Source organism: Pleurodeles waltl, chromosome 8 (genome assembly GCF_031143425.1).
Source record: "Pleurodeles waltl isolate 20211129_DDA chromosome 8, aPleWal1.hap1.20221129, whole genome shotgun sequence".
NCBI lineage: Eukaryota > Metazoa > Chordata > Amphibia > Caudata > Salamandridae > Pleurodeles > Pleurodeles waltl.
Window position 1 is genome coordinate 1,520,971,709 of NC_090447.1, and position 144,179 is coordinate 1,521,115,887.

A 144,179-nucleotide genomic window follows, 5' to 3' on the forward strand; every position below is an offset into this window, starting at 1 on the left:
TTTCTGCTGGACATTGTTCTGGGCAGCATGATTTCCCTATGTCTATGGCCACTTACTGTACCCTTTGGCATCTCTATTTTCAGATCTGTGCCCCACTCTGACTCCTGGTGTGTTTACTGCTGCCCACTACAGATCATACCAATGTATATATAACTGTACATATGAATTGCAATGTTTACAGCTTGTTGAACTAATACATATTTCAATCAATTGACAGGCTCCAGACTTGTATTTGTTCCAAGGGTGTTTATTTAAGTGCTAAGAGGTCGAGGGGGATGTGCAATGGGCTGGGGTGATGGTGGAGGAATGTCCAGTTAGAGTCCAGTCTCTTTGTATCACAGGTGAATTGTCCAATGGGGCATAGGAAGGGGAGCAATGGCAGTTCAAGGTGGACAGGGTAACAGAGTGGGACGAAGGAGAGTCTTATTTCCTGGTGTGGGTCTTGGCAATGTTCTCTGGCTTCTGCCTGGATCGTAGGGACCGTTTGCGGGGTGGTTCTCCTTCTGCAGGGGGTGGGGTGCTGGTGGCCTGTTGTTCCAGTGGCGGGGCCTCCTGTCCACTAGCGCCGGCGGAGGTGCAGGGCTGTTCTTCGGTGTGGCTAGTGTCAGGGGCCCGTTGTTGTCCTGTGCCTCTGTCCGCTGAACCGTGTGCCCACTGCCACTGACCCCAGGTCCCTGATTGTCCTGGGTTTGTTGGGTTGCCTGGGGTACCTGTAGTGGTGGACACATTGCTGATTGATGTGTCCTGGGGACAGTGGTATGGGCCCGCTGGGAGGGTGCTGTGCTGGTGTTTCCTGAGGGGGGAGGCTCTGTGGTGGGTTGGGACTGTGGCTGAGTAACCGACTGTCCAGAGGTCCCGGATGGGCCAGGTTGGTCATCGTGATCCAGGCGTGCAGAACAGCTGTCATCAATGTGGGCCTCTTCTGTGGGAGGACTGGATGTTGGTGGCACCTCCTCTCTGGTGACGTTGAGTGAGGGTCCTGTGGGGATGTAAATGCAGTGTTATTGTATCTGCGTGTGCCATCTTGTGCATGGGTGTGTTTCCCTGTATGGTTGTGATTGCCCTGTCAGCTTTGCCTTGTGTGTGTGGTGATTTTGTGGGCTAGGTGATTCTCTCTAATGGGCATGCTTTAGCGATGGGTGTCCATGCATTTGTGTTGCATGCAGGGCTTGGTACTGAGATGGGTGGGTTGTGATAGTGGGGTATATGTCAATCAATCAATCAGTGTAATTGTAGAGCGCACTACCCACCCGTAAGGGTCTCAAGGCGCTGAGGGGAGGGGGGTTGCTGCTACTGCTCAAATAGCCAGGTTTTGAGGTGTTTCCTGAAGGTCAGCAGGTCTTCGGTCTGTCGTAGGGGCAAAGGAAGGGTGTTCCAGGTCTTGGCAGTGAGGTGGGAGAAGGATCTGCCTCCGGTGGTCTGACTTCGGATGCGGGGGACGGTGGCGAGAGCAAGGTTGGTTGAGCGGAGTTGGCGGGCGGGGTGTAGAAGGTGAGTCGTCTGTTGAGGTAGGCTGGACCGGTGTTGTGGAGCGCCTTGTGTGCGTGGGTGAGGAGCTTGAAGGTTATCCTTTTGTTGACGGGGAGCCAGTGTAGGTCTCTCAGATGGGGAGTGATAAGGCTGTGGCGGGGGGCATTGAGGATCAGGTGCACGGAGGCATTTTGTATGCGTTGCAGTCATTTGAGGAGTTTGGCAGGGGCTCCTTCGTAGAAGGCGTTTCCGTAGTCAAGTTTGCTGCTGACGAGGGCCTGGGTGACTGTTCTTCTTGTATCTGTGGGGATCCATCTGTAGATCTTGCAGAGCATGCGGAGGGTGTTGAAGCAGGATGAGGAGACGGCGCTGACTTGCTTGGTCATGGAGAGTGTTGAGTCGAGGATGACGCCCAGGTTGCGTGCGTGGTCGGTGGGTGTCGGGGCTGCTCCCAGATCGGTCGGCCACCAGGAGTCGTCCCAGGCTGAGGGGTTGGTGTAGAGGATGAGGACCTCCGTCTTATCTGAGTTCAACTTCAGTTTGCTGTTCTTCATCCATTCGGTGACGGCCTTCATTCCTTCGTGGAGGTTGGATTTGGCGGTGAGGGGGTCCTTGGTGAGGGAGAGGATCAGTTGGGTGTCGTCAGCGTAGGAGATGATGTTGAGGTTGGGTAGCCGGGTGACAGGGGCCGTGTAGACGTTGAACAGCGTGGGCTAAGGGATGATTCCTGGGGGACGCCGCAGATGATCTTGGAGGCTTCGGATCGGAAAGGAGGGAGGCGGAGGCTCTGGGTTCTGCCAGAGAGGAAGGAGGTGGTCCACTCCAGAGCTTTGTCCCGGATACCTGCGTTGTGGAGGCGTGTGCGTAGGGTGCGGTGGCAGACAGTGTTGAAGGTGGCAGAGAGGTCCAGGAGGATGAGGGCCGCGGCTTCGCCATTGTCGAGCATGGCCCTGATGTCGTGACGGCGATGAGGGCAGTTTCGGTACTGTGATTGCTGCGGAACCCTGACTGGGATGGGTCCAGGATGTTGTTTTCTTCGAGGTAGTGGGTCAGTTGTCTGTTGACGATCTTTTCGATGACCTTGGCTGGGAGTGGGAACAGGGGGATGGGGTGGAAATTCTTGAGGTCTCTCTGGTCCGCCATGGGTTTCTTGAGTAGGGGATTGATCTCAGCATGCTTTCAGCTCTTGGAGTAGTTTGTGGTCTCAAAGGAGATGTTGATGACTTTGTGGAGGAGGGGTGCGATGGTGGCGCTTGCTTTGTTAAAGTTGTGGTGCGGACATGGGTCTGACGGAGATCTAGAGTGGATAGTGCTCATGGTTTTGATTGCGTCGTCTTTGTTCACGTTGGCCCAGACTAGAAGGGGTTTGTAGTTGAGGGTGGGAGGGGAGTCTGCGGAGTCGGTGGTTGGCGGGGTGGTCTGGCTGTTGAAGCTGTCGTGAATGTCTGTGATCTTGTGGTGGAAGAAGGTGGCGAGGGAGTTGCACAGGTCGAGTGATGGTGGGATGTCGTTTGTACTGGAGCTGGGGTTGGAGAGTTCTTTCACGATGTTGGAGGGCTCTTTGCTGTTCTGTGCATTGTTGTCAAGGCGGTCTTTGAAGGAGGTTTTCTTGGCAGATCTGATGAGGTGATGGTGTTTGCGATGGCGTTCTTGAAGGCAGCATGGTTGTCCGGTGTCTGGTCGAGGAGCCACTTTCTCTCCAGTTTCCGGCAGGTTTGCTTGGAGGCTCGAAGGTCCGAGGTGAACCAGCTGGCTCTCTTGTTGGTGCCTCTGTTGGAGGGTTTATTGAGCGGGGTGATAGTGTTGATGCAGTCATTGATCCAGCGCCAGAGGTTGCAGGCTGCGAGGTCCGGATTGGTGGGTTCGGTGGGTGGTTTTCGGGCGAGGCTGGTGTTCAGCGAGGCTGGTGTTCAGCGGGTCTTAGCTGACTTTGCTCCAGTTGCGGCGGGGGATCTGATGGGTGCCGTGGTGCACGGTGGGTTTACGAAAGGTGAAGGGGATGCAGCGGTGGTCAGTCCATGGGAGTTCGGTGGTGTGGCTGAAGGTGATGTGGGGGCTAGCAGAGAAGACGGGGTCCAGCGTGTGGCTGGCGGAGTGTGTTGGAGTAGTGATGAGTTGTCTGAGTCCTAGGGTGGCAAGGTTGTCAATTAGGGTGGTGGAGTTGGGGTCGTTGTTATTCTCCAGGTGAAAGTCCAGGTCGCCGAGGAGGATGTAGTCGGCGGAGGCTAGGGCATGCCTGCTGACGAGGTCGGCGATGGAGTCGCAGAACTGAGGCCGTGGCCCGGGGGGTCTGTAGATGAGAGTTCCTCTGAGGGTGGTGTTGGGGTTGGTGTGGATCCGGAAGTGCAGGTGTTCGGCGGTGCTGTGTGTCGTCATATATGTGAGGTGGTGGAGTGATGGGGTGAGGGTAGGGGTAGGAGTTTGTGATGGCATGCAGGTAGGGTGAGGGATATAGTAGTAAAGATTTGACTTACCAAAGTCCAGTCCTCCTGATACTCCTGCGAGGCCCTCAGGATTCATGATCGCCAAGACTTGCTCCTCCCATGTTGTTAGTTGTGGGGGAGGAGGTGGGGGTCCACCGCCAGTCCTCTGTACGGCTACCTGGTGTCTTGCAACCACGGAACGCACCTTCCCTTGTATGTCGTTCCACCTCTTCCTGATGTCATCCCTTGTTCTGGGGTGCTGTCCTACAGCGATGACCCTGTCCACGACTCTCCGCCATAGCTCCATCTTCCTTGCAATGGACGTCTGCTGCACCTATGATCCGAATAGCTGTGGCTCTACCCGGATGATTTCCTCCGCCATGACCCTTAGCTCCTCCTCTGAAAACCTGGGGTGTCTTTGGGGTGCCATGGATGTGGTGTGAGTGGTATGTGTGAGGATGTGTGGGGTGATGTGTTGTGGTGTGTGCTGTGAGGTGCATGGATGGTGTATGGGTGATGGTGTTTTGTGGCTCAGATTGAGTGGGTGCTCCTGGCATGTCTCTCTCTCTCTGTTAGCAATCGTTTTTTTCGTTGAAAGGGTTGAGGGTAATGTGGGTGTGTGTTTTAGTGGTCTGTGTGTGGTGTGTGTATGTGTGTCAGGTGTGTTTAGTTTGAATTGTCCAATGTGGTGTAGTTTTGTACGTGTGTGTATTTTGAGCGCATCGGTGTGTACTTCCAATGGTTTACCGCGGTTGAAAGACCGCTGTGGTGATTCGTGGGTCCTGATACTATGGGCGTATTTCTGTTGGCGCAACGGTGTGGGTTTTGGTACCACCAGTTTATAAATGACCTTTGGTCTGGCGGACTTGTGTGGGTGTCTGTATAGTGGCGGATTTCTCTGTGTGAATCATAATACCCGTAGCGGTATACCGCCGCGGTCACGGTATGTTGGCGGCCGTCAGCACGGCGGTAGGTGGCATTTACCGCCAATGTTGTAATGAGGGCCTAAATGTCAAAACAACTTGTAACATACTGAGCATATCAGTCTGTGCTAGAGATTTCTTTAGGAAGGGTTAGTTCAGGAAATTCCAAGGCAAATATGTTTGTTGATCAAAGTTTTGGCACATTGGCTACTGTGTTCATTTACATTGATTATCTTTGGTTGTTCTAAATAAATGTGTCTCCATAAGTTCCCCTTTGAGTCTATTTTGTCATGTAAATTCAATAATTGTTTTCTTTTTATTCTGTTTTAGGATCCTTCACCATGTCATCTTCATTTGGACATTTCCATTTCAAAGTTGTGACATTTGCAGTAATATGTTGCTGTTACAAAGTACAAAGGGACCATGGGTTGACCCTGTGAAAGACACACACTTTGGATGTACATATCTTGTACAAAGACAGCTTGCAGTGACTGAATAAAAGTTCTTGAGATTGCATCAGACATTTTGTGCCCCCAAGGCAATATGTGCTGCTTAACTTGCTCTAACCACATTAGTAAGTCGAGCCATACCATATTTATCTCCCTTCACACTGGCTTAATCCTTATTTTGTGTTGTGTATTTGTCTCATCATAGTAGAAATAACTTTTTGTAGCACACCAAAGAAAGCTGGTTGTGACACTCCACCAGATACTGCCAGTGTATTGGAATGATCCTGTGGGCACAACATCTAGTACTGTCATGATTTGGACTATTGGTGTTATAGATGTGGGCTTACTATTGTGAGGCAGGATGTCTGGATCCAGTTAAAGACATTAATCAATAATAGGTTGCCTAATTAATGTATTTATTAGGATTATATCCCGTTCTTCATTCGTGTCGAGGTCTTGAACAGTAACAATTAAAATGGCACTGACTATTTGGGTTATGCTTGGGTTGTAAATCTTTTCTGAAATTTTGACAAAAAAATATTTCTTGCAAATATATGTAATCAATACATTAAGATTTGTGGGATTTTTTGCAATTTTTGGAGATGGGAGAAATATTACATAATTGTAACATTTTGTTTCGGATTGAATCTTATTGAATATTAGCTTTTCTTAAATAATGATGAGAGAAAGAAATAAAAAAGGTAATACAAGAAATACAACACCAGTCTTTGACTTTGTGGTTTCTGAATTTATTTAACAAACAGAAATACACTTAAACATGATAAAAACAATAAACAAAGGAAAAAACAAAACAAAACTGTCAAGCATGGTGGATGAAACTATTTTGTAGAAGCAAAATAGTTTGAAGTCCAATGTACAAAATGCAACTGTCCTCAAAAAATTTAAATGTGTCCATAAACTAGACCACAGAGTGAATGGTAGTCACACACTGGAGGAAATTAGGTTCAGCATTTCTTGCTGCTGGTGGTGGTGGACGTCTTACAATCCTCTCCTGGTGTTCCGGATGAATATCCCATCCTGGAGTGGGGGGATCCACAGTTGCAGGGACTAGGGTGGGTGGAGCAGTTTCTTGTTGTGGGAGGGCCTCCCCGTCTGTGGCTGAGACAGATATTTTTTTTCCTGATGTTGAAGGACTACAGACTGGGGAAGATGGTACTGGAACAGCCATGCACATATGCTGGAGAACATATATATATATATATATATATACATACATACACACACACACACACACACACACACACACACACACACACACACACACACCTACATATCACCCCAGTCTGGGAGCCCAAATTAGAGTTAAGATTTTCCATCTCATACTTGTGCTCCCTCTGCCATTGCTTCATCTGTCGGAGCTCTGTTAGGACCTGACCCATCATGTCCAGGGACTGACGTAGGGCTCCCAAGACTTAGTTGATGGTAGTCTGCATGACAGTGTACCCAGTGGTATCACTTCGCTGGCCCACAGATTCCTTCCCACAACCCTACCCTATGCCTTTGAGGCAGTGTGCCCCATCGAACTGAGTTCTGGCTAAACTGGAGCAATGGGTGTGGTGTTGGCTAAAGAGCAGCGAGGACTGAGGGGCACACGATGGGTGTTATGGTCCTTTGGACACAGGAAGTAGAGGTATCCTGAGGATGATGTGTTGTTCAGCTGCAGTAGGAAGTGTAGGTGTGGGCCGAGTGAGACTCACTGGAGCTGTCTGCCCAGACAGACCAGAAAGCTTCTCCTCATCCAGACCTTGCTAGGCTGCGTCACAGGTAAAGGGCAGGAATGTGCCATATTTATCTAATACAGCACATTTCTGTCATTTCCCCCTGCACTGGTGCCCTTTTGGCAGCCTAATGCCAACACAGGCACCATTGCACCATGGAGCAAGGGTGTCTGCTTTGCATGCAGGATTGTTTTTGTGCTGGAAGGGACATGTTCCTGCAACAAAAAAAAAACAATCCTGAGAGGCATATTCCCCTATGTGTGCTAGAAAGATGGAAAAATGAGGAGAAATAAACATTTATCCTTGTTCCGCTTCTCCTGGGGAGGCATATCTCTTTAGCGCATTCCCAGGTGTACAAGTTCTTGTAAATCTGGGAATGAGTCAAAATCCATGGATGTTGCGTCGGAACACCCACGGAAATGCATCCCTGGTGCACAGTAGTGTAACGCAGTGATTTGCTCTCTGTTATATTAGTTGAGATTTATGAAGCCACGTAGGGCCACGCAAGGTGGCCTTGTATTGCTTCATAAACTTCACTTAAGGTTTGTGCGCTCTTGAACCAGATTGCATTGCACAACAGCGATGCAAACCAGGCCATAAATATGGTCCTAAAAGCTTAGACTGGCAGAGAGAGTCACCAAGGAAACTCTACTATGGCAGGGAACTATAATACAGGAGGTGCAGAAACTGAATGGCTTTAAACTGTGGGGCATCCTAGGCAATCTCTACAATTGGTGATATGATGGATGGTGTGGGGGCTAAAAACATTTGAAAAGCTGTAAGAAGAGCATGAATTGATGCCTTCTCAAAGGCATAAATACCTGCAGCTACACCTACTCTGATGGCAGAAAAGGTTGACTGGGAGCAAATACCAAATAGCAGCTCGCTCGAACGTAAACTAGCTCTGGATGATAAACCCACGAAGGTAGTCTTGCAATTATACTGAAGCATGATCAATAACAAACCGGATGCTATGTTAAAACGTAGGTGAACCTGGCAAAGGGACGTAGGGCCAATGGATGAAATGGATTAGGAGGTGGCCTGGATGCACTTCAGAGAAGTAGCGATACAATCTGGACTGAGAATGGTCCAGTTAAAAATCCTACATAGAACATATTATAACAGAAGAAAACTCCATAAAATGGGCAGGGTCCAGGCTCCTACATAGATTAAATGCAGCTCGTCTGAAGGCGCATTCCTATATTCTATCTATGAATGCCCACGGATTAACTGACATTGGAAAACTGTCACTAGGGAACGCAAAGTCACACAGTACAGGGAACGGATATACTGGGAATACCATGTGAAGTAGACGTACCAGGAGTCAAGGTGCTGTTCTGTGGATTGGCCTTTGAATTAGCCAAAAGGGATATTGCTGGAATACGTGGTAGCATGCCCGACCAACGAACTGTGGTTAAAAGGCGTGAACATGTGCACGGAAGCAGAATGGAAAGTTTATGAGTTGGTAACTGGGAGAATTTGAGAGTGTGGACACACTGGAGAAGATATTACGGCTTGACTTGGGAGGGGGCTATCAGGAACAGCAGCCCTGCTATACAGGGGCAATATATGGATGGGCCCAAAAATATGAAACGTGTTCCATATAGAAGGAAAATGCATCCCAGGCTCTTGGTGAGTTTTTTTGATCCTGTTTGATAAATGTGTGGTGCAGATACTGTGCAGCAATTTGATGACTAAATGTATATATACACACCATATTAAGTTGGAATAACGAATGAAGTCATTTAAAAAGCCCTGGTTGATTATTGCAACTTACAATAGGTGTGTACAGTTGCATTATAGGCCAAAACCAACATGGGTGGTTGAATCTTTCTTAGCACCTAATAGATCATAATGTAATTTCAATATCTAGGTAGTCACCTGAATGCTCTGAGCCTTAGGCGGTGAATCAGTTGTCCTACAACAGATATGGGATATACTGTGCACTGTGTGTTAGTATCAAGTAATCTATGCATAAAGGAGATCAGAGTGATTTGCTGAGCCAGCATCTGTATAATGAGTCTCACTGACCTTAGGGCTCTGTGCCGAAGCACAAGCCTCAGTGAGGTAAAGTTCATAAATGTGACACCAGAAAACTCAAATGCCAGGCGGTCCGCCACTTCGGACATTTAAACAGCACTTGGCATCAGAACTTGTCGGGGGCTTAGCCAGGTTGTAGAACAACTCCCAGCTGTGAACCTGCTCCATTCAAACAACGCGTCTTGTTAAACAGAAAGCTAATCAATTGGAGGGATGGTATTCATATGAGCTCTGAGGCCTTAAGGCTGAATGCAAAGTGGCAAATCACACACCAGAAAGTGAATCGAGAGTGGATATGAGGCACGGTACAAATATAGGCATGCTACTAAATTATTTTAAAAAACACAAATACTCCATTTATGCAGTGGAAATAGGGAACTGATAGAGCTTTTTATAATTCTGATGGAGCTCAGCCAGGGTCTCCCTAGCCAAGAGGATCTCCTAGCTTTAGTGTGATGGCTTTATGGATGCGCAGTGAGGGTTAACACGCGGTCTCCCTCATGGTTCACGTGATGTGATGTGCCGCAATGCAATACTCTATTGATTCAATATCTTAAAATTGGTACGTTTGAAAACACAGAACTAAAACATTTCAAACTTTATCTACATGTCATTTAATAATCGAAGCAGAAGTATGTGTTAAAAAGTTCAAATTAAAACAGGTGATGTCATCAGCCATTATTTGTTTATTTGAGAACCAAGGTCTTGTTATGCACCAGATTCTCTGTGATTTGATGGAATTTGATATTATATTTACATATTTTCTGAATTGAGCTAAGTCCATTAGATTGATATTCCTTGTTTTAAAAGCACTGGTCTTAGTAAAGTGCGACGTGCTAATAAAAATTCTGGACAACAGCATAACAGATATAAGATGGATTGTCTCCTGTAATCACAGAACCTTCAGTTCGCCGTACCAGGCAGGATATTCCAACTGGCTCTGAACTCGTTGATAGGGAGAACCATTAATCTTGCTTGGAGGATTAGATTTCTGCACTTCCTGCTTAAGGCCGCCTTTAGATAAGGCTGCACCTTCATTCCTTCATACAAGATAGCAGTCAAAAGTGCATAAGCGACTGGCTGCGAATCCTCCTAGTCTGCCTTCATCAGGAAGGCCAGCACCTGTTTTTTCAAGATGGATTTCATACCAACATGCATAACAGGAGTAAAAGTTAAACTTTCCAAGTTCATGTTTATATTCTTAGTTGCAGTTGTTAAACATGAGGACTCCACCAAAGGCTGTAGAATAGTCTATGAAAAAAGGTGGGCTGGAGAGCTGGTAAGTGAGGGTGTACCAGGTAAGACAATTCTCTGTCTCCTGTTTTCTACGAGTACACAGAACCCTTCCATAACATTCTTTAAGAGGAGGAGTGCCAGGACACTCAAACACTGCCCCCATTCAGTGGTGATATTGATCCGGACAAAGAGACTGAATGACCTTACTGAGAATATACAACACTGGATGTGATGTATCTGGCTGCCTCTAACTGTGGACGCATTAACAGAAAGATGATTGGTTCAAGACATTCTGCCGCCAAACTGGATGGAGCTTACAAGCGTATATTGTTTTAGTGTTGAATTAACTATCACCTGAAGTCAGAGCATTTGGTTTAACTCTCAACTTACCATGGAAAGCCAAATAAATCAGTGGATTAAGAACTGTTGAGTATCCCCTGCCATTTTGTGGATTTTCAGGGGACCAGGAAAGGACTATTAGTTTTTGAATGCAGGCTGACAATACAGAACCACATGGCTACGTTGGTATCTGGAGTTGCCACTAGGGCATATCCCTGCTATGTAAAGTAACTCATACCAGCTGCTCAGTGTTGCTGGAAGTTTAGAGTAGAGTATTTATAACACTGTCAATCAGGGCTTTGACATCTATCCAAAATTGGTCTTCCAACTATTTTTGCAGGAGCAAGCTGCTTCAAGTCTGAGGCACGGCTATGAAATGAATTTCCCTTATGCATTAAGCCAGCAAAAGATCTGAGGTGCTCTAAAAACAGCTAAAACCTTTTCTCTTCAAGGCTGCCTTGAGTGCTATTTATCCCTGATGCTTCATTAGGCATACCAAAGATTTGTTGGACTTTTATTGTTTAAGGATTATTAATGTTCATCTTTTGACTAATGCTTTTCTTGCTCTCTGTGCATTGAAAATGACCTATTTCATGAGAGTGATTTTTTATGAATATGAACATTTTATTTTTTGATTAAATCTCTTTACACCAAGGGCATTTGCCCTTAATCTATTTTTTTTCTTTAGTGTTCTAGTTTTATCTTTTGACAGATACATTCTTCAGACTCTGAGCAGTGAAAGGGCTCACTCCTCTGTGGATTAACTGATGCATTAGAAGATTTTAAGCAAAGCTTTTCCCAGTTCTCGCTGTAGTGAAAGAGCATCTCTTCTATATATGGTGACTTTTAATCATTAAGGGATGCACATTTCATGAAATTAAATAGTTTCAATTTTATAGTGGATTTTCTGATGCTTCATAAGACTTCTCTTTTGCGTAAAGATATTATCACACTCACTACATTGAAAGAGAGTCTCTCCCTTGTGTGTTCTGTTGTGATGTATAAAGTCCCTCTTTTGAGTGAAGCTCATCTCGCACTCTGTGCAGTAAAAGGGCCTCACTCCTGCATGAGTGGTTTGGTGCTTCACAAGATGTTGCTTTCGAGTAAAGCTCTTCTCACACTCCGTGCACTGAAAGGGCCTCACCCCTGTGTGGATTCTTTGGTGAGTCCGAAGATTTATCTTTCGAGTAAATCTTTTTTCACACACCGTACAATGAAAGGGCCTCACTCCTGTGTGTGTTCTTTGGTGATATAGAAGATCACTCCTTTGAATAAAGGTCTTCTCACACTCAGTGCAGTGGAACGGTTTCATCCCTGTGTGGATTCTTTGATGCTTTAGAAGATTTTGCCTCCGATTAAAGCTCTTCTCACACTTAGTGCACTTAAAAGGCTTTACCCCTGTGTGGATTCTCAGATGAGTTAGAAGGTTTTGCCTGTGACTAAAGCTTTTCTCACACTCAGTGCAGTGATAGGGTCTTTCTCCAGTGTGTGTTCTTTGGTGATTTACAAGATGTTGCTTCTGATTAAAGGTCTTTTCACACTCTGTACAGTGAAAGGGCCTTGCCCCTGTGTGTTTTCTTTCATGGTTGACAAGATCCCCCTTTTGAATAAAACTCTTCTCACATTCAGTGCAGTGGAAGGGCCTCTCTCCCGTGTGTGTTCGTTGGTGCTTTAGAAGATCACCCTTTCGAATAAAGGTCTTCTCACACTCCATACACTTAAAAGACCTTGACACTGTGTGTGTTCTTTGGTGCAGTAAAAGATGTGTCTTTCCAGGGAAGCTCTTCTTACAGACAGTGCAGTGACAGGGACTCCCTCCTGCATGCAACTGTTGGTGATTTATAAGACACAACATCGTACTAAATGTCTTCCCACACTCATTGCAGGTGAGGTTTGCCTTATTTTTGTGTTTATTTTGCTTATTCTCCAGTGAGCAGGTCTGGAAATCTTTCTCATTCCTGTTTGCTGTCCCTGATTGCTGTGCTGCAGATTGAACAGAAATTTGAAAATCATATAGGACATATCAGTAAGAAAAAATAAATAATTGTAACACTATAACAATATTACAGATGGACAGTGCTATTACAGAAAGTTACTGGGGGTTATAATAAAAGGAATATGACAAGCTGTTCTTTAATACGAGGTGTCTCTATACCGGCCTGCAATAGGAAGATCCAAGAAAATATTATAACGGACCAGTAATATTCAGCATGGCGATTATTATCATAGAGACCTGGGATACGCAAGTGCAGTACATTCAATGCACCCACCTCTTCAAAAGAAGTACTCTACACCACCCATACAAGAAAATCTCTACACCTTTGGTTTTCCACTGACTTGGCCACTTGCAGAAGTAACTGTAAAACTCTGGAAAGAGCCTGGCGGTGTGCCTACAACCCAGCAGAAAAATTACTTGCACAGTTCTGAAGCAATACAAAAAAAACAGGTTAGACTGGGTTTGTTAAGACTTCCTCAACTCAAATATTTTCTATTGTCTGCAATTTATGAAGTCCTCCTTAATGCTCCATCTCACTTGCTGTTGTCTTTTTTGGAAATTAACTACTCAGCTTCCATCTCCCAAGCTTGCCTATCAGAAGTCCAGCCTCTTCAATTCCTCACATTGATGAACGACAACAATGTTCTTTTTACAAAATTTAGGGCCAGATGTATCAAAGGATTTTTAATTCGCAAACGATGTGAATCGGTAAATTCCACTGTTTGCGAATGCAAAATCGCCTTTCACGATGTATGAAAGGCATTTGCAGTGCAATATTAAGGAAGCGCTAAAATAGAGATTCCTTAAAATTGCGACTAGATTTTCCGAATTGCAGACTGCGATTCGCAAATAACGAATCACAAGTCAATGTATCAAGCATTCGCAAATTGCGATTAGTCGCAAAATGAGTTTTTGCATGTGCAATTTACCACAAATTGAAATCAGGTGGTAAACAGGTGCAACCTATATACAGAGGCCCAGAATGCATCACTCCTTTGCAACAATGGCTGCACTCTACGTCATAGCGAAGAGGATGTGGATCCTGGCAGGTTTGTGGAGAGGGAGGAAGAGACAGGAGATCATTTTCAAAGTGTACATTACCCTATTTGATCAGACAGAGGAGGAGATTTTTGACAAGTGCAGGTTGAACTCTGCCATAATACTTGACTTAATAGCTGATTTACAACATCTGCTGCAGCGACACACACACAGAACTAATGCCATACCCACGCATGTGCAGGTATTATGCTCCCTGCACCTATTAGCCTCAGGAAGGTATCAAGGGGTCAAAGCAGCAGCTGGAGGTGTATCTCAAAGTGCGCTCTCACGCTTCTTTAATGCATTCCTAAATGCTATGTTAACAAAACTTCATCTGCGCATAAAATTCCCCAACACCCCACAGGATGTGCAAAAAACTAAATTTGATTTCTACCAGGAAGCCCTATTTCCACACGTCATTGGCTGCATTGATGGGACACAGGTAGCAATCTGTCCACCATCTGCCACAGAGTATGTATAAAGGAATAGGAAGAGTACCCATTCTATGAACATCCAGGTCACACGCAATGCCTTCAACATAATAACTGACCTTGTAACCAGATACCCTGGTAGCCCACATGATTCATACATCTTCAGGCACAGTGAAATACACAAAAAACGTCTTGCTGGGGAGTTTGGCAAAGGATACCTGCTTGGTCATGTAACAGTGAACAATGTTGCATAATGCATATGTGTTGTCACAGATAACAATGACTCATTTAACTCTCCTGTCATTCGAGGAGACAGTGCATATGCAGTGCGGTCCTTCATCTTGACACCCTATCTCAATCCTGCCATGCCAAGTGAACGGAGATACAATGTGGCACACAGGAGTTCACGTAGCGTGATTGAGAGGACCTTCGGCCTGCTGAAGAGGTGTTTCCGATGCCTGCACAAGAGTGGGGGCGCACTGCAATACAGTCCGGAAACCACCTACAAAATCGTGGCCACATGTGCATTGTTGCACAACGTCGCGACAAGAGGAATGCCAGTGGAACCCGCGGAGCCGGACGCCGATGAGGATGACGAGCCCTTGCCACACCTTCACCCAGCAAACAGAACCAGTGCAGCAGAGGGCAGGCAAAGACGTGCTGAGATTACGCGCAATTATTTCTGATGTAAGTAATGACAACACCACATCTACTTTCATTTATTTCTGTAGGTATCACGTTTATTGCCTTGACTTCAGGTAATATATGTGTGAATAGGACATAGGAATACAGAATACGCAATCAGGTCCCAGTTACAGTGTGACACTATTGACATCATCGTATCACTACATTGCTACATGATATGCAAGTCCCCTGTACTTCTCCACATTACTTTTTACGTCCACGCACTCCACTTGAACGTTTAGTAGGCTCAGTGGCGCGTCTTGTTGCGGGTTCAGAGACAGTACTGTGTCTGGAACTGTGCCGCCTAGGATCCATCACAGGGGCAGTGAAACTGCAGAGGCTAGCGAGCTCCTCACTATCCCCACCACACAGATCGCTGTTTGCAGCACTCCGGGCTGTCTGCATTGTCTCCAATACATTGGTGACTTGGACCAATCCTCGTGCAATGTCCGGACTGCAATGTGCCATTTCCATTTGCATGCCCACAGCACTTTGTGACACCAAAGCATTTGTGGTAGTGAGCTGACTGACAGATCTGCTGAACCCATCCAACCTACCCATTAATTGGTGATGGCGCCTACGGTGGGTGACATGCTCCTGCTGCATTACAGTGCAGAGTTCCTTAATGGCATTTCTCATCTCCCTTACATGTTCTGCTGTAGCTTGCTGTCCCTCGTGCAGCCTGCACATGTTGTTATTGAGATACACCAACTGCCTGTGCATTGATCCCATGTTGTGATCGATAGACACAAACTGCCTGTTCATTGATCTCATGTGTTTACGTTGCAGGCGCTGCACTTTCAGCATGGATGCCTCAAGGCCACCGAACAGTGATGGGCCCTCACCTTCCTCTGTGCACTGTCTGCCTTCTTCACGACGCCTCCTGAGGAGAGTAGACTGACGCTGGAACAGGGACTGCTGTCTGTCGGGCCTTCTACCCTCTGAAGGTGGTCTGAGTACTTCATCCTGCAATTCATCGGAGTCCGGGGAAAACTCATGGAGGGGTAGCACTCTTGCCCTGCGTCTGGTTGGTTCTTGTATGATGGATTCACTGGTGTTTGAATCGGACTGTGGTTGACTTTCGTCATTCCCCCTTTTTCGACTTTCTGCTGCGTCAGGGCCCAGAACATCTGCAACAACAATGCGCAGCATGTCATTCATGATGTTCACCTTGCATTTGTAATCTTACAGTTACTTTCATGATAAACATTTGCCCTTGCATAGTGTCTCTAATTGTCTGTTGTGTTATTTGTATGTTTGGTTTTACACTATATTGTTATTTTAATAGTAGAAGCACTTTTGGGGTATAGACTACCACTCCCATAAGGCATTGTTGTGTTGAATGGAATATCTGGCATGGACTACTTATCACTGTGCATAGTGCCATTGCAATTTTATAAGGGACATTTGTACATGCACATATGGTGATTCAAATCATTACTGCCCTTATCTTTGATGGTGCCGGGTGTGTCTAAGGTGTCAATGTCAGTGACACCACTTACTGCTTCAGGCAGCAGTGTTGACTCCACCATGTCTTCCATGGGGGTGGACGCTGTCAGGACGGATGGTCCTCCACCAGTGCTCCTTGCCTCCTTCAGACTGCTTGCTACCCTCTCTTTGGCACGTGATTGCAAGTCGTACCATTGCTTGCGTAACTTTCATACATCTGGCCCTTACTCCCTTAAACAGAACAAAACACTTTCTTTCTGAAAGGAAATCTGGTTCACCTCTATATCCCTACCCACCTCAGGATCTTCATCCAGTATGGATTGGAGTTGCACCTGTGTTGATTGCCACTTACAATCTATATCTTAGTTCTTTCTGCATCTATTCCCTCCTGTTGCAAACATGCCGAGATGGCTTGTATTTTTTTTTTAAGAACTCTGTGGATCCAACTGTGCACAGTAATTTTCAGTCTAACTTGTTACTACCACTTCCTGATGAAGCCAACAGACAAATTGAATATTTAATTGATTGTGAACAATTTTTATACTCCACTCAATTTCGGTTTAGAGCGTCACATAGTTCTGAACTTGCTATGTAATCAATTTCTGAATCTTTTACAAAACTTGTGAATCAAGGTGGAAAAGCTGCCCTGATTCTTTTTAATCTGAGCACTGCTTTTGATCATGTTTCCCATATCAAAATCAAACCAACTTTATAAATCGCAACTACTCACCCGTAAGGGTCTCAAGGTGCGAATGGTGTTTGTCCCCTGAGCTTCAGTTGAAGAGCCAGGTTTTAAGGTCCTTACTGAATTGAGGTAGCGATGGTGACTGCCTGAGGTGCAGGGACAGGGTGTTCCAGCTCTTTGCCACGTGGTAGGCGAAGGATTTCCCAACAGCCGAGGTCTTCCGTATGCAGGGTACAGTGGCTAGTGCTTGCTGAGCGGAGAAGACTAGTGGGGGAGTAGAAGTTGATGTGGTGATTGAGGTAGGCGGATCCTAGGTCATGGAGGGCCTTGTAAGCGTGGACGAGGAGCTTGAAGTTAATTACTTTCTCAATAGGAAGCCAGTGGCGGTCTCTTAGGAGATTGGAGATATGTTTGTGATGGAGAATGTCCAGGATGAGTTTGGTGAAGGCGTTTTGGATGTGCTGTCGTTTCTTCAGGTTCTTCTGGGTGGTACTGGCGTAGAGGGCGTTGCCATAGTCGAGTCAGCTGGTAACCAGGGCATGGGTTACGGTTTTGCAGCTGTCCTTTGGGATCCATTTGTAGATCTTCTAGAGAAGTCGGAGTGTGTGAAAGCAGGAGGATACGGCTAAGTTGACTTGGCGGGTCATGGTGAGCGATGAGTCCAGGATGAAGCTCAGGTTGCGTGTGGAAGAGGGAGTGGGGGGGCAAGAGGGTGGATGCCACCAAGAGTCATCGCAGGCTGATGTGGATTGTCCCAGGATGAGGATCTCAGTCTTGTCAGAGTTTAGCTTGATGCACCTGTCCTTCATCCAGACAGCGACGACTTCCATCCTGTTGTGGAAATTCTTCTTGGCAGTAGTGAGGTTTTCGGTCAGTGAGATGATCAGCTGGGTATCGTTGGTCAGGAGACGATGTTCAGCCTGTGGTTACTGAAGATGGATGCAAGCGGGCCATGTAGATGTTGAAGAGTGTGGGGCTCAGGGAGTAGCTCTGTGGAACTCCGCAGATGATCTCCGTAGGTTCTGACAGGTAAGGCGAGAGTCTGGCTTCTGTATTCTATCAGACAGGAAGGAGCATATCCATTCTAGGGCCTTTCCATGGATGCCGGCTGTGTGGAGCCTGGAGCAGAGGGTGAGTTGTGACACTGTGTCGAACACAGCCAATAGGTCCAGTAGGATGAGGGCTGCTGTGTGGCCATGGTCGAGAAGCGAGCCAATGTCATCTGTGGTGATGAGGAGGGCGGTCTCCGTGCTGTGGTTGCTCCTGAAGCCTGATTGGGAGATGTCCAGGATGTTGTTGTCCTTGGTGCGCTTATGGAGCGGAGTGCTAATGGCCTTTTTGATGATCTGGACAGGGAAAAGCAGCAGAGAGATGGGGCAGTAATTCTTGAGGTCCAGGGGGTCAGCCGTGGAGCTCGCCGTGCTTCCAGTCCTCTGGGAAGGTGGCTGTCTCTATGGAACAGTTGAGGGTGTGTCGGAGCTAGGGTGCGATGGAGGTGTTGGCCTTGTTGAAAATGTGGTTGCTGTGCATGATGGTGCGGGTCTCATCTGTGGTGAGGGTGGTCCAGTGGTGCAGGGTCTGTGGTGGTTCGGATCTGGGGGGGTTGTTGGAGGGCTCGGAGGGTCTTGGGATCCGAAGCGGTCATATAAGTCTTTGACTTTTCCTGTGAAAGTAGTTGGTTAGCCAGTCGCAGAGGTCTTGAGATGGAGGGATGCTTGCCATTTCTTATTGGGGTTTGGCAAACTCTTTGATCACGGCGAAGAGCTCTTTGGTATTGCGAGCGGTGGCGCCGATAAGGTCCTGCAGGGCAGCTTTCCTGGGTACTCTGATGAGGTGGTGGCAGCTTTTAAGGCCTTGAAGTCTTCCGGGGACTTGCTGTTCCTCTATCTTTTCTCTAGCCATCTGAAGGTGCGCCTGGAGTGTGGGGGAGAACCAGCTGACCTTCTTGAGGTTCTGTTTAGCTGAGGTCTTACAGGTGCCTAGGGTTTTGGTGCATTCGAAGATCCAGTGGTGGAAGTACCGTGCTGAGATGTTAGTGTAGTGAATTATATCTTGTTTTAATGGGAAGCAGGAGTTAGCTTAGCCTTCTGGCTTGCAGACCTGTGCCCCCGTCACCCAATTACTTTTATCCTACTTAGCTTGCTCTGTTTTAGCACAATTAGTTAATTGTATCTTTCCAAGATGACTGCATTGTTTTTAGTTAGGATAATGTTTTAGTTTTGTGCTATCAGTGCCGCTCTGCTAAGGCGTCACTATCAGTGCCAGAAATAGATAAGATGTAGGTATTCACATTAGGTACTTTCCCACTTTGTGCTTTCGAGGGAATCGTTTATGTAATTGCCGCCCCAAGCATGTCTTGTTATCTACTGTTTAGGAACACACCGTCAGGGGTCCGAGCAGATCTGTATTAATGCACCTTACATAGACACATAGTCAGAGGGATTCCAACCAGATGCCCTCAACACTATCCATGCTACACATCGCCTTGAAGATGACCCAGTCTTTGTGTCCCTATGGAGTCTGATCTAGAGACGTCATTCCAAGGTAACGATGTTTGGGTGCTCTTCTCATGGACACGGCATTGGCAGATTAGGTTTAACACACCTACCTCTCTTTTACGTTAGAGATTAGGTTCATCATGCTATGGAATTAGGACATATTTCATATCTCAGGTCATTTTATGTTATTGCAAGATGGTGGGGGTCTTTGTATTAATGACTCGTGTTCACAATTCTATTTCTTGCATTATTCATTATCCTCATCATTGCGGCCCATGCAACTTATCGTAGCTTGCAGTTTTGTTAATAAAACCTATTGAAAAATGTACTGCATCTCCTTCATTGCCTGTGTTTGATTGAGACATGTTCATGTGAGAAAAGGGTAATCTCTGTCTAACCATGACACTCCCTGAGATGTCACACTCTTGAGTCCAGTAAAGGGTGCCATAAATCACTTTTTAATGTTTGGGTTTTTGGTGAGGTGCTGCTTGTGAGCCAGAAGGGTTGGGACAACAGTTGCGACTTGTTGTAGGACTGGCATCGTCGCCTACAAACATAAGTACTGTCATCCTTAAACCAGCTGTCTTGCCTAGAGCAAAAGTCAAATTATGACATTAGCATCTGCGGTGAGGGGCAGGGGAGACTTGCTTAGGGTGTTGGAGAGCTGTTCCTCGGTGATCCGGTTCCATTTTCTGCTTGGAGCTTGCAATGTGCGGAGGTGGATGGTCGGTGAGGTGATAGTGAAATGGTGGTGTTCAGTCCAGAGAAGTGAGGAGGTGTCGACGGTGATTTTGTTGCTGTCCAGCGATGTGAGTTGGTGAGGTGACCAGATGCTTTAGTCCTATTGTGGTGAAGTTGTCGAGCAGGGAAGCGGTGTTGGTGTTGTTGCCGTTGTCAATGTGGTAGTTGAGGTTGCTGAGGAGGAAGTAATTCGAGGAGGCTAAACGGTGAGGGGAAATTATGTCGACGATGGAGTCACTGAAGGCTGGATGGGGGCTGGGTGGCCTGTAGATGAGGGTGCTGTGGAAGGTTGACTTGGGTGTGTTGTGTATGTGGAAATGGAGGTGCTCCATGAGGGGGAAGCGTTCTTCCGCATTGGTTGTCAGGCAGAGGGAGGATTTGTGTGCGATGGCCAGGCCACCACCTAGGCAAGAAGGCCGGTCTTTGGGGAGCAGTTTGTAGTCGCTGGGGATGGTGATGTCCGGTGCAGATGCTGGGTTTGTCCAAGTTTTGGTGATAAAGGAGATGCTTGGGCAGGTGGAGTCCAGTAAGTCCCAGAGCTCTACGACGTATTTGTGGAGAGAGCGAATGTTGAGGAGGATACAGCTGAGGCACTTCAGGTTGGCTCAGCGGCAGGAGGGTCCGGTGCAGGGTGAGGGTTCAGTGGCAGTGAGGCAGGAGAACGGTCCATGGGTGTCTCTGGGTGATGCGAGATGGCAGACGGCGGATCGTTCTGTGTTCAGCGCATGGAGGATCTCCGCATTGTAGTGATGGAAGGTCGGAGGACCAGGGTTCGTGGCGCTAGGCGCAGATGGGTGTAGATGGGCTTGTCTTTGGCACGCCAGCAGTGCATCCGCTGCATGGCCACACAGCAGCCGCCATTAGGAAGGGGAGGGAGGCAGGGGGCCCGGACAGGTGGGAAAACGCTTCACAGGGTTGGAGGGGGGTGGGGCCGCAGGGGCAGCAGCAGCATTGGAAACTCGGCGAGAGTGAAAGGCTGAAGGCCAGAAAAAGAGACAAGAAAGAAAGAAAAGAAAAAAATTGACAGAAAAATAAGCAGGAGTAAAAAGAGACAGCAAGATACTTACATACAGATGGCCACTAGGCATGAGGCGCAGGCGGGAGCCTGCGGGTGGAGGTGGGCCTCGAACTGAGAGTCAGGCAGGCTCTCAGTTAGAAACGCAGCAGCAGCAACAGGTGGAGCTGCATAGAAGGGAGCGAGCAGACGCTAATTAGGTCCGAGTTGTCCTCTCAGTATGCAGCGGCCGCCATTAAGAAGAGGAGGGAGGCGGAGTGGTCCGGTCAGCTGGGAGACGGGAGGGCAGGAAAAGCGATTCGCACAGAGGGAGGGGGTGTGGGGCCGCAGGGGCAGCAGCAGTGCGGGAAACGCGGGGAGAGTGAAAAGATGAAGGAGCGAAAGAGACAAGAAAGAAAAGAAATATGAAAAATGACACGAAAATAAGCAGAAGTAAAAAGAGACAGCAAGAGTCATCTTGAAATCCAAGGACAAGATTTAGCATGATTGTCTTATCTAAATCCTGATTTGTTTGATTGATCTTATCTCAAATCTTCGTGTCTCACCATACACACTGGAGAGTGGGGTTCCCCATGCCTCTTTGTTGAACCTTAGACTCTTTAACCTATATAACTCTTCTCTTGCTGCTCACATTCATCGCCATGACTTCCAACTGGTATCTTATGCAGATAGCACACGCATTATCTCCTCAAGGGATGAATTTCAGTTCAAAGCTGACAGTGTTTGATCACGTGTCTCAGATGTTTTGAACTCTTGAAAGTTGAATGGCGATAAAACAAAGTTTATTATCTTTGTTGGTTCCTTGTTCATTTGGTCTTCCAGTTCTTGGCCGCAAGAATTGGGTCTGCTCCCTCTCCTTCACTCTCAGGAAGAAATGTTAGTATTATTTTTAGGTCAAGTATTTGAGACTTCCTGTATATACTTCTTTGTGGATTTTAATTCCGCTCACTGCTTCTCATTAGTTTATGTCAGTGTCCTTTAGAAATCCTTCCTTCCAAGTGGTTAATCTTTGTCCCACCTTCTCCTTCGTCTACTCCCACGGAGCACACTCCTAGTACATGTACCCCTTCCACTTTTCCCATTATAGTGTCTTTGTCAGGGACTATTTTTCCCTGTTGCTCGAAGTGCTTTTTGAGCCAGAGGCTACGTTGTTATCTCCTCCAAGCTCATTGTAGATCCCCTGCCTGCATAGTTCCTTAATTTTAATTATATTCCTAAATCACTTTATCTGCCCATGCCATTACCCCCACGTCCATCACCTCTAACACGTCGCTGCTGGAATTTTGTTACATCTTAAATCCCCCCATGACCCCCCCAACCACATTCACGCCTCGCTGCTTGTTTTTTTTAGCATTTGGAAGAAAAAACGCACAGTTGTCCTTTTAACTGGCTTTTGTTAAATAAACATTTGAACATTTTATAAAAGCAATTCATACAAAAACACAACATGAGAAGGGAGTCAGGATCCCAGCAAAACAAGAACAAAACTTTTTCAAAGTTAGCTTCGGGTGAGCACTATCTGGTCACAAAACAAACATAAAGTTGATTAGAGAAGCAAAGAATGGCATTTTGTTTAGTGACCACAGAAGCTGTCACCCAATGCAAACTTTGACCATGGTTTTGTTTTTCCTGGGACACCGACTCTGTACTTCTGTCCTGTATGTGTGTTTTGGTTCGAACTGCTTCCTGGCTAAAAAGCACACTTGCTGTGAGCTTGTTTTCTGAAATCTTGCATTCCTCTTTCAACGTGCACCCGTCCAATATGTGCCTTGTACCCAGCAAAATGTAAACCTGTATGGTTTGTTGCCTTTACAAAGCATATTTTTATTTATTTCTAACACAAAAAATATTCACCCGAGGTGAGCTTTTAAAACGGTTTTCTTTTTGCTGGTCCTCCATCACAGCGAATTGTAAACATTTTTAAAAACTCACGTCCGGTGTGCCTTTTTTGTATTTAGAAAGGAAAGAAATAGCTTTGTAAAGGCTCCGGGACATAAGACTTGCCAATAGAAAACACGCAAACAGCAAAGATTGCTGTTTTGTCTATGAATTATACATAAAACACGATTTAAAAAAAAAGGCTCAAACGCTGCTTTGCAATTACAATTGTAAGTACATTGTTCGTCTTGCTTCACTGTTGGACAAAGCAAGGGATATAATTTTAAATTTATTTGTTTGTTGCTGGGGAAGGTGTATGCACTTCATTTTAAAAGAACATACATCCAAGTACTTAATAAGCATTTTGGTGGAAAACAAATGTTTTAGTTTGGAAACACATGTTGTTTCTGTCAGTGATGACTATCTTGGATGCTTTCAGCGTTTACAACCATTCACTGGATAAGACTAATTACCGGTGCATATGTGACACAGACTCCGAATACTTTGCCTCCTCACAGCAGGGCTGCCTCCAAAATATTTACAAAGACGTTTAAACTGTTAACGCTTTAATTAAAAGTGGGCTTAGCATAGACAAAAAACTTGCTGCTACCGAAAGGTCACCTGCAGTCTCCTCCTCATCTACCCTTCTTCAGTAATTTCAATAACATAAGGCCTATCCTTTACTAAGTGTCTTCTGCAGCTACTAAACTACTCTGTTGCCTTTGTAAAGCGCGATATTTTTTTCTTTCAAATATATGCGGTCACAGCACTGTTTTTAATAAGCAGTGGTTATTCAATGTATGAGGTATTTTTTATTTTCTCTCTTTAAACACTCAAGCACTTGGGTTGCCACTCTCCGTTTGATATTTCCTCTTCCCCTAAGGTGCATGCTCACCCTGTCACAACATCCAACATGCATAAATTATTTAGCAAAACATTAGAGGCTATTTTTAATATTTCTACTCCTAGCCTTCCCCCAGCGTTTCTGTTAGTCAGCCAGCAACTCTGATGGTGGGGTGGTGAAAGTGGTATTCTATTCTAATTAGCATGGCAGATTTAAATTTGGATGCTAAATGGCAATATTTTCATTTTTTGGTGCAGATGGAGGAAGAAATTAAAAGGAAGTGCTTTATTTATATGCAGGGCCCAGGAGTTATGTGGCAGAGAGGACCCAATTATGCGGCAGGGCATGGTTGACCAATTTATGTTTGACCAATTTATGTGGGAAGAAAAGACCAGTTATCCATTTACAACGCCAATAACTCTAACTCTTGCAAATGCGAGACCTATTGCATTGCAAATGCTTGTTTATTCTGGCCTCTCATTTGTCCAAAACATAACTATACTTACTTCCACAGTTTTTTTTCTGCTATTGGTCAAGGCATAACATTTTGCTCCTGCTTCCAGCAGAACATTGCAACCAGTTCTCCCGGTGGTTATTTTATTTTGTTTGGACTACTGCATTTGACTTTATCTTGGTCTTTCAATCAAACGTCGAGATAGAATCCAGCTACAGAATAGTGCAGTTAGGCTTTTGCTAGGAATTCCTCTTCATCATGCTATTTTTCATCAGCTTTATGCCTTAGATGGACTACAGATACAGAATTATTTTATCTTTAAGGCATTCTGGGGGTGATTCTGACCTCGGCGGTAAAATGCCCTTACCGCCGGTCAGAAGACCGCCATAACACCGCCGCGGGCGCGGTAAACCGCCACGGTCATTCTGACCCGCAACTGGCAAACCGCCAAAAACCCGACCTCCACAGAAGTCCGCCACACCAAAGGTCAGCGAAAAAATGGCGATGACCAAACCTCCACCGTCACGCCAACAGAAATACGCCCATGCCATTCCGACCCACAAATCCCTGCAGCGGTCTTTCAACCGCGGTATTCCATTGGCGGTACACACCGCCGCGGTCAAAATACACACACATATACAAAACACAGCCACATTGGACAATTTGAAATACACACACCCGATACACATACAAACAACACTCCCACACACCCAATACAATATAAAACACACACCCACATCACCCACAAACCCTTACAACCAGAAATACTGAGAGAAGGCGCAATACACAGAGAGAGAGCACAGGGAACGCAAACCACAACACACAGGAACCCAAATCCATCACCCACAATACATCTACGCACAAAACACCACACACCAACACTCACATCACCACAAACACCACCCCACACCTCACCCACACCACCCCATGGCACCCCAAAGACACCCCAGGTTCTCAGACCAAGAACTCAGGGTCATGGTGGAGGAAATAATATAGGGTAGAGCCCCAGCTCTTCGGCACACAGGTGCAGCACACCACAATAGCCAGGAAGGCGGAGCTATGGCAAAGGATCGTCGACAGGGTCAACGCTGTGGGACAGCATCCCAGAAATCGGGAAGACATCCGAAAGCGCTGGAACGACCTACGGGGGAAGGTGCGCTCGATGGTCTCAAGACACAACATCGCTGTGCAGAAGACTGGCGGCGGACCCCCACCCACTCCACCCGATTTCACAGCATGGGAGCAAGAGGTCTTCAACATCCTGCATCCTGACGGCCTCGCTGGAGTACCCGGAGGAATGGACTCTGGTAAGTCGACTCTCCGCCGCGGACGTGACCGCCATTTTCTATCTGATTAATCACTCGAGACCTGATCATCCACAGGAGAGGACCTATACTGCAAGTGCTGCTGTGACCTCGGTCTGGAAGAGACAATGGCTGCAGCGACTGGGGAAAGGGCCCCTGCCTTCACTTCTGAAGAGTTGGAGAAACTAGTGGATGGGGTCCTCCCCCAGTATGCGCTACTCTACGGTCCTCCAGACCAACAGGTAAGTACACAGGGTGCACGTTGAATGGGCAATGCCTGTGTTGAGTCGGGTGTATATAAGATGTTTGGGGTGGGGAGAGAATGACGAGTGCAAGGCACGACAGATGAGTGCAAGTGCCACATGGCAAGGTTGGGGAGGGGGGGGCCAATCACATCTAACATGCAGAAAAATGATGATATTTCCTTTCCCACCCTGTACATGTCAAATAGGTCAGCGCCCATCAGAAAGTCGACATTTGGCGTGCCATCGCCAAGGAAGTCCGGACCCTGAGGGTCTACAACAGACGGGGCACCCACTGCCGCAAGAGGTGGGAGGACATCCGCCGCGGGACCAGGAAGACCGCCGAGTCACTGCTGGGGATGGCCTCCCGACCTAGGAGGGGTGCCAGTCGTACCTGACCCCCCTGATGTCCCGGATCCTGGCGGTGGCTTACCCTGATTTGGATGGGCGCGTGAGGACATCACAGCAGACACAAGGGGGTGAGTACCAGCACATTTAGCTATTTTTACGCGCAGTGGAGGTGCCTGGGTGGGGGAGGAGGGCTGTGGGTGACATTAGGCCAGGGCGCTTTCTGTAGGCTAGTCCCCTCCTTTAGGCATGGCCCTGTGCCCCCGCCCCCCACCTCTGTAGGGTGACAAGTACAGCTATCCATGGTCCTGCATCACCCATGTGCACATTTGTTGTCCCTAGACCTGTAGGCCTAGTCACAAGTACTGAGTAGTGTACCCCGATAGCGCGGCTTAGTGCATGAGGCTCCTGTATCTGTCCTCTCCGACAACGGTGTTGACAATGCATGCACTCAACCTGTTTTTATTTCTCCCCCCACCCTTTTTCTTTATCTACTTTTGCATTTGTGCATTAGCATCATCAGGCGGAGGAGATTTGGCACCGGAGCACGAGGGAGCTACAAGTCACAAGGCCCCGGTGGGCCATGGCACAGACACCGAGGCCACACCAGTGATACGGAGGGCGAGGGGAGCTTCACAACGGGGACCCGTGGTGATACCAGCGACACCGACACGTCCTCGGATGGGAGCTCCCTAGCGGGGGTGGCAACATCCGTGCCCCCCGCCTCTACAGGTACAGCCGCCACCCAGCGCACCAGCTCCGCCCTCCCAGCAGCCCCTCAGCCTACGCTCCGTGCCCGCTCACCCAAGAAGGCGGGCATCTCCTTCGCCCAAGGCACCTCAGGCCCTGCCCCTGTTACCCCTGCTGCCCTCAGTGAGGAGGCCATTGACCTCCTACAGACCATCATTGTTGGGCAGTCTACCCTTTTGAATGCCATCCAGGGGGTAGAGAGGGAGGTGCATCATAGCAATGCATACCTGGAGGGCATTCATTCGGGTCAGGCTGCCCATCAACGATCGTTCAATTCTCTGGCCTCAGCACTGACGGCAGCCATTGTCCCTGTCTCCAGCCTCCCTCTTCTAACTGCCTCCACTCTGTCTCTGTCTCCTGTTCCTCTGCCTATCCCATCCACACCATCAGACCAGCCTGCACACACCTCAACACCCAAGGGCAGCTCACCCAGACATAAGCACCACAGATCACACAAACAGTCACCCAAGCAACACCCAGCTGCAGACATGCCAACAGTCACTACCTCCTCTGTGTCCCCCACCTCCTCGTCTCCCTCCTCCCTCCCTGTGACGTCTCCACTCACACCTGCATGCACACCACCAACAGCCAGTACTTCCATCACCAGCACACCCTCCAGTACAGTCCGCACACGTGCAGTCACCACCCCCACTGGCATTTACACGTCCCCTGTGTCCTCTCCCACTGTGTCTGTCACCCCCTCTTCCAAGACACATAAACGCAGGCAGCCACCCACCCAACAGCCAACCACCTCACGACAGCCTACAGCCCATGCACCTTCACCCAAAGACAGCACACCTGACTCTCCTACAACCACCTCCTCTTCCTCCGCTCCCATAACCACTACACCTACCCTTTACCTTGGTCCAAAAAAAGTTTACCTCTCCAATCTTAACCCTCACCTGCCCCCCCCCCCCCTCCATCTTCTAAGAGTCCCAAGAGCCCCTCAGCCACCACCAGCCCGGCTTTAAGTGTCACCGTAGTGCATGGATTTTGGAGTCCACCCTTTGCGAGCAGTGATACATCGGTCAGCAGCAAGGGGACAGCCAGCCCCCCCCGTGGAAAGAGGACCCGTAAAGTAAGGGGCCGCCGCGAGAAGGCTGACACGGCTGCCCCCAAGGACCAGAGTTCTGCCACTTCACCTGCCACAACATCCAGGGGAGGCAAGGCCCAGAGAGCCACATCGAAGGAGGGCAAGGGCTGCAGGGCGGAGAAGTCAGCCAGCAGGAGTGCGGAGCAGGAGGGCCCCACAAGCCGCATCCCGGGTGTGAGGTGTGACACCCAAGGGCCCAGGACACCGTCACCGAAGGGTCCAGCAAGTGCACGGTCGGAGGGCGACTGAGCAGGGAGTCCTGGCGAGGTCTGACTCCCTTGAATTGCTGGACAGGCACCGCTGAAGAGGGGCCCCGCCGTGCTGGAAGGCACCGCTGAACAGGGCCCCGCCGTGCTGGAAGGCACCGCTGAACAGGGCCCCGCCGTGCTGGAAGGCACCGCTGAACAGGGCCCCGCCGTGCTGGAAGGCACCGCTGAACAGGGCCCCGCCGTCCAGAAAGGCACCGCTGAACAGGGCCCCGCCGTCCAGAAAGGCACCGCTGAAGAGGGCCCCGCCGTCCAGAAAGGCACCGCTGAAGAGGGCCCCGCCGTCCAGAAAGGCACCGCTGAAGAGGGCCCCGCCGTCCAGAAAGGCACCGCTGAACAGGGCCCGCCGTGCTGGAAGGCACCGCTGAACAGGGCCCCGCCGTGCTGGAAGGCACCGCTGAACAGGGCCCCGCCGTGCTGGAAGGCACCGCTGAACAGGGCCCCGCCGTGCTGGAAGGCACCGCTGAACAGGGCCCCGCCGTGCTGGAAGGCACCGCTGAACAGGGCCCCGCCGTGCTGGAAGGCACCGCTGAACAGGGCCCCGCCGTGCTGGAAGGCACCGCTGAACAGGGCCCCGCCGTGCTGGAAGGCACCGCTGAACAGGGCCCCGCCGTGCTGGAAGGCACCGCTGAACAGGGCCCCGCCGTCCAGAAAGGCAACGCTGAACAGGGCCCCGCCGTCCAGAAAGGCAACGCTGAACAGGGCCCCGCCGTCCAGAAAGGCAACGCTGAACAGGGCCCCGCCGTCCAGAAAGGCAACGCTGAACAGGGCCCCACCGTGCTGGAAGGCACCGCTGAACAAGGCACCGCTGAACAGGGCCCCGCCGTGCTGGAAGGCACCGCTGAACAGGGCCCCGCCGTGCTGGAAGGCACCGCTGAACAGGGCCCCGCCGTGCTGGAAGGCACCGCTGAACAGGGCCCCGCCGTGCTGGAAGGCACCGCTGAACAGGGCCCCGCCGTGCTGGAAGGCACCGCTGAACAGGGCCCCGCCGTGCTGGAAGGCACCGCTGAACAGGGCCCCGCCGTGCTGGAAGGCACCGCTGAACAGGGCCCCGCCGTGCTGGAAGGCACCGCTGAACAGGGCCCCGCCGTGCTGGAAGGCACCGCTGAACAGGGCCCCGCCGTCCAGAAAGGCAACGCTGAACAGGGCCCCGCCGTCCAGAAAGGCAACGCTGAACAGGGCCCCGCCGTCCAGAAAGGCAACGCTGAACAGGGCCCCGCCGTCCAGAAAGGCAACGCTGAACAGGGCCCCGCCGTCCAGAAAGGCAACGCTGAACAGGGCCCCACCGTGCTGGAAGGCACCGCTGAACAGGGCCCCGCTGAACAGGGCCCCGCCGTCTCAAGCACCGCTCCGCTGGGCCCCGCTGTCTCAAGCACCGCTCCGCTGGGCCCTTCATCTCAAGCACCGCTCCGCTGGGCCCTTCATCTCAAGCACCGCTCCGCTGGGCCCTTCATCTCAAGCACCGCTCCGCTGGGCACCGCCGTCTCAAGCACCGCTCCGCTGGGCACCGCCGTCTCAAGCACCGCTCCGCTGGGCACCGCCGTCTCAAGCACCGGTCCGCTGGGCCCTTCATCTCAAGCACCGCTCCGCTGGGCCCCGCCGTCTCAAGCACCGCTCCGCTGGGCCCCGCCGTCTCAAGCACCGCTCCGCTGGGCCCCGCCGTCTCAAGCACCGCTCCGCTGGGCCCTTCATCTCAAGCACCGCTCCGCTGGGCCCTTCATCTCAAGCACCGCTCCGCTGGGCCCTTCATCTCAAGCACCGCTCCGCTGGGCACCGCCGTCTCAAGCACCGCTCCGCTGGGCACCGCCGTCTCAAGCACCGCTCCGCTGGGCCCTTCCTGTCATGCACCGCTCCGCTGGGCCCTTCATCTCAAGCACCGCTCCGCTGGGCACCGCCGTCTCAAGCACCGCTCCGTTGGGCACCGCCGTCTCAAGCACCGCTCCGCTGGGCCCTTCCTGTCATGCACCGCTCCGCTGGGCCCTTCCTGTCATGCACCGCTCGGCTGGGCACCGCCGTCTCAAGCACCGCTCCGCTGGGCCCTTCCTGTCATGCACCGCTCCGCTGGGCCCTTCCTGTCATGCACCGCTCCGCTGGGCCCTTCATCTCAAGCACCGCTCCACTGGGCCCCTCATCTCAAGCACCGCTCCGCTGGGCACCGCCGTCTCAAGCATCGCTGGCCCAATGACAGTGCCGGTTCTGTGTCGAGCTACTGTTCACGCTGCACTCGGGCCACCCTGCCTCCTCCATTGCCTGTGGAGACTGTTATCCACTTGAGAGACTGTGGCTTTGCACTCCCCAGGATGGCACAGTGGGCAATCCACCCACTGTAGAGACTTGAGACTGTGGCTTTGCACTCCCCAGGATGGCACAGTGGGCAGGCCACCCACTGTAGAGACTTGAGAGACTGTGGCTTTGCACTCCCCAGGATGGCACAGTGGGCATGGTGGCCCCTTCGTGGATCTGGCGTCGTGGACTCATGTGGCTGTGGTGCCCCCCCCTTCCCTTCCCCCTGAGGTGCCTGTAGTTTTATCATCTGATGCCCCTGCAGTGTTCTCTCCAACGGACTCAGGTCTCCTGTGTGGGCTTTGCCCTTGTGTTGATACACTTTGGCCCACGGACAGTTGTAATTTCAGTGACTGTGCAGGACTTATTGCCTCAGGTTATCGGTTACGAAATATTTTTACTTGTATTATTATTATTCTTTTTGCTATTTTACCATGACTTCAATGAACCTATTTTATACATAAATTTAGTTTCTGAATGTAATTCTATCTTTTCATTATTCCGGGTGGTTTGGGTGGTGTCACTGTGACTTGTTGCTCTGCATTGGTGTGTAGATAGTTGGGGGGTGGGTGTATTGCGTATGTGTGTGCCCGTAACCCTTCCTCCTCCCCCCTCCCCTGTGTCGTAGGTGCAGTACTCACCGTTGTCTTCTGCGCCGGAGTTCGTACTCGTGGTAGATGAGCAGGTAGACGAGAGCAGGTAGGATGTTCAATTCGGGTTCCATGCTGTCCTCCGTCCTCGTGGAGTGCGTAGAGGTGAGCGTTTTCCCGTTCGTAGTCTGTTTCCGCCGTGTTTTTATCGGCGGTGCTCCCGCCCCGGAAAAGGTGGCGGATTGGTGAGTTATGATAGTGTGGGCGGTACATTTTCTGCCGCCTGCCTGTTGGCGGTGACCGCCGCGCTGTTTGTGCCGCCGTGGCGGTCGGAGTGTTATAGGGGCGGTCTGTGTTGGCGGTTCCCGCCAGGGTCAGAATTAATTTTTTTTTACCGCCTGCCTGTTGGCGGGTTGGCCGCCGCTTTATCACCGACCGCCAGGGTTGGAATGACCCCCTCTGTATTGTCCATAAAGCTCATGCAGATTTGGGCCCCAAAATTATTTGTTCCTCTATTCTGCCATGTCGCCTCAGTTGCACTCTAAATTCCAGTTCGATCAGTTTGGATGCTGTTCCATGAATCAAAATATTACATGTAGAGGTTCATCCTCCTATCTCTGAGCAAAGCTTTGAGAGACTTACCGCATGCCATTAAACTGAAATCAAATACTCTCTCTTTTTAAACCAAAATAAGACTTGGTTGTTTGACTTGACCATTGCCAGCCTTACTGTTCCATTTTAGTACCCAGGGTACCCTAGTGGTATAAGGAAGCACAGACACAAATGCAAAATAACATCCACAGTCAACCTTCTTTGTAACAGAAGGAAATAGAGATTTCCAGTGGATTACTGCAGCAAGTAACTGTTGTAAATAATTGAAGCAGAACATTTACATCTATTGTATATTAGGACATCAAACATTTGTAACAGCTTAAGAAAAGGAAGTTAGAGAATATTATGCCATCACACATAAGGCAGAAAGTCAAAAGAGGTTCTCTGATGCATTATGACATCTCACATTCAAACACTGTAAATGGAGGAACAAAGGAGATACCATTCATTATTCTAAAACGTGGACTGGGTGAAGCCATTCACTATGACGTCACACAGTCAGATATAACAACAACCTAGAAGACAGATGCTGCAGTGCAGTACGACATCATAAAATCGAACATTCTTACTGGTATCCACTAATCTATGGAGATGATATCCCACGTGCAAACATTCCGACAGAAGACAGCATGGGAGGTATGCTGCATTAAAGGATACAACCTACATTCCATATTGTAACAAATGATGATGTGGGAAGACACCGCGACTGTGAAATCACACAGTTAAAGGGATTGTGATACGACAGTTGTGTGGATATTAGGATGTCACAGAACCATTCTATCCGTATATCAGCATATACCGTGTACCACTCAACTGGCTGGCCCTGACCCCAGTCTCTTGGCTCACTGGGTTTCCTGCATAGCTCCCTTTATAGGGCCCTCCACCAGGCCTTTTTGTTCTTTTGAGAGTCTTGGAAAGTTCACCGGACACAATACTGGGTGTATGTTCTGACCCCTGAGTGGTCTAGTGTATAGGCGTTTATAGAATGATAGAAAGACTCCGTTAATACGTTCTTGCGTGTTTACCAAAATCCATTATTATCCCTGACTGCCTTGATGGTCGTGGGTGCCGTGTCTTGCTTCAGTAGCAAGCAAACACCCAGCCCGCCGTGTCCTCTTCTCTGTGGAGTAGTTGGCTAAACTCAGTACTTTGCTGTTACTCTTTCTCTGCTACCTTTCTGATTATCCATTTTTTTCTCAAATTGTTTGCTGCCCATTTGGCCGCCATTTCCTTAAGTTACAGTACTTGCTGTCTATTCAATCAATCAATCGTGGTTCTCGTATAGCGCAGCTAATCACCTGTGAGGGTCTCGCTGGGGGGGAAGAATGGGTTCAGTCGAAGAGCCAAGTCTTGAGGTTCTTCTTGAATTGAGGTAGTGAGGGCGATTATCCGAGGTGTACCGGAAGAGCGTTCCAGTTTCTTGCAGCGCGGTAAGAGAAGGATCTTCCCCCAGCTGAGTTCTTGCGTATCCTAGGGTAGTGGCGAGGGCCAATTGGGCAGATCAGAGGGGTCTGGTGGGCGTGTGGAAGGTCAGACTGTGGTCGAGGAATACAGGTCCGATGTTCCGAAGGGCCTTGTATGCGTGCATGAGGAGCTTGAAGGTGATTCCTTTTGCTGATTGGGAGCCAGTGAAGGTCCCTTAGGTGACCGGAGATGTGGCTGCGGCAAAAGAAGTCCAAGATGATTCTGGCTGAAGTGTTATTGATTCTCTGCAGTTTCTTTTGGATTGTTTGGGTGGAGCCAGCTCTCTTTAAGTTGAAAATTGCTGTATACAACCTTTTTTTCTGGAACATATATTTTGTGTGATCACAACACAACAAAAGTTTCAGAGCATTCCATTCCATGCCCCTTGTTCTCGCAGTATTTGCATTCTGCTCAAAGTTCATTCCTGTATTTCCTATCCAAATACTGCATTTTGTAGGGCCTACAACACCAACAAAAGCAGTTTCAAAAAAGTAATAGCCATCCAATGTCTCTAGCAAGTGTATTACACCTAAGAGTACTACATCTAAACGGTGAATGATCTGATTCACCAAGATTATCCAATTCAACGCTGTGTGACAACTGTCGGCCGAACCCCTCCAGCCAGTTAGTAGTACCTCACCAGCACTCAACAGAAGAGGTGATTTGTGGCAGCCGTGCACATGACATTCTGATTTCTCAGGGAAATCGTGGTGGAACAGATCTTGTCTTTTTCTCTGAGTTACATTTGTCTCACACTCTGCCTGTGAATGTTGCTTTTAATATATGTTGGGCATAGAAGTGATCTACCAGTGCATAGTCTCCTCTGCTGGTGATGTAGTTAATTTTGTTTTTGTTAACAGTGTTTTTACCACCCGCCTTGCTGTTTCTAAGTCACACACACAGCTGCAGAGAAAATATAGCTCTGATGAACTTTCAAGGCCCTTGCCACTGCTTTGGGTTCATTCTTGGCATAGTCCTTCCACCCCACATACCAGATCGCTTATGATCTCTGTCCACACATTGGGCACCACAAGCAGTCACCTCAATGACAAATCCAGTCAGGAGGCGAGGAGCAGCACCTGGCACAACCAACTGTACCCAAGGTCATCTACTCATCTTATGGTGGCCGCTTTTGTGCACTGTCTCCCCTCAAACTCTGGGACTGAACTGGCTGCTGCACAGTGACACACACACACAACTGCAAAAAGCAGCATGTGATCCCAGAGATGACCTCATTCCAATGCCAAACATCAACGCAAAATGGGAACATGGAAAATGTAACTATCACAAAATCGTTACTGATGTATTAGTGATTGAATACCTGAAGCATACATGATAACAGACCTGATTCAGACAGGATACTCACGATGTTCTAAGCTGAAAATGGCTTTATTTTTCAAAATCTCCTTCTTTGGTATGCATGCTGAAAAGTGCTGATCAAAAGAAGTCAGTGCCTAAAGGGAGCCAAATGAAAGCCCTGTTCTCTATACCATGAGTACTTGCAAACATTTTCCCAGGGGCCACAAAGTATGGTCTGTGGGGTGCGCCCAAGGACATTGTTAATCCAGCAGGGTGGGAGTGGTGCTTTTGGGGATGACTAAAGTGGGTGTAGCGTAAGCAAAGCATGTACATGGTGTGGTTAGTGAATCATGGAGTTATTTGGAGGGTTTCCTTCAGAACTGCTCTCTGAATGAAGCTCCTAGTCTCTAGAAGAGTCACAGATTTGGCAATACTGTGTTATACGGTATTTGAATCGCTATCCCTCTAACGTACCTTGGGCTTAGCCTTCTCTACTTGCTATCACTACCTAGGGAAACTGGAATGAAATAGAATGGCACAATGTGAAACATGAAAACCTAAGACCAATCACGGCTTCTCTGCTTGATCAAATTGTGTGATCCTAGGGAATTATTTTATTCCACTTTGACTCCCTTTTCTTCATTATCACATGTAAGAGCACCTTGAAATATATGTGTTCACGATATGCACTGTAAAAAACCTTCTTTTGTGTTTGATTTAGTAAACTATAATGTTGCCCTTTTATATTAACAACCCAGGCCACCCAGAGGGCTCGACGTGACAACTGACTTGCCTCTTAGTTCACTATTGGCAATGCTGTCAAGGTGGTAGGTGGCATGAACGTTTTCTGTTCATTTTTTTAAACTATCATTTAAAAAAAATACTTCTCAATGCACTGATATAATCCTATGTACGAAGGTCAAACACTTCTGAATGTCCATAAAATAAACGTTTTTGAATTTTGATTCAGTTATCATTTGCCTGTTTATTTATCATCTTTCTGAAGCTTGCTGCTCTCTTGTGTAAACAGCAGCCCAGAGCTGTTGTTCACTATAGGGTCCCATGTGAAAGTCAGAGCTGTCTTTAGGCAGACCTAAACACAAAACTAAAATCAGCATAACAGTAGACATCTACACTGTGGCAACTCCACTAATCAACTGGCAAGAGTTAAACAATTTGGAGAGAAAGCATTTTAGCCCCAGTGCTTAAAAAGGAAACTGAAGCTGGCCACTAGCCAGTTGTTCAGTTGCTTCAATTGATTCACATTAATGAAGCCAAAATATTATTGATTGATTAATTTGCAGAATTAGGTGGGTGAGAACAAACTACTGCCATTCTTCTAAACTGATTTGGGGAAATCCTTTTGAGTTATCGACATTGCAAGGCAAGTTAAAAATAATGGAGCCTTATATTAATATTTAGCTTCAGTTGATTTAAGGACAACATACATCTAAATATATAATAAACCTTATTTGGAGAAATAAGCACAATAAGAAGTTGACAGCATTTACTTGAAAACACCTCCTGAGGGAGTCACACTTTCTCCAATTTAAGTAAACATGTTAACAGATAAGTTAGTTTTAAATCTTCTTTTATTTACTTTTCGATCAATTCTTTTTGTAAACTATTTTTATTGAGGTTTTCAATACATTTCGTAAAAAACACTATAACAAATAAGGTCAGTGTTATTACATCCTTGGATATTAAATATGATGCAGCCGAGTTGTGCTAAAACCAACTCCACAGGTAAACTACAAAAAGCAGGTGGATTCCTAGTATGAAATTTGTGAACTTACAATCTGCCCACACTGTTGGAAACTGGCATGTCACAGGGGTCTGAGGACCAGGACCACCTGCCGACAGTGGTGGATTTCCACCTGCGTAAGAAAAAAAAATCCCCAAAACACTCACCCAGACCTTTTTGTATGCACACCACCACTATATTGCCAATCAGCTGGCAGTTTTGATGAAGAGCTGGATGCATTTGGGTAGGTGGGGATGTTATATATCCTGAACTGCAATATTCATACGCTACAAATTGTGTCTTGCAAAGAGCCTTGGATCTGCTGTTCTCATTGAGAGCAAGTTAACAGTAATTTTCTCTATTAAGAAGCAGAAGGTGTACTACAACATGGTGGGTTGGAAATAATAAACTGGAATTAGTGGATCATTATAGTGACCTTGGTCTTAAATTCAACAAGTGCAGTTGCTGTAAAGAGTTGCTCTGTAAATTCTAGTACGAGTGGGGCAGTGATACTCTCACCTGTACGTGGAGTCCCAGGCAGTTATCCTTGGTTGGAAAACACATCAGTATCCACTCAGTAGCCGCTCAAGTTCACATCCAGTCAAGATATTACAACAGAAGTTCTGCTTTGCCACTAGCAAACCTGGACATCAAACTTCCGTCTCAAACTGAACCCAACCAAGACGGTGATCTTTGCAATGAAAACAAACCCAATGTCCAGGAAAGGCACAACAAAATTAATTTACACACCACAATATGTCAACACCACCCTTCAAAACCACCCTTGACTTCAAGACACATCGTACACAAGACAAACCCTGCCTGGCATCAGCAGTACTTGTTCCAAAGACTTTACTCACTGAAGACATTTTCCGACTGGCTGTTCAGTCGCTGGTCGTGCCTCACATTGACAAAGGTATAAAACCAATGTCACTCACCTGCAGAATGCTCTCCTTAGAAAGGCAAGACTCAAAGGGGTCTGGGAATTCGACACACTAAGGGGGTCATTACAACATTGGCGGTAAAAGCCGCTTACCGCCGTGCAGAAGACCGCCAATACACCGCCGCGGCCGTGGAATTCCGCCACAGCTATTATGACCCACATTTCGGAATCCGCCAAAATTCAGACACCCACACAAGTCCGCCACACCAGAGGTCCATGTTAAACTGGCGAAAACAAATCCTCCACCTCCACGCCAACAGAAACACGCCCATGCTATTACGACCCACGAATCCACGCGGCGGTCTTTCAACCGTGGTATTCCATTGGCGGTACACACCGCAGTGCTCAAAATACACACACATCTCCAAAACACCACCACATTGGACAATTCCAAATACACACACCTGATACACATACAAACAACACTCCCACACACCCAACACAATATAAAACACACACCCACATCACCCACAAACCCCTACGACCAAAAATTAGTCACGAAGGCCAGAGAGACAGCACAGAATAGACAATCCCACCACACAGAGGCACACAACACCATCACCCACACAACATCCACGCACAAATCACCACACCACTACACATCACCACTCACATCAACACTCACACCGCCCCACACATCACTCAAACCGCCCCACACATCACACACACCACCCCATGTCACGTCAAAGACACCCCCGCTTTTCCGAGGAGGAGCTCCGGGTCATGGTGGAGGAAATCCTACGGGTAGAGCCACAGCTATTTGGCTCACAGGTGCAGCACACATCCATAGTCAGGAAGATGGAGCTATGGCGCAGAATAGTCGACAGGGTCAATGCTGTGGGACAGCATCCAAGAAATCGTGAGGACATCAGGAAGAGGTGGAACGACCTACGGGGGAAGGTGCGTTCAACGGTCTCCAGGCACAACATCGCGGTTCAGCGGACTGGCGGCGGACCCCCACCTCCTCCCCCACAACTAACAACATGGGAGGAGCAAGTCTTGACCATCATGCATCCTGAGGGCCTCGGAGGAGTCGGTGGAGGAATGGACACTTGTAAGTCAAATCTCAACTATCAGATCCCCCTACCTGCATGCTATCACACACCCCCACCCTCACCCCCTTCCCTATCACTCCAAATCCTCACTAATATACTAACAACACAAACCACACATCCCAACAACAAGCCCTGCATGACACAACTAAGCATGGACACCCATCACGAAAGGATGGCCACAGCACATACCCATAACAACCCCCTAACCATCATCACACAAGCACCCACACAGGAATGCTTGCACTGGGGTACACGCACACCCACCCATTGCACACCATGACACACACACATGCAATAATCATGCTCTTATGCCCCTGCAGGATCACGAAGGACCGTCACCACACCGGAGGGTCCAGGCAACTCCACTCCACTCACAGAAGAGGCCCACAGTGACGATAGCAGCTCTGCCCTACTGGAGCCTGATGACCAGCCCGGACCATCGTGGGCCTCGGGACAGTTGGTTCCCCTTGCACAGGCACAGCCCAACACTGACCTTCCACCCTCTGGTAAGACCAGCACAGCACCCACCCAGCGGGCCCAAACCTCCGTACCCAGGACAGGTCAATCAGCTGTGTGTCCACCACTACAGGGAACCCAGGATAACCCACCACCCCAACAACAACAGGAACCTGGGGGCAGTGGTAGTGGGCACACGGTCCAGGGGATGGAGGCACAGGAACACAGGGGAACTGGGAGGGCTGCTGTGCGACAGGGGGCGGACAGGCCAAGGGAACCCACTCTCCACGAGGCCCTCTCCTCCATCATGGGAGCATACCACCACTCCCAGGAGACGATGGCGACGGTCCTGGTCAAGTTTCAGGAGACCCAGCGCCTGCAGGAGGAGCAGTATTTGGGGTTCAGGGAGGAGCTCAGGACCATCAGCTCCGCCTTGGGCACCATCGTAGGGGTGCTGAAGGACATACAGCAGACCATGAGGGACACCGTGGCACTCCAAGGGGCCCCTGACACTAGCATGGACGATGAACTGCCCACCACCTCCGCCGGCGCTAGTGGACAGGACGCCCCGCCACAGGACCACCACACCAGCACCCCACCCCATGCAGACGGACAACCACCATGCAAGGGGTCCCTGAGATCAAGGAACAGGACAGAGCAAGATGGCAAGACCCCCGCCAGGAAATGAGACCACCCTGATTGTCATCCCACTGTCCCACTTTGTTACCCTGTCCATACTGAAACTGCCCCAGCTCCACTTCCTATGCCCATATGGGCAGTGCACCTGTGAGACTAATAGACTGGATTACCAAATAATCCCATGAAATTACACACAGGATAGAGGAAGACGTGTGACAGTGAATGTAATGGTAAAAATGAAAATGTTCTCACCTGTGTCTCACTGGAAATATTGCTGTATGACTGACTCCCTGTTGTCGTTGTCTTCTTCCTCAGCTTCCTCCTCATCACTGTCCACAGGCTCCACAGCTGCCACAACACTGTCATCTGGACCTTCCTCCTGCAGAAAAGGCACCTGGCGTCGCAAAGCAAGATTGTGAAGCATCGAGCAGGCGATGATGATCTGGCACACCTTCTTCGGTGAGTAGAATAGGGAACCACCTGTCATATGGAGGCACCTGAACCTGGCCTTAAGGAGGCCGAAGGTGCGTTCGCTCACCCTTTTAGTCTGCTCATGGGCCTCATTGTAGCGTTCCTCTGCCCTGGTCCTGGGATTCCTCGCTGGGGTCAATAGCCAGGACAGGTTGGGGTAACCAGAGTCTCCTAATAGCCACACACGGTGCCTCTGGAGTTGACCCATCATATCAGGGATACTGCTATTCCGCAGGATGTAGGCGTCATGCACTGAGCCAGGGAACATAGCATTAACCTGGGAGATGTACTGGTCTGCCAAACATACCATCTGTACATTCATCGAATGATAACTCTTCCTGTTCCTGTACACCTGTTCACTCCTGTGGGGGGGGACCAGAGCTACATGGGTCCCATCAATAGCACCTATGATGTTGGGGATATGTCCAAGGGCATAGAAGTCACCTTTCACTGTAGCCAAATCTTCCACCTCAGGGAAAATGATGTATCTCCTTACGTGTTTCAGCAGGGCAGACAACACTCTGAACAGCACGTTGGAAAACATAGGCTTTGACATCCCTGATGCCATGGCCACTGTTGTCTGAAAAGAGCCACTTGCAAGGAAATGGAGCACTGACAGCACCTGCACGTCAGGGGGGGATTCCAGTGGGATGGCGGATTGGTGACATCAGGTCTGGCTCCAACTGGGTACATAGTTCCTGGATAGTGGCACGGTCAAACCTGTAGGTGACGATTAAATGTCGCTCCTCCATTGTCAACAGGTCCACCAGCGGTCCGTACACCGGAGGTTTCCACCATCTTCTCGAATGTCCCGGCTGACGGCGCCTAGGAAGGACAACAGCGACCACTGAGTCAATTTTGTTCCAGGTATGTACCCACAGTTACACAGAAGACGACACCAAACACAAAACCCTTCCTGTATGTGTGTTGAGTGTAGGCCTAGCTATGTGTGACGCAGAAGTAAATGAAGCCATGTGGGCCCCTGAAATGGCGGCTGTCTGACCTCTAAACTGGGACAATGGGATTGTGGGGTAACTGCGTTGCCGTTGCACACCGTTGCGGTAGGCGGTCGTAGACCGCGGCGCAATGCTGCATTGGTTAACATTGGACCCTATCGGTCCCAGGAGCCAATGAACAAGTGCGCCGGCGGTGATGATACGCACCGCCGCAGACGTCACCGCCATTTGTTCAATCACTAGATACCTGATCTTCAACAGGAGAGGACCTACACTGCTAGTGCTGCTGTGACCTCGGTCTGGAAGCGACGATGGCTGCTGCGTCGGGGGAAAGGGCCCCTGCCTTCACTGCTCAGGAGTTGGAGAAACTGGTAGACGGGATCCTCCCCCAGTACACGCTACTTTACAGTCCTCCAGACCAACAGGTTAGTACACAGGTAGCACGTTGTATGGGCTAGGCCTGGGTGGAGAGGGCTGGTTGCAAGAGGGAAGGGGGCAGAGTTCAGGGAACATGAATGCATGTGAATGGATGTGCCACATGGCTAGGGTAGGGAGGGGGGCCACTCACATCGACGGTGCAGTTGGTAATGACTTTGCTTCTTCCATTGTGCATGTCATGTAGGTCAGCGCCCACCAGAAGAAGGACATTTGGCGTGCCATCGCCAAGGACGTCCGGACCCTGGGGTCCACCAGAGACGGGCCACCCACTGCCGGAAAAGATGGGAGGACATTCGCCGCTGGAGCAAGAAGACGGCGGAGGCTCAGCTGGGGGTGGCCTCCCAACGTGGAAGGGGTGCCCGTCGCAACATGACCCCCCTGATGTTCCGGATCCTGGTGGTGGCCTACCCTGAGTTGGATGGGCGCTTGAGGGCACCACAGCAGACACAAGGGGGTGAGTACTCTCTCATTCTGCGGACTTTGCGCGCATTGGAGGGGTCTGGGTGGGGGAGGAGGCCTGTGGGTGTACCTAGGCCAGGCAGAAATACATAGGCTAGGCCCCTCCGTAATGCAGGCCATGTGGCACTCTACCCCACCGCAGTAGAGTGCCAAGTACAGGTATACATGCCCCTGTGGCATCCATGTGTGCAGCTGTCCACCATAGCCATGTAGGCCAGATCCCAGAAATTGCATCTGCAGAGGCCAGGAGCACGGCATAGTGCAGGGGGCTGCTGTGTCTGTATTGTCCGCCAACGGTAGCGGTATGCCATGCACTCAACCGGTCTTTCTTCTGTCTTCCCCTCCCCCACTTTTTGTGCTCTCCCTGTTCTTTTGTGCATCAGCATCATCAGGCGGAGGTACAGTGGCACCGGAGCACGAGGGAGCTGCATCCCACATGGCCATGGAGGGCCACACCACGGACTCAGAATGCACCAGTGGGACGGAGGGCGAGGGGAGCTTCACATCGGCCACCGGATCACCAACCAGCGACACAGACTCGTCCGCCGATGGGAGCTCCCTTATGGTGGCGGCACCATCTGTGCGCCCCACTTCTACAGGTACAGCCGCCACCTCCCCTACCAGCACCGCCCTCCCAGCAGCCCCTCAGCATTCGCCCTGTGCCCGCTCACCTAGGAGGGTGGGCATCACCTTTGCCCCAGGCACCTCAGGCCCTGCCCCTGTCACCCCTGCTGCCCTCAGTGAGGAGGCCATTGACCTCCTCAGGTCACTCACTGTTGGGCAGTCTACCATTGTGAATGCCATCCAGGGTGTAGAAAGGGAGTTGCAACATGGTAATGCATTCCTGGAGGGCATTCATTCTGGTCAGGCTGTCCTTCAGCAAACCCTGCAATCTCTGGCCTCAGCACTGATGGCAGCCATTGTCCCTGTGTCTAGCCTCCCCCCTCCAACCTCATCCACCCAGACCCAATCCCCTGTACCCCAGCCCATCCCAAGCACACCTACAGACCAGCATGCACACACATCAACACACAAGGGAAGCTCTGGCAAACATAGGCACCACACAACCCACAGGCACACACACAAGCATCACCCACATGCAGACACAGCAACATCCACTGCCTCCACTGTGTCCCCCTCGTCGTCTCCCTCCTCCCTCCCAGTCTCGTCTACACTCTCACCTGCATGCACTACATCTATAGGCACCAGGAGTCGCACCAGAACACCCGGCACCACACCCTGCTCACCTGCACTCACCACCTGCACTCCCATTTACACGTCCCCTGTGTCCTCTCCCAGTGTGTCTGTGACGCCCCCTCCTAAAGTACACAAACGTGGGCACCCACACACCCAACATCCATCCACCTCACGACAGCCTCCAGTACCTGCACCCAAAACACCTAAAGTGACACCTCCTACAACCACCTCCTCTTCCTCCACTCCCAGACCCCCTCCAGCTACCCATCCCAGTGTTCGTCCGAAACTGTCCCTCTGCAAAGTTGACCTTTTTGCCCCCACTCCCCCCTCCAATTCATCAGTCCCGTCGTAGCGCCTCAGCCAAAAAGCCTCCAGTACCAGTGGTGCGTGTTCAAGGTGTGTGGAGTGCACCGGCCACCAGGGCAGGCAGTGGGACCCGGAGCCAAGGCACTGGCAGTCCACCCCCTGTAAAGGCTCTGAAATTGGAAAGAGGCCGACGGGACCGTGTGAAGACTCCTGGAGGCAAAACAACTCACAGGGGTCCCAGGGGTATTGCAGAGTCAGCTGTGACTCCTCCAAAGGTGGGCAAGGGCCAGAGGAAGTCTGCACAGCCTGGTGTGAGCATCACGGTGGAGAAGGGCAGCATCCTTCCCGGCGGTCGGGACGCCACCGCCAGCACCTTCGTCACTGGTCCGGAGACCACCGCCAGAGTCATTGCCCAGGAGAGCCCAAGTATCATCACTGGTCAGGAGACCACCGCCGGAGTCAGTGCCCAGGAGGGCCCAAGTAGCGTCACTGGTCAGGAGACCACCGCCAGAGTCATTGCACAGGAGGGCACAACTATCGTCACTGGTCAGGAGACCACCACCGGAGTCAGTGCCCAGGAGGGCCCAAGTATCGTCACTGGTCAGGAGACCACTGCCACCGCCGGCGTCAGTGCCCAGGAGGGCCCCGGCTGCCACAGCCCCGCTGGGCAACGAGGGAACGTCATGCCACACACCAATGCCCAGTCCAGAGAACATCATGCCACACACCAATGCCCAGTCCAGAACCACCATGGCAAAGCACCACTGAACAGTCCAGAACCGCCATGGCAAAGCACCGCTGAACAGTCCAGAGACCGCCATGGCAAAGCACCGCTGAACAGTCCAGAGACCGCCATGGCAAAGCACCGCTGAACAGTCCAGAGACCGCCATGGCAAAGCACAGCTGAACCGTCCAGAACCGCCATGGCAAAGCACCGCTGAACAGGGCATGCACCGGTGAAGAAGGAAAAGACCGCCACATCAAGCATCGTTATCCCACTCCCCCTCCAGAACCAGTGGAGGCTGTTATCTACTTGAAAAACTGTGGCTTTGCACTCCCCAGGATGGAACAGTGGGCAACCCACCCACTGTAGAGACTTGAGAGACTGTGGCTTTGCACTCCCCACGATGGTACAGTGGGCAACCCACCCACTGTAGGGACTTGAGAGACTGTGGCTTTGCACTCCCCAGGATGGAATAGTGGGCAACCCACCCACTGTAGAGACTTGAGAGACTGTGACTTTGCACTCCCCAGGATGGAACAGTGGGCAACCCACCCACTGTAGAGACTTGAGAGACTGTGGCTTTGCACTCCCCAGGATGGTACAGTGGGCAAGCCACCCACTGTAGAGACTTGAGTGACTTTGGCTTTGCACTCCCCAGGATACATCAATGGGCATGGAGCCCCGTCGTGGATCTGGCATTGCACTAATCCGGCTGAGGTGCCCCCGCCTTCCCTTCCCCCTGAGGTGCCTGTAGTATTTCGATCTGATGCCACGGCAGTGTTCTCTCCGTTTGTGGACAGGTATCTTTTGTGGGCCACGCCAATGCATTTTTGGACTAGTGGTGCACGGACATTGATATGTGCATATCTGCACTACTTCTCGTAATGTATATACTTTTGAATGATTTTATAACATATCTGTATATTTTTGAGACATGTATATTGAAACATTACAATGTTTGAACTGATTTTGTTTTGTCTTTGCATTCTTCCGGGGGGGTTGTGGGTTGTTACTGTGATTTTTGTGAATGCATTGATGTGTGTGTTGTAATATGCGAGGGTGGTGGTGGGGGTGTTGCGTGTGTGTCCCCCTAACTTTTGCCCCCCCTCCCCTATGTCGTAGGTGCAGTACTCACTGTTGTCTTCGCCGGCGTTACTCTTCGTAGATGAGTAGGAATACAAGGGCCGGTAGGATTTGTAATTCCGGCTCCATGGAGTCCTCATTCCTCGTGGGATGTGTTCAGGTGAGCGTTTTCCCATTGCAGAAACTGTTTCCGCCGTGTTTTTATCCACGGTGAATCTGCCCCGGAAAAGGTGGCGGATTGGCGGGTTGTGATACTATGGGCGGTACATTGTCTTCCGCCTGTCTGTTGGCGGTGACCGCCGCGCTGCTTGTCTGTACCGCTGTGGCGGGCGGTGTGTTAAAGTGGCTGTCTTTGTTGGCGGTTTCCGCCAGGGTCATGATTCCCTTTTTTTGTCCGCCGGCCTGTTTGCGGTATTACCGCACCTTTAACACCGTCCGCCAGGGTTGTAATGACCCCCTAACTCCTATTCTCTGAGAACCACTCTAGCTCACTTCCCACCTTCAAGAAGTGCTACATCACTCAAAAAAAGTCAAACCCAGTGCCCTGTTATACTTAGTATCAAAGTTCAAAATGTCTGGAGGATGGGAGCGTGTTTAACTGCAGACCAAAATCGCCATGCTCTAGCAGAGACCTCACTTCGACAGTTCATTGATCACTTGCCATCCAACTGCTCCTTGCCGTTTCAAAATCTTGGGGGCAAGCGCTGGAATGATTAAAGCCCCACAGAAAGCTGCATCGAGTCAGGACTAAGGGCCAGATGTATCGGCCGTTTGCGAATGCAAAAAATGCCTTTTGCGATGTATGAAAGGCATTCGCAGTGCGAAAATAAGGAATCGCTAAAATAGTGATTTTTTGCGACTGAGACATGAATTTGCGTGTCGCAAATGGCGTATTGCAAATAGCAATATGAATTACAGAATCGCTAATTGTGAAACGCAAATTGCGACACAGATTATCGAATCGCATATAGCGATCAGCTAAATAGGGATGCAATTTGCGATACGCTGATTGCGACACGCAAAAAACGATCCGCAATGGGATGCATATTAAAAAAAAAAGCAAATTGCGATTATTTGCAGAATGGCCTTTTAGCACATGCAATTTACCAAGAACTGAAACCAGGTGGTAACCAGGTGCAACCTATATAAAGAGGCCCAGAATGCCTCGGCTGCTATTCCACAATGGCTGCACTCTACGTCACGGCGAGGAGAAGGAGGATCTTGGCAGGTTTGAGGAGAGGGAGGAGGAGACAGGAACGCATTTTTAGAGTGCGCATAACCCTTTTGACCAGACTGAGGAGGACATTTATGAGAAGTACAGGTTAAGCTCAGCGATGGTACTTGACCTGATAGCTGAGCTACAACCCATGCTGCAGCGCACAACACACAGGACTAATAGCATACCCACCCATGTGCAGGTAACATGCTCCCTGCACCTACTAGCCTCAGGGAGCTATCAAGGGGTCATAGCAGCAGCTCGGGGGGGTATCATAGAGTGCCCTCTCTAGATTTGTCAACGCATTTCTCAATGCCATGCTGAGCAGAATACAACTGTACATAAGATTCCCCAACACCCCACAGGCATTACAACAAACTAAAATTAATTTCTACCAGATAGCACAGTTCCTACATGTCCTAGGTCCCATCGATGGGACACATGTAGCAATCTGTCCACCATCAGCCAGCGAGTATGTGTATATCGCAACTCTAAAAACAATCATTCACTCAACATACAGGTGACATGCAATGCCTTCTACAGCATTACTGATCTCGTGGCCAGGTACCCAGGGAGCACACATGACTCCTACATCTTTCGCCACAGCGGGATACACACAAGACTGCTAGCTGGGGAGTTTGGTGAAGGATACCTACTAGGTAATTTGATCGTTTAGAATTATGCATTGATGTAAGTGTGACGTCAGATATCACAAGTACTAATTTTACTCTCTGTGCATTCAGGAGACAGTGCCTACGCTGTGCGCACCTATATGCTTACGCTCTACTTGAGCCCTGCAACTCCAGCAGAGAGGAAGTACAATGCTGCACATAGGGCAACCCGCAATGTGGTGGAGCGCACTTTTGGGCTGCTGAAGAGCCGCTTTAGGTGCATCCATAAGAGTGGAGGTGCACTACAGTACGGCCCAGAGACAACATGCAAAATTGTGGCCACATGTGCTATCTTGCACAACATAGCAACCACCAGGGGCATACAAGTGGAACTCACGGAGCCGGACTCAGATGAGGATGATGATCCCTTACCACCCCTTCAACCAGCAGACAGGACCAGTGCAGCAGAGGGCAGGCAAAGACATACTGACATCACACACAACCATTTTTTATGTAAGTAATGACAACGCCACTTCAATGAAATGTATTTCTGTAGTTAGCATCTTTATTACTTTGACTTCAGGTAACAAATGTGCCAATAGGACATAGCTATTTACTATAGGCAGACATGAACGATTAACAGTGTCACACTGTTGGTATCATAGTCTAACTGTATTGCTACATGTTTAGGTAGTCCCCTGTAGCCCTCTGCATCACTTACGTCCACGCCCTCCACTTGAGTGCTCAGTGCCCTCGCTGGCACCTCTTGTAGCAGCTTCACATGCAGTACTGTGTCTGGTACTGCGACGCCTCGGATCAATCACAGGGACTGTCAGACTGCTGAGGCTAGAGGACTCCTCACTATCCCCAACACCCATTTCGCTGGTTGTAGCACTGCGTGCTGTTTGCATTGCTTCCAGTACGTTGGTAATTTTCACCAATCCCTGTGCAACGTCCCGACTGCAATGTGCCATCTCCACCTGTGTGGCCACGGCACGCCGTGATATCAAGGCTGTTGAACTTGCAAGCCGATTGACGGATCTGCAGAAGCCATCAAACCTTCCCAAGAATTGGTGATGGCGTCTGCGTTGGCTGACGCGCTCCTGCCGTATCTCAGTGCAGAGTTCCCCAATGGCGTGTGTCAACTCCTTGGTGTTTTCAGCCGCTGTTTGCTGTCCCTCAATCGGGGTCGCCAACTGCTTGTGTAGTAACACCATTTTGGAATTGTGAGACACAAACTGTCTGTGCAGTGACTTCAATTGTTTGCATTGCAGGCGCTGCACCTTCAGCATGGAAGATTCAAAGCCGCCAAAGATTGATGGGCCCACTCCTTCATCTGTGCACTGTCTGCCTGCATTGTGGCGCCTCCTGAGGGGAGTTGACTGTCGCTGGCGCTGGGACTGCTGTCTTCCTGTGGGACTAGCCTCTGGTGGTGGTGTGGGTTTGTGTTCGGACATCTCATCTGAGTCCAGGTTATGCTCTGGCAGTGGTAACACCCTTGCCCTGTGTCTAGTAGGAACAATAATGTAGGACTCGCTGGTATTTGAGTCTGACTGTGGCTGTGTTTCTGCTTCCCCCACTTTTTCAGATCCTGCAGCAGCAGGGACCGGGTCATCTACAAGGACAATGTGCAGCATGTCAGTTCTAGCATTTTTCACAGATTTCCGCAGTGTTGCTTTAAATGTACAATTAAATTGTGTCACCATAAGTCGTTTGTGGTGTTTCTCTATGTGGCTGACCACTATCTTGCTACTTATGTTGTGTATTCACCTTAGGGTTGTGTACCACCACTTACATAAGGCATAGTTGTATAGTATGTAAGATGTGACATGGGCTACTTTTCACTGTGCATCAGGCTAATACCTATTTCCTAAGGGGCATTTGTACATGCACATATGGGGACACACATAATTACTGGCCTTACCTTTGCTGGTGTTGGGTGTCCCTGAGGTGTCAATGTCAGTAACGCCACTGAAAGCTTCTGGAAGCAATGTGTACTCCACCAGGTCTTCCATAGGGGTGGACGGTGTCTGGGTGGGTGGTCCGCCTCAGGTGCTCCTTGCCTCCTTTAGCCTGCTGGCCACCCTCTCTTTGGCACGGGACTGCAAGTTGTACCATTGCTTGCGTATCTCCTCAACAGAGCACTGAGCAACACCCACTGCACATATTTTCATCTGGATGGCAGACCAGAGTTTCAGCTTCTCACTCTCAGGTAATTGGAGTGAGTTTTTGCCAAATAGTCTATCATGGTTCCCAACAACCTTCTCAATGAGCACCTCCAATTCTTGCTCACTGAATTTGAGCTCCCTCGTTCTGTCTCCCTTCTCCTTCCCATTTCCAGCATTGGCCATGTTGCTGTTTGGTCTTGGCTTGCTCACAATGCTGGCTCCCTGGTGCTGGGCTATGTCTCTCTCCCTGCTCCTGTGTGTGTGGCTCCTGGAAACAGCATGGGCTGACTCACTTCCTGGTTGTGTTTCCGGTTTGCCATTTTCGTTATTTGCGATTTTCATTTACCGAATCGAATTTTTTTTAGCGATTCCGGATTTGCATCTCGCAAATTGCGTTTGCGAATTTTAAGAAATCGCTATTTGCGATTTTTAATTTTGACACATCGCTTTTTGCATTTCTTAAATTGTGATTTCTTAAAAATCGCAATTTGAGAATCACTAACTGGAATCTTGATACATCTGGCCCTAAGTCTTGAGTGGGCTCCTACTCAAAGCGAGCGCTGTGGCTAGGGAGGAAGCTCATGCTGCCCGATCACCTCTGGTACGAGTTCCTGAACAGGAGTTACATGCTTTGCGACTGGAGACACCCTATTATAGCTGTCTGATCATTCGCCTGGAGGCTTGTGCAGGCCACCTAAATGTGCTCTTCAAAGACTGCACTGTTCACAACATGTCAGCCGGGATGATGGGCTCACTGAAGGTGTGAGGTCTCTGCCCGTACTGCTATGGGGTTGTGGAGAACCTCCCAGGGCTCCCCGCTGGCTGGTGCTGACGATGTATGCCCCTACTGATAAGCCATGCGGAACCAACTACACATTAAGGGCCAGATGTATGAAAAGTTTTTGCACTCGCAAACGGTGCAAATCGCAAAAATTGGCCTTTTGAGAGTGCAAAAACATGGTCTGCGATGCACGAAAGGCATTCGCAGACCAAAAATAAGAAATCGCAATTTTTGCGATTTTTTGCGTTGCAACCTGGTTTAGCGAGTCGCATTTTGCGATTCGGTATTTCCAGTAGGAAATTGTGAGGCGCAAAATGCGATTCGCAAAATCCAAGTTGCAAATAGATGCATCCAAAAATCGCAAACTGTTATTTTTCGCAGAATGGCATTTTGCACATGCAAAATACCACTAAGTGAAACCAGGTGCATTTATGCAGTAGTGACGTCTGATGGCTCACTTACTCATTGTACCCTATGTTCCTTCCAGGAGACAGTGCATACGCATTGCGCACCTACATGATGACAGCCTACCTCAATCCCACAACACCAGCAGAACGGAGATACAATGCAGCACACAGGGCAACCCGCAACGTGGTGGGGCGCACATTTGGCCTGCTGGAGAGTCGCTTCCGTTACCTCCACAAAAGTGGAGGGGCACTACAGTACAGCCCAGAGACACCATGTAGAATAGTGGCTACCTGTGCAATCTTGCACAATATAGCTACAACCAGGGGCATACCTATAGAAATCAGTGACACTGAATTAGATGAGGATGACGATCCCATACCACCTCTACAGCCAGCAGACAGGACCAGTGCAGCAGAGGGAAGGCAAAGGCGTGCCGACATCACACACAACCATTTCAGACGTGAGTATGAATGACACAAATCCACTGACAACTGTACCTGTAGTGATATATATTTATTACCTTACGTCAGGAATTGTATGAATGAGAAATAAATGAAACACGTGATGTCACAAACGCAAATAACTAATGACCAGAGTCATGCACTATTGCCTCATAGTGACAACAGCAGTGTAATGGCGGCACAAGTCACTTTTTTCTCCCACGCACACCACTGGCACTTCTATTGTCACCTTCAGTGGCAGTGCTGTGCCTGGCACTGCGCCGTCTGGTGTCTGCTGCTGGTACGGCAACACTGCTGAGGCTTGAACTGTCCTCAGTGTCCCCCAAGGCTACCTCACTTGGAGAGGCAGATCTTTGTCCCATTATGTGTTCTATCACATTTGTGATGTGAACTAGTCCCTGGACAACCTCCCTGCTGCTATGTGCAGCCTCCACTTGCGCTGCCACTGCGCGACGGGCGATCAATGCAGTGGAATTAGCCATCCTGTTTGAGGACCTGCAGTATCTGCCAAACATTGTCTGGAATCTGTGCTCCTGTCTGCGCCGGCGAACCCTCTCCTGGCGCAGCTCCTGGCAGAGGTCACGGACAGCACTTGTTAGGTCCCTGGTGTCCTCTGAAGCCTGCACTTGTCCCTCATGCAGCTGTAAAATATTTTCATTGAGTGCGTACAGTTGCCGATGCAGGCCCATCATGTGTTGGTTGTGCACTCGCAGGTTCCGGTCTAAACTGATGATCCGCTTATTTTGCAGACGCTGCTGCTGCAACATAGCAGCTTCAAGGCCCCCGAATAAGGAGGGACCCTCACCTGCCTCATGATGTTGTGCCCGGGACTCTGTCGCAATCCTGCATGGTACTGGTGTTGGATGACCCCTGCCCTCCAGAATCTGGCTGCGCCTGTCTGGTGCGGACGGTGTGCTTGGCCCTTCCAAGTGCTCATCAGAGTCGCCGCTGAACTCTGGCAGTGGCAGTGCCCTGGGCCTGCGGCGGACAGTGGACATGTGGAGGGACCCACTGGTGTTTGTATCCGATGGCTGATGGGTGTCTGTCTCCCCTACACATGTAGATGGTGTGGCTGCTGGGCCTGGCCCACCTGCAACAACAATATGCAGCATGTCAGTTCTGTATGTTACATTATCTGTCAGAAAATGGCAATAAAGGTACAGGTACTGCTCTACACGGTGTTATGTGTGTTGTGTTACCTTGGGTGTCACTATACTTCATTACATTGTTGTGCTACTGTCTGTACTAGTTTGTGGACTGCCACTCCCATAATGCATTGTTGTGCTGCTTCTACGATGTGGACTGGACTACTTCACACACCGCTTCAAATTACATGCTAATTCCTAGGGGGCTTTTGTGCATACATATATAGGGTTCCTAAACATCATTGCACTTATCTTGGCTGGTACTCGGTGTGCCGGAAGTGTCGATGTCTGTGACGCCAGTCACAGCTTCAGGGAGGAGTGTGGATTCCACCAGGTCCTCCAATGGTGTGGATGGTGCTTCTGTTGGTGGTCCGCCACCTGTACCCATGGCCTCCGCAAGTCTCCTTGCCACCCTCTCCTTTGCACGGGAGCGCAGGTCGTACCACCTTTTTTTAATTTCTTCGATGGAGCGCTATGCCACTCCAATGGCGCAGATTTTGGATTGTATGTCCAGCCATAATCTCCTCTTTTCACTCTCAGGCACCTGGAGTGAGCTTTTTCCGAACAGGCGGTCATGGCTCCTCACCACCTCCTCAGTCAGGACCTCAAGCTCCTGTTCACGGAATTTAAGCTTGCACTTCCTTTCAGCCTTCTCCTGTGCTGGGCCTGGGGTCTCCATCCTGGCTCAGGTGTTCTTAATCCTTCGGAGTGCTGTTCTGTGTGGCTGGGCTGCTCTCTCTCAGGATGCTGGTTTGGGTGTGGCACCTGAAACTGCCTGGGATGACTCATTTCCTGCTAGTGATGTCATCAGGCTCCTCCAGATGTGCATTCTCAAACTTTCTCGCATTTTGCGATTTTTTTCCCGAATCGCAAACAAATCACAATTTGCGAGAATGCAAATTGCGATTCGGTAAATGGGCCTCGCAAACCACAAATAGCGATTTTTAAGAAATCGCTAATTCCGAATCGCAATTTTGTTACATCGCTATTTGCGATTCGCAAGCTCATGTTTTCATACATATGGCCCTAAGATTGTTAATGACATCTGCTGAGCAAGATAGGAGATTTTTTTGAGCTCCTGGACAAACTGTTGACTTTCCCCAAAACAATGGGGATCTGCTACCGCTCTCTAGGCATGCTGCAATTCTCCCCTAGACTTATTACACTGCGTGGCGTCTTTAGGTTAGGTCCTTCTGCTACCTCTAGGCCTTGGGCACGGCACAGCTGGTTCTGCTGCTGCTCCACTGATTGGCATCTGTTGTGATCTATGCCTTTTGGGTGGCAGACGGTGGAAAAGCCCTCTAAAGGATGAGAGGAGGGAAAGCAGACATCAGGCAGGGGAAGCCCAGATTTGAGTGTAAAATGTCAGGTACCACATGGTCAAGACGTAGTTCCGCTCCAAAATACATGCTTCACCAGTAACTCTTCTGACCCACAGGACATGGACATTACGGCGATCCTCCTCAATGTACGGCGATCCTCCTTAATGTAAAGTCCAGCCCGCGGGCCACTGATGCAAAAACTGATCACATGACTACAAGGATGGATCTCATGGAAGACCGGGTGATGAACATGGGGATCACCTTGAAGGGGCAGAATGGCGCCTCTCTAGCATAGAGGGCACAACTACAGAAAGCAAACTGTGCATTCCTGATGAGGAACGAAGACCTTGAGATACGATCGCACAACAATAACATTGGTATAGTAGTTCTCCCTGATTCCACCAACATGGGTAAGCCAGAAACATCTGTCAAAGCTCTCTTGATGAACCTTTTTGATCACACCAATATCTCGACCCCCATTGGTGGTAGAGCTGATGCAAAATTTGCTTAGTCAGAGGTCCCCCTTCATACCCAGAGCCCCAGGGCCCATAATTGCCCAGCTACTGAATTATCAAGACCATGATACAGTACTGTGCCTAGCCAGAGAAAGGGAAACATCAGGTATCAAGACAGTGAACTATTTGTAAGGAAATGCCTCCTTGGCATGGTTGCCCCCTGACTTTTTGCATTTGCTGATGCTATGTTTTGAATTGAAAGTGTGCTGAGGCCTGCTAACCAGGCCCCAGCACCAGTGTTCTTTCCCTAACCTGTACTTTTGTATCCACAATTGGCACACCCTGGCATCCAGATAAGTCCCTTGTAACTGGTACCTCTGGTACCAAGGGCCCTGATGCCAGGGAAGGTCTCTAAGGGCTGCAGCATGTCTTATTCCACCCTGGAGACCCCTCACTCAGCACAGACACACTGCTTACCAGCTTGTGTGTGCTAGTGAGAACAAAATGAGTAAGTCAACATGGCACTCCCCTCAGGGTGCCATGCCAGCCTCTCACTGCCTATGCAAGTATAGATAAGTCACCCCTCTAGCAGGCCTTACAGCCCTAAGGCAGGGTGCACTATACCATAGGTGAGGGCACCAGTGCATGAGCACTGTGCCCCTACAGTGTCTAAGCCAAACCTTAGACATTGTAAGTGCAGGGTAGCCATAAGAGTATATGGTCTGGGAGTCTGTCAAACACGAACTCCACAGCACCATAATGGCTACACTGAAAACTGGGAAGTTTGGTATCAAACTTCTCAGCACAATAAATGCACACGGATGCCAGTGTACATTTTATTGTGAAACACACCCCAGAGGGCACCTTAGAGGTGCCCTCTGAAACTGTATACAACTATCTGTGTAGGCTGACTGGTTCCAGCAGCCTGCCACACTAGAGACATGTTGCTGGCCCCATGGGGAGAGTGCCTTTGTCACTCTGAGGCCAGTAACAAAGCCTGCACTGGGTGGAGATGCTAACACCTCCCCCAGGCAGGAGCTGTAACACCTGGCGGTGAGCCTCAAAGGCTCACCCCTTTGTTCCAGCACCGCAGGACACTCCAGCTAGTGGAGTTTCCCGCCCCCTCCGGCCACGGCCCCCACTTTTGGCGGCAAGGCCGGAGAAAATAATGAGAACAACAAGGAGGAGTCACTGGCCAGTCAGGACAGCCCCTAAGGTGTCCTGAGCTGAAGTGACTAACTTTTAGAAATCCTCCATCTTGCAGATGGAGGATTCCCCCAATAGGATTAGGGATGTGACCCCCTCCCCTTGGGAGGAGGCACAAAGAGGGTGTACTCACCCTCAGGGCTAGTAGCCATTGGCTACTAACCCCCCAGACCTAAACACGCCCTTAAATTTAGTATTTAAGGGCTCCCCTGAACCTAAGAATTTAGATTCCTGAAACTACAAGAAGAAGAGGACTGCTGAGCTGAAAAACCCCTGCAGAGGAAGAACAGAAGACACCAACTGCTTTGGCCCCAGACTTGCCGGCATGTCTCCTGCCTTCCAAAGAACCCTGCTCCAGCGACGCTTTCCAAGGGACCAGCGACCTCTGAATCCTCTGAGGACTGCCCTGCTTCAAGAAAGACAAGAAACTCCCGAGGACAGCGGCACTGCTCCAAAAGAACTGCAACTTTGTTTCAAGGAGCAGATTTAAAGTCCCCTGCAACTCCCCGCAAGAAGCGTGAGACTTGCAACACTGCACCCGGCGACCCCGACTCGACTGGTGGAGAACCAACACCTTAGGGAGGACCCTCCGGCAACTCCAAGACTGTGAGTAACCAAAGTTATCCCCCCTGAGCCCCCACAGCGACGCCTGCAGAGGGAATCCCGAGGCTCCCCCTGACCGCGACTGCCTGAACTCCATTTCCCGACGGCTGGAAAAGACCCTGCACCCGCAGCCCCCAACACCTGAAGGAACGGAACTCCTGTGCAGGAGTGACCCCCAGGAGGCCCTCTCCCTTGCCCAGGTGGTGGCTACCCCGAGGAGCCCCCCCCTTGCCTGCCTGCACCGCTGAAGAGACCCCTTGGTCTCCCATTGAAAACCATTACAAACCCGACGCATGTTTACACACTGCACCCGGCCGCCCCCGCGCTGCTGAGGGTGTACTTTTTGTGCTGACTCGTGTCCCCCCCGGTGCCCTACAAAACCCCCCTGGTCTGCCCTCCGAAGACGTGGGTACTTACCTGCTGGCAGACTGGAACTGGGGCACCCCCTTCTCTCCATTGAAGCCTATGCGTTTTGGGCACCTCTTTGACCTTTGCACCTGACCGGCCCTGAGCTGCTGGTGTGGTAACTTTGGGGTTGCTCTGAACCCCCAACGGTGGGCTACCTTGGACCAAAAACTGAAACCTGTAAGTGACTTACTTACCTGTTAAAACTAACAATACTTTACCTCCCCCAGGAACTGTGAAAATTGCACTGTGTCCACTTTTAAAACAGCTATTTGTGTTTTATGTAAAAAGTATACATGCTAATGTAATGATTCAAAGTTCCTAAAGTACTTACCTGCAATACCTTTCAAATGAGATATTACATGTAGAATTTGAACCTGTGGTTCTTAAAATAAACTAAGAAAAGATATTCTTCTATAACAAAACCTATTGGCTGGAATTGTCTCTGAGTGTGTGTTCCTCATTTATTGCCTGTGTGTATGTACAACAAATGCTTAACACTACTCCTTTGATAAGCCTACTGCTCGACCACACTACCACAAAATAGAGCATTAGTATTATCTCTTTTTGCCACTATCTTACTTCTAAGGGGAACCCTTGGACTCTGTGCATACTATTCCTTACTTTGAAATAGTGCATACAGAGCCAACTTCCTACATTGGTGGATCAGCGGTGGGGTACAAGACTTTGCATTTGCTGGACTACTCAGCCAATACCTGATCACACAACAAATTCCAAAAATTGTCATTAGAAATTGATTTTTTCAATTTGAAATTTTTCTAAATTCTTTAAAGTCCTGCTAGGGCCTTGTGTTAGTCCCGGTTAGCATTTCTTTTAGAGTTTAAAAGTTTGGTAAAAGTTTGAATTAGATTCTAGAACTAGTTTTAGTTTCTTAAAAAGTATTCCAACTTTTAGAAGCATAATGTCTAACACAGATGTGAATGTGGTGGAACTCAACACCACACCTTACCTCCATCTTCAGATGAGAGAGCTAAGGTCACTCTGTAAACTAAAGAAAATAACAATGGGCTCCAGACCTTCCAAACTACAGCTCCAGGAGCTGTTGGCAGAGTTTGAAAGAACCAACCCCTCTGAGGATGGCAACACAGAGGATGAGTATAGTGACTTGGAGGTTGATTCCCCACCACCAGTCCTATCTAGGGAGAACAGGGCCTCTCAAGCCCTGACTCCACAAATAATAGTCAGAGATGCTGGTTCCCTCACAGGAGGGACCAACCTCTCTGAAATCACTGAGGATAACTCCAGTGAAGAGGACATCCAGTCAGCCAGGATGGCCAATAGATTGGCTTTGGAAAGACAGATCCTAGCCATAGAAAGGGAAAGACAAGAGATGGGCCTAGGACCCATCAATGGTGGCAGCAACATAAATAGGGTTAGAGATTCTCCTGACATGTTGAAAATCCCTAAAGGGATTGTAACTAAATATGAAGATGGTGATGACATCACCAAATGGTTCACAGCTTTTGAGAGGGCTTGTGTAACCAGAAAAGTGAACAAATCTCACTGGGGTGCTCTCCTTTGGGAAATGTTCACAGGAAAGTGTAGGGATAGACTCCTCACACTCTCTGGAAAAGATGCAGAATCTTATGACCTCATGAAGGGTACCCTGATTGAGGGCTTTGGATTCTCCACTGAGGAGTATGGGATTAGATTCAGGGGGGCTCAAAAATCCTCGAGCCAGACCTGGGTTGACTTTGTAGACTACTCAGTAAAAACACTAGATGGTTGGATTCAAGGCAGTGGTGTAAGTGATTATGATGGGTTGTACAATTTATTTGTGAAAGAACACCTGTTAAGTAATTGTTTCAATGATAAACTGCATCAGCATCTGGTGGACCTAGGCCCAATTTCTCCCCAAGAATTGGGAAAGAAGGCGGACCATTGGGTCAAGACTAGGGTGTCCAAAACTTCCACAGGGGGTGACCAAAAGAAAGGGGTCACAAAACCTCCCCAGGGGAAGGGTGGTGAGACAGCTAAAAATAAAAATAGTAAAGAGTCTTCTATAGGCCCCCAAAAACCTGCACAGGAGGGTGGGCCCAGAGCCTCTTCATAAAACAATTCTGGGTACAAGGGTAAAAACTTTGATCCCAAAAAGGCCTGGTGTCGTAGCTGTAGTCAGTCTGGACACCAAACTGGAGACAAGGCCTGTCCCAAGAAAAATACCACTTCAAACTCCACTCCAGGTAACACTGGAATGGCTAGTCTCCAAGTGGGATCAACAGTGTGCCCAGAGCAAATCAGGTGTCACACTAAGGCTACATTAGTCTCTGAGGGTGGGGTGGATTTAGCCACACTGGCTGCCTGGCCCCCTAACATGCAAAAATACAGGCAGCAGCTCTTAATTAATGGGACAAGTGTAGAGGCCCTGAGGGATACAGGTGACAGAGAAACTGGTTTCCCCTGGCCAATACCTGACTGGACAAACCTATCCAGTCACCAATGCTGACAATCAAACTAAAGTACATCCCATGGCAATGGTAACTTTAGAGTGGGGAGGGGTCAATGGCCTGAAACAGGTGGTGGTCTCCTCAAATATCCCAGTAGACTGTTTGCTTGGAAATGACCTGGAGTCCTCAGCATGGGCTGAGGTAGAACTGAAAACCCATGCAGCCATGCTGGGTATCCCTGAACTGGTGTGTGTCAAGACAAGGGCACAGTGCAAGGCACAGGGTGAAAAAGTAGAGCTGGAGTCTGGAAGAAAGGCCCAGCCTACCAAGAGAAAAGGAAAGTCAGCTGGGAAACCAGCTGCAACACAACAAGAAAAAGAGAACCTCTCTTCTCAGGAAGAAGTTCTGCCCTCTGAGGGAACTGAGCCTATGGAGCTGGAACCTTATCAGGTTGAGCTCTTGGGCCCAGAGGGACCCTCAAGGGAAGAGTTGTGTAAGGGGCAAGAAACGTGTCCCTCTCTTGAAGGCCTTAGGCAGCAAGCTGCTGAAGAGTCCAAAGGCAAGAAAAATGGAACACATAGGGTCTATTGGGAAGATGGACTCCTGTACACTGAGGCAAGAGATCCCAAACCTGGTGCCACTAGGAGAGTGGTAGTGCCTCAGGGTTTCAGAGAGTTTATTCTGACCTTAGCCCATGATATTCCCCTTGCTGGGCATTTGGGACAAACCAAGACGTGGGAGAGGTTAGTCAACCACTTCTACTGGCCCAATATGTCCCAGAAGGTTAAGGAGTTTTGCCTCTCCTGCCCCACCTGTCAAGCCAGTGGTAAGACAGGTGGGCATCCAAAGGCCCCCCTCATTCCACTTCCAGTGGTGGGGGTCCCCTTTGAAAGAGTAGGTGTGGACATAGTTGGTCCACTAGAACCTCCCACAGCCTCAGGAAATATGTACATCCTAGTAGTAGTGGATCATGCTACTAGGTATCCTGAAGCTATTCCCCTTAGGTCAACTACTGCCCCTGCAGTAGCCAAGGCCCTCATTGGTATCTTTACCAGAGTGGGCTTCCCTAAGGAGGTGGTGTCTGACAGAGGTACCAACTTCATGTCAGCATACCTAAAACACATGTGGAATGAGTGTGGAGTGACTTATAAATTCACTACACCATATCATCCACAAACTAATGGCCTTGTTGAGAGATTCAACAAGACATTAAAGGGCATGATCATGGGGCTCCCAGAAAAACTCAAAAGGAGATGGGATGTCCTCTTGCCATGTCTGCTTTTCACTTACAGAGAGGTGCCTCAGAAGGGAGTAGGGTTCTCACCCTTTGAACTTCTGTTTGGCCACCCTGTAAGGGGACCACTTGCTCTTGTTAAAGAAGGCTGGGAGAGACCTCTTCATGAGCCTAAACAAGACATAGTGGACTATGTACTTGGCCTTCGCTCAAGAATGGCAGAGTACATGGAAAAGGCAAGTAAAAACCTTGAGGCCAGCCAACAGCTCCAGAAGTTTTGGTATGACCAAAAGGCTGCAATGGTTGAATTCCAACCAGGGCAGAAAGTTTGGGTTTTGGAGCCTGTGGCTCCCAGGGCACTTCAGGACAGATGGAGTGGCCCGTACCCGATCCTGGAAAAGAAGAGTCAGGTCACCTACCTGGTGGACCTAGGCACAAGCAGGAGCCCCAAGAGGGTGATCCATGTAAACCGCCTAAAACTCTTCCATGATAGGGCTGATGTAAATCTGTTGATGGTAACAGATGAGGACCAGGAAGCTGAGAGTGAGCCTCTCCCTGATCTCCTCTCATCAGACCCTAAAGGTGGCTCAGTAGATGGAGTGATCTATTCAGACACCCTCTCTGACCAACAGCAATCTGACTGTAGGAAGGTCCTGCAACAGTTTGCTGAGCTCTTCTCCTTAACCCCTGGTCAGACACACCTGTGTACCCATGATGTGGACACAGGAGACAGCATGCCTGTCAAAAACAAAATTTTCAGACAGTCTGACCAAGGTAAGGAAACATCAAGGTGGAAGTCCACAAGATGCTGGAGTTGGGAGTAATTGAGCACTCTGACAGCCCCTGGGCTAGCCCAGTGGTCTTAGTCCCCAAACCTCACACCAAAGATGGAAAGAGAGAGATGAGGTTTTGTGTGGACTACAGAGGTCTCAATTCTGTCACCAAGACAGATGCCCATCCCATACCTAGAGCTGACGAGCTGATTGACAAGTTAGGTGCTGCCAAAATCTTAAGTACCTTTGACTTAACTGCAGGGTACTGGCAAATCAAAATGGCACCTGGAGCAAAAGAGAAAACAGCATTCTCCACACCTGATGGGCATTATCAGTTCACTGTTATGCCCTTTGGTTTAAAGAATGCCCCTGCCACCTTCCAAAGGTTGGTGAATCAAGTCCTTGCTGGATTGGAATCCTTTAGTGCAGCTTATCTTGATGATATTGCTGTCTTTAGTTCCACCTGGCAGGATCACCTGATCCACCTGAAGAAGGTTTTGAAGGCTCTGCAATCTGCAGGCCTCTCTATCAAGGCATCCAAATGCCAGATAGGGCAGGGAACTGTGGTTTACTTGGGACACCTTGTAGGTGGAGGCCAAGTTCAGCCACTCCAGCCTAAGATCCAGACTATTCTGGACTGGGTAGCTCCAAAAACCCAGACTCAAGTCAGGGCATTCCTTGGCTTGACTGGGTACTATAGGAGGTTTGTGAAGGGATATGGATCCATTGTGACAGCCCTCACAGAATTGACCTCCAAGAAAATGCCCAAGAAAGTACACTGGACTGTAGAATGCCAACAGGCCTTTGACACCCTGAAACAAGCTATGTGCTCAGCACCAGTTCTAAAAGCTCCAGATTACTCCAAGCAATTCTTTGTGCAAACAGATGCCTCTGAACATGGGATAGGGGCAGTTTTGTCCCAAACAAATGATGATGGCCTTGACCAGCCTGTTGCTTTCATTAGCAGGAGGTTACTCCCCAGGGAGCAGCGTTGGAGTGCCATTGAGAGGGAGGCCTTTGCTGTGGTTTGGTCCCTGAAAAAGCTGAGACCATACCTCTTTGGTACTCACTTTGTAGTTCAAACCGACCACAGAACTCTCAGATGGCTGATGCAAATGAAAGGTGAAAATCCAAAACTGTTGAGGTGGTCCATCTCCCTACAGGGAATGGACTTTATAGTGGAACACAGACCTGGGACTGCCCATGCCAATGCAGATGGCCTTTCCAGGTTCTTCCACTTAGAAAATGAAGACTCTCTCCTTAGCATGGTTACCCCCTGACTTTTTGCCTTTGCTGATGCTATGTTTTGAATTGAAAGTGTGCTGAGGCCTGCTAACCAGGCCCCAGCACCAGTGTTCTTTCCCTAACCTGTACTTTTGTATCCACAATTGGCACACCCTGGCATCCAGATAAGTCCCTTGTAACTGGTACCTCTGGTACCAAGGGCCCTGATGCCAGGGAAGGTCTCTAAGGGCTGCAGCATGTCTTATGCCACCCTGGAGACCCCTCACTCAGCACAGACACACTGCTTACCAGCTTGTGTGTGCTAGTGAGAACAAAAGGAGTAAGTCAACATGGCACTCCCCTCAGGGTGCCATGCCAGCCTCTCCCTGCCTATTCAAGTATAGATAAGTCACCCCTCTAGCAGGCCTTACAGCCCTAAGGCAGGGTGCACTATACCATAGGTGAGGGCACCAGTGCATGAGCACTGTGCCCCTACAGTGTCTAAGCCAAACCTTAGACATTGTAAGTGCAGGGTAGCCATAAGAGTATATGGTCTGGGAGTCTGTCAAACACGAACTCCACAGCACCATAATGGCTACACTGAAAACTGGGAAGTTTGGTATCAAACTTCTCAGCACAATAAATGCACACTGATGCCAGTGTACATTTTATTGTGAAACACACCCCAGAGGGCACCTTAGAGGTGCCCTCTGAAACTGTATCCAACTATCTGTGTAGGCTGACTGGTTCCAGCAGCCTGCCACACTAGAGACATGTTGCTGGCCCCATGGGGAGAGTGCCTTTGTCACTCTGAGGCCAGTAACAAAGCCTGCACTGGGTGGAGATGCTAACACCTCCCTCAGGCGGGAGCTGTAACACCTGGCGGTGAGCCTCAAAGGCTCACCCCTTTGTTCCAGCACCGCAGGACACTCCAGCTAGTGGAGTTGCCCGCCCCCTCCGGCCACGGCCCCCACTTTTGGCGGAAAGGCCGGAGAAAATAATGAGAACAACAAGGAGGAGTCACTGGCCAGTCAGGACAGCCCCTAAGGTGTCCTGAGCTGAAGTGACTAACTTTTAGAAATCCTCCATCTTGCAGATGGAGGATTCCCCCAATAGGATTAGGGATGTGACCCCCTCCCCTTGGGAGGAGGCACAAAGAGGGTGTACTCACCCTCAGGGCTAGTAGCCATTGGCTACTAACCCCCCAGACCTAAACACGCCCTTAAATTTAGTATTTAAGGGCTCCCCTGAACCTAAGAATTTAGATTCCTGAAACTACAAGAAGAAGAGGACTGCTGAGCTGAAAAACCCCTGCAGAGGAAGAACAGAAGACACCAACTGCTTTGGCCCCAGACTTGCCGGCCTGTCTCCTGCCTTCCAAAGAACCCTGCTCCAGCGACGCTTTCCAAGGGACCAGCGACCTCTGAATCCTCTGAGGACTGCCCTGCTTCAAGAAAGACAAGAAACTCCCGAGGACCGCGGCACTGCTCCAAAAGAACTGCAACTTTGTTTCAAGGAGCAGATTTAAAGACCCCTGCAACTCCCCGCAAGAAGCGTGAGACTTGCAACACTGCACCCGGCGACCCCGACTCGACTGGTGGAGAACCAACACCTCAGGGAGGACCCTCCGGCGACTCCAAGACTGTGAGTAACCAAAGTTGTCCCCCCTGACCCCCCCACAGCGACGCCTGCAGAGGGAATCCCGAGGCTCCCCCTGACCGCTACTGCCTGAACTCCATTTCCCGACGGCTGGAAAAGACCCTGCACCCGCAGCCCCCAGCACCTGAAGGAACGGAACTCCTGTGCAGGAGTGACCCCCAGAAGGCCCTCTCCCTTGCCCAGGTGGTGGCTACCCGAGGAGCCCCCCCCCCCTTGCCTGCCTGCACCGCTGAAGAGACCCCTTGGTCTCCCATTGAAAACCATTACAAACCCGACGCGTGTTTACACACTGCACCCCGCCGCCCCCGCGCTGCTGAGGGTGTACTTTTTGTGCTGACTCGTGTCCCCCCCGGTGCCCTACAAAACCCCCCTGGTCTGCCCTCCGAAGACGCGGGTACTTACCTGCTGGCAGACTGGAACCGGGGCACCCCCTTCTCTCCATTGAAGCCTATGCGTTTTGGGCACCTCTTTGACCTTTGCACCTGACCGGCCCGGAGCTGCTGGTGTGATAACTTTGTGGTTGCTCTGAACCCCCAACGGTGGGCTACCTTGGACCAAAAACTGAAACCTGTAAGTGACTTACTTACCTGTTAAAACTAACAATACTTTACCTCCCCCAGGAACTGTGAAAATTGCAGTGTCCACTTTTAAAACAGCTATTTGTGTTTTATGTAAAAAGTATACATGCTAATGTAATGATTCAAAGTTCCTAAAGTACTTACCTGCAATACCTTTCAAATGAGATATTACATGTAGAATTTGAACCTGTGGTTCTTAAAATAAACTAAGAAAAGATATTCTTCTATAACAAAACCTATTGGCTGGATTTGTCTCTGAGTGTGTGTTCCTCATTTATTGCCTGTGTATGTACAACAAATGCTTAACACTACTCCTTTGATAAGCCTACTGCTCGACCACACTACCACAAAATAGAGCATTAGTATTATCTCTTTTTGCCACTATCTTACCTCTAAGGGGAACCCTTGGACTCTGTGCATACTATTCCTTACTTTGAAATAGTGCATACAGAGCCAACTTCCTACACTATTGCTTTCTCCAGATTTCACCATCGCGGTTTAGGAAGCGGGGATAGCCTTATAGGATGCCAAGAAGATTCCCAGAGAAAAGAACTTTACATAGCACAATACTGTATCCCATTCGGTTGAAAGTTCAGCATCAGGACCGTAGACAAATATTCTTGAACCATAAAGAGGCTCTGCGGTTTGCCAAGGGCAATTTTTAAGTACACTAGGTGTTCTGACCAACACCGCATGGGGGTTCCCACATGACTCAGTGGAGGGGAATACTTCTCGCCCCGTAGTGACTGAGGATTAGACAGAATTAACGGTGACACCTATCAGAGTCTACAATGCCTTCTGTGCAATGCCTTCTCCATTGATTATTTCTTCTGACTGCGGAGAGTTGGCTCCATGTTTCTAAAGCGGTGACTATATTCATGAGCTCCTATATTGTTGTTCATAATGGAGGTACAGAGATTTTGATTGACTATACGGTCATGGCAACACATATACATTGCTCTTAAGTACTACTGTCAGGGACATGGGGATTGTCGGTCATGGCCGCCCCTTGTACTAAAAGCTCTATGTTGTTTAGTTGGGGGGACTGAGGTGTTCCAAAGGGATTTTTCACTGGAAGTGGGGTGCTAAATGTGGGAGGTGGGTGGGGTGGGTATGTTCTGTTTGGAATACACTAGTTCTACATCTTCTGGGTTGGGTGTTGGCAACCTTAGTCCTAGACGGCCGGATTAGCCCCAGTAGGTACAATTTATTGAGCCAAGTTTCCTAGTCCACTGTCTGCTATGGTGGGGGCTATTAAGGTTTCATCATGGAACATAAGGGGTCTGGGTAACTATAAAAAGCAGAAAATGATAAGAATGTGCTATCACCTACAGTATTTATGAGAGAGGCATAGTGGTGAATATTACAAAAAAGATATTAAACTTGAAGTCCCTTCATATGATCCAGAGGGCAGATACCTTGTTATGACTGTGACCACACAGGACTCCCCGATAACTATAGTGAACGTTTATGCCCAAATACAGATTCCCCACAGTTCTATGAGACTTTAAAAGTGGCTTGGGCTAGCAGATCATGTAGACTCTGCTATAGACCCCATAAGAAGGCTCATAGCAGTCCTGCAGCTTGAGGATGGTAGTCTACAAATGTAGACAATATTTAAGTTGGCATACGTTTGAGCGCTGATTGATTTAAAGTCTCCTATATTAGCACCGCTATTTGTGTGGTGGGTTTGATGCTTGTTGTCAATGTGCAGTAGTACTATTTACTGTGATTCCTACCAGTAGGTCGAAGAGGTCTGTGATGATACAAGAGCTTTAAGGAAAATAATCTAAGAAAGAGAAACTTGAGCTAAAGACGTTCTATGATACTGAAAATGCTTTTAATAGTCTTCCAAACCAGAGACCAGCCCTGGACGATAGATGTATTTTTTGATACTTCATTTATGAACAAATATGTCACTGTTTCCCTGTTCCAACAAGGGAGAGTCTACAAGTCTTCTATGCATAACTTATCTGATATCTACAATGCTCTGTGCATAATGAGGAACCTGGTTTGACAGTGTGGTAGGAGGCTTTGTGATCTCAACATATTCTTCGAAATATTCCTTCCTTGATCTGACCCGCATTACAGAAACTATATACCACAGAGGCTACATGACCCTTTTTTTGCTAGCCCATATCTGCTAGTATTTGGAGCCATCTAATTTCCAGTCTGCATTACTTTTCTATATTTTGTCCTTTGATATTCTGTCCTCGATATTAGTATGCCACGATATTGTATGTGTCAATATTCAGTAGTACAATCCACTCTCCCTTAAATGAAAGGTTCCTGTCCTGCTAAACTCAATGCCACGAAAGGCCTTTGGTCGCTGCTGTGTGATTAGACCCGTTATTAGATTTATAGTCTTTCTATGTCAGATCAGCGTTATCCCTGATGAGTTAGTAATATGATGACAGAGTCACTCCAAGGTCATCAATCCCTCTTGAACCCTTTTATGGATCCCACATTCACACAAGACTAGGTAATAAAGAATATGACTTACTTGCACAGCTGTAAATATTTTTTACTTCTTCAGGATCCTGATCAACCATGGGATAGGTATCCTCTTCTTTGATGTCGTCTGATTTAGTTGCTATGGACAACTCTTCGCCTGTATTAATGAAAACAAAGATTTCATAGTCGGTCAGTCTCTGGATGTGAGGCGGGGATGATGCCCTTGATCTCTGTTCTTGCCTGTTCACTTCATTATACTGATACCAACAGCAGCGCAACAAGAGTCTAAACACACATTCTACTTCGTGCTGATGTTCCTGTGGCCCGGACCACTCTCCAGATGTAACTGGTAATGGAGTTCAGTCATGCTGTGAAATTCTGGAAGAGGTGGCTGAGCTGAGACAGGGCATCGCATGGAGGATTTCCCTGGGTGAAATGCTTGCTTGCTTTAAGGGGTTTTCCCACTAAACAGCTGGAAGGACTTGGAAATTCAGAACTCTACAATGTTGGTTCTGGCTCGGTGTGGATGGTGTGGGCCGCAGATAATATCAGAGCAGGTATAACATTAATTCACACTAGATACCAGACTATAATATTAGGAAGTATGGGCCAGATGTACCAAAATAGACTTTTGCGAATCGGTAATAGCAAATTTTAAGAAATCGCCATTTCTGATTTGCTAAATGCTATGTATCATATTTGCGATTCGGTAATAGCGATTCCTAAAAAAATCACAAATGCTATTACCGAATCGGAAATAGCAATACAGCCCCCATTCGCACCTATGGGCCTGTAGGCCCATATTTGCAATTTTTTTGCATTTCCCAAATAGCGAATTCCTACCTGAAATTCGCAGTTTTGGAAATGCAAAACTCCAGGGTGCTTGGGGCCTAAGGCCCCCTCTGCTGCACCTCAAAAAGTTTTTCGGGACATGTACGGTGCACACATGCCAAAGGGGCATGTGTGCGTTACATGACAATTTTAAAAATGCATTTTTAAAATTTGCACATGGTTACCACCGAGTTTTACTTGGTGGTAATTGCGATACCTTAATGCCAAAATTGCATTAAGGAATTGCTTGATACATGTGGTTTAGAAATCGCAAATAAGGATTCCTTATGTGCAATTTCTTATTCAGAGAATCACAATTTGCGATTCTCTAAACGGGCTCGCAAATTTAAGGAATCGCTATTTTAGCGATTCCTTAAATTTGTATTGCGAATGCCTTTCATACATAACGAAAGGCATTTTTGCATCCGCAAACGGCCATTTGCACCATTTGTAAATGCAAAAAGGCTTGATACATCTGGCCCTATATTCCAAGAACAGGGTCACTCAAAAGTGAGGCCAAGTGCCTTTGATCCCCTGGACTCCTTTTTAGGATCCCACATTCTAGAGATTTTAAGCATAAAAAAGTAATTTACCGAAAGGGATGTGAACATTTATAACTTCTCCTTGGTTCTCGGCAGCCACGGGATAGTCTTCCCCCTCTTCTTTGATTCTATCTGACGCCATTGCTATGGTGAACTCTTCTGCTGTGTTAAAGGAAACATTAGGAGTGATTTCACTGTCAGCCTCTGGAACTGAAGCTGTGACCTCGCACTGCGGTCACCGCCTCGCTTCTCGCAATAGATACAATGATTTCATAATTACAATCGGCCCCAACCCTGCGCCAGTTTATGGAAGAGCTGAAGATAACTCTTTACTTAACATCACATCGTGATGCAATAATAGTCCACTTTCACTCATTAAAAACACAGTTGCTCCTCCATTCCCACGTTGTTTGCATCTTTGACTTTCCCTCTGTACAATGCAACACTGCCTTCTGTCTGAGCCCACACTATATAAATACCACATACACACATAGACACATTGTTCTGAGGGAATGTTCCCTGCATAGTAAACTAATATGTACTTCTGCCCTTAAAACCCCAACTGCGTGTAACACTGGTATCCTGATTTTCTTTTGACCCTATCACACACAGAATCCTGCATGTACACCGAGGCCTAGACCACAATATCCAGCCACTTGTTCCGAGGGTAGGAAAGGAGCCAAAAGCGCAGCCGCTAGTGGACACTAAGCAGACTGTGTCAATTGGGACATGTACTAAGAACGATGGTGGCTGCATACCATTTTTTAACCTAAAGTATTTGACAGGCCATTTTATTTGTTCCAGTGAGGGCACAATGCCCAGAGGTCCACTAGAATATTGAGTGCGAGTCTGTGAATGGTGAAGCCAGTGGGACAAATTTCGACCTGTTCCTCCCTCATGTGACATGGCATAAGACAGAGGTTGTGGTACATCCTTCCCCGAGCACTCCTAGAGAGCAACTGACTTACGCAAGGATTGTTTGCACTGCCGACAGGATATGAAATGTAAAAGGGAACCACACCAAGCCTATTCCTGTATTTTAAACAGTGGATCCATATCCCCTGTGAGGAACTCATGAATAAAGGTGGAAGCCAAACATTCACACTTAATTCGAGCTCCAAGCTTCTTCACTGACCAAGCACATGGGTACTTCACAGAGTACTCAGAGATATGTTGTGATCTTGGCCTGGTACCTCTGAAAGCCAACTGACTGGGAGGTGAGGGGACATCGCCTCAATCCTGCTTGTTGTACTGGAGAGGCCCAGGAGAAGAGGACTGCTTTACGGGTGTGCTTGCAGATGGCCCCATAGTGCCCAAAGGTCTTCTGGCCTCTGCACGGACCTAAGATATGCCAACATGAGCCTGAGTCTCACCAGTGTGTCCTTCCATTGACTGCCAGAGAGGAAGATTGGAGGGCCTGTGCAGGCTTTGCCTTTGGTGCATACAAAGGACTGTGACGTGGGGGAAAGAATTATCCAAAAACTAGTGTCGAACCTGCCCCATTGCACCGTCTCATCCCGTGCTACTGCAGATTCCATCTGACCGATGCGGGCCCATAAATGAGCCCTGCGACTGTGATTACTCTCACTTTGCAGTGGAAGGCTGCACATCCAAGCCTGGATATCCTGAGTGAGCTTCCTCACAGGTAATGCAAACGCAAGAACAAAATACTGACAGAGAACAGGACTAACAAAATTTGGAGGGACTTTGTTAATATTATTGTGACCACTCAAGAGAACTGACAAGTTAAAATGTACAGACTCTATGAGCCACAAAATTCAGGAAAGTTGCTCCATTTCTCCATTGGGATCCTGCGCTTAAGTCTAAAGAGTCTGTTTGTCCGTGTACTAACCACCATATCAACTGTTGACACTTTTCCTGTTGTGCTTCAAATTCCTTACATATAGTATTAAGTAGTGGTTTGAATATAATACTTCTTCTTAACTTAAAAAAGCACTAGGCTGGAAATGTGCTTATTGAGTCAACTGTCTGACTGCTTGAGTTCAGAATCTCTGCCCCCAAACTACCTCACTTAGAGAGATTGGATTGGATTACTCACTGCCACTTCCTTGAGAGTTCAGTGTGGCAGGTGTACATGCCCACTTTGCAGCTCCACAGTAGGACAAACCTCAGGACACCAGAGACAAAAGTCCTCAAGCCCTAGAGCTGTGGCCCGGTAGAACCGGACTGCCCTTTGGCAACCCCCTAAAATCACATATGACACACATAACCAATAAAGCAGAGAAGGAATACAGATGAAACAAAATTCTAATATTAGAGTATAGAACTTGGATAATTCAAAGCAGCAGTGACACAGGAATGATAGGAAGTATGTTGTTCTTATATCTTACAAATAATATATCTCTAATAAACCAGTTTTTAGAGGTGGTATTTCTTGAAGCAATTTTTGAAGATGAAAAATAAAAAGGCATACACCCAGTGGTCTTCAGTTGTGTCTTAAATGCAGAGATTAATTATTACCATCAGTTTGAGAGTTGAATGACAGAAGGTCTCCAATATTAGCATACTCCATATTATATTTTACTATATTTGTGCAGTAGGTCTGATGCTTCTTTTCAGCACTCGGGGACAGACTGTAAGGCTAGTCTGACTAGTGGGTCGAACAGGTCTGTGGTGACAGGGATGCTTTAAGGCAAGTGATCTCAGCATGGGAACCCTGGGCATTGAGACTGAAAATGTCATTAACAATCTTCCAAACCTTAGACCAGCAGCGGAGGACAAGAGTGCGTTTTAATAGTGCACAAGAATGAATCTTTCCCTGTTCCATAATTACAACAAAGGGGGGAAATCTACAAAATGGTGCTCACAATGCATTGTGCAGAATCAGGGACCAGATTGGTCTTACAGATGGCAGGCTTAGAGTTTGCAATATATTCTTCCACACCTTCTTCTCTCCATCTATTCTTTGTTCTCCCTGACAATCCCTCTCTCTAACCTCTGCCATACTGGGCCTTCTGATGGAGTCTGTGCATCTCGAAGTCAACATGGCCTTTGTTCAAGCTACACTTAACCTGGTAAAGTTTGTAGCTGTCTGCAGGTCTTCTCTCCTCTAATTCAAAGGATTATGTTCTAGTGAATGTCATTGTATCTGCGAATAGAAAAAGGACTAGCAGTGTACTATAAAACCGGGTTTAGGCCCATTGCTAACAACAATGTAATATCCTATCTTACAACTTCTATCTCTCTCTCCTAACTCGCCAAGTTATGTAGATTGCAGGGGAAAGAGAGGCAGAAGTTGTGTTGGAGGCACACAGCAAGCCTTTGGTTCTCTTTTTGCTGATGAAAGAGTCACTGGAGCTGTGGAAGAGGTCACAGGTGAATTCTCCTCAGATCTGGTGTCTCCCTTGGCTCTTCAAAAAACAGCAAAAGTAGGTTGTCAAGAAAGAATTAGGATCTGACCACTGCCCACTTTTACAGTTCTTGCTGTCCATGTATGACAGTTAACTGTGTGACCATGCGAGAGGCAATCAACTGTTTGACAAACACAATAGGAACTGTGAAAGTCCTAGGTGGTTTGGCACAACAATGAGTCTGAAATCGTGTTTTCCTCCTGAAAGACATTTTTTAAACTACATTGGGACATTCAGCTCTCATTGGTCCGAATGTTCTACTAGCTTTACAAGTCGCCACATCAGGCTACTCTGGCATTAAATGTCTACTCTCTAATTATAGGCCTTCATCTTCGACTCAGGCCAATGAATCTGGAGTGGGCCTTCACAGTGACTGTTTTAGCCTGCTACGGCGCGCTATAAGGCTGCATTAGATTTATATTGTTTCTCTGTCTGTCAGCTCAGCAATACCCATAATTTGTTATTAACCTAATGACAGCGCCAGTCCAAAGTGATTACAAAAGTCAATTATCTTTCTAGAAATTTCAAATGTCAGTGAATTTGAGTATAACATTATAACTTACCCGCAGGCCGGTGAAAGGTTTTAACTTCCTCTGGGTCCTGATCAGCCATGGGATAGGCTTCTTCCTCTTCTTTAATGTTGTCTGAAAGCATCACAACAGTGAGCTCATCTCCTGTATTAATGGAGAAAAGTAAAGGTTATGTCACAGTCAGCCACTAGAGCGACGGCCCTGGTACTCTGACACCTTACAGCCTCATTAAATTCACTGATTCACTGTAGTTCAAAGTAGGAGCTTTTCAGCCGTGTTCCCTCCCAGTTCACTTCATTTTATCCACCTCAGTATACAGCACATCATGATAGCCAGACACCAACATACATAGGGAGATTACACATCCCAACTTTCTCTAACACATCCACTGACTTCACAGTCAAGAGAGGAGGAGATGGTCCCCCCTCGATTTCCTATACTACTGCACTCCACCACTGTTGGTACTATTGGTGTGAGGATTGCTTTCAACATGCAGGGGCAGATTTGAATGCTATTCTGATTAGTCGGTCGAACAGGTCTGTGACGACAGAGATGCTTTAAGGGACGTAATCTACGAATGTGATTTCTTGGGCTGAAGGCAGTCATTGATACTGAAAATGTCTTTAATGGTCTTCCAACTTTTTGGCCAGCACTGAAGGGCAGGAGTGCATTTTAACAGTACACAAGGATGAATCTTTCACTGTTCCATAATTACAACAAAGAGGGAATCTACATATCTTGCTTTATCGGGTGCCCACACTGCATTGTGCAGAATGAGGAACCAGATTTGTCTTAGTGGTGGCAAGCTTAGAGGGAAGGCTAGGACAATGTAACTGCATAAGCGTAGGCAATGCAAGTGAGACAATACGACACTGCGTCTTTAAGGGCACCTTGACCTCCAGTGTTCCATCAATCATGACCTGTAGGTGGCAGTTGACTCAGTTCATTTTTATGCAGTAACAGAATAGTATTAAACAAACTTGGTTTCTTCCATTGGGGTGGACGGGAGAGTTGCTTATGATTTTAATGCGGATTCCCCTGAGAGATAGCTAGAATTACAGATAAGAAAACTATTCCTTCTCACCCAGTGGATCCCCATCGATAATCACAATCAGGAAGTGGACTATCTAGTTCACCCCCTAAGCCACAAGGGAAGAGAGAAACAAGGTATGATATTTAAGCAACAAGATTTCTGAAAGTCTGAATCAAGACAATTGTGTCTTATAAAGATGTGAACAGATCTCCAAGTTGCTGCCTTGCAGATCTCAAGAATTGTAATATTTGTAAGTAATGCAGGGGTAGCAGCTTTAACTCTGGTCGAATGGTCTGTTAGTTTTCCAGGTAAGGCTTTGCTGACTTTCTGGTAACAGAATGTACTGCAAAAGACTATCCATCTAGGTAAAGATTGTTTCAATGTGGCAAATCCTGTTCGTAAAAGACCATAGTTTACAAATAATTGTTTGGACCTTTTCAGGTCCTTAGTCTAGTGCAGATAACATTTTAACACACTCCTTGCATCAAGGCTGCAGACAGATCACTCGATGGGAGAAGAGGAGTTTTGAAAGAATGCAGTTAAAATAATAATCTGATTGACATGAAAGTCTGAAACCACTTTAGGAAAACCTTTGGGGTAAGTCAACATCACTAGCCTATTAATGTCAAACTCTGTAAGGTTTGTGAGAAGACACAACTTGAATTTCATCCCCTCGGAGTATAGAGGCTATAGCAATACGAAAGGAAGCCTTCCAAGACAGATGCTGCAGGGAAGACGTGTGTATTGGCTCAAACAAGGACCCATGGGATGACAGAGAATACACAACTCCTACGAAGGCTATGGTCTCCAGATAAGAGGGTAGATGTTCTTAATGCCATCCAGGAAATTGTTGGCTACAGAAAGTTTTAAAAGAAAAATTGTGAAGGACATTTTCAGTGGGTTATGCTTTTTGCAAGCTTTGGCCAAAATGAAGCAAGTATGGAAGAACAGCTTCTTCTTGGAAGATGATAGATCAAAGCCGTGCTGAGTTCACCAGATGCAGAACCTCTTCCACTTAAAGGAGTAGGACATTGCTATGTATGGTCTTCCAGCTTCTGTCTACATATCCACGTACTCGTGAGTGATTTCAATATTGTATGGAGTTCAGGAGCCAGGCTGCCAAGTTTAATGATTGCAGTTTGGGGTGCAAAATCTGGCCTTCAAACTTGTCAAGACGGTCCGGTCTGCACAGCAGCATCCTGTGTGGTGGCTCTGAGAAGTAGAGGAGATCTGTGAACCACTATTGACTAGGCCATTCTGGAGCGATGAGAATCACTCTGGCATTCGAATGAGTGAGCTTGATGATCACTGCTGGTAGTAGGGGACCTGGAGGAAAGGTATAAGAAGTATTTTTTGGGAAACCCCAGTCACAGTTGGAGAACAGCATTGTTTAACACGCATTCATGGTTCTCTTAATTGGATCCGCTTGAGCATTTTCCATGCCTGGTAGACGGATCGCAGTAATCCAGAGATCACTGAAGATTAAACATTTCCAGATTGTTTGTGCTTCCAGGGACAGCAATCTAGATCTCGTACCTCCTTGTTTGTTCAGGTAATGTATGCTCATTGTACTGCCTGTCTGAAAGAGGATGAAGTTTGTCATGAAAGACAGAAAGAAAGCCTTCAAACCAAGATGTAGCACTTTTAATTCTGGTAGTCTTTTCCTTCAGGACCAAAAGCTTTGAATTTGAAGGTAATCTATGTGAGTACCCCAACCCGTTAGGGAGGCATCCGTAACTATGGCTTATGATAGGATTTCTTGATGGAAACTCATTAACTTGGGAAGATTTTCTGGCTGACACCACCACCTCAGTGATTGTTTCACAGGAGTTGTTAGGATCACTTTGTCTTCCCATCTGCCTGAGAGTTAGCTCCACTGTTCCTCCAGACAATGCTGCAAAGGTCTCATGTTCAGCCGTGCCTTCAGAGGTAGGAAGATGCATGATGTCATTGATCCTAGAAGGAAGGATATTTGTCATGCTGTTGAATAGGCTGTTCTTTTCAGAATGCAACATTTCTGAAGGCTAGATAATCATCTGTCTTCCAAAGTATACACTGATGTGTATTGTAAAAAAACTGCTCCAGGTTGATGTAGGAATTGTTCTGGGATGGAGATGGATTTCTCGTGACTTGCATGTGGTCCCAATTAAATCAGGGTGACAATAATGATCTGGTAATGTTGATAAGTAAAGCCCAGATTAACCAATTGTCTAGATATGGGTACACAGATATCTTCAACTCTCTGAAGTGAGCTGCAATGACCGCCATGCATATGGAAAAAGTCTGAGGTGCAGACTTAAGACTCAAAGGAATGACTGTATTGGTAGTGGTCACTTCCTACCACAAACCTCAGGCAAGTGCGATGCTTTTTGACTATTGCAATATGGAAATAGGCATCTTGCAGATCTATTTAGCGTAGTCAACCCCCTTGATAAAGTTTAGGGTAGATCTGATGCAGAGCCAACATGCAGATTTTTTCCATACAAATCCACTTGTTCGCTTTGTTCAGATCCAGAATTGATCTGAATTTGTTCTTTGGTTGGTTCTTCTTCAAAGAAAGTAGCAGGCAAGGCTGGTGTAATTTCAGTGTGAATTATCACTAGAATTGTTGGTTGTGGCGAAGAAGGAGGAGACTTTGCAGGTGCTTGGGGAGAATGTGGTGGTGTCACAGGTTGTGGAGAAGCTGAATCCGGTATGATGACTAGAGAAGCCAGTCTAGAAGGAAAGTAGGCTAAAAAGTGCTCAGAATTTCATTCTGTAGGGGAGTCTGTGTGCTTTCATTTGTCAAAACCACTCTACAGCAGAACGATGTTTTGACATCAAAGTAAGTCTCGATGTTGAAGTGTGCCTCGATGTTGACTGATGTCTCAACGTCAACGGTCTCCTTCTAGATGGAGTGTGTATCCTGGACTTCAAACCAGTTCTCAACAGTGAGCAAGTAGGTGGTGTAAATTTTCTCAATGTCAATGTACCTCACATTGAATGTGGATGTCGTGTCTCACAATGTCTTTTCTCTTTTTAAATCTCCGCCCTCCGAGAGTCCTCAGAGGGTGAGATATGGGCACTCATAAAGGAGGCAAATTCTCCTCTCCCCTCAGATTTCTCTCCAGGCAGGGAATCTTGCCTTTTTCACTCCACTTAGCCATACAGCAAATCTCCTTACTCTCTCTCAAGGTATGCCTGGAAGAGTGCTGCAGTGATGCCATCTTCTGCAGTGAGGACTATCTGGAAAACAAAGGATACACATCCTGTGTGGGTCTTGTTCTGTCACTTTTCTGCAACATTCTGGGCACTTCGTAAAAAGGGATGGAATTTATTTTTTAAAGATAACTATTTTCTGTCAGAAATTTTTTGAAATTACTCTCCTCCCTAAAGGACGTCAAGTGTACCACTTTTAATGTGGTTTTGGACCACATTTAATGAGGAAAAAGCCTTAGAAGGTAGAGGTCTAAGCACCAGAATCCTGTCAACAAAAGTCAAAAAAGTCACCTGCAACCTACAGGGCATAACGATTGGATATCAAGGCACCTTAAAGGCACCGTGACTACTGTCTCCCGTACACTGCTGAAGTCTATATAGTTACAGTAGCCCAACCTTCCCTGTCATCCATCTTAAAAGAGAATAAAAGGGGTTTGTCAAGGATAGTTTAAATATGTTACATTCCTATATTTTGTGATGTTTAAGGCTATACAGGGAGTGCAGAATTATTAGGCAAATGAGTATTTTGACCACATCATCCTCTTTATGCATGTTGTCTTACTCCAAGCTGTATAGGCTCGAAAGCCTACTACCAATTAAGCATATTAGGTGATGTGCATCTCTGTAATGAGAAGGGGTGTGGTCTAATGACATCAACACCCTATATCAGGTGTGCATAATTATTAGGCAACTTCCTTTCCTTTGGCAAAATGGGTCAAAAGAAGGACTTGACAGGCTCCGAAAAGTCAAAAATAGTGAGATATCTTGCAGAGGGATGCAGCACTCTTAAAATTGCAAAGCTTCTGAAGCGTGATCATCGAACAATCAAGCGTTTCATTCAAAATAGTCAACAGGGTCGCAAGAAGCGTGTGGAAAAACCAAGGCGCAAAATAACTGCCCATGAACTGAGAAAAGTCAAGCGTGCAGCTGCCACGATGCCACTTGCCACCAGTTTGGCCATATTTCAGAGCTGCAACATCACTGGAGTGCCCAAAAGCACAAGGTGTGCAATACTCAGAGACATGGCCAAGGTAAGAAAGGCTGAAAGACGACCACCACTGAACAAGACACACAAGCTGAAACGTCAAGACTGGGCCAAGAAATATCTCAAGACTGATTTTTCTAAGGTTTTATGGACTGATGAAATGAGAGTGAGTCTTGATGGGCCAGATGGATGGGCCCGTGGCTGGATTGGTAAAGGGCAGAGAGCTCCAGTCCCACTCAGACGCCAGCAAGGTGGAGGTGGAGTACTGGTTTGGGCTGGTATCATCAAAGATGAGCTTGTGGGGCCTTTTCGGGTTGAGGATGGAGTCAAGCTCAACTCCCAGTCCTACTGCCAGTTCCTGGAAGACACCTTCTTCAAGCAGTGGTACAGGAAGAAGTCTGCATCCTTCAAGAAAAGCATGATTTTCATGCAGGACAATGCTCCATCACACGCGTCCAAGTACTCCACAGCGTGGCTGGCAAGAAAGGGTATAAAAGAAGGAAATCTAATGACATGGCCTCCTTGTTCACCTGATCTGAACCCCATTGAGAACCTGTGGTCCATCATCAAATGTGAGATTTACAAGGAGGGAAAACAGTACACCTCTCTGAACAGTGTCTGGGAGGCTGTGGTTGCTGCTGCACGCAATGTTGATGGTGAACAGATCAAAACACTGACAGAATCCATGGATGGCAGGCTTTTGAGTGTCCTTGCAAAGAAAGGTGGCTATATTGGTCACTGATTTGTTTTTGTTTTGTTTTTGAATGTCAGAAATGTATATTTGTGAATGTTGAGATGTTATATTGGTTTCACTGGTAATAATAAATAATTGAAATGGGTATATATTTTTTTTTGTTAAGTTGCCTAATAATTATGCACAGTAATAGTCACCTGCACACACAGATATCCCCCTAACATAGCTAAAACTAAAAACAAACTAAAAACTACTTCCAAAAATATTCAGCTTTGATATTAATGAGTTTTTTGGGTTCATTGAGAACATGGTTGTTGTTCAATAATAAAATTAATCCTCAAAAATACAACTTGCCTAATAATTCTGCACTCCCTGTATGGTTTTTCTTCCATCTTCTAAGGTAAATTAATGGAATTGGCAATACAGCATGTCTTAAGGGTGCAATAATGTTTATTTTTGTCACATTTGCCTCCTGGCCTTTGTGAAGTAAGATGAGGATACTACACAAAATATGACATAGAAGGAAGTGCTCATAGGTCCCTGTACATGGGTGGGACTATTCAGTGCTTATGATTTCTTGAAGATTCATATGACCGAGAGCTGTAGTCTTCCAAACCTTCTGTCCTCCATCTATCCCTTGTTCTTCCTGCCAATCCCTCTCCATATTCACTGCTACCCGGACCATTCTTATGAGTCTATATATGTTGGAGACATAGGACCATTTTTCTCGTTAGTCTAGACCTGCTGAAGTTTGTAGCTGTCTATATGTCTGCTCTCTAGTAACGCAACAGTTTCTATTATAGTGAACTTAGTGAAAAAGCTTTTGTCTCTGCTGTGACATATATGCTATTAGAACACTGCAATGTTTACACTGAAGACAGAGAACCAGCAGTGGGCTACGGACACTGGTAAAGGTCCAGTGCCATCAACAAAACAATGCCCTAATGTATAGCATCTGACTCCCCCTCTCTCCTGACTCTCCATGGTATTTGGGAAGGAGGGAAGCAGATTATGCGGCTAAGGCACACATCAAGTCTGACCACCTGCCCCATCGCCACCCCCCCTGCAAGCTCACAGTGTTACTAGAGCTGTGTTAGGGAGCCTGGGGGAATATTCTTCAGATCTGGTGTGTCTCTCTGCTCTTCCAAAAAAAAAGAAAAACAGTTTGTCAAGACAATGGAGAGTCAAGGTTTGACTACTGCCCACTTATACAGTTCTTTATGCCCATGTCTGACAGTTAACTGCTGGGACCATGCATATGGCAATCAATTGTTTGACATAAACAGCAGGAGCTGTGAAAGTGTGCTAGATAGTTCAGCACTTGAGCTGGTCGGAATACCGGTCCGTGTTGTAACAAAACTTTTTTTTATTAAAGTGGGACACTGTGCCCTCCTGGGGCGGAAAGTTCTATTAGCCTGACAGCCTGCCATATCAGCCTATTCCATTCCTGCTCCATAGATATAGGGCCAGATGTATGAAAAAAGCCTTCTGCGATTCGGAAATAGCGATTTTTAAGAAATCGCTATTTCTGATTCGCAAAATGCAATGTATCATATTTGCGATTCAGTAATAGCGATTTCTTAAAAATCGCAAATGCTATTACCGAATCGCAAATTGCAATACCAGCCCCCATTCGCATCTATGGGCCTACTGGCCCATATATGCAATTTATTTTGCATGTCCCAAATTGCGAATTCCTAACTGCAAAGTCCAGGGTGCTGGGGGCCTAAGGCCCCCTCTGATGCACCCCAAAACATTTTTTAACAACATGTAAGGTGCACACATGCCAAAAAGGCATGTGTGCTTTACATGTAAATTTTAAAAAAGCATTCTAAATGCATTTTTAAATTTTGCACATGGTTATCACCAAGTTCAACTTGGTGGTAATAGCGATTCCTTAATGCCCAATTAGCATTAAGGAATTGCTTCATACATGTGCTTTAGCAATCGCAAATAAGGATTCCTTATTTGCGATTTCTTATTTAGAGAGTCAACAGGGTCGCAATTTTAAGGAATCGCTATTTTAGCGATTCCTTAAAATTGCATTCAGAATGCCTTTGATATATTCTGAAAGGGCTTTTTGCATTCGCAAACGTGCATTTGCACCGTTTGCGAATACAAAAAGCTTTGATACATCTGGCTTGGCGTGGACCAATAACGCTGAAGTGAGCCTTTAGAGGCTGCCATGGCCTGCTACGGCAGGCTGTAAGGTTGTATAAGATTTATACTTTTTATTTCTCAGCTCCGCGATACCCAGGACTTGTTGTTAACCTACTAACTGTGCAGTGTCACTCTAAACTGAAGCCTGATGCCATAAATTCCTTTGAATCTTTTAATAGATTCTATAGTCAAGTGAATTAGAGTATACAAATATAGCTTACCTGCTGGGCTGAGAATGCCCTCATCAGGCATGGGATAATCCTCTTCTTTGATGCTGTCTGAGATCATCACGGTGGTGGGCTCGTCTCCTGTATTAATGGAGAAATTGAAAGATTAAATCAATAGTCACTGTAGGGATAGCTATGGACCTACTGTCACGTTCCTGTTCACCTCGTTACATCCACTAATTTCACTGTCGGTCTCTGGAAGAGAGCCCTTGAACCCTGCCCGTTCACTTCATTACCTCCATCTAAGTATACAGTTCATCATAATAACCAGGTAACAACAGACAGACCACCTGGACTGGTGTTTGATTGAACTGGCATCAACATTAACAAGATGGTAAATAAACGGCCAATCAATTATTTAAAGGTAGAGTGCAGTTAAAGAAAGATCCTGGAACATCTTCATTTATTAAGACATCTTGCAGCAAAAGTATAAACATATGATAAACTCTCTTCAAATTCAAAAGGTGTATTTCATTAACACGCAGAACCGTTTCCCCTTAGTAAATCAGATCATATCAGTGCACTGAGAAGTTTTAAAAGTGATAGTTTTCAAACATTAATTTACAAACATTCATCCTTCCTCCCCTCCCCACCCTGACAACAATACAAATAGTGAACTAAGAGGCAAGTCTGTTATTATCTCCACTCTTTGGGTGGCCTGGGTCCCTATTACACATTAACAACATTACAGTTTATTCAATGAAACACAGGAGAAGGCTTTATACAGCACACATGCTGAAGTCATGTATTTTAAGGTCCTCTTATGTGTGACAATGAAGAATAAGGAGGTAAAGTGAAATAAAACAATTGCCTAGCATCACACAATGTGGTCAAGTGGGGAAGCCAGGATTGGTCCCAGGTCTTCTGGTTCCACATTGTGCAATTCATTTCAGCCACTAGATGTACAATGCTTCACTTCCCCTAAAGCCACCTTAGAACCACCACCCTACTTGCAACAGTGCTGCCTGGACATGTCACTATGGAGAAATAATGAGCGAGACAGCTAATGCATCAGAAAATCTCATGCCTAATCTAAGACCCACAACCCCCTCTTTCAGGTATGTTCACATTTGCAGACATCAGTTTGCACACAACTTAAGGTGCCAAGGAATTGTCAACATTGCACCATACAAAAGAAATATAATTCATAATATTGGCCCTGCTTTTGTGGGCAGACATCAGATTTTTCAGCTTAATAAATAAATGCAAATGCAGTTCCTCACAATGCATTTGAAATACTGAACATTTACACCAGTTCTTCTGACCTGCTGTGGGTGAATCAGGGCTGTTCCTTTCTTCTCTGCAGAGCTGATCAGTGTTCTCCCTTCTGTCTCTGAAAGTGCACCAGCGCCCTCTCTTCTGTCTGCTTCCACAGGACTCTTTAATCTCTGAATAATCGTCAACACATCTAATTTTGAAAAGGTGATACCTGTACAATATAGAAACATCTCAATTAGGATGTGAAATTAGCCAAACCCTACACTAATTAGTTTGGATGGAGAGCCTATATTTACCATCTTCCTTTTAGAAATAAAAAGCGTATTTATTTTAAGAGGTAAAATCTTAACCTGACCTCACCTCACCTGATGAGATTACAAGGCTCACAGCAAAATACACATTTCTAGACATTTTGTAAATACAGAAGACAAATACTGATGTTTTAAATTATTGTTTTTGATTTTTCCAAAATGTTTTTATCTTACTTAATGGACAAAGATCAGGGGGGAAATGTCAGATTAGTATCAATAAAGATTGAATGTTTGCTTGACTGCTGACGTTTGATCTCTATTGGGTGAGAAAATGAAGCTAATTTAATCCGTTATGTGTGCATTTTGCATTTCTGTGAGATGTATTAGTGTGTGTGGTTCTGTTCTTTTGTATGTGTATGTGAATGTATGCGTGCCTGTCAGTAATCAACAATACACATGCTGAAACACTTGCACCCTCCTCACGTGCATGGGGAATGGTCATCACCCTGTCTCATGTAAGAATCCTCACTCCCCAGAGGGCTCAAACTATCCTTTCTTCTAGCTCCCTTAGTGAAAAGTCACACTGCAATTACACGACCTGGTTAAAAAATGAAAGGGAATGTGGAAGTGATCACACACTTTAGGTCATTATAATGTCATTAGATGAGTTTAAGTGTGAAATAAGTGAGCTTCATATTACATTCTAAACATAAGTGACACAGACATGAGCAGTGCAGCAGTTGAAGGGTCCCAAGTCGTCCAGACTACTCAAAGCCTTAGCTGGGTTTTAGAGAGTTTGAAGTTCAGACCTCTGCGCAGTCCTGAAAAACTGCAAAATATCACGGCTACCACATCTGGCAGAACCTTCAGTGGCTTTCCCACGAGAGTTGGAATCAAACTCAAAATGGTGTACCTGGTATACAATGGGTTAGTGAGCAATGCTCTCTCCTATTTCAAATATAAATTCACTCAAAGCCAACTGCTTCACTCCTCCTCCTCTTCGAAATACACAGAGAGGAGAGACAGACTCCACATCAGAGGCCTCCCCTACCTGATTTATTTCAGGAAGGCACTCAAAACCCACTTATTTTCAGTCAAGTGAGTCAACAGGCCACTTACCTCCCACCTCGCCCTACGTCTCTGCTGCGCACTGTTACACCTGCCAGTGTGCTGGTATGCTGCAATAGGAGAGTCAAAAAGAATACTACACCCATCAGCAGCTGTCACAATACTGCAAAACTAGTGTAATATTTCTCAGACCCCAATGTTCCCAGGAGCAAGTTACTCAAGAACCAGACCACAAGCCTTAAGGTTATTTAATTGGAATCTTCTTCATAACAACACTTAAACAAATAGGTGCACAATGAAACAGTGTGGACAATCCATGTGGCCCATGGTAACAGACCTGCATATTGATCTCTGCGTTTGAATAAAACCTGAGTGACTGCCCGTGGTTAGACACATTGCAAGCATCCCTCCCATTAACGTTTGTCTGTTTGAAATTTTCAATACATATCATAACCTTTTAAATCCATGTGGGCAGTAGAAGTATTTTAGAATCTGATTTCATGAAGAGCTGCTTAGATTTCTGGGAGTAAAAAAATGTAAGTGACAGCATTTTAGTGCATTCTATGAATCAACGTGATAGTTGACTCTGCACAGTACTTAAGAGAATACATGAAATCCATCAAACAGAACATCACAGAAACGAAAGTTCTTTAGGTCAGACATTCAAGGTTATGACATTTTTTTTTTAATCTACTTCTCCAGGGAACAAACAGCTTTAGAAACCAATTTGTCTTGTATAGCTGTCTGTGTCATCTAACTGCAGGCTGTTCTTGACAACCTAGAAGGTGTCATGGGTTAAGGATCTCCAGGGTTTTCTATATGCTGGAGATATTTTTGTCTGGAAGTGGGGCCTACTAGCCTTCGCTTCTAGTGGGCTGAACTCCGGGAGTTACTCCACCTTGAGATAGCTGGCGAGGCAGTGCCAAAGCTGCAAGTATCTGAGGATCTGAGTGTTAAGTAGTCCGAACACCTTAACAAAGTCAGCTGACACTGTGGAAATCCCACGTAGGTCCCAATCTCGGAAAGCCTCCAGTGCAGTTAATCGTGGCACTGTTGTGCCTTCCTACAGCGGAGTTTGTTGTTTTAATTTACTTTGTCACCCTATTTTTTTTGTTGCATCTCTCCGAATGTTAAAGGCTGCTTTGGTTGTAATTGGGGAACCTGCAGGCGTGTGCCCCCTCTCCAAAAAAAAGTTTAATGGGTTGGGGTATAGCAATGCCAATTTTTCACACTCAAAGGCATGGTCCCTCCATGGTCTGTGCATCCAAACATTAATTAGGCCAAGTGTGTGATGCAGCAATAGACCAGAAAGTTGCCCATTCCTAGCCTGTCAGCAAATGTAGATTTAAAGTACTTAGCCATAGTAATCCTAGGTGTGCCAATGTTCCATATAAATGGGTCAGGTTTTGTGGGGAACATTCTGCAGAATGCATCATATTCCAGGTAGATCTATCATTTTGATTGGGGAAATACTACCCAGTGGCAGGATGGGGAGGGAAGCCCAGTGCTGTATATCTCTTTTGATTCGCACAGTTAAGGGAGACATACTGGAGTCCCAATATCGAACAGGATCTTTGGATATCTGCACTCCTAGATATTTTGTCACTCCAGATTGATACCAGATATGGCACCCTAAACAAAATAGGACTGGGGGTGGGGTATCTGGGGTCACAAACAAGTGCCAGGATGTAGTTCACAACACTCACTTACTGTTGAAACAGAATGTCAGCAACTGCTTTCATCAAGCACCATTTTTTCTCTACTCTGCTCCTGGTACAGCTTGTGTTTCCCTTTCTTCGCAAGAGTAACAACAGCAGAGCCTCAATTGTCTGCACTCTCTCTTATTAGACAAGCTGCAAACGCTGTTCATCTAATGTGGACAGCTGTTACTGTGGCACTTCTGTCTCTTCCGTGGTATCTACCTTGTTCATAGACTCCTTGAAGCTTCACTCATACTTTACTGTCCAGAGTCGAGAAACACTCAATGCCAATTGATGAATGCACTGTATAGTTTTAATAAAACATTTTGTTGGCATTCTCAACATTAAAACGTTCATAAAACAATACACTGAGTTAATATTGCCGAGTTGCAACTTTCGTCAGTAGTCCAGTGAACATTTCTGTTGCAAATGCATAATACCTTAACATTCCTTGCACACCGTCATACTTCTGAGTACTATCATCAATCAATAGTTCAACTTTTTCTACCTCCCTGATACAGGATCTTCTTTTTTAATTTGTTTTATTGCAGTTTTACATGCAGTGTACAACAAAACAGGCATTTAACATAGTATAATAAGTTATACCAAACCGGCGAGAAACAATTAGTGGAGGTCTATTTAATGAGGGACTGCAGTGGCTAGTGTTCCTCCCTCAGGTTAGGAAGGTTGTATATGCTTGTTGGGATATCTGGCTGGTGGAAAGGGGGAGTAACAGTGAGGCTATCATGACTCATCTTTTTGCATGCCAAACCATCCCACAGGGATGTGAGTTGTGTAGGCAGAGCCTGTTCCATCTTCTAGTGTGAGGCCTGGGCCAGCATGTTTGTTCCGGTTTAGGTTCCAGAGATATGTGTTATGGGGGCTGGGTGTGCTTCCCTGGAGGAACTCTAATGGGATGTAGTTGGAGGTGCGTTGGGACTGGTATCCCCATCAGTGTTTGGAAGACATAGAAAGATTGTGCGATACTCACCCGACTGTGTGTGTTCAGGGGGTTCCCAGCCTCTGCAGTCGTCAGACCGAAGGACACCTGCTATCCCTGAGTAGGGTCTCTGACCCTGATATTTCACCAGGCCTGACCATTGCAGGATGCTGAGTTCTTTGGGTGATTTCCAATTAGTAGACATGGTCCCTTTCCCTAGCGTGAGGGCTAGAACAATAAACAGGTACCCAGCTTTCCTTTGTATATTGCTGCTTCCCAGAAGGTCTGTACTATGTAGCAAAACCAGACCATGTAGGGGAAGCTGGAATCATCAGTGCCGCATGTGGGGCAGGCTGAAGTGGATCAGTGCTGCATTAGCCACAGTCTCTTGGTGTGAGGTAGGCTCTGTTTAAGGAGTGTTAGTGACGTATTGACCTATATTCCAGGACCATATATCCCTCAGTGTTTGGAGGTCACCATCAGGGTCCTCATTTAGTGCACCGGGGGAGGGCTATGAGCATCCCTGGCGCACCTGTCTACCAATAGGGATTTGTTCCACAATTGTTGAGACCATTTTTATTCTAGCCCCTGGACTTGTACATAAGATCTGCGTCCATCTAATGATGAAATCAGAGAGGTTCATCTGTTTCATCAATGGAAACAACTAGGCCTAATTGAGGGAGTCAAAGGCTTTGCATAGGTCAGTAGACAATATAATAGGTCAAGTGGAATGATCCGATTTGGAGATCAGGGTGTGAAAAAGGCTTTCCATATAAGGGGTGTACTGCATTCTAGGATGAAGCCACTTTGATCCAGATGGACCAGTCCCAAAACATCTCTGATATGTGGTTAGTTATAATTTTGCTGATTATCTTATAATCAATGTTCAAGCAATGTTCAAGATTGAAAGTGGTGGATAGCCCCGGAGGCCACCTGCCTCTTGGATAAATTTAGGGAGTGGGACAAGCAGGGCATCTCTCAGGGAAGCTAGCAGGTGTCCAAATTCATATACCACTACATCGAGGTTCAGCAGTTTTGGGGCCTGTAGAATATGCCTTGTAAAACTCAGCGGGCAGCCCATCGTACCTGAGGGTTTGCTAATAGATAGGGATGTTATGGCACTTGTAACGCTTGCAGTGTAACAGAGTTACTGTTTTCTGTTCAGGTCTTAGGTCATCCTTTTAGTTCATAAATCTGTTTCTGCAAAAACCTCAAACCCCCACCTTTGGATGCGAAGAGGCACCTTAGCCTTCGGGTTTCCAAAAAGACCAACACCTAGTGGGCTGTGATAATTGTAATTGTTTCCTATAGAGGAATACATGAAAATGTTTGCAGGCCCACACCACAGCCATACTCCCCCGTTGCCAGCTGGCAGAAGGCATGTCCTGTTTCAGACAGGACTGGCATAGGCCACAATGTGTCTATGATCATACGGACTGACGTTGTATTGAGCAGGGATTGCCCCACCGGGCTCGCATCTACCACGACCTCGGTATGCAGCCTGGGGTCGAAGTAAACCATTTCAGTTGCATTCTCAATTTTATTTCTTTGAAACTTCGATCGTACTCAAGAGAGACCACAGAAAAGCTTTGTCCAGTCTCTCAATGGGGAACTCGCTGTGACAAAATTGCGAATGTATCTTGAGCAGGGGGGTTGTGGATAACAAGCCATGTAATTTATCTGAATCTAGAGTAATTCCCCCATCAGAGAATATGTCCCCAAAAAAACTTGTTTGATTTCGTGGAATTCATGTTTTGCGGAATTCAACGTGGGGCCTGCATCAGCAGGTGACTGGCACACTTGACTGTGTTCTTTCTGGGTACCCTCAGGACCAGCATGGTGTCATTGTAATTGAAAACATGTGTAACAGGTTGCATTACTTTACAGACACCATCCTGAAATATCTGAACAGCCAAAGATACTCCAAATCTCAGTTTGTATCTGAACAAACCGACATGAGTGGAAAAATGTAGTAATATATCTGCAGTTCTCTAGAGTTGGTGGTACCCTTTGTTTAGGTCAAGACGGGGAGAGACTTTTGCTCTGTGCAGTTGCATGATCATGTCACTTACATGGACACTAGGATGTCTCTCCCTCTCAATGGCTGTTTGGATGGAACATATCAACACAAATGTACAGTGCTCCACTAGTGTCCTTTTTTGGTACAACTACTATGTGCAAAACCCATAGCGTGGGGCCTGTAGAACATTCAATGATGTCATGTTTCGAATGCATTGCAAACTCTTTCTCTACAGCTTTTTGAAGATAAAAAGCAACTTTACGATGTCACTGGGCAATCAGGCAAACGTCTTCATGAATGTGAAGCTGTACTTTAATGTTCTTGACTTTTCCCCAACCATGAAACTAAGATGGGAACTGGCTTGTAATCTCAGGTTGAGCATGGAGATTGCAATTGAAAGGCTTAAACCCCAAATTAGCTGCTGTGGCAAAACTGAGCAAACATGCAGTAGATGAGGTTCCTTGAAGAGCATGAATCGTGGCTTGTATTGACGTTGTTTTGTGTTGCATTACTGGGGAAAACAACCCTTGGCTTTGTAGTGGTTTAGAAGCTGCCCAGGAGAATACATTTGTGTCTGAAGGAATAAGGCGTAACATAGTGAGAGCTTGATGAACTTTCCGCTGGCATGATATTAATTGACTCCCCATTGTTGATGATGAAGGATACGAGGGTGACTATTTACTTTCCATGGTAGTAGGCTGGCTCATAATGCCGCCAGCGGTACTATGCCGGGCTGGAGATTGACATCTCCGGCCCGGCGGCTGATACAACCATGGTGGTATGAGTGGAGACGTGGCAGGTTGGCTGCAGCCGACCCAGACATTCTCATAATGTGGCAGTATGTATCGCCAGCCTGTTGACGGTACTACCGCCACATTTACACTCACCGCCGGGGTCATAATGACCCCCTGAGTGTCTCTCTTAACATGCGCTTTCTTAAAGAATCTAAAAGCCAGTCATCAAGGCATTGAATTGTACTTATCTTCCATTGCTTCTTTTGCATTTCGGCCTAGTGTTGAATCGATCTATGACACTTTCTTCAGCGCTTCTTTCACTCCATCAACTATGAAACAATCAATCCACACAGAGCACCTGGCACCAATTGTCTGTCTAATGCACGAGCAGTCTGCTGTACCGCTGCAAACTCTCGGGCGGGGGAGGCTTGTTTTCATGGGCATGTACAATGTAATCCCCTACTCGTCGCCAGTTGGGGCGGCTTTTCCAGTCCTGTAGCATACAAATAGATGACGTCACACACGGGAGCTGCGATTAAGCATATCTTTATTGTCTAACATACATACACAGACTGCACATTATGTCATACTTCCTAGGACCACACCTTGACATCCACCTGCATATCACATAGTTCCTTTCAGAGTCCGCCCAGAACCACAAGGGTCGCAGTGTGCATAGCATCAGTATGCTACTTTACTACCCTCTAAGGGATGGACAAGATGAAAGAGCGAATTAACTTACAAAGAAAAATATTGAAATGACAAATCTCACATTCATGCTGAGGCGCACTTAGAACCAGCCTGTGGTCCCAACACTCATACCTCACATAGCGCCACTGGTGCAAGTCCATTTTGGTTGCTCTAGGGTAGAATGACCATCACCAAGCTACACATTTAGGGGTCATTAATGTGGAAAAAATAGGAAAACAATGCGCTCTTGGGAATAGTAACAGAAATTAACGCAACAACGTAACAGAAAGTAACGTGGGCCACAAAAAGACGTTGCAGGTAGGCGAGTATGTCCGAGTGAAGCGCGCTGAAAAGGAATCAACGGAGGACAAGTGCAGTAATTTACGACTTTTTGGGCATTTCTTATACCGAGCGAACTCGACCCGAAGGTACAGGAGCGCTTGACACGAGCACCAGTTCCATTACAGAAGGAGACACTGCACGCAACGTTACTCACTTTTTCTGATTTCAGGTCGCCCATTTCTTCCGTGTGGTAATTTCACGGGTGAGGGGTAAATCTCCCCCGAGCTGAACCCGGGGGTCCTCACACCTCCGGAAGCACCCGTCACCGCAGAGGAAATAGGCGCAAACACTGACTGGGCATGCGCATAGGAAGGATACTGCTGAGCATGCGCTGAAAATGCTGCCGAGCATGCCCAGAAAAAGTTTGTTCAAATGCGCATGCTCAAAGGACAGACGCTGCAATGCTCCGCTTGTCATCACTTTTTTCGTCGCCACTCGCCCTGGAAAGATACAGATCGATGCCTGTCCAAAGTGTGGGTCACCTGAGCATGCGCAGATGAAAATACAGTTCGTCTAGGCAAGCTCAAAGTAAAGACGCCGCTCGGCGCATGCTCAGAGCCAAGTCACCACCGTCCTGGTCCCCACACGCAGGGGCGAGATGCTGATCAATGAGTTGTCCTCGTTGCCCACAGCTTCTTGGGGAGGTGGGGGGATTTAATACTTCCAGAGAGCATAGCTGCCAAGGGTTTATTTATTTGTCATTTTTTAACATTTATAAAGTTTAGTGTGCTTATGTGTGACATTTCCATCCTTTTAGAGTGTATATGTGGGACATTTCTAAGCCTTAAGTGTGACACTTTGAGTGACACTTTATCATTAACAGAGCAAAACAGAAAGGGGCATATTCAAGAAAAGTGGCGTGGCACCCATTGCAGCGCCATTTCTCTTGCGCTCCTTAGCGCCCCCCTACCGCCACCATGTGTGTGCCATATTTAAAATACGGCGCTCCATGCCGCAGGGTAGGGGCCAATACCATCTCTTTTTTTTTTTTACGCTCTTTATGTACTCTGCAGGAGTAGCACAAACATTTTGGCGCTACTCCTGCAGAGTACATAGGGGCCCAGTATATTCAGTGGCATGCCCCCTTTTAACGCCTGCTCTGAGCAGGTGTTTTTTCTTTTACCATTTTTTCGCCCCTCCTAACGGGGGAACGCCGCCTTTGCATACATTATGCCAGGTGCAGGCATAATGTAACACAAAGGGTTACAAAGTGGCACAGTGCATGCATTGCGCCACTTTGTAAATATAATGTGGTGTTTTTGGCTTTCTAACGCCACATTAGCGTGAACATTTTTTGCTAATGTGGCGTTAGAATGGCATTAGGGGCTCTTCAACATGCCCCAAAGTGTCTTGGAAATATTGAGCAGCCACGTCTGTGTTTTTTTTTTTAACTCAATCGCTCTTTGCATTCTGGTGTTTTTAAACTCATTTTTAGGACGAGCGTTAGCGTTCGGCCTGGTGTATACGTTTAGTATACTTATACTGTGAGTTAAAGCCATTTATTTTGTCGATTTCCCTGCCCTTTAAAAAATCTTGCTCACTAGTAGTCAGTTCTGCCTTTTTCTCCCTCCTTCTTCTGTTTGAGAGCAGTGACCTTGTACAGTATTCTTCCACTTTGGTTTCTTTATCTCTTGCTGTGAGGGACTATTTTTGACATTTCTTTGGTGCTCCTCTTTCACTGTGCTGTTTAGGCTGCTAGCAGCCTCCGTTTTATTGCAACATTCCGTTCCTCCCACCTCCTCCCAAGCTGACATTTGTTTTGGCTTTATTCTAGTGCTGTCCTCTACCCTGCACTGAAATAAGCTTATTTTACTAGACAAAGGCTCCTAAAATAATATTATTTTAACAAATAAACACCATATGCCCTCTCATTGCATCGTAGAGAGTCTCTCGCAGAGAGTCTCTCTATCATGGGCCCCTTCCTGCCAGCACTCACCACATCACACAAAGGGCATTGCTTATCTCGTTTATGGGGCCATAAATCTTCTCAAGCTGCTCTGCTAACTTCATTAAGACTTTTTTTTGCTTGTGGGCACTGTTGCCAAATATGACAATTAACTGGCTCAAAATGTGCAAAACCTATTGCATTGCAAATCCTTGTCATGAATTGTATCCACTTCCTGAACTCATAGGGACATTACCCTGTACATCAGAGTGCTCAAGTTGTATTCCTTGCTTACAAAGTTAGGATGCAGACATTCCTGATACTTCGGATGTTTCACAGCCCAAAGGCAATAGGAACAAAGGCAGTGAACCAGAAACTTTGTGATTCATATAAGCTGTGAAAGTGGGAGGCTCTGCATTAAAGAGACGCTTGGAAGTGTAAAGCTCATTTAACATTAGGCTTGCGTAACTAATGGCAGAAAACAATGCATACCTCAGAAGTTTGAATCAGATCAACCACAAATTCCATGTGTGAACTTATCCTGCATTGTGAAAATTCTATATTGGTTCAAGGGTATATGGTGGACTAATTGAAACATGTATTTCTGCTTTGGAAATCTATACTTCTTAGATCTATGTTTGTGGAGTGGACCATTCTTTTAACTTGCATTTCTCTTCAGTACGATTTTGGCAGGCAACAAAAAAAAACTCAACAGTAAGCAATCTTTGAGTGTGCCTTTTCAAGACGCTGTGTGAACATGCCTGAGAGGAGGATGTCAGAAAACCCATGGGCTTCGCTTTTTAGTCTGAGGAGAAGTTTGTGGGTGGACCTCTGACAGGGGTGCATTATATTTTGCTACCATAGGTGACATCCTCGCTCAATAGCTAGGGCGCCTGTGACGCTCCATTGTACTTGACTGATCAGATCGGAAACCATGTGCAATTTTTACAGCTGTCCCCTGAATGATGGATTCACTTTATTACAGTCTTATGGCAGCAAAGGAAAAGGCACTTTCAGGAACCCCCTCTCTTTGATGCATGGAAATGAGTTATTTTACACAAAGCTTCACAGTCTACTAAGGACTTTGCACAGTTTTGCTGGTTTATGTCACTGAAAAGGTTTTGGGTTTTATGACGTGTTTCAGTTCAACGTGGCTCTCATATTTATTTTAAAAATCTATTAAAAGTCCGGTCGATGGAAACGTCAGAACCGTTTGCAAAAGTCACCCCGGGGCTTTCCAAAAGCGCTTCGACACCACTAGGCGCTCAATGACTACCACACAATAGATAGGAACAATATGGGCACTTGCGATCACCTAACACATTAGAATACCAATCAATTAGAAACTGCCAGCTTGAACAGAAAGCAGCATTGTGACACAGTGGGATTTCTGATGTGTGTTGTGATCTATTTTATTTTGCATTTCAAGTGGCGCTTTGCAGAATGGCTACAGGCGCAATCTGCTGCCCCACGCTATTAAACTACTGCACGACTGCTCATCACGCTTGCACGGGCTGCTGCGTGTTGCAGCCTCATTCACTAATAATACATTCAAAAAGATTGTAAAATATCTACATTGTCATTTTTTGGCGGGACTTTTATACGAGTTCTAGCTAAATGCTGATAAATAATTGCCCACCTTCCCTATTTTCATTGGAAACTTGGACCCAAGACTAAATGAAACATCCACAGCTGCAGGTGTGTGGTTTGCACATGTGCCACTGGCAATGTGAATTTTTGAAAAAGTGCAAATTAAAAACTGAAAAGTTTTGGGTCTAAAGTGGAGATGTTCACCCAGTAGCTTTCAGGTACCAACGGTTGCACATTTGCAGGAAACCTTGTATTTTTAACGGTGACTGGTCATGATAAATGCACATGAGCAGGAGGATGCACTGCATTTGTGTGTCTTTGCCTCAAATGTCAACTTCTGCCAGGAAAGATTTGGTGCTAGTGTAAGGGCAAGCCACCCATGGGTCAGTCCTGATCCATTTGCAGCTGATGCCTTAAAGTGCGGTATAGTCACTCATTCCCAGCCCTCTGCTGTGGTACATTTATTTCTACCTCGTTGTCACTGGCATGTGTGGAAATACACCAGGCGGACCCTATGTGACCAATCCTCAGGATTCTTGCTGTGCAGCCTTGAGGTTAAATGCCTGCCCACACCGCTGGCCTCTCCCCTTGCTAAACTTTGGCTGTCTAGGCCGCTGAACCTGCAGGACCCAGTTAGGTGCCCAATTAATAAATATTCATGAAGGGGGCACTAGCGTTGTCGTGCAGCGCATTCCTCTACAATGCACATCTTTTTATGATTAGTGGGGATCACTATTGTTCACAATGTTTGTGGACCTGCACAGCACACATTTGTGTTATGAAGGTCTGCACAATTCTGACCTCATGTTAGGTTTCAGATGCAGAGGTTTGTAGGATCTGGGTGTCTATGCACAGAACTGCGTGTTCTACCCACCGCTCGCCAATGTGTGTTCTCTTTTATTCACATTGCCAAAGTGTATTGTTTCTCTGGTCAGGCACCTCCCTTCACATAGATCATACTTGTGTCAGTCAATACCACTTTAAAGCACATTCATTCTTATTAAGTGCAGGCCAAAATATGCTTTTATTGAACTTGTCATTTAGTGATGGATCACAGTGTGCTCTGAGGAGCATTAATGACAGAGGAAGTGTGCCATACCTTACAATTGCAGCCAGAGATTCAATTGCTTTTAACATTTGATACAGAATTAGTGAATTGCAGTCTTATGATTTCTTTGCTATTTCTGTATGACAAGAGTTTGCAGAGATTATGCTTTCAGCATTTATCAGGTTTAGTAGTTGTTCAATGGAAGTACATTTTGTTACGTATCGAGCATATTACACTTTTCACATTCTTCTCCTTTTGGGCGATGTCATTTTAGGCTTTTCTGCTTTGACTGCCTTTAGTTTGAATCACTTGGCTGGACTTTACTTGGCTGCTTTTGGATTCATAGTCTTGGCTTTTCTGGACTCTTGGCAGGTTTCTTGGCAGTGATAGCTTTGGCCTTCTTGGGGCTCTTTGTTGCCGCTGTTTCTTCACCTTCTTTAGGATTTTCTTGACCCAAACGGCAGCCTTTTTGGGCTTCTTGGCAGCAGCCTTCTTGGTCGCCTTTCTGCCCTCCAGTTGCTTCTTGTTCACCTTGAAGGATCCAGAGTCCCCGATGCTCTTCAGCTGGGCTGGGGCACCTTTGCTAACCTGGCTCTGAGTATGGCCTTAACTCAGCTCTTGTTCTTGTCCACATTGTAGCTGCCAGTGCTCAGAGCCTTCCTGAGAACCACAAAAGAGACTGCTTTTCTCTTGGCTGAGGATATGCTTGGACACGCTGGGGTACGAGGGCTTTTTGGATTTGAAGCTCCTGACATCTTTTTAAGTCAAGTGTACAAGTGCTCTGACTTGCTGTAATCTATCTTTGGGCTTTTAACCACACGCACGCCCATCACTATCACTCGTTCATGGGCTTACCTTTAAAAAATCCTTTGTTATCATTGGTAAATGCTTTACATTTGTCCCTCCTTGGGGCAGTTTTGGTACCGCCCTGTTACATGGACAATTGCATGTTTGCCGATACGTTTGACTGCATGCAAACTTCTTTTTCCTTTTGTGCCTCTCCTTTGCGCTCACGCTAATGGCAGCTGTGGCGCTTTGAATTGGCTTGCTTATGTCAACTGGTTTACTTTTCATTTTCAATTTATGTGGAAAGAAAAGTCCAGTTAGGAATTTACAAGGCTAATAGCTCTTTCTCGAGCAAACGTGAGACCCATTGCATTGCAAATGCTTGTTTTCTTGTTTATCTTATAATGGGAAATGGCCTAAGCAGACTTCTGTCTCTCAAGCAAACTAGTAAGTAGCCCCTTGTGCAACTCTGCACCTTGTGTAAAAGCACCCAAGAGTGGGCATCATTTGTTTAAATGGAAGAATGGGAGGAAATGGCAGTGTAATGTAATTCTTTGTGCAAATGCACAAGAACTCTTCCCCAGACTAATACCATAAGCATGCCAAGTGTACAGACCTGCTTTATCAAACACATTTCACAAACAGCAGTTGCATAATGCATGTTTTCTGTACCGAAACAACATACCCCGCGCAGGAAAATCACCCATCTTCAAATAAAATAAAGATTGGAGAAAGTCTGATGCAGAATGTTACAAAAGTATAAACAACACAGTCAATGCTCATTACAATTCTTTCAGTATATGGTGTGACATGCAGTAGATGTTTTAGTGGCCAAGCTCTCTGCTCTTACCTGCTAAAGACAAGTGCCAGAGGTAAAACAGAAAGGGCATCTTTGATTTGAAACATCTGGGATTCAAAGAGAAAGCTTAACTGTGCCTGCTTGTAGGAAACTGGCCCCTTGTTGGAGTACCCCCCTACATTTTGCCTGCTATTTGATGCAAACTTGACTGAGTGTGTGCTGGGATCCTCCTCACCAGGCCCCAGCACCTGTGTTCTTTTCCTAAAACTGTACATTGCTTCCAAAATTGGCGCACCTCTGGCACCCAGATAAGTCCCTTGTAAAAGATACCAGTGGTATCAGTTGCCCTGCAACCAGGGCTGCAGCAGGTGTTGTGCCACCCTATTGGACCTCTCACTAAACACAGGCCCTCTGCCATTGCAGATTGTGTGTGCTGGTGGGGGAAAAGGTAGAGTCAACATGACACCCATCCCAGGGTGCCTACCTACAACACACTGCCTGTGGCATAGGTAAGTCACCACTCTAGCAGGCCTCACAGCACTAAGGCAGGCTGCACTATACCACAGGTACAAAATGCTCACAGAGGGCATCTTAGAGATGTCCCCTGTATTTTATCCAATTCTCTAGTGTGTGGCTGGCCGATCTGTGCCAGCCTGTCACTAACGGACACGTTGCTGACTCTATGGGGTGAGAGCCTTTGTGCTCTCTGGTGTTAGGGACAAAGAGTGCTCTGGGTGGAGGTGCTTCACACCTCCCCCTGTAGGAACAGCTACACTTGGCGGTGAGTTTCAAAGGCTCCTGCCTTTTGTTCTGCTGCCCTGGCCCAAGACCAAGCCCCCCACTTTTGTCAACAGGTTTGGCGGGAACATTGGTAAACATGAGTAGGAGTGTCCACCCCAGTGGGGCTCACCCCTAGGGTGCCCAGAGCAGAGGTAAACTCCTCTCTGCAGAATACTCCATCTTGCTTTGGAGGAAGATAGCCAATATTGTTAGGAATGTGTCCCCCTCCCCAAAGGGAGTGGGCAAAGGAAGGGTGTAGCCACCCCCTGGGTCAGTAGCCATTGCCGACTGCCTACTGACCTCTGTAACACCCCTAAATCTTGTATTTAAGGACACCCATGAACCTTGCTCTTCACATTCCTGGCGACCTCGAGAAGAAGAAGGACTGAAGAGCCGCTCCGGCAGTGAAGACTCCAGATGACAACTGACTTGGCCCTATACCTACTGGCCTGTCTGCAGCTTCAAGACTCCTGCTACAAAAAGGTGAGGCCGCTTGCAGGCCCAGTGACCTCTAAAAATCCCCAGATCACTGCCTGCCTACCCAAGGACCAGGAACCTCCAAGGACAGCGGCCCTGTCCACAAAGAAACTTCCAGCAAGGACTCCAGAGCCTCCCCGGATCTGCGAGTCCTACTCACTCTGCACCCGACGCCCATGGCTCGTGTCCAGGTGGCCCAGTGGTCCAGAGAAGGCCCCCAGTTGATTCCGACATTGAGTCCACCCTGGGTATACCCCTCCTGACCAACAAGACGACACCTGCGGCCTATATCCCGAGGACCTACCCTGACCACAACCAGCTCTGGTGAAGATTCCCACCGCCTAAAGGTACCTCTGCACCGCAGCTCTCTGGCTTTGGGGAACCCAACTGATGGGCCGGCAACATTCAATGGGCTCTCCACTTACCTGTCCAGCCATTGGTATTCTTGAGCTGACTCCCTGGACCAAGCCTGCAGCCTCTTTGTGATCCCTGGGGTTCCTCCATCGAAAAGTATTGGGCGCCCGATGCTGTGTTTGCACCCTGCACCTGGCTGCCCCTGTGCCAATGAGGGTGTGTGTTTGGTGCTGACCTGTGGCACCCCCCCAGTGCTGATCAAAACCTCCAAGCTCTGTAACCTGAAGTTGCGGGTACTTATCTGCAAGCTGTTTCTTTCTAAGTCCCCAGTCTCCATTTGTTTCCATTGGGCGCCCGACACCAATTTTGAAATCTGCACCCGGCTGTCCCCATGTTGCTGGTGGTACGCCCTTGGTGTCTTCTTGAACCTTGCCCTATGGACACCCTAACCCCCGAAGATTGAGATCGTAACTCAAGTACTTACCTGCAAACTGTCTTGATACTTTTCCTCCCCTAGGACTGCATTGCTTCCTATGATTTTTGCACTGTCTAATCTTGATACTCAAAAGTATTACTTACCTGAAAACTGTTCTAACTGCAAATTCTAAACAAAGTGCATTTGAGACTTGAAAGTGATACATTCTTAAAACTGTACTTACCTGCAACAAAGATCCTTTTGGTTCTAGAAATAAAGTAACAAAGTATATTTTGATACATAAACCATTGGAATAGAGTTGGACATTGAGTGTGTGCCTCTTTTCTTGACTGTGTGTGTACAACAAATGCATTGCACTATCCTCTGATAAGCCTAACGGCTCAACCACACTACCACAAAAGAGAGAATTAGCATTATCTACTTTAGCCATTGTAAAGCCTCCTGGGATCCACTGTACTCTGTGCACAATATACCTAGCTTTGGTATAGTGTATACACATCTAGCTTCCTACACTGCTCATGCTGACTTTGCCAGTACTTGAGCTCTTATTGTTTTCCACATTGTTCTTAATCCATTGATTTTTAAGATATTACCAACATGCTTGAAGTAGGTAGGGTTCACGGCGAGTAGAGTAGCAGTTTTGTGATGAAACCTTGGGAATTATTTCATATTGGTCTCTGACATAGTGGGAGCAAAGTGATGGACTGAAAAAATATGTACAGCAAATACAAGGTGAATCCTTTCATGGTGCAACTCCGAAACTTTAAGGAAACCTAATTTTGTAAACGGGCTCATTCATGCATTTTTTTCAGCTGCACTTCACATCACTGGTTGCTCAAGTCTCCCATAAATCAAGTTTCTAGCTGATATTTGGATTGTCCTATTTCAATTAACAAAGCAGGGATTTTACTTTTTCATACTCATATGGCAGCTTTTCGGTCCAGGTTGCCGTCTGTTTTGCTTTACTGCTGACTTGGCCAAAATATACACAATGAGAGGAGTCAAAAAGATTCTCTGGAATGCACCTCTTAATCTGAAGAAGACATTTATTATATCTTTTTGCAAGGCTCGTGAAGGAAGGCCTGTATAGCCAAAGTGCACTTTTAAAATGTGCAAAAATGAAGTAAGACCATGTACAAAGAATCTTCAATCTATGAACAGCAAATATATACATGCAAGGATACAAATACTTATATTGATATATGTATACATATTCATATACAATGCAAAGCAAATAATTAATAAAAATGCATCACCGTAGGGGCTGTCTGGTGCTTCATCTTTCTCCTGCCAGCAAGTCGTTGACCCCGGTTCGACTGCAACGAGAAAGAGAGATCTCTACCCTCACTGGAAATATATCAGGCATTCGACATCTAACTCCTGATTGTGGTCTCTGAATCTCCCACCGTCTCTTATATATTTTGAACAAACGAGGAAGGAGCTTTCTGGAAAAACCCCTCCTGCTGCGCAAGAAGTATTAAAAAATGCTTAGGTAAGCTTTGAAAGAAACACGTTGGAACTTGGCCAAAACCCCAAGGTGCCTTTCCCAAAACTAAACCGTTCCCTGCTGTACCATAAACATCAGTCTATTACACCCTTATCTTGCTAACTGACTCCTACACGCAGAATAGAAAACACGTTGCATGACATTTTGTACGGAAAACTACTTGCACCATTAACGTGGCATTGAAGCTAAGGCTAAGCTGAATACAAAATGGAGTCTGTAACTGGTGAGCTGAATACAAAATGGAGTCTGTAACTGGTGACCACTAATGTGACGGTGGACAGCTAAGCCAAGTGCAAAGTGGTGCGACACGAAGTCAGTGGTCAAAACACAAATATCACTACACCGTCCCACACGCTCCACAAGACGTCTTGTTCCCTTTTGTTGTTCCTTGTTTAACAAGGTCTGATGTTTGGTGAAGCAGTGCATGTTAGCTGTGCTGTGCACCTGTGCCAGTGATCACCCAATAAGCATCAATATCAAGGGGCTGGCAGCTATGGACAGGAGCAAGTGCGCGTATCAAGGGCTGAGATCCGTCTCTGCTGGGCTGTGCAGTGGACTGTGATACATCAATTGTCACAGCAGGCCATCACTTTACAGTTATGTCTGTCCTTGCGCAGTTAATGTAGCAAGAGAGCTGAACCAGGCGACCCGTTGCAGCCTTGCCAAATGCCACACATTGCGTGATAGTCTCCAGTCCTTGTGGGGATGTGGTAAATATTATTAAATTGCATTACCCTAACACGAGAATCGTGGCACTTGGCAGGACTGAGAGAGCTAACAATAGGCTGAGCATATTTTAAAAAACACAAATCGGGATATGGTGCTGACACCGAGATAGGTCTAAATTGACACAGTTTTTGCATTTTTTTGTGAGAGGTAGCCAGTTTCCCTAACTTTTCTGGATTCAATCTACTTGCAGTTTGTGGTAGAAATAGGAGTGAAACTCATGGTTGAGCCCAGAAAGCTATATGTTTCTCAAAAGTAGACACACTTCTGAATTTAGTAAGGGCTAATTTATGTAGATTTCTCAAGGTTTTCCCAAAGAAGCGAATCAACTAAAAAATGAAAAGTGGGAAAAAATGGACATAGGTGACAAGGTTTTCATCAATTTTATCCCACAATGGCATATTTAAAAAAAACAATATTTTGTTGCATCCAATAGACCTTTTTTGTCATCTGAACATATAGGTTTTATAGGTTCTCCAAAAAATGCAGTACCAACCATACAGCAATTCATATGGTAAAATATAATGAATCAAAAGTTGGAATGAAGGAAACCCAAGTGTTTCTAAGGTGTGAATAAGATACTGAGTTTAGGAACAGTGGTTATTTGCACTGCTCTAAATTTAAGGTTCTCCATAGTGTTGTGATTAAGAGGGCATTTTGCAAATGTTTTCTTTCTTGCACACTAGCCTACATTTTGAAGCCAAGAATGCAGTTGGTCTACTGTTCTGTTTTCCCATATGTCTTTCTTTAAAAATAGTATGACACTTGTGTGGCTGGGCCTAGCTACTGCGACACAGGACGCTCCCAAAACACAACCTGGAGACATCACATTTGACACAGCAAAAGCAATGCTGTTTTTTACAGTGTGGGTAGCTGCAGAATTTGGGACCTACATCAATCGTCATGTAAGGAAACCCACCAAACAGACATTTCTGACAACTAGACCCAGATTCCCACAATTTAGGGTACACAGAGGAAATTGGGTGTATTATATGGTGTGGTTATGCAACCTCACCGTGTAACACACTTACCAACCCCTGCAGGTCCAGTAGGTTTCATCTGTAAAACGTTCCACTCAGCCCTGGGTAGCTTACACACAGGAACAAGTGTAAAACATTTAAACTGCAACAAAAGAATTGAGGAAAGAATAGAAACAACACTCAAATCCAACACCAATTTATAAAAATAGATTACTTTTATATGAATTTATACAGTAGAACAAAAAAGTTCCACTGGAGGGTTTGTGAGATGTAGATTTTACAAGCAATAATAAATCAATGCAATTTCACTCAACCCCAAACAAGCCTGGGCAAAGTGAATGAATTGGACACTTAGAAACATTTTCAAAGAAAATGTAAGTAAGTGTCCATGCGGTTGGTTAGAAGTACTTGGGTGACCAACTCCGGCAGGGAGCTAGTCAGGGGAGGCCAACAAGGTCCTCAAGAACAGTTACCTCCACAGAAGAAGCGGTTCTCAGCACTTTATCTAGTTTCAATGGATTCCCGTGACGTGACCCTGATGCAAGGGATGAAGGATGCTGAAGATGCACTAAGGATGCTGTGGGTGCAATGCAGTAGACGGTGGTCTTCCTGCAGGGATTCCTTGGTCTATGAAGATGTGAGGGGGTCCTGTTTAGAGGTTCGACGTCCCACAAAATCCTCTCCGGTCTGGCTAAAATCCACTCACCACTGGAGTACCAGACTCCTGTTATCACAGTCTAAGCCTAATCCTTCCTGAGCCAATAACTCACCTTCTGAGGGTCCCAGTTGCTCTCCATCAGCACTCTCAGGTTCAGCCAATGTGGGTGCAACTGTGTGCTTCAGGTCTTGGTCCTTATTGCTGCACAGTGGCAGTGGTAGCAGGACTAAAGACCTTGGGCTACCAACTTGCCCCAAGAGGCTTCTTCAGCTGTTGTGTCCCTATGCTGCGAACGGAAGGCCAGTTAGTTGGACCTTGGAGACTTTTGGCTTGATTGGGTTCTGGAGACAGCTCCTCTTTGAGCCGAACACAGCAGACACAGTCCCCCTCTTCGCTAGCCAATAGTGCTGCCTCTCTTTGCTGGTCCCTGTGGTGCACCAGGACAGTCCTCCTTCATCCTTCTTCCAAGCAAGTTGAGATCTGAGGTCTTGGGGCCTGGGGTGCCCCCTTTATGCTCGGAAAGTACCCTCAGGGCAGGATGCGGTTAGTAGCCAATGGGCTACCAGGATCCCTCCCACCTGGTGATCACTTCCTGTGGAGTGTGGCATCTGGCTATACCAGGATGTACTATTCTGACAACTCCCAAGATGGCTAGACCCCTCTCTTGGTGTTCCCATCTTCCTAGCCCACCCCCGGTGTATGGCTACCTCAGGGCTACACCCCCTTGGGAAACAGGTTTGGCAACTAGTTTCACCTCGTGCTCCCTGTGCCAGCCTGTCTACCTCAGCAGTAGGGCAGCCCTACCCGCTGATGTACCACCTCGGCCTTTCAATTGCAACTTCACTTTTGAAGCCCACCTTTTGAGGCTAACACCTAAAAGGCTTCTTGCAGGAGGGAGATGAAACCTCCTTGGCCTGTAATCCCTCATTGCTGTCCTTCCCAAGAGTCAGTGACAGGTCTCTGCAGGAGGGCAGAAAGTTGTCTTATGAAGCAGACTCCGTGTGTGCCCGGGAGGACACAGTAATTTTAAGGGCAACAAAATGACAGCTTTGCTAAATTTCCACACTGCAACAAGTTACATTCATTTTGACTTGAGATACAAGTCAGGCTTAATGTAATGAGTTGTTTGATACTTTGGAGTGCCCCCTTTGGTTGCACTGCTCAGGAGTTAGCACAGTTGAGGGGTCAGCATGTAACCCTGCACTCGCCAATTGGGCAACCAAGTCTTTCCACAAACTGTAGTTTTGTATGTTTTACTGTCAGGACATGTAAAGTACGTCTTGCCTGTGTCATATGTTGCACCATACCTTTAGGATTCAGTAGGCCTGCCAGAGGGGTGACTTACATATGTTCAGGGGACGTGGTGGCTTTGCCATTGCTTTCAATGCCAACGTAGGGCTGGCAGTGTACCACTGCTGTACCAGTCCTCAGTGGCAGGCTGGGGGATTTGCTTTACTTGGGGGACCTCCAGAGTGGCATCCCTGGGGTACCCGTCTAATGTACATGCCCTAGGTACCAAGGTACCATCTACTGGGGCCTTACAGGTAAGTTAGCCATTTCCAGTTGGGTACAGCCAGTTCGGCATACACTTTAAGGTTAGGGGAGTGGTACTGAGGTCTGGTCAGCAGGCATCAGTGCACTCTCAGAGTTGGAAAACTAGCAGTTTCAATCAAAAAACATGGGTGTGACCATACAAAATGAAGCATTTCCTTACAGGTAGTGTGGCTCGTGTGGATCCCACAATATATTTTTTAACCTGAAGGTCTTGCAAACCTCAAACTTTAGCTAAAAACACACATTTTCCTCACATTTAAGGAGGGAAAGATCCAGAAACTGTGTGAATCTACAAAATCCCCACCGCCCAGTATTCCAACATATCTCCTAATAAAACAATATTCCATTTGTGTGGCTGGGCTACAGCCACAAAAACACCCCAAAACCATTCATGGAGTCATCCCATTTCACCAATTGAAACTCACCCTTTTTTGTGATGTGGCGCGCTAGGGAATTTAAATTCTGGCTCAGCCACCATCTAGGGAAACCTAATAAACCTAGCAATTTCTGAAAATTAGATACCCAAGGAACTCCATGTTGGTGTGACTTGCATGGATCCCACACCATTTCTTTACCCAGTGTTCTGCTTTCCTGCTCTTATCTCATGACCGAGCTTACAGAACCTCTCTGGAATGCACTTCTGAGTTTAAAGAAGACATTTATTGTTATTATTACTTCACCACGAGGTTCCTGAGAGACGAAATTAGTAGGTTGGAAGCACACGTTCAAAGGTAGTCGCAACAATGAAAGAAAAATATATCAAAGTACTTCTCAGTTGCAATGTACACAGCAAATACGTGTGATTATACTATAGCATAACTTCAAAGCAAAGCATAAAAGTCAAAATTGCATCACTGTAGGGCTGTAGGGCCTATCCCTATGCTTCATCTTTCTGAGGTCTGCAAGTTGATGACTCCGGTTCTACTGCGAGAAAGAGATTTTTCTACCCAAACGGGAGACAAGCAACTGATGTCTGGTTCCTGTCTGAAGTCAAGATAGATTCAATCTAACTCTGCTGTAGTCCAGAGCCATCCTTAAAGGCAAACTCAGTGTGAGAACCGAAGAAACTTGGAGAGTGGCCAATTCTCCGAGCCTCACTCATTCTCAGACTGGATTGAGAGGTAAACACAAAATCTACGTGCTCTTATCAGCTAGGGTCTGGTGTGAAAAACACAGCTTGGTCTATCATGTGGAAAAACACAGCTTGGAAAAATACAGCTCATCTGCAATGTCTCAACTGCAATGTCTAACTCCACGTTAAATCCAATAGGCAGCTAACCTAAATACCAAATGTAATGTCTAATGCCATGTCAAAGCCAATAGGCAGCTAAACTGAATACAGAATGTAATGTCTAACTCCATGTTAAAGCCAATAGGCAGCTAACCCAAATACCAAATGTAATGTCTAATGTCATGTTAAAGTCAATAGGCAGCTAAACTGAACACAACATGTAATGTGCTACTGGTGAACAGTGAGCAACTAATGTGCGCAGTGGTGAAACACAAAGTCATTGGTCAAACACAATTAATAGCATCACACCCAGAAACCCATACAAACCTCAAATTTTGGCTAAAAGCTCACATTTTCCTCACATTTCTGTTAAGGAAAGTTCCAGAATCTGTGGATATTTCAAATTCCCTACCACCGCTTGCCCCAATAAAAACAACGCCTCTACTTGTGAGGGTGGGCCTAAAAGGCAACATGGACACGTACCATTCTTTTCACTCAAAACCAACCCTTTTTAATAATGTGGGTAGCTGTTCATTTTTGGCCTGGGCTTGGCCACATCTCACGGAAATCTACAAAACTCGGGCATTTCTGAAAACCAGAAACACTCAGGGAATTCAAGAGTGGTGTGACTAGCTTGGCTCTCACAACCTTTTTTTAACCAGATGAAATTGCAAACCTCAAATGGCTAAAAGCACATACTTTCCTCACACGCCTGTGAGGGAAACTTTCAGAATCTGCAGGGATCCATAAATTTACTTTCAAGCAGTGTTCCAACACTTGTAACAATAAAAATGGTGCCCCACTTGGGTGGATAGGCTATGTACCAACAACAGCAAAAGCGTCAAAACACAGCATGGACAAACAACATTTTTACACTCAAAACGAAGGTATTTTCAGAGTGTCAGTAGGCCACACCCAAGGACACCTGCCAGTTCAGGATGGACTGCTTGCATTTTCTTGACATCTTTGTGATGGTGGAAATTTCCAGAATCTGCACAAAGCCACATAATAGTTACACAGTACTTATACACAATAAAAGACAATACTCAGTGTGAGAAAGTAGCCTCTTTCTAGCCTTGTTACCCCCACATTTGGCCTGTTTGTGAGTGTATGTCAGGGTGTTTTCACTGTCTCACTGGGATCCTGCTAGCCAGGGCCCAGTGCTCATAGTGAAAACCCTATGTTTTCAGTATGTTTGTTATGTGTCACTGGGACCCTGCTAGTCAGGACCCCAGTGCTCATAAGTTTGTGGCCTATATGTATGTGTTCCCTGTGTAGTGCCTAACTGTCTCACTGAGGCTCTGCTAACCAGAACCTCAGTGGTTATGCTCTCTCATTTCTTTCCAAATTGTCACTAACAGGCTACAATTTGGCTAGCGACCATTTTTACCAATTTACATTGGCTTACTGGAACACCCTTATAATTCCCTAGTATATGGTACTAAGGTACCCAGGGTATTGGGGTTCCAGGAGATCCCTATGGGCTGCAGCATTTCTTTTGCCACCCATAGGGAGCTCTGACAATTCTTACACAGGCCTGCCACTGCAGCCTGAGTGAAATAACGTCCACGTTATTTCACAGCCATTTTACACTGCACTTAAGTAACTTATAAGTCACCTATATGTCTAACCTTTACCTGGTAAAGGTTAGGTGCAAAGTTACTTAGTGTGAGGGCACCCTGGCACTAGCCAAGGTGCCCCCACATTGTTCAGAGCCAATTCCCTGAACTTTGTGAGTGCGGGGACACCATTACACGCGTGCACTACATATAGGTCACTACCTATTTGTAGCTTCACAATGGTAACTCCGAATATGGCCATGTAACATGTCTATGATCATGGAATTGCCCCCTCTATGCCATCCTGGCATAGTTGGCACAATCCCATGATCCCAGTGGTCTGTAGCACAGACCCTGGTACTGCCAAACTGCCCTTCCTGGGGTTTCACTGCAGCTGCTGCTGCTGCCAACCCCTCAGACAGGCATCTGCTCTCCTGGGGTCCAGCCAGGCCTGGCCCAGGATGGCAGAACAAAGAACTTCCTCTGAGAGAGGGTGTTACACCCTCTCCCTTTGGAAAATGGTGTGAAGGCAGGGGAGGAGTAGCCTCCCCCAGCCTCTGGAAATGCTTTGTTGGGCACAGATGTGCCCAATTCTGCATAAGCCAGTCTACACCGGTTCAGGGGACCCCTTAGCCCTGCTCTGGTGCGAAACTGGACAAAGGAAAGGGGAGTGACCACTCCCCTGACCTGCACCTCCCCTGGGAGGTGTCCAGAGCTCCTCCAGTGTGCTCCAGACCTCTGCCATCTTGGAAACAGAGGTGCTGCTGGCACACTGGACTGCTCTGAGTGGCCAGTGCCACCAGGTGACGTCAGAGACTCCTTGTGATAGGCTCCTTCAGGTGTTGCTAGCCTATCCTCTCTCCTAGGTAGCCAAACCCTCTTTTCTGGCTATTTAGGGTCTCTGTCTCTGGGGAAACTTCGGATAACGAATGCATGAGCTCAGCCGAGTTCCTCTGCATCTCTCTCTTCACCTTCTGATAAGGATCGACTGCTGACCGCGCTGGAAGCCTGCAAACCTGCAACATAGTAGCAAAGACGACTACTGCAACTCTGTAACGCTGATCCTGCCGCCTTCTCGACTGTTTTCCTGCTTGTGCATGCTGTGGGGGTAGCCTGCCTCCTCTCTGCACCAGAAGCTCCGAAGAAATCTCCCGTGGGTCGACGGAATCTTCCCCCTGCAACCGCAGGCACCAAAAAGCTGCATTACCGGCCCCTTGGGTCTCCTCTCAGCACGACGAGCGAGGTCCCTCGAATCCAGCGACTCTGTCCAAGTGACCCCCACAGTCCAGTGACTCTTCAGCCCAAGTTTGGTGGAGGTAAGTCCTTGCCTCACCTCGCTGGGCTGCATTGCTGGGAACAGCGACTTTGCAGCTACTCCGGCCCCTGTGCACTTCCGGTGGAAATCCTTTGTGCACAGCCAAGCCTGGGTCCACGGCACTCTAACCTGCATTGCATGACTTTCTAAGTTGGTCTCCGGCGACGTGGGACTCCTTTGTGCAACTTCGGCAAGCACTGTTTCACGCATCCTCGTAGTGCCTGTTTCTGGCACTTCTCCGGGTGCTACCGGCTTCAGAGAGGACTCCTTGTCTTGCTCGACGTCCCCTCTCTCTGCTGGTCCAATTTGCGACCTCCTGGTCCCTCCTGGGCCTCAGCAGCGTCCAAAAACGCTAACCGCACGATTTGCAGCTAGCAAGGCTTGTTGGCGTTCTTTCGGCGGGAAAACACTTCTGCACAACTCTCCACGGCGAGAGAGATCCGTCCACCAAAGGGAAAGTCTCTAGCCCTTTTCGTTCCTGCAGAAACCTCAGCTTCTTCTGTCCAGTAGAAGCTTCTTTGCACCCGCAGCTGGCATTTCCTGGGCATTTGCCCATCTCCGACTTGCTTGTGACTTTTGGACTTGGTCCCCTTGTTCCACAGGTACCCTAGATTGGAAATCCACAGTTGTTGCATTGCTGGTTTGTGTCTTTCCTGCATTATTCCTCTAACACGACTTCTTTGTCCTTAGGGGAACTTTAGTGCACTTTGCACTCACTTTTCAGGGTCTTGGGGAGGGTTATTTTGCTAACTCTCACTATTTTCTAATAGTCCCAGCGACCCTCTACAAAGTCACATAGGTTTGGGGTCCATTCGTGGTTCGCATTCCACTTTTGGAGTATATGGTTTGTGTTGCCCCTATCCCTATGTTTCCCCATTGCATCCTATTGTAACTATACATTGTTTGCACTGTTTTCTAAGACTTTACTGCATATTTTTGCTATTGTGTATATATATCTTGTGTATATTTCCTATCCTCTCACTGAGGGTACACTCTAAGATACTTTGGCATATTGTCATAAAAATAAAGTACCTTTATTTTTAGTATAACTGTGTATTGTGTTTTCTTATGATATTGTGCATATGACACTAAGTGGTACTGTAGTAGCTTCACACGTCTCCTAGTTCAGCCTAAGCTGCTCTGCTAAGCTACCATTATCTATCAGCCTAAGCTGCTAGACACCCTATACACTAATAAGGGATAACTGGGCCTGGTGCAAGGTGCAAGTACCCCTTGGTACTCACTACAAGCCAGTCCAGCCTCCTACATTGGTTGTGCAGTGGTGGGATAAGTGCTTTGAGACTACTTACCACTCTTGTCATTATACTTTTCATAAGAGAAAAATATACAAAACAAGGTCAGTGTATATACACATAGCCAAAAAGTTTTGCATTTCCTCTTTTCACTCTTTTTTAAGTGCTGAAAAGTACTTCTAACTTTCTAAAAAGTTCTAAAAAGTTTAAAAAGTTTTTTTCTCTGTCTTTCTAAAAGCTCTGACAAACTTTTTATCTTTTACTATCACTTTAACTCTCTCTAAAAATGTCTGGCACAGGCCAAAATGTTGATCTGTCCAAACTTGCATATGACAACCTTAGCTGGAAAAGAGCAAGGAGTATCTGTATAGAGAGAGGTTTGAGTGTAGGGAAGAATCCTTCCTTGGAACTGTTACTTAACATGCTTAGAGAACAGGATAAGACCATAGGTGCCTCATCTGTTGAAAAAGTACCTAATAGTTCCCAATCTGATTCAGGGACTCCCCCAGGAAAAGATTCAGGAAAGAAACTTCCTAGCCTGCCCATTACTAGACAGTCTAGCATAGTTGGTAATTATGATGAGCCACACCATACAAATAGTGTTGTCTCACATCATAGCAAAAGCATTTATTCTCACCATACTGGTAGTAATGTTTCTGTTAGCCAAGCTGTTAGGGTGGCTTCTGTAAGGGACAGGTCTCCTTCTGTTCATTCCCATCATACCTCTGTATCTAGGAATGTCCCTCCCACCAACCCTGATGACAGAATGTTAGAGAGGGAACTCAATAAGTTGAGGGTGGAACAAACCAGACTGAAGCTTAAAAAGCAACAGCTGGATTTGGATAGACAGTCTTTTGAACTAGAGAAGGAAAGACAGAAGTTGGGTTTAGAAACCCATGGTGGCAGCAGCAGTATTCCCCATAGTCATCCTGCAAAAGAGCATGATTCCAGGAATCTGCACAAGATAGTTCCCCCTTATAAGGAGGGGGATGACATTAACAAGTGGTTTGCTGCACTTGAGAGGGCCTGTGTTGTACAGGATGTCCCTCAAAGGCAGTGGGCTGCTATCTTATGGCTATCATTTAGTGGAAAAGGTAGGGATAGGCTCCTTACTGTGAAAGAAAATGATGCTAATAATTTCCAAGTTCTTAAGAATGCACTCCTGGATGGTTATGGCTTAACCACTGAACAGTACAGGATAAAGTTCAGAGAGACCAAAAAGGAGTCTTCACAAGACTGGGTTGATTTCATTGACCATTCAGTGAAGGCCTTGGAGGGGTGGTTACATGGCAGTAAAGTTACTGATTATGACAGCCTGTATAACTTGATCCTGAGAGAGCATATTCTTAATAATTGTGTGTCTGATTTGTTGCACCAGTACCTGGTAGATTCTGATCTGACCTCTCCCCAACAATTGGGAAAGAAGGCAGACAAATGGGTCAGAACAAGGGTGAACAGAAAAGTTCATACAGGGGGTGACAAAGATGGCAATAAGAAGAAAGATGGTGAAAAATCTCAAGATAAGCATGGGGATAAGGGTAAAACCAAAGATCCCACTTCAAATCTTAAACACTCTTCAGAGGGTGGGGATAAAACAAATTCTTCCTCTTCTTCTCAACCTGCACACATTAAAAAGCCTTGGTGCTTTGTGTGTAAAAACAGAGGCCATAGGCCAGGGGATAAGTCCTGTCCAGGTAATCCCCCTGAGCCTACCACCACTAATACATCAAGCTCTAGTGCCCCTAGCAGTAGTGGTACTAGTGGTGGGACTGCTGGCAACAGTCAAGTTAAGGGTGTAGTTGGGTTCACTTATGGGTCCATAATAGAAACTGGGGTAGTCAGTCCCAAGACAGTTTCTGTCACACCTAGTGGCATTGGCCTTGCCACACTGGCTGCTTGTCCCCTTAAAATGGATAAGTACAGGCAGACAGTTTCAATAAATGGTGTTGAGGCCTTGGCCTACAGGGACACAGGTGCCAGTATCACTTTGGTGACTGAAAACCTAGTGCACCCTGATCAATACATCATTGGACAACAGTATACGATTATTGATGTCCATAACTCCACTAAGTTTCTTCCCTTAGCTATAATTCAGTTTAGTTGGGGTGGAGTTACTGGCCCTAAGCAGGTGGTGGTATCACCTAGCTTACCTGTAGACTGTCTCTTAGGTAATGACCTAGAGGCCTCAGGTTGGGCTGATGTAGAGTTTTATGCCCATGCAGCCATGCTGGGCATCCCTGAGGAATTGTTCCCTCTCATTTCTACTGAAATGAAAAAGCAAAGGAGAAAAGGCCTGAAAACTCAGGATCCCTCTCCAACAACAGGTAAAAGGGGTATCACAGTATCCCCTAACCACCCTACCATTCAGGATACCATTCCTGTGGTGGGAGAAACCTCTCCTGGGGTGGCACCTGTTCCAAGGGAATCATCAGTTAGCAAAACTGTACTCCCTGAGGTAGAAGTACCTCTCTGTGGGATAACTAACATTGGTGACAGAAAGAGCACCCTTTTAGTTAACATGGAGCATCCCTCCAACCCTCCCAGAGAAACTTTAGTGCAGAAACTCTGCACTGCCTCACAACACTTAGGACAGCATCCCTGCCCTAGTGTGGAGCTGATAGGACAGCATCCCTGCCCTGCTCCAACTCAAGAGAAACAGCATCCCTGTTCTCTCTTCCAGCCATATGGACAAAGTTTTTGCCCAGCTATGGCTTTACTGAGACAGCATCTCTGTCTGGCATTTCCATCATTACACATAGGTTCAGTGGATAATTCCCACTGCTCTAAACTAAAACTCACTGATAGAAACTCTGAAAATACATCTTCACATTGTTGCTTAGCTAAAAAACTTCAAACAGGGTGGTTTACATCCCCACAGGGAAGTAACCATATAGTGGATGATAAAGGGAGTAACCAGTCTATTGCAGAGCTACTCTCTACTTATCACCACTTAGACAATAAAGTCTCAACTGGCCAAGGTTAGCCTTATTGTCCTTCGTTTGGGGGGGGGGTTGTGTGAGAAAGTAGCCTCTTTCTAGCCTTGTTACCCCCACATTTGGCCTGTTTGTGAGTGTATGTCAGGGTGTTTTCACTGTCTCACTGGGATCCTGCTAGCCAGGGCCCAGTGCTCATAGTGAAAACCCTATGTTTTCAGTATGTTTGTTATGTGTCACTGGGACCCTGCTAGTCAGGACCCCAGTGCTCATAAGTTTGTGGCCTATATGTATGTGTTCCCTGTGTAGTGCCTAACTGTCTCACTGAGGCTCTGCTAACCAGAACCTCAGTGGTTATGCTCTCTCATTTCTTTCCAAATTGTCACTAACAGGCTAGTGACCATTTTTACCAATTTACATTGGCTTACTGGAACACCCTTATAATTCCCTAGTATATGGTACTGAGGTACCCAGGGTATTGGGGTTCCAGGAGATCCCTATGGGCTGCAGCATTTCTTTTGCCACCCATAGGGAGCTCTGACAATTCTTACACAGGCCTGCCACTGCAGCCTGAGTGAAATAACGTCCACGTTATTTCACAGCCATTTTACACTGCACTTAAGTAACTTATAAGTCACCTATATGTCTAACCTTTACCTGGTAAAGGTTAGGTGCAAAGTTACTTAGTGTGAGAGCACCCTGGCACTAGCCAAGGTGCCCCCACATTGTTCAGAGCCAATTCCCTGAACTTTGTGAGTGCGGGGACACCATTACACGCGTGCACTACATATAGGTCACTACCTATATGTAGCTTCACAATGGTAACTCCGAATATGGCCATGTAACATGTCTATGATCATGGAATTGCCCCCTCTATGCCATCCTGGCATATTTGGCACAATCCCATGATCCCAGTGGTCTGTAGCACAGACCCTGGTACTGCCAAACTGCCCTTCCTGGGGTTTCACTGCAGCTGCTGCTGCTGCCAACCCCTCAGACAGGCATCTGCCCTCCTGGGGTCCAGCCAGGCCTGGCCCAGGATGGCAGAACAAAGAACTTCCTCTGAGAGAGGGTGTTACACCCTCTCCCTTTGGAAAATGGTGTGAAGGCAGGGGAGGAGTAGCCTCCCCCAGCCTCTGGAAATGCTTTGTTGGGCACAGATGTGCCCAATTCTGCATAAGCCAGTCTACACCGGTTCAGGGGACCCCTTAGCCCTGCTCTGGCGCGAAACTGGACAAAGGAAAGGGGAGTGACCACTCCCCTGACCTGCACCTCCCCTGGGAGGTGTCCAGAGCTCCTCCAGTGTGCTCCAGACCTCTGCCATCTTGGAAACAGAGGTGCTGCTGGCACACTGGACTGCTCTGAGTGGCCAGTGCCACCAGGTGACGTCAGAGACTCCTTGTGATAGGCTCCTTCAGGTGTTGCTAGCCTATCCTCTCTCCTAGGTAGCCAAACCCTCTTTTCTGGCTATTTAGGGTCTCTGTCTCTGGGGAAACTTCGGATAACGAATGCATGAGCTCAGCCGAGTTCCTCTGCATCTCTCTCTTCACCTTCTGATAAGGAATCGACTGCTGACCGCGCTGGAAGCCTGCAAACCTGCAACATAGTAGCAAAGACGACTACTGCAACTCTGTAACGCTGATCCTGCCGCCTTCTCGACTGTTTTCCTGCTTGTGCATGCTGTGGGGGTAGCCTGCCTCCTCTCTGCACCACAAGCTCCGAAGAAATCTCCCGTGGGTCGACAGAATCTTCCCCCTGCAACCGCAGGCACCAAAAAGCTGCATTACCGGTCCCTTGGGTCTGCTCTCAGCACGACGAGCGAGGTCCCTCGAATCCAGCGACTCTGTCCAAGTGACCCCCACAGTCCAGTGACTCTTCAGCCCAAGTTTGGTGGAGGTAAGTCCTTGCCTCACCTCGCTGGGCTGCATTGCTGGGAACCGCGACTTTGCAGCTACTCCGGCCCCTGTGCACTTCCGGTGGAAATCCTTTGTGCACAGCCAAGCCTGGGTCCACGGCACTCTAACCTGCATTGCACGACTTTCTAAGTTGGTCTCCGGCGACGTGGGACTCCTTTGTGCAACTTCGGCGAGCACCGTTTCACGCATCCTCGTAGTGCCTGTTTCTGGCACTTCTCCGGGTGCTACCGGCTTCAGAGAGGACTCCTTGTCTTGCTCGACGTCCCCTCTCTCTGCTGGTCCAATTTGCGACCTCCTGGTCCCTCCTGGGCCTCAGCAGCGTCCAAAAATGCTAACCGAACGATTTGCAGCTAGCAAGGCTTGTTGGCGTTCTTTCGGCGGTAAAACACTTCTGCACGACTCTCCACGGCGAGAGGGATCCGTCCACCAAAGGGGAAGTCTCTAGCCCTTTTCGTTCCTGCAGAAACCTCAGCTTCTTCTGTCCAGTAGAAGCTTCTTTGCACCCGCAGCTGGCATTTCCTGGGCATTTGCCCATCTCCAACTTGCTTGTGACTTTTGGACTTGGTCCCCTTGTTCCACAGGTACCCTAGATTGGAAATCCACAGTTGTTGCATTGCTGGTTTGTGTCTTTCCTGTATTATTCCTCTAACACGACTTCTTTGTCCTTAGGGGAACTTTAGTGCACTTTGCACTCACTTTTCAGGGTGTTGGGGAGGGTTATTTTGCTAACTCTCACTATTTTCTAATAGTCCCAGCGACCCTCTACAAGGTCACATAGATTTGGGGTCCATTCGTGGTTCGCATTCCACTTTTGGAGCATATGGTTTGTGTTGCCCCTATCCCTATGTTTCCCCATTGCATCCTATTGTAACTATACATTGTTTGCACTGTTTTCTAAGACTATACTGCATATTTTTGCTATTGTGGATATATATCTTGTGTATATTTCCTATCCTCTCACTGAGGGTACACTCTAAGATACTTTGGCATATTGTCATAAAAATAAAGTACCTTTATTTTTAGTATAACTGTGTATTGTGTTTTCTTATGATATTGTGCATATGACACTAAGTGGTACTGTAGTAGCTTCACACGTCTCCTAGTTCAGCCTAAGCTGCTCTGCTAAGCTACCATTATCTATCAGCCTAAGCTGCTAGACACCCTATACACTAATAAGGGATAACTGGGCCTGGTGCAAGGTGCAAGTACCCCTTGGTACTCACTACAAGCCAGTCCAGCCTCCTACACTCAGTGTTACCAAAAATAAAGGTACTTTATTTTAGTGACACAAGGCCAAAAATATCTTAGAGACAATACTCCTTCTGGAGGTAAGTATTATGCACAATATATACCACTTAGCATTCTCACACTATTCTGTTTAAAAAAGCAACCCTATTTGTGTGGCTCGGCCTAGCACCTGAGATACGGAAGGACCCAAATCATAACATGGAATCATCAACATTTTTTGTCAAAAGATGCCCTTATTAGTCAATGGGCTTGGGCTCTGCTGCTGCCCAGGGAATCCTACCAAACACAGACATTTTTTAAACATAGACACCAGGGGGGTCCAGCTTGGTGTGCTTTGTGTGAATTCCATGAGCTATCTTACCTACAATGCTCCGCAAACCTCAATCTATGCATTAATTCCCTCATTTTCCTCACATTTCTGTAAGGGAAAGTTACAAAATATATGCAGCTTTACAAAATGCCTACCACCCAGCGTTCCCACGTTATCTCCCTATAAAAATGGTACCCCAGTTGTACGGCTGGTCCTAGCGCCCTCAGCAGGAATGGAACAAACCTGAGGGCATGTGAAAGCCAGAGAGACTTTGCAAGGTCCTTGGTTTGATATGTTCCCAGTTTACTCCCAGGCTGCTGGTCCAGACATAAACACTTTACAGAGAAGAATTAACATTTCCTGTAGCTTGCCATAGGGATAGGGGCGCTATTGACCCAAGGGGAGCACAAAGACTGTTGATGCTTTAGGGGTGAGGATCAGGCCTGATATCAGGCTAGGCCAGACCCTAACTAATTATTTTATTAAAAATATTCTTGGCATCCAGTGGGCTTTTTGCCCCCTACTGGGAATACTGGGACAACCCCCTCTTAGCCCCCTGGATGGGGCAGAAAGACTGGGTTGCCTGTATTGGGATGGGGTAAGGCCCAATGCCAGGATGGGTAGCCCCCACCTTTTTTGCCTAAATATGTAATTCATGGTATCTAGTGCACTTTCAAACTCCAGGGGAGACAGGGGTATGTCGATTACAGGCACACTCCAATTAGCGCAAACTTCCTATCTGGCACCCCAGGCAGGGTAGAAGGACTCTGTAGCCTCATCTGGGATGATGCCAAGGTGTGTCGACCCTATCCTTTTGTTTGCTTTGGCACCATTTTGAAATCCCTGATGTCTCAAGGGCTTTCTGACCCTTTCCTGGAGGGGAGCATACAACCCAAATGGGGCAAAATTTATGTCTATCTTTTGTGATGAAATTCCCTGGTGTTTAGTGGACTTTCTACCCCCTGGGTGGCAGATTATGGCCAAAACCCTAATCCCACAGGGGTTAGAAAGTCTTGACTACCCGTTCTGGATTGAGGGCATGTCCCAAAGTCAGTAGAGGCCGCTCACATCATTTCTCTTTTGCACTATTTTGAAATGCCTGGTGTCTAGTGGACTTTCTGCACCCCCCTTCCAGGGACAGGCACTTAGGGCCGACCCCGGGAGTTCAGAAAGATTTCCTTCTGGGTGGAGGTCTGGCCCGAAGCCATGGCAAGCTGTACCCATTGTTTTTTGCTGCAAGTTTGAAATCCGTGTTGTCTAGTGGACAGACTCCCCAATCTGCCTCTTGGGGGAGCAGAAAGGCTGTATTGCTCCCTTTGGGGTAGGGACATGGCCCTACGCCAGTGTGGGTCATCCCACATCCTTTAAAAAAAATAAAATAAAAATGTTCTTGTGTCTAGTGGGATTTATAACCCCCTCCCCCCGGGGCAGATTGGGGCATACCTCAAAATTTGCCTCCTGGGGTGTGGCGGCAGCAAGAATGTATTTCCCACATTTGGGGTTGGGGCTTCGGCCTATGCTCATGTGGGCCGCCCACAACTTTATTTTAATTCAATTTACATACCCTGGTGGCTCGTGGGCTTTCTCCCGGGCAGTGGAGTAAGTCATCCCTATCCACCCCCCAACTGGGTTGATTGTGTAAATTGGGGAGTAGCAAAGGCCCGTGGCCTAGAGAGCTGTCTCACCCTCCAACTCCTCCAAAATAATCCCTTATATCAATGAGAAGCACCATGCAATCACATCCCACTGTGATTGTCTGGTGCTGTGGAGGCCAGGAGAGTTCTTGCAGCATCAATTCCATGCAAGCATGGAAAAGAAGGTGGTTTTCAGCTCGCGGGGAGACCAGGAAGCCACATACTGGGTGCTGGTAATGCAAACAATGCCATTGCATGAGTGTCATGATCTTACCATCTACAAGGACATCACATCCCCATGGGCTGGAGTGGGAAAGTCAGGAGGGTGTGACAATGAGAGGGGAGTGGGAGCATCAGAGCAGCATGCCATAGCTGGTGCACCCGTGCCAGATGCCTTGATGTGTCCTCCCCATTAATAGCTCCTGTCAGTGAGTGCTCTAGACTGTGAGGTCATGTTAGTAGCCTCCAAGGGACTGAAGGGGCCACCCAGTGCTGAGAAAAAATACATTTTATTCAGTCCTGCTTCTGTGCATCATTAGCAATCAACAGCAGATGGCATTCTAGAATGTTTCTTTGTTTGAGCAAGCCTGCCTAAGTTTTAGATGAGCACCCAAATATGAGACAAAAATTAATGGAAAAAATAATGATTAAAAAAATCAAAGCAAACTCTGTCTTTCCTACCAACAAGGACTACTTCACACATGTAACCTCATAACTTTAATCGCAGTCAGACAATTCAGACATCCAGCGGGCACACCATTGCCTCTGTTCACATTTTACTTTTGGCCTCCAGTAGTACTCTCCAAGAGTTCTGCAAGACATTGCCCTCAAATTATCCCCCTCCTGTGGCACATCACTGCATAATGGTGCTGAGCTTTGTTCAAGGGCAACACCATGTGATGCAGCACAACACCCCGTCAATTGATTTATATTAACTGAACCCTCACTGCCAACCCCATCATCGTCAAGTCGATCTAACTTTGCACTCTTATTAGAAGTGAAATAACTACCATGCAGTCAGGCTGACACAGATGCCCATCCCTGGCAACATCCGGTTAATTTCTATAGAAAGTCACCCAACTGAAATGCCAAACTTTGTCATCATCCTGTCTCATCACATTTGTTAAAACCCAAGTGTCTGGGTTCAGAAGATACTTTTGTTTTCTTTAGTTACTGTTAGAAATGGGGTCTCTGGTTGGCAGTCAGGTTGCACTCTGCCCAAGCAGGGACTGTCACTCTAGTCAGGGTAAGGAGATACACACCTAGGATAACCCCTGCTTACACCCTTGGTAGCTTGGCATAACCAGTCAGGCTTATCTCAGAGGCAATGTGTATTTGCACCAACACACACAGTAACACAGTAAGACACCACAAAAGAACTCCACACCAGTTTAGAGAATTAGCCAATATTTATCTAAATCAAACAAGACCAAAACAACACAAATCCAACATACACAAGCAAAGATATGAATATTTTTAAAGTAAAAATGAGTCTTAATCTATTGAAATAAGTTTTAGCACAAAGTACCTGGTATGTGTCAAAAATACAGCAGCATGGGTGAGTGTGCATCGGAAAAGCAAGCAATGCATTGATTCCTTACTCGCAAGTGAGGCCGTGTGTCAATTCTTTCTCCACCGGGCAAGCAATGCGTAGATTCTTTCCTCACAGGGGAGAGATGCGTTGATTTCCAGACAAGCCACCTCAGGTCTGCGCAGTGATATTGCAGGTTTTGATGCCCAGGGATGATGCGTGGAAAAATCCAGATGCAAGGCAGCGATAAATCCGCACTGGACTGGCGATGCGGCGATTTTACTGGCGATGCGTTAATTTTTTTTCAGCAGCGGTGCAGGCGCTCCATCAATTTTTCTGCCGCTCGGCTACAGTGCGTGGATTTTCCCCTTGGATTCACAAGCTTCTATTTTCAATGGCACAGGGACTGAATGTGGCACAACTTGGCAGGGTAGGGGACTCAGCAAGAGATCCCAGGTGGTGGCAGATGAAGTCTTTGATGGCCCTGAGACTGCAAAACAGGGGGCAAGCTCAGTCTAAGCCCTTGGAGGAACTTCACAAGCATGATAGACAGCAACGTCCAGTCTTTGTCCTGTTTAAGGCAGAAGCTGCAACTGCAGGCCAACCCAGTAAAGTACACAGAGCAAAGGGGCAGTACTCATTCTCCAGCTCTTCAGCTCTTCTCCTTGGCAGAGGTTTCTCTTGATCAAGAAGTATTCTAAAGGTCTGGGGGTTTGAGTCCACTACTTATAATCATTTCTGCCTTTGAAGTGAGCAAACTTCAAAGGAAAGTCTCTGTTGTTCATAAGGTCCTGCCGTGCCCAGACCTGGCCCCAAACACACATCAGGGGGTTGGAGACTGCATTGTGTGAGGACAGGCACAGCCCTTTCAGGTGTAAGTGTCAGCTCCTCCCTCCTATTGTAGCCCATGATACTCCTCAGCTCCCTTTGTGTCACTGTCTAGAGGTATTTCACAAACAGCCTATGAGAAAATAGCCTCTTTCTAGCATGGTTACCCCCACTTTTGGCCTGCTTGTGAATGTTTGTCAGTGTGTTTTTACTGTCTCACTGGGAGCCTGCTAGCCAGGACCCCAGTGCTCATAGTTAAAACCCTATTTGTCATTGTGTTTTGCCTGTCTCACTGGGATCCTGCTATCCAGGACCCCAGTGCTCATAGTTTGTGGCCTACGTGTGTGTTGTCAGTATGCTTAACTGTGTCACTGAAGTTCTGCTAACCAGAACTCCAGTGCTTTGGCTCTCTCTGCTTACCAAATTGGTCACTATAGATTAGTGACTCCATATTCCAATTGGCACAATGGACCCCCCTAATAAGTCCCTAGTATATTGTACCTAGGTACCCAGGGCATTGGCGTTCCAGGAGATCCCTATAGGCTGCAGTATTTCTTTTGCCACCGATAAGGAGCTCAGACAAACATTTCTTCAGGACTGCCACTGCAGCCTGAGTGAAATAGTGCCCACACTATTTCACAGCCATTTTCACTGCATTTAAGTAACTTATAAGTCCCTTGTATGTCTAAACTTTATTTACTGAAGTCTAGGTGCAAAGTTATGAAGTGTGAGGGCACCCTTGCACTTGCAAAGGTGCCCCCATGCTGTCCAGTCCAGGGCCAATTCCCCTGACTTCGTTAGTGCGGGGATACCATTATATGTGTGCACTACATATATGTCAATAAATGTAGCTTCACAATGGTAACTCCAAACATGGCCATGTGAGGTGTCTAAGATCATGGAATCGTCCACCCATTCCAAATCAGGTATTGGGGGGCCAATCCCATGCCTCCTGGGGGCTCCACCATGGACCCCCAGTACTGCCAAACCAGCTCTCTGAGGTTTCCACTGCAGCTCCAGCTGCTGCCACCTCACAGACAGATTTCTGCCCTCCTGGGGACTGAGCAGCTCAATCCCAGGAAGGCAGAACAATGCATTTCCTATTAGTGGAGGGTATTACACTATCTCCCTTTAGAAATAGGTGTTACAGGCTTGGGAGGGGTAGCCTCCCAGAGCCTCTGGAAATGGTTTGAAGGGCACAGATGGTGCCCTCCTTGAATAAGCCAGTCTACACTGGTTCAGGGACCCCCAGTCCCGGCTCTGGTGCGAAACTGGACAAAGGAAAGGGGAGTGACCACTCCCCTGTCTATCTCCACGCCAGGGGTGGTGCCCAGAGCTTCTCCAGTGTGTCCCTGCCGTTTGCCATCTTGGATTCCAAGGTGTGGGGACACTCTGGAGACCTCTGAGTGGCCAGTGCCAGCAGGTGATGTCAGAGACCCATCCTGATAGGTGCATACCTGGGTAGGTAGACAATCCCCCTCTCAGGGCTATTTAGGGTCTCTCCTTCTCAGGGCTATTTAGGGTCTCTCCTCTGGGTGTTTCCTCAGATTCAGCTTGCAACACTCCTCCAGGAATCCTCTGCATCCTCTGCTTCAGCTTCTGACCGTCGGATCCACCGTAGACTGCTCCAGGAACTGCTGTAACTGCAATAAAGGATCCAGGACGACTCCCGGGACCTGCAACTTCAAATCCAGCCAGTGTTTGCAACAGTTTCCAAGGTGTGCACGCTCTGAGGACTGCCTGTCTTCATCCTGCACCAGAAGAACAGAAGGTATCTCCCGTGGAGTGACGGAGTCACTTCCCTGCTTCTGCAGGCACCCTTCTGCGACGACGCCTGGTACTCTGGGACTCCTCCCCTGACCATGAGCGTGCTCACTGGAACACAGGTGGTGGACCGATGTGACCCAGACTGTCTTAAGGTCCAGTTTTCCAAATTTGGTGGAGGTAAGAGCTTGCCTCCCTGTGCTGCGACAGTACCCCTGTGCACTGCGTCATCTTCAGCTCCTTCGGCTTCTGTGCACTTCTTCCAAGAATCCTTTGTGCACAGCGTAGCCTAGGTCCCCAGCACTCCATCCTGCGACGCACAACTCGCTGAGTTATTTTCCGGTGGCGTGGTACCTTCCTTTGTTGTGCTGTGACGACCGCACTTTGTATCTTCTTTGGCCCCGTGTCGTGGGACTCCCCTGTGTGCTGCCTGGTCTTCGGTGGGCTCTCTGAAGTGCTGAGAGTCCCCTCTGTCTTCTCAGTCCGAGTTGAGACCCCCAAGTCCCTCCTTGGTCCAGGCAGCTCCACTTTGATGTAAACCGCGTACTTGCGTGAACCAAGGCTTGTAGGTGGAATCCAGCTATGCAAACAGCCTGCATGCAACAACTCGACATGGGACATCTCCTGCACTCTGCAGGAACCCGCAGCTATCTTCTTTGTTGCTCTTCTTACCAGAGAATCTACTTTTGCACCATCTTCTAGGTTGGTAGGGGCTCCTGTTCCTTGCTGGAATCTTCTGCGATTTTTGGACTTGGTCTCCTCTCTTCACAGGTCTTCAGGTCCAGGAATCCACCCTTTGTTGATTACAGTCTTGCTTAGTTCTTGCAAAATCTCTTATCACGACTTGTAGTGTGTCCTGAGGAAACTTGCAGTACTTTACTCCTACTTTTCTGGGCTCTGGAGTGGGATACATTAATTACCTTTGGTGTTTTCTTACACTCCTAGCACCCCTCTACACACTACACTTGCCCAGGGGGGAATTTGTGATTTGTATTCCTCATTCTTAGTATATGGTTTGTGTTGCCACTAGGCCCATTGCATTCTATTGTATTTTCTTCTGTTTGCACTATTCTATGACTGTTTACTTACCTGATTTTGGTTACTAGTGTATATATTGTGCATAATACTTACCTCCAGAAGGAGTATTGTCTCTAAGATATTTTTGGCCTTGTGTCTCTAAAATAAAGTACCTTTATTTTTGGTAACACCGAGTATTGTCTTTTATTGTGTATAAGTAATGTGTAACTATAGTGGTATTGCAGGAGCTGTGCATGTCTCCTAGTTCAGTCTAAGCTGCTCTGCTACAGCTACCTCTAGACAGCCTAAGCTGATAGAACACTGCCTACGCTTCACTAATAAGGCATAACTGGACCTGGTATAAGGTGTAAGTACCTTAGGTACCCACTACAAACCAGGCCAGCCTCCTACACAGCCCATCTGTCAGTCTGCTCACAGGCAGGCAGGGGAACAGAGTGGTTAAGCAAGAAAATGCCCACTTTCTAAAAGTGGCATTTTCAAACTAACAATCAAAAAGCCAACTTAACCAAAATATGTATTTTTTTAATTGTGAGTTCAGAGACCCCACGCTCCATATTTCTATCTGTTCACAATGTGAATCTGCATTTAAAAGATATATAAAGGCAGGCCCTGTGTTAACCTATAAGAGAGATAGACCTTACAATAGTGAAAAACGAATTTAACAGTATTTCACCATCAGGGCATGTAAAACACACCAGTACATGTCCTACCTTTTAAATACACTGCACCCTGTCCAAGGGGCTATTGAGGGCCTACCTTAGGGGTGACTTATATGTAGTAACAGGGAAGGTTTGGGCCTGGCAAGTGGATACACACACAAACACTGCAGTGGCAGGTCTGAGATATGTTTACAGGGCTTCTAATGTGGGTGGCACAATCGGTGCTGCAGACCCACTAGTAGCATTTGAGTTCCATGCCCTGGGCACCTCTAGTGCACTCTACTAGATACTTACTAGTAAATCAAACATGCTAATCAATGATAAACCAATCATACACAATTTACACAGGAAGCACTTGAACTTTTACATTGGTCAGCAGTGGCAAAGTGCCCAGAGTACAAAAACTAGCACAAACAAAGTCCATCACACAGTCAAAAACACAGGAAGCAGAGGCATAAAGACAGGGGAAATCAAGGATGCTAGGTCTAACAGTTATCTATCCAACCCAACTTGGTTCCATTGTCCTGCTTTTGCATTAGCCTTGCTAACTCCACACCTTGCAATACACCTTACTACACTGCTGCAACTTGCAATCATTACTTTTAATCTTCTATCTCCAAAAGTATGCTTTAGATCTAGCAAGCCACCCAGGAGAAGCCTTGGTAATGAGAACTCAACCCCTCTCGATATTAAACGTAGTGTGACCACTGGATTCAAGGAGCATGGTGTGATATGCTGATAATATCTACCTGAGCAATGCTTTTGAGCACTTTGTTAAAGCTCTATTGCTTCATTACTTCTTAGGAGATAAGGATGTGGTGGAATAATTGATAGCATATATCACCAAGAAAATGTTCAGTTCTGTTTGATGTAAGCTGAGTGCCATTATCTATGAGTGTCAGTGCTTAATTTGAGCAGGTGGTTGCCGGTGGGGAGGCACCAGCACTTATTTTTGAGGGCCAGCAGTTATGTTTCTGCATCAGGCAGTTACTACAAGCAAAAGACACATATGGGAAACATGGATGAAGAGAAAGATGGAAAAACGTCACTAAGGGAAAAAGCAGAAAGCTGCAAGAGTGAGCTGAAGTGGCAGGGAGTGACTGTAAATGGATTAAAGAGGCCAGGGATGGCTTTAGGATTAGGCTGCCTCAGTATTCAGTGCTGGCACATTTAAAAGCTGAAGTCACAAGTTTCAGAGGAGAGCTTTGGGCACTGGCACGTTTTTATTTAGAAATTAACCACTGGTTAGTATTCATGTGGGGAATCCCTCTCTAAGGAAAATGTATAATAAAGACTGTACAATAGTGTAAATATCCACTTGTTCTACAACCTTACACACTGGTCACTTTGAAAATCTATCTAACAAAACAAAAATGTACCTTATAACATCCCCACTCCAATGTATAGATCTCAAAATATCAAAACTCAAACTACTCCCACGCACGTCTGTCCACTCTAGAGAGTTGAAGGGAGGACTCAAAGTCTTCTTTGATTTGTGAGCACTCTCACACTCAATGCATTCCCTAACACACCAACCTAACACCAGGCCCAAACCTGCCCACAATACAGTTCACATACCCTTGTCTTCATCTTAACAGTTCCAATGTGGCCTTTCATGACTTATACCAATGATTTTACTCCTCACAGTCACAGAAGGAACTTCATCGCTCACCTTATTACAGAACTCCCAGAATATCTTCACATTCAATCCCAAGCGCGATTTGGTTGGCCAGCCACACTTGATGTATTCCCCATGGCAGCCAAAGTAGCACCATGCGTACATTGCTATTCACCACTCTTCTTCAGAGTTAGACCCACAACCGCTACTACCAACTTCCAAAACCTTCCCCACTCTGAGTTTGTTCCACTTATCCCATCACACTCCTTCATAGCCATAGCCAACTTCCTCAAACAATGAGCTATTGTGCTCCTTACTCCTGGTGCAATCTCTAACCTGTAGTTAAAGTCTTGTGAGTTCAAAGAAAGTCTACTAATGCTGGTTGAGGCCTTTAGAAGACCGCCAGTGATTAGAAATCTCATAAGTGGTTTATGATCATTGCTGAGAGTAAAGCCTCTGTCCACACTAACTTTCTGAAGTGTTCTAATCCATCCCCACACACAGGCAAGGGTCTCCTACTCAATTATAGAATACTTCTACTCCACGTTGGTTTGTATCACATGAGTTGTTGCAGAGTTTAGAATAAAACTCAACCAGATCCAAGAACCACCTCAGTTCACCCTTGTCCTGGAATGCTGTCCCCTTTCCAATGGCATCTACCAATTTATCTTTGGTTTTGATACGCTCACTACATACAACATGTCCCAAATACAAACCCTTCTTCTCTGCACACCTAAACTTCTCCAGTTTTGCTGTCAAACCCCTCTTTTCCACAATCCTTAGCATATAATATAACCATGAACTTCCCATGGCGAGAATGTCATCCTGGTAGCACATGACTCCAGGTAGATCACTTTGAAACTCTGATATCAATCCATGATATACCATGATGCCAAATGGAATCCTGTAGAAGAAAAGTTCTGTATTCTAATATTCTAATTCAAAATCCTGCTGTCAGGATGCAATGTGATTGGATGATATGTTGCTGAAAGGTTTGGACTTGGTCTCCTCTCTTAAGCTTGACAACTTTTTGATCCCCTCACTTTAGACAACATTTTATCTATCATAGGCAAGGGAAAATAATCCACCAAAGTATTAGGATTAAGCTCTATCAAATCGACACACAGTCTTATAGTATTGCTTGCTTGGTGGTCTCCGATGAACTGTTCACACAATCATTCACTTTTTTACTTGACTATTTCTACGCCTAATCTTACACACTCTTATAAAATTACCTATAACCTCGCAGTTCACACTAAGATGATTGGTTGCTGTGCGCTATATGGAAGATGAGTATCACTACCACAATGGAAACATTTCAATAGACAATATGACACTTTATCAGAACAAAGGGGGTTATTATGACCCTGACAGTCGGTGATAATGTGGCGGTAGTACCGCCAACAGGCTGGCAGTGCATACCACCACATTATGACAATATAACACTCCGACCGCCATGGCAGTTGCAGCCGCCGGGCCGGAGATAACAATCTCCGCCCCAGCGGCTGCTAATGTACCGCCGGCAGCATTTTGACCTTGCCTACGCCATGGTTTTCATGGCGTTCGTAATGCCACGAAAACCATGGTGGTAGGCCCTACCAGGGACAAGGAATTCCTTCCCTGTCACTGGTAGGAGGGTAAAACACTCCCCAAACGCCCTCCATCCATGCTCCCCCCCTTCCAATTCCCCACCCCCCATACAAGCACACTCACAGACACGCACCACGGATACACACACTCACTCACACAGGCATACACGCATGCATCCATTCATTCTTGCACACATCCGTACACACATTCACACTGACACGTAGACATGCATTCACATTTCCATTCATACACGCATTCTCACATATGCACACACACACGCAACGAACACCACATACACATTTGCATTTAAGCACACACTCAGACATTCATGCACACACCCCCACATAGAACACCCCCCACCACCCTCCCCTGTCAGAAACCCAACTTACCTGCATCTAGGGGATCTTCCGTCAGGGGACGGGACAGGGCGCTGCTATTGCAAACAGCACCCGCCAGCAGAACACTGCCAGCCTGTATTATTTGTCATAATACGGCTGGTGGCTGCCTATCGGCATGGCGCTGCTGGTAGTAGCAGTGCCACCTTAACACCATCCGCTAGTATGGCCACAGCTGGATTTCTGCCCTTCTTGTTGCGGAAATCCAGCTGTGGTCATAATTTGGTGGATGGACGTTAGCCCCTGCAACGGTCTTTTGGCAGCCGTCGCCGCGGCGGTAGGCGCCATTGACCACCAACCTTATAATAAGGGACAAAGTCTGGCTTGGCACAGGGTGGGGGCAACTCCGACTTTCTCATAATGGCCAGTAAGTTATTTTGAAGAGTGTCTCCATAGACCCAAATTTAGGGCCTCAATACGAGGCTGGCGGGCTAACTGTTGGCCCGCCAGCCCCATAGGGAGGAGACCGCTGGGCTGACCAATAGAAGCTCCATATTTGGAGGTTACCCCCTGTCAGCCTAGTGGAAACATTGTATTCCTTTATCCATACTTGGAAGTTTCCACTGGCCATTCCATTGGAAACAGTGCAGCGGCATTGGCTCCAATGGAGCCGAGGTCAATGCTGTCATACGGAGGGGGGCCCCCAGCACCCTCGGAATGAGCACTGTCTTCCGTAGTGTGCATTACAATGGTGCTGGGCAGGGGGCCCCTGCACTGCCCATGACATGGTCGTGGGCAGTGCACGGGCCCCCATGTGGTCCCCAGCACTTCCTTTCTGCCAGGCTATTCATGGCGGGGACCCATGTTTATGTAGGGTAGAAACATATGCAACCTCACTTTCAGTTTTACCTACATCCGGTTGAAACTAATTTAACAATCAATGGTTGTGCAAATAGTGAGCATATAAAATTCTCACCTTCCTCTGCACTACATGCCTGCTTTGGAATTTGATTGAAAATCCATAAACATTTAGGCCCAAGAGAGTGAAATAAAATTGTACTTTTCTTACCAACCGACAATGCAAGGTAATTCATGGTAGCACTACATTTTGAAAAGTAATTTTTCCACTCTTAACCAGTCCTCCATGTTTCAGGAAGAATGCCTGTGGCAGATTTAAGGAAAATGACTGTGACCATACTGAATAGTGGTACGTGTACATCCAGAACCAACAATCGGGTGTAGCGAGGGGCACACGTGTCTACACTCAGAATATGATCAACCAAGTAAAAGTCTAACAACAGATTATAAACCTACTTGTAGTTGATCAAAGAGTCCTTAAATCACAAATAGCTACAATACATAAGAGATGCAACATATTCCACACACCAAAGTACCACAGGAACATACTGGCATTCCTTTCCAAGGATGGCTGCCATGTTGCATGATCTCTGACATGTTTTGTTAGTCTATCACAGCATAAGATCATGTTAAATTGTGCAGCTGCGTCCTTATTGTTGGGGGATCTTGGTCCAAGCATACTTATGAAGTTCTAGAAGGTGAATGTGCTGACAAAATTCGAAGTGAAGTGAGTGAGTAACAGTTGGTGTCTTTTATGGATCAATTATTTTTATTGTTTTAGATTGGAAAACCAAAATTTATGATGCGGTTACACAGCTTTCTGCCTGCAACCCAGAGGCCGGCAGCATCACTTTAAATGTAACTGTAAACAATACCACAACTTTTCCCTCCCTCTTGCACCCATTCCTTGCAATCATTAAGCTGTTGATAAAGGAATGATGGTCTTGTCCACATGGTGCATTAAGTTCCACCCATGCACCTCGTGAGCCTGAATGTTGATCCCCTCCCCCAGGTATTAGGCCGAGGCTGTTGTTGATCTAGAGCATGGGTACTCACAAACATTTTCCCAGGGGCCACAAAGTTTGGTTTGTGATGTGACCGGGGGCCGCATTGATGCTAGGCGGAAGGTGGAGTGTGCAGTATGGTGGGTGAACTGCATAATATGAAACCAGAAAACCTGGTATGAATCCTGGCTTCCCCACTTTAGTAAAATGTGTGATCCTAGACAATTCTTTTATTTCACTTCTGCCCTTTTTATTCATTAGTGCATATAAGAGAACCTCAAAATACTTGACTTCAGGATGTGCCCTGTGCAAAACCTTCTCCTGTGTTTAATTTAATAAACTATACTGTTCATGTGTAATAAGAACCCAGGCCACCCAAAGAGTGCCCATAACCACTGACGTGCCTATTAGTTCACTATTGGCGTAGTTTTCAGGGTGGGGTGGTGAATGTTTCCGGATTTGTGTTTGAAAACCATCACTTAAAAAGCAAATACTTCTCAATTTACTGATACAATCTGATGTACTAAGTTGAAACGACTCTGTATGTTAATGAAATACAGTTTTGATTTTTGAAGAGACCTTATTATTATATTTATACAATTTTGCTGCAGTAGGTCTTTAAAAATGAAAGCTTTCCTAAAGGTGAAAGACAACCTAGTTACTTTCTTTTTTTGCCTCCAATTAACATTTAAATAAGGGGTTTCCTTTAATTTAACATATTTTTTATCATTGTGCAGATTTGAGTAAACAGCAGCCCAGTCCTTCTGTTAAGCAGAGGGCCGCATGTAAAGGTCAGGAGGGCCGCATGCGGCCCCCGGGCCGTACTTTGAGTATCACTAATCTAGAGGGTCAGCAGTCAAATGAAGCAATTTAAGGTATTTTGGTCAGGCTGATTTGTTAAATTCTGATGGCAGGATATTGAAGAGGGCCCAAAGTTCATGATAGGTCTCCAACTTGAACTCAGCAGTGAGAGTCATTTTCTTCATGCCCAGAAGGAACCACAGCTTATGAAGCCATGTTATGTGATCTGGGATATTATCTGGTCCCCAGAAGGAGAGAATAGCCTGGTTGGCCCAGTGCAAGGGCAATTGGTTGTCCACGCATAGAATTTAGGGGAAATGTGAAGTTTTTGGGTAGCATAAGGAAATGCATCTTTTTTTATGGTCACCCTATGTTTTTGGACTGATGCTGTTGGTTTTTCGACTCTGAGAGTGCACTGAAGCCAGCTAACCAAACCTCAGTGCCTATGCCCTTACCCTTAAAGTGGTATGCCAAATTGGCTCATACACAATTGGCTAAATAACTTGCATGTAAGCCCCTAGTAAGCGTTACCCAGGAAAGCAGGGCATGTAAGTTAGAGGGTCCCCCAAGGGTTGCAGCACTGGTTGTGCCACCCCGGGTGTAACACGAGTAAAATGAGACCCCACACCTGCTATTCGCAGGCTGGAGGAGAAGCTTAAACTGCTAGCCCGACATTGCCATTCAAAGTAATAGCAAAGCTAAGCTTCCCCTGATACATGTATAAGTCACTCTTCTGGTAGGCCTGTTGAGTCCTAAGGCAGCGTGCAACATCCCCTACGGGCAAAGCATGTATTTTTATATGTTCTGATAGTAAAAATGTAAAACTGTTGTTATTGTAGAAAAGCTTGATCGCCCAATTGGTGAGTGCAGAGTTACACAGTTGACCCCTAAGGTATGCTTACTACGGAACCATGGAACGTTACTTGTTACATTAAGCCCAACTTGATGCTCAGGGTGAAATTAATGTAACAAGTTGAAGTGTTCAAACTTTGACAAAGTTGCCACTTAGTTGCGTTTAGTCCCCTGTGCTTATACTGGCTGTACACAGGGTCTTGTCACAGAGAAAACTTTCTGCCCTCCTGGAGAGATGTGATAACAGCTCCCAGGAAACGATACAATAGGGGCTTGCTCTCGAAGAAGGTGTTAGTCTTGTCCAATAGGAAGTCACACAGGTGTTGGACCTAAAGACGAGCTTCAAAGGTGAAGCCGCCTTTGAAGGGCAAATGGGTAACACTGTGGAGAGGGGCTGCTCTATTGTTCAGGCAGACAGGTTGGCACTTGGGACAGGAAAGGGGAAACCACTTGCCAATGCGGTTTTCCAGGGATATGCAGTACTCTTAGCTGCCACATCTCTGGTTTGGGCTAGGGGTCCTGCCATATTGGAAGTGGGCAGAATGGTGCATCCTGGGATGCCTAGATGTCATACTTTGCAGGAAGTAGTCATCAGACGGGAGGAAACTTGGTAGCCCACTGCTCTAAGGTCATTTTCTGGGCACGAGTAGGGCACTCTTGGCACTCAAACTTAGATCTCAACTGGACTGGAAGAGGAACCGAGGAGGGACTGCACCTTGGATCCGGCAAAGAGAAGCTGCACTGTTATCGACTGTGCCTGCTGCACCTGGTGGCTAGCAAAAGAGTGGGGTCTATGGCTGCAGTGTCTTGCTCAGAGGGAAATCATCTCCACAGCCCAGCCAATGCCAAGACACTCCAAGGGGTAGCTGACGACCTGACAACAACTGAAGAAGACTGCTGGGAATGGTAGCCCAAATTCTTCAACCCACCGCCAGCCACACCTGTGCAGCATCAGGGATAAGGGCCCGATGTACAAAGGTGCGTCTGACTTAGCTGAACCCCGCAGTGTCATCAGAGTGCAAATGGGACCTGCAGAAGATGAGTTATTGACCATGGAAAGATTGGCGTGTGACCATGATGCTGGGCGTCTCGTAGTCCAGTGGTGACTGGACTTTTGCCACCACGGAGAGGACTCAGAGTGACATCTACCTTGTGATCGACCACCCCCTTTGTGGACTGAGGAGTAGTTGCAGCAAGACCACCGTTGACTGCATCACATCCACAGCATGAGTATTTTCAGCATCCTTCATCCCTCGCACCAGGACCACTTGGAAGCTTTGAAAAGGATAAAAGCGCCTGGAGTGAAGACTGCTTCACACACAGAATGTAAGTGCCACTGCTTTCTTAGGCTAGCCCACATTTTATTTTATTTTGACGGCTAGATGTTGTGTTATTTTCGTGAAGTATTGAGTACCTCGACTTTAACAACCGGTAGAGCGCTTACTGCATACTAAATTCCAGTCCTTGCCTGGACCCCTCCCCCACTTTATTTTTCTTCCGCATGCCAATCGGTGAGATAATTGTACTAATTATGACAATTTATGCATAGCGTCTGGTATTCCCTCCTTGATCAGTTTCATCGAATACGATATTAATTGTAGTATGTACTACGTGCATAAACCCTAGATGAATTACAGCAGAAGGATACCTGATCTGTTACTTCTTGCATTGATTATATACCAATGCGTTTACAATGAGGTTACTAATTGATATGAGGCTACTAATTGAAATGAACAATATTGACCAGTTACTTCAATCTATTTTTACAATTATAACATGTATAATATTTTTAGGTGTATATTCAACACTATTCTCTTGACCCTTTGTCTGAATCAGGAAGTAATCATTTAACCATTTTTTAAATGATTTTATGTTTCTTCTACATCATCAAGCCTATGATACGCTTGTTCCCATGATGCCGTTTCCTTACTCAGGGAGGGTAAGCAGTGTTGCTTTAACTGTTTGTATTTTATCTTCACTAAGCATGGTAAACACCACGTCCACTGAGTACCATGTCACCATCAATAATATTTGTCTTCTTTGAATAGAATTTTGTTTAAGAATTGAATTTGATAATTCAAATGTGTCCTTTTTTCTCCACAGGCTACATCATATATTTCAATAATATTGTAATTGTATTGTATTGTATTGTAATCATATTTATATAGCGCTTACTACCCCTGACGAGGCGTCAAAGCGCTTTTCGATGAGTAGCACGCTACTCTGGAACCCAACAAGAATTAGTGATGGATTAGTATCGTTAAATAATGAGTACAGTTTTAGTATTATTATGAGTTAATTTGAGCCACGTATATGGGAGTTTGTTAGTTAGATTGACTGGAGTAATGGAGGGGTGGAGGAGGAAAGAAATCCAGAAGTGTTAATTGGGAGTATATCCTTCATTTACTCAAGCCAAAGGCTTGGAGTGAGTAAAGGGGGCGGAGGGGGGAAGAGTATGTGGAAGGGTTAGGGAGAGCATAGTAGCAGGGTGAGATAAATGCAGGAGAATTTAGTAGGATTGTGTGGGAGGTCACAGTAGTAGAGTGAGGTTTGGTGAGTTAGATGTGGCAGCAGAGGGAAGAACTTAGGCATATGTTATGTTTCTGTGACAATGGCAGACCATTGATGTTTTAGGGGAAATTAAATGCAACACAAAACGTATCATTGACCTAGCAGTGGAGTAAGTACTTGGCAAGCAGCAACTACCTGATTGCAGTCATATTGGAAACTCGATGTACCCAGGAAGACAACCTGAGCTGGGCCTTATATACCATAAATTGGTGTTTTTTTGTTGTTTTTGTATACACATTTTTAGACACATTGAGGTGGTCTCTCTAAATAGCCTAGGAGAAGTGTTTTTGTTGTTATTTGGTCCTGATGAAGCGCCACTAGATCCGTATGGACTTCTTAGGCGCGAAACATGTTGACCTGTTGTGACGGTCGAGGATAATCTATTCTTCCTCACTTTGTTTTGTCGGTAGAATGGTTGAGCATTATCTCTGTCTAACTCCCCTACATTAGTTTTTAACCTTGACCTAAACCCTTTACTGATCAATAAAGTGTGGTTTTTTTGGAGGGTTCTTGAGCCAATTTTATCCATTTCCTTTCTCTCCTATTCTTTTCTGTGCGTAGGATTGAATTCATTCCTACTCTTCATAAACCATGGCACAGATCTCTAGTTAAGATCTCTGGCAGAGTGCACCCTTGTGGTGTGCCCGTCAGACATTGCAGCGCCGGTCTGACGAGGAGCAAGCCCTATGATGAAGCATGACATCCATTGGGTGTGTGAGGGTAATTGCTTCTAGATATAGAAGTGCCTCATATTTCTCTTTGGAACAGTGTACTCATTTATATTGTATATTATATTATTATATTGTGAAGCCTGCTTCACCTGCTGAGCTAACTGTTTCTGAGAGGCTGGCTCCCTTCTTGAGTTGGTCACCTAAAGTGACTTCAAGTGACTGCATTACAACTAGCCCAAACCTTTTTGTGAAAACGTTTCTAAGTGTCAAATTTGTTGAATTTGCAAATGCTTGTTTGTGGTTAAGTGAAATGCTTTGATTTGCTTTACCATGTAAATTCTATATCTCCGGAACCCTGTGGTGGATCTATTTCATTGTGGAGTCAAAAAATACATAAAATACAGTTTGTTTTTATAATTTGGTGTTGGATTTCTTTAGTGTCTTGTTGATTTTGTCTTCAGTTGTTTTGGTCCTGTTGAAATGCTTTACACGTGTTCCTCTGTATAAGCCTTGCTGCTCAGAGTCGCAGCTACGCAGGGTTGAGCAGAAGGTTTGACAAATGAAACCTAAGGGTCCTAAAGGGGTTGGTAAGCGAATTACACAGTGAGGTTGCACAACCACACCATATAATACACCCCATTTCCTCACAGGTAGCCTAGTAACGTGTATGAAGGGAATCACAGGATTTGCTTATCGAAAGCTGAATCAATAGCATCCAGTATATGCCCCTAAAACTGGACTAGTTTCGGGCAATCCTATAACACATGCAAGAGAGTGCCTGTGTTCCTACAGACCCTTTAGCACTCACAACTCTGTTCTGGGATCCATTTTTGGACCTGGGCAGGTGTTGGGTACCAATTTTAAGGGTGGTTTCAGTGCTGCGCAAATTGTGTGCAATGTGTTTTGCCCAGTCACGTATATCCTCCGACTCCTTGTGTGCGAAAGTGCATCCAATTCCCCTTCCCATCTCTTCTGTCCTGCGTTCTTATCCTGTGGCCGGGTTAGTGCTAAGAGGGCATAGATTTCTGTGATGAGGCTTATGAGAAGGATACACCTCTCAAAGGGCAACAACATTCTTTGTGTGTGTTGTTTGATTAAAGGGTGAGACCCAGTGTCTAATTTGTAAATAGTACATTTGGTCCTGTTTGTGAAGGTCATAGTCTGTTTTCATGCTTTCAAAGGGAATGATCTCATTAGTGTCATAGAGACAGCCTATTCTCTTGCAGACTCCCTCATGCCAATAGGAGTAGCTTTCTGAGTGGAGGCTCGGTGTGAACTCTGAGTTGGTGAAAATGAGGGTCATTAGAGAAAGGAATGTAGTTAAACCTCTCTTTACTGCAAACCTGTCCAACACCAAACCATATGTTTCCTGGGCAGTCAAGAGACTCTCCACACTTGTGTACCCTCTGTTGCCTGGTCAATAAAGTACCAGTGCTTTTCCGAGGTGACCCTAGCCCATTCAAGCATGAACCGGAGTTGTGTGACTTAGTAATGTAGTAGGATATGAGGTATCCCCAGGCCACCATCTCCAGCTGGCCTATATGAGAGTTGTTGCTACATTTGTAACTTCTTCCCCATCCCAAATAGATCCTTCTGAAGGGAACATAGGGAGTGGCTGGGGTATCATCTAAGAATACCAAGGCGCATTTACCTCATCCTGCCCTGATGCTTGTTGAAAGGGAGGAAGGCCTTGCATAGATTAGCAAACTGATGTGTCTCGCCCCAGTAAGTCGTCTCATGGTAGGAGGACTGAGACCAGTGTCCTGCGAAAGTTTGTCTAGGACTGCTCTGCGTTCCTGAGGGATCTCTCCAGGGTTGGGGGTGCACCCACCTGGGTGTTTTTGAGTGCCGGTGCCAGTATGATGCACGGGGAGAGGAAGCCTCTAAGGATCCAGTACCCAAATGTTGGCCTTCTTCTCACTGCAAGCCCAGGATATGGGAGCCTCTGAGAGAATGTTACGTTTGATGTAGTTGACCCTCCCAGTGGAAGATGATCTGGAATGGGTTACCCAGCCGTAGGAGATCTCTTTGTTACGTAGGAATTAGTCCAACCTGCTTGATTTCTGTATGTCACTGGAGCGATTTGTAACACCCATTTTGTGGCCTACTGGTCCTTAAGGGCCTCTTGGCCTACCAAAGAGGAAATTGCTTTAAATATAAATTCCTTTCCCAATTGGGCCTCATTTATAACTTATGAGAAGCAATCTTCTTTGGGAAGTAATATATCTTAATAATTATTCAATCAATCAGTAGACTTGTAGAGTGCTACTTGTCTTCATTCCATAGGAGAAGCCGTAACCTCCGCATCTGCTATGTCAGATGCAGGGGATGAGGGTTAGAGAAAGAGGACAGGGAGCTTGGTGTCTTGTGGGCTGATGGAGATTCAGGCAGTGGTTCTAGTAGGCGGGTCCGCAGTTGTGTTGGGCTCTGTATGCATGAGTCAGGAGCTTGAACTGGCATATTTTCTGTACAGAGATCCAATGGAGTTCCCTGAGTTAGTGGGGTGATGTAGGTTCATCTAGGCAGATCCAGGACGAATCTGGCTGCAGCAGTCTGTATGGTCTGTGGTCATCGGAAGAGGTGATCTGCGATTCCTGTGTAGAGAGCGTTGCTATAGTCCAGTTGCCTGGAGATGAAGGCCTGGGTGATGGTGTGTCTGGAGCTTTTTTGAATATCTTATGGAGCATGCGGAGGATGAAGAAGCAGGAGGAGGAGACATAGTTGAGCTGAGTCATCATGGTTAGCTTGTCCAGAATGATGCCTAGATTCCAAGCATGGTCAGTGGGGGTAGGAGTAGGTTTGAGTTCTGAGGGCCACCAGGATGCGTCCCACTGGGAGCTTTCATTTCCAGAAATCAGTACCTCTGTCTTGTCCGTGTTGAGCTTCAGCCAGTTGTCCTTCATCCAGTTGGCAACGTCTGTCATGCAGTTGGTGAAGCAGGTCTTGGAGTAAATCAGTCAATTCAGAATCATTCAATTTAGTTCAGAAAAGTACTATAACTACTTGGATTATATCCCCTTCAATTTTAATCTGAACTCTTTAAATTAGATCCGGTTCATACAAACGACCTTTTGGTATTTCAACTTAAAGATAGGTCTCCTCTGAGATCCAAAGTGGCAAGATCTTCTGGTGGGCTACTGTTATTTCTGCCCCACTGTCTAGCACAGCTCTTCAATAGAACACTATTTCTGAGGCATCTTGCATTCTTCTGAGAAGATTGTATTGTGGTCCTGATACGCAACAGTCCACTCTTCGCTGCTGACAGGTTTGTCCCTTATCAGGTCCTGGTAAGCATTAGCACCTTGTTTTGATTCTGACTTTTTATCACCATGATCCTACAAGGAATCGTAGAACTCATATTTCTCAGGAGCCCTAATCCCTCCATCTCTCAGGTTGTACCCTCCTTGCCTCTCTTCTCTACAATGCAAATGTGGTTTCTTTTTAAAACGACGTTGAGCTTCCACATTTTCCCCATGGGGTGACTGTGATTCTTGTTTTCTTATTTCCTGATTGTGCTCAACTTCTGTTCTTGGTTTCAGTTGGGGTTTGCAGTCTCACCCCAATGGTATCACTCTCCATGGAGACATAAGCCTGAGAAATAATCTCTGTTAACTCTTTTTGATCCTGTGGAGCTGCAGATCTACTGCTAATGAAGCTCCATGTTCTTCCGCAGTTGAGGGTGCACCCAGAGTAGTTCTGTACAATGGAGAAAATACACTTCCCTGTGACTGACTCTGTTGTGGATTTGGTACCATTCCCTGCGATAGGCACATATTAAATATCTGGTGTGTTCGTGACGAATATAATGTGGAACACCACTTCTAAGGACCTGATTTAGAACTCGACCCACTGACTACTCAGTGAATATGGTGACGGATATCCTGCCAGCCGAAACCTAAATCCCATTATGTCCTATGGGATTTAGATTTCAGCGTCCGTCGAGTTCTAAATCAGGCCGTAAGTCTTTCTAGCTAACCAGAACAGTATCTCGTACTGTTGTGTGGGACGGCGCCCATGATAACATTTATAGTTTATGAATTAGCAGCAGTTGCTTGTGCTTGAGCAGGTTTTTTAATTCCCTGTTACATATGTTGTAATATGTTTTTCCAACACCTTAAGTCTATAAATGTTGATGACCACTGTTAACATTTCCCTCGTCTCTACTAAGGAATCTGATCCCATTAGCTTTCTTATTTGCATACACACTAATTAATTAGTGCAGTCACATTTTAATAGGACTTCCTATTATAATAGCACCTTCATTTTGTGAGCCCAGCTTAACTGCGCCCTGAACAGCCAAGTGAGCAAGAGTTAAAGAAGGTGGTAAGATCACAGACTTTCTGTGTATTCTTGTAATTTGTTAAAAAGTGCTTTTTCCCTACGCGTGATGGTTTACTTTTAGCTCCCTGTTTCTCTGCAAACTTGGTATCTTTAAACTGTTGGTTTTGTTCTACCAGTGACTGTGAATTTCCCTCCTAGTTTTTCACAAAGACTGCATTAAGTTTCACCCCCCCCCCAACAAGGTTCCTAAACAAGGGTTAAACATACCGCAGTGGCTAACCAGTGTGTGTTTAGGAGACTGCCTAATCTGCTCTGTTTTTTAAACTGTGCTTGGAAAGTGCATGCAGCACTCGTTTTTGGCTTCAGATGTGATTATTTTAAGTGCACAAGAAGCAATACTTCAGTGGTTTCAAAATTGTTCCTTACCTGAAAAGTAGTATCTGCTAGCTAGGATGTGTGGAATGTGCCTGTCTGTATCCAAGGGGATTCTGAATAGAGGAGCACCTCCCTGCCACAGCAGCCCGGGCTTCAGTTCACTTGTCCCTTGTGTAAGTTTCTATTGGTTGTTGCATCTGTTGCTGTGATTGGGTGCTATTGCTTGTATTTCTATTGGAGTAAGGTCTTAGGATTAGAGCTGTGATTGGCTCTTTGGGCTAAGATTCTAATTGGCTACTAGGTCTTGTGTTTTCACTGGACTAAGGGTTTAGGGTTGCAGTTCTGATTGTCCCTCAGGGCTGGACTTCTGATTGGTTACTGAGGCTAATGTTCCTATTGGACTTAGGGCATTGGTTTTTATTGGCTGTTAGGGCTAGGGCTGTGCTTGGTTAATAGGGCCAGGTCTCCCATTGGCCCTAGGGTTAGGATTAAGATTGGTTAGGGCTAGGGTTCCATTGGCCAATGGGGCTATTTTAGCCTAGGGCTCAGGTTGTCTCAGTCCCGACGTCAAGGCTATGGGCAGAGAGGACATGGGTAGTTGCCTGTTTAGGCCTGTTCATGACTGGTCGGGCCTAGGGCCTAGGGACAGGGATGCTGCCTAATTTCTCATTTGCCAATTACCACCTCAAACCCCTGCATCCTCCAACATCGAAACTCAATATCAGCAAAGGCAATCTACAAATGCATTACAAACAAACCTCTTAAAGATTTAGATTTCTCAACAACCACTACAAAACTCCACAAACCACACCTATGCACAATTCTACCACAACTACATAACTATGGCAACTTCATTCTCACACAAAACAAAACTCTGCCCTATACCACCAACACATACACACATCACCAACACAACATAAAGCTACATTATACATAACTTTAATGCATCCACACACTCCCTGTTCATGCAAAACACCAGCTCTATCCTCTACTTGCTCCTAACAGACCCCTTATATCATGACGAAATCTATACTCAGCCTTCCATTACACCATCCACCAACACCCTCCTCCTCTTTTTACAAATTTCACACAGCCATACGATCCTTACACTCCACTCCACCACACATATTACCTCTTCCAGGGTTCATATTTAACACAAACACTCATAACTCTTGTCCATCCCCTCTTACACATCACTTATACTCTTCTCCAAAACACATCACCATCCCCTGTACTATTCAAATACCTCTCACCAGCAGTAACTCACATACAAATCCTTCACAGAAACCACAGCAATATCTCCTCCCACTACTTCACAAAAATCAAACAAAACACACACACCAGCACATAAAAATCACACACACTTCAACAATACTTCCCGTCACACCCAAAACCACCCTCATGACTACACAAATAATACAAACCCTCAACCAACTTTACTCCAAAATTCTAATTTTTCACCATCATCTACCACAAACACTCCAACACAACAACATTCATCCGCCAGCATCTCATCCATTGCACAATTTAGAACCTTAGAATGTGACCCACATGCTCTACCACCACCCCTAAACCATACTCCTTCCACCCTAAACAGCCGTAAACAAAATAAACAACAAGCCACTCCTCACAATTTCGCATCCCCATATCTATTACACAACAAGGCTACTGTACAAAAAGAACACAACACACCATCTCACTTGCAACCACCATCTCCACCACCGACACACACAGATCAAACAAAATGCCTTCTAAGCCTGCTGGAGGAGGAACACCATATATAAAAACAACACTACGACCCTCATACAGTTAATATCAGCACTAATGACACACCTGGTACTGGTTTAAAATATACTGATCACTCTTCTACAAAACAAAGTTACATCACCACCAATACACAAATTCTAAACGGCCTACTCATAAATGCTTGATCACTCTCTAAAAACAAGCACCACAACTATGACTTACTCTCTGTCACACAACCTGACTCACTCTTCATAACTGAATCATGGTTGGGAGATGACACGACCCCAGTGTTGCATGAAGCCGTTCCTCCAGACTATCAAACGATCACACAAAACCGTATAGGCAAAAGAGGAGGTGGACTAGCTGTTATATTCAAACAAACAATAAATCTAAGCAAAACAGATGACATCTTCACACAAGGCTGGGAGGCCCTCATCACCAGATGCAACCCTACACCAAGTTACTTGTGTAACTTCCTCCTCCGTTGCAGGCCACCACCTAGCAATTCAACATTCCCAGACATATTTCTAGACACAGTTTCAAACATTATACCACCATACTCCAACCTATGCATTCTTGGGGACCTTAACATTTGGTTTCACAAATCCAATATGCCCCATCCAAAAGCTATCATCACTGGTCTAGTCACAACTAACCTATCAGATGGTACACAATCCCACAAACATCGCTGGACACATCCTAGATGTCATTTTTGCAAACCCAGAACTAGTTACCATTCAAGCATCACATCAGTCACATGGTCAGACCACCATATGATAGCTTTCCAAAAAAAAGCACCACAAGTCCACACACCCAAGACCACCATAAATACATCCACCTATCAACCATGGAACAAACTCAATTTTGAATACTTAGAAACACAACTAACAGCCAACACAGATCTAGACACAATACATTCAGGTTAAAGCTTTATGAGTGGCTAAAGGAAGCTTTCTATATCCTAATACCACTTAGAAAAACAAAACAGGACAAAAGAAAACAAGCACCTTGGAGAAATACAGAACTAAAAAAATAAAACAACAAATCAGGAGCCTGCAACGAACACGGCTCAAAACAAACAACATTCAAGACAAACTTCATCTATGCAAACTTAACAGAATCTACAAATCATCAATCAAAAAAGGTTAAAAAAGGAACTACTCCGAATTCAAAATGCTATATCTGCAAATAAAGAGTTTTATTAAATTCTCAATGCATTTCAAAAACTTAAATGAATGGAATGAACTCACCCCATTACTCAAGATTTCACAGACACAGTAAATCATTACATAACCAAGGCAAACCCACTGGAGTCCTATTTAATACGAAGGAAAACCACCAGCACCAGCCCGTTTCCAAAAATCCCCTCTAAGAGTAAGCAAACCTAGCCTCTGCAATCCTTCAAACAAATATCACAAGGTGAATTTATGGATGAGGTCAAAGCAAGCAGTCCTTCCGGCCGCCCTTTTGACCCTTGTCTACCACACATTTTCAAGAACATCTTGTTATCTACTTCTGCTGCCACTGCAGTAAGAAGATTTATCAATACTTCTTCAACTAGGGGAATCTTTCCTGAAGATCTTAAAAAGGCATACATACAACCACTATTAAAGACAACAAACATAGACCTGCATGACCACAACAACTCAGACTGATTAGAAATGGTCCTTTCCTGGGTAAACTGATAGAAAGAGCAACTTTCACTCAGATGCCACAATTCATTGAAAACAACTCCATACTTTCAGACTACCAAACTGGATTCTGCCTAGGAAGTGGCACTGAATATGCCCTCATTGCCATCTGCGATGAACTTGATCTTAAAAATACAATAGACAACAATGGATTTGCTGCACTACTTCTCCCGGACCTCTTAGTTGCCTTTGACATAGTTGACCATGACACCCTAATACAAAGACTCCACATAGCCAGCATATAGGGGATTGCTCTTGATCACATCCTACCTTCAAAACAGAACTAATGTTATCCATACTCTCCCTTTCTCATCCAAACCCTACTTCATAAAAGCAGGGGTCCCTCAAGGCTCAATCATCTCACCTATATTTTTCAACATCTACATGATGTCATTACTGGCAATGATCAATGATTTCATTAAACTGGAAAGCCCCAAAGACATTGGAACCTCAACAAATATTCACAAATATTCAGTTTCCTCAGAGCCGTTGGTCATTGGATGACATTGAGCCACCTCACAAACTGAATGCTTCCAAAACAGAAATACTCACGTGGCAATTTGAAAAATTATGACCCACTCTCCGCCTGGCCTGACAATCTGGGACCCCTCCTAAAGTATCTATGGAAGTAAGAAACCTTGGAATGACCATAGACTCCAAGTTAACAATGAATGCTCAAGTGAACAAACTAGCAAGATCAAGCTTCATCACGCATCTTCCCCCACCTTGGATTTTCACACAAGGTCCAGGCTACTATCTCTCTTGTACTGTCTAAACTAGATTACGCCAGTGGCCTCTACTATGGATCATCTCTATCTACTAGGAAAAAACTACAAGCATTCAGAACTCAGCTGCCAGACTACTCCTACATGTAAAGCCACAAGGACGTATCTCCCCTGACTTGAGTGCTCTATATTGGTTACCGGTTGCCAGAAGATCCATCTTCAAACTGCTTTGTATCACACACAAAGCAATACATGGAACAGGACTGCTTTTCATCAGGAACTAAATCACCAAATACATTCAACCAAGAAACCTCCGCTCAAGATTGGCAGCTGCCTCAAAACACCACCATACAATACAAAGACAATGGGTGGTACATCTTTCTCTGTTCAAACGGCGAAACTATGGAATTAATTACCCCCAAATATAAGATTCACAGAGTAACATCTTATCTTCTGAAGACTACTCAAGAGTAAGCTTCTTCCTACATAACCACCATGCTCAAACAGTAATGGACTGCATATCCCTGTGTATGTAAATATTTTATAATCTGATTATATGTATGTATCTAGATATGTGTATTTCTTTGTACAAATATGTATAATAACTATTTTATCTTAAAAAATATATGTATGCTTTTTAGCCCCTGACAAAAGAAAACTAGTCAACAAGGTCACTGAAAATCAAATACAGCATAGTGTGTTACAACCGAATGTGAAGGAGTTGAAAACTTGTATTGCTGACCTGCAGGAGAAGATTAGATTCTTGGAATATAGAGCAGACAACATGGTGGGGCGATGTTGGTGCAGCAATATCTGGGTGGTTGGGTTTCCTAAACGTGCTGAGGGCCAAAGCCTGGAGTTCTTGTTTAAGAATTGGTTCAGCACCGTTGTGGCCTCATAGAACTCTCAAATTATTTTACATTAAAATAAGTGCATAGATACCGATGAGAGATCTGACTCTTGGCATGCACTGAGACCTGCAGAAGACAAGTTAATTACTAGAGATTGGGCTGTACTCCTAAATTGGGCACCTGTTAACCAAAGTTTTGAAAGGCATTCCAGCAGCAATGCTGTGCACTCCAAGCAGTGAAGATAAGACGCACTAAATTGGGCCTCCAATACTTGCTGATATCTTGCGCAAAATGGAAGGGCCTTGACGGCGAACATGCAATGTACTTTCCTGATCCCAAACAGATTCGGGAATGTCCCCACAAACTGCATCAGAATACAATCACTTGCCTATTAGAGTACAAAACCACAGTGGTGCAGAAAAATGGCCAGGCACAAACAGCTGAAACTGTACACATCTCCTACGGTACACATACGGGAGCATCAGCAACAGGTGGAAAATGGCTTCCAGTTTTGGCTCTCAGGCACACCCCATGACCTCTAGAGATTCAGATGCCATGGGTCAGGACACAGATCTGAGCGCCTCCACTTCAGACAAAGAGCCAAGGGCACGTCCCACACCTACAATAGGAGATACAATCATATGACCTAAACTACATACTTTACCAAACCACAGCCATGCAGTAGAAGGACCACATACTCAAAGGCCTGCAATAAGCACTGGCAACAATCTCCAGCTTTGTTTCCTAAATGTGATCAATGGCCCTTAGCCTTGGACACCACAGGGTGGGACTCAGAACTGAACAGTGGATGGAGATGGAGATGCATGACCCTCCTTAGGTGTAGAGCAGCAGATGTGATCATTTGAAACCCAAGGTTCTTCCTTTTTTAAATGGCTGAAATGTAATGTGATTGATGATATGTTCATGCTGTACCTCTCCTGCAGACTTTCTTTATACTGATACATGGGATTGAATGGGGGTTTTGTAATTAATGGGAAGAGGTCGCTGTCAGTGGCCCATATAACAAGTCTGGTTGTACTAGACCCCCGCATGCCATTCCTGCACATTTAGCCAAGCTGACAATTGGGAAGGGAAGTTGGTTCAGGAGAATATTTTATGAATCAATGGAAAATCATTGAGTTCATTCCACTGTTTGCCACATAGAACTGTTCACACAATGCATCATATGGTCGAAGAGAAAAGCTTTTGACATCACTGCCATTCAGACCCATTACTGTGTAGGGATTGCATGATGAACACTGACCAATGTGTGATTATACCATTCCATGTCCACCTGTCATCACTACACATGTACACATTCTTCACTTGTACTGTTATGGGGCTGGTAGCTCCCTTCAGGAGGCACCAAAAACTATACATACCTCAGGAGAAAGAAGGTTCACTGTGTTCTGCTGCAGGAGACACCTTAGAACTCAAGGGTGAATGGCCTAGGTGCAGAAGGGGCCGACAGCTGTTTTACATGCCCTATTCAGCATATGTAAGAGGTTCTATGAACTGAATAATGTGAGTACTCAATTCAAGTCTAGAAAATCACAACTAAACACATAGAGAAGGTCTCTAATGATCGAGAAGGAACTTAAAGAGACCCTTCTAATGATATTATACATATAAGCACTTATTACGATGCAGGCAGGCTTTGTGGATAATGTATGTCCCTATATTTAGGCTACAATACATTTGCCTTTTTTGACAGGGAGATACTTTAATGCATTAATAGATGGACAGATCCCATCCACCCTTACATGAGAGTTTGGCCACAAACCTTTCGAGTAAGCTGCACTCTTGGGTTTAGGAATTGAGGTTGACAAATGTTTAGATTGACTATGGAATATTTATATTTCTACCCAATGCATGAAATACACACAAGAACAGACACATTCTTATGTTCACCATGTCTAAGTGGACACATCCTAAGGGCTCTAACAACAACATTCTCAGACCATAAGCTGCATCTGACAGCACTGCAGTGGAGGAAGATGCAGACCTGCCTCTCAAGCTGGCAATAACACACTTCTCTGGTGGATGCTTCCCACAAAAACTATTAGGAAGGGGCCAATTCTTACTTTACAGAAAAATCAGGGTCAGTGGGATATTTCTGGTTGATTGATAAGCATTTAAGGCTTATATTAGCAGTGCTTGCATTAAAACCTCATCAAGAGTCAGATCAGAAATTGATAGGATGTTCAAAGCTCCAAGAGCTATATTTATGGCCTGATATGCGTCACTCTTGCACCACGCTACATGGTGCAAGAGTGATGCAAACCTTAAATGAGACTTATGAAACCACACAAGGCCACCTTGGCTTCATAAATATCAAGTAATGTAACACAGCGCACATCACTCCGTTACATTACTCTGCACAAAGAAGGCGTTTCCATGGATGTTGGATGGGTGTTCCCATGCAGCAACCATGGATTTTAATGCATTCCCAGATTTACAAGAACTTGTAATCCTGGAATCCTGGGACTGTGCCAAAAAGATACACCTCACCAGGAGAGGCGTAATGAGGAGAAATATATTTATTTATCCTTGTTTTTTCCTAGATTCATAGAAAGAAATGAGGTACAATCAGTGGTAACAATGACATTGTGACAATCATAAGAGAGGCAACACAATAGAAAGAAAAGGCAGGCCCCCGGGAATATGATTCTTACATTACCTCAGTAGTGCATCCACACCCCCTATCTAAAG

At 46.6% G+C, this 144,179-nt stretch overlaps 1 protein-coding gene across 8 annotated transcripts; it reads right to left on the reverse strand.

Moving 5' to 3' along the window:
- Window positions 1-9,710: 9,710 nt before the first annotated feature.
- LOC138248877 (gastrula zinc finger protein XlCGF57.1-like) lies at window positions 9,711-88,996 on the reverse strand. Of its 8 annotated transcripts, none has more exons than XM_069202846.1 (8): window positions 88,854-88,990; window positions 82,325-82,383; window positions 81,002-81,165; window positions 79,731-79,817; window positions 71,473-71,583; window positions 67,590-67,697; window positions 66,215-66,322; window positions 9,711-12,602 (listed from the first exon to the last, which is right to left on the reverse strand). In XM_069202846.1, the coding sequence occupies exons 1-8, from the start codon at window positions 88,875-88,877 to the stop codon at window positions 11,497-11,499; spliced, it is 1,767 nt and encodes a 588-aa protein (XP_069058947.1). In that variant the 5' UTR covers window positions 88,878-88,990; the 3' UTR covers window positions 9,711-11,496. The 8 variants fall into 8 exon arrangements, with proteins under 8 accessions (XP_069058947.1, XP_069058946.1, XP_069058952.1 ...); XM_069202845.1 differs by having other exon boundaries at window positions 67,590-67,700; XM_069202847.1 differs by lacking the exon at window positions 9,711-12,602 and adding an exon at window positions 14,798-15,898 and having other exon boundaries at window positions 67,590-67,700.
- Between the last annotated feature and the right edge of the window lie 55,183 nt (window positions 88,997-144,179).

What these genes read in the sequence shown, in the direction of transcription:
- LOC138248877 (XM_069202845.1), bottom strand. Translation starts at nt 88,877, where the DNA reads ATGGGCGACCTGAAATCAGAAAAA. An exon ending in GACGTAGGGCGAGGTGGGAG is followed by an intron (nt 81,166 to 82,324) that starts GTAAGTGGCCTG and finishes TATATTGTACAG; the next exon opens with GTATCACCTTTTCAAAATTA. An exon ending in AAATGTTCACATCCCTTTCG is followed by an intron (nt 66,323 to 67,589) that starts GTAAATTACTTT and finishes TCATTAATACAG; the next exon opens with GCGAAGAGTTGTCCATAGCA.